The sequence below is a fragment of the Medicago sativa genome, chromosome 5 (assembly GCF_051527215.1).
Source record: "Medicago sativa cultivar Bolivia chromosome 5, Bolivia_mono, whole genome shotgun sequence".
NCBI classification, from domain to species: Eukaryota; Viridiplantae; Streptophyta; class Magnoliopsida; order Fabales; family Fabaceae; genus Medicago; species Medicago sativa.
Genome location: NC_140753.1, coordinates 66,751,245 through 66,895,423, shown reverse-complemented (window position 1 = coordinate 66,895,423; position 144,179 = coordinate 66,751,245). Strand labels below are relative to the sequence as shown.

At 32.0% G+C, this 144,179-nt stretch overlaps 6 protein-coding genes, 2 long non-coding RNA genes and 3 pseudogenes across 12 annotated transcripts in view; 6 read left to right on the top strand and 5 right to left on the bottom strand.

Annotated features, from left to right (window-relative positions):
• The window catches only part of LOC146924197 (uncharacterized), a 7,739-nt gene extending 298 nt beyond the window's left edge, over positions 1-7,441 (top strand). The window contains exons 1-4 of the mRNA XM_085709212.1: positions 1-245; positions 1,218-1,703; positions 5,774-6,271; positions 6,853-7,441. The exon at positions 1-245 is cut by the window's left edge and continues 298 nt beyond it. Coding sequence (XP_085565338.1) covers positions 1-245; positions 1,218-1,703; positions 5,774-6,271; positions 6,853-6,942 — 1,319 coding nt within the window. The 3' untranslated portion in view covers positions 6,943-7,441. The remainder of the gene's footprint in view (positions 246-1,217; positions 1,704-5,773; positions 6,272-6,852) is intronic.
• Positions 7,442-8,128: 687 nt separating this feature from the next.
• LOC146924196 (SGNH hydrolase-type esterase superfamily protein) lies at positions 8,129-10,318 on the bottom strand. The gene is made up of 3 exons (XM_085709213.1): positions 9,603-10,318; positions 8,704-8,980; positions 8,129-8,412 (listed from the first exon to the last, which is right to left on the bottom strand). Exons 1-3 carry the CDS (start codon positions 10,212-10,214, stop codon positions 8,216-8,218), a joined length of 1,086 nt encoding a protein of 361 aa, XP_085565339.1. The 5' UTR covers positions 10,215-10,318; the 3' UTR covers positions 8,129-8,215.
• A 20,673-nt stretch (positions 10,319-30,991) lies between these two features.
• On the bottom strand, positions 30,992-33,276 carry LOC146924195 (U-box domain-containing protein 1). The gene has a single exon (XM_085709209.1). It carries the CDS (start codon positions 33,176-33,178, stop codon positions 31,091-31,093), a length of 2,088 nt encoding a protein of 695 aa, XP_085565335.1. The 5' UTR covers positions 33,179-33,276; the 3' UTR covers positions 30,992-31,090.
• A 10,540-nt stretch (positions 33,277-43,816) lies between these two features.
• LOC146924194 (LOB domain-containing protein 21-like) lies at positions 43,817-44,563 on the top strand. The gene has a single exon (XM_085709208.1). It carries the CDS (start codon positions 43,896-43,898, stop codon positions 44,433-44,435), a length of 540 nt encoding a protein of 179 aa, XP_085565334.1. The 5' UTR covers positions 43,817-43,895; the 3' UTR covers positions 44,436-44,563.
• A 5,658-nt stretch (positions 44,564-50,221) lies between these two features.
• On the top strand, positions 50,222-52,197 carry LOC146924193 (serine protease SPPA, chloroplastic pseudogene; annotated as a pseudogene). The gene has a single exon (XR_015010962.1). The product of XR_015010962.1 is annotated as a serine protease SPPA, chloroplastic pseudogene (transcript).
• Positions 52,198-88,251: 36,054 nt separating this feature from the next.
• Positions 88,252-89,579, top strand: LOC146924192 (uncharacterized; annotated as a pseudogene).
• A 1,543-nt stretch (positions 89,580-91,122) lies between these two features.
• On the top strand, positions 91,123-94,997 carry ABI4 (Integrase-type DNA-binding superfamily protein). Of its 3 annotated transcripts, XM_085709206.1 has the most exons (3): positions 91,124-92,249; positions 92,578-92,630; positions 94,430-94,997. In XM_085709206.1, exons 1-3 carry the CDS (start codon positions 91,310-91,312, stop codon positions 94,457-94,459), a joined length of 1,023 nt encoding a protein of 340 aa, XP_085565332.1. In that variant the 5' UTR covers positions 91,124-91,309; the 3' UTR covers positions 94,460-94,997. The 3 variants fall into 3 exon arrangements, with proteins under 3 accessions (XP_085565331.1, XP_085565332.1, XP_085565333.1); XM_085709205.1 differs by lacking the exon at positions 94,430-94,997 and having other exon boundaries at positions 91,123-92,249; positions 92,578-92,724; XM_085709207.1 differs by lacking the exons at positions 92,578-92,630; positions 94,430-94,997 and having other exon boundaries at positions 91,125-92,500.
• A 17,401-nt stretch (positions 94,998-112,398) lies between these two features.
• On the top strand, positions 112,399-113,144 carry LOC146924190 (RING-H2 finger protein ATL66 pseudogene; annotated as a pseudogene). The gene has a single exon (XR_015010058.1). The product of XR_015010058.1 is annotated as an RING-H2 finger protein ATL66 pseudogene (transcript).
• Positions 113,145-118,933: 5,789 nt separating this feature from the next.
• On the bottom strand, positions 118,934-122,774 carry LOC146924189 (F-box/FBD/LRR-repeat protein At4g26340-like). The gene is made up of 4 exons (XM_085709202.1): positions 121,261-122,774; positions 120,886-121,023; positions 120,498-120,778; positions 118,934-119,357 (listed from the first exon to the last, which is right to left on the bottom strand). Exons 1-4 carry the CDS (start codon positions 122,281-122,283, stop codon positions 119,342-119,344), a joined length of 1,458 nt encoding a protein of 485 aa, XP_085565328.1. The 5' UTR covers positions 122,284-122,774; the 3' UTR covers positions 118,934-119,341.
• A 304-nt stretch (positions 122,775-123,078) lies between these two features.
• On the bottom strand, positions 123,079-125,607 carry LOC146924188 (uncharacterized). Its single transcript, XR_015010057.1, has 2 exons — positions 125,205-125,607; positions 123,079-123,432 (listed from the first exon to the last, which is right to left on the bottom strand). It is a non-coding gene; the product is annotated as an uncharacterized LOC146924188 (long non-coding RNA).
• Positions 125,608-129,457: 3,850 nt separating this feature from the next.
• Positions 129,458-131,877, bottom strand: LOC146924187 (uncharacterized). The gene is made up of 2 exons (XR_015010056.1): positions 131,424-131,877; positions 129,458-129,651 (listed from the first exon to the last, which is right to left on the bottom strand). It is a non-coding gene; the product is annotated as an uncharacterized LOC146924187 (long non-coding RNA).
• Between the last annotated feature and the right edge of the window lie 12,302 nt (positions 131,878-144,179).

The window sequence follows — 144,179 nt, the reverse complement described above, 5'->3', positions numbered from 1 at the left end:
AAACCAAAGATTGGATAATCGAAGCTGAACTTGATGGAATCGAGAAAGCCACTACAATGCAGGAACTCATGTACGCTTCTCAGATTGCTGCTGCGAGGCTTCAACGGCTTGAGGTTTTTGATTCGTGTAGGGTTAAGCTTGAAGCTGGACCGGAAGAGTTGCCGAATACTGCGAATGTTGTTGTTGATGTTGTTGAGACGGAGAGTAAGCTTACTGGTGGATTTGGTGTTTATATGAAACCCTCGGTAACTTTCTTATTTGATCTCTTTTTTGTAATGTGTTGATTTAATACGATAAATGCTACCGGAGCATTTACACAAACATGACACTGACACGTTGACACCAGTAATTATTGAGAAAATTATTTAATTGAAAGTAATCACATTTGTCTGGGTGGTATCGTGTCGGTGTCAGATAGTGCAGGCACTAGATATGCCTTTTATAAGAAGTATCGGTGCTATAGAGGTTATATTACTATGATTTGAGACACTGTGTTGCAATATTTTAAAAACCGAACTCCATGGTACAACCGGTTGAACCGTGAAGCGACATTCTCTACGCTTCAATATTTGAATATTGAGCGGTTTAATGCAGCTGTACCATGATTTGGAAGTCTCGTTGGTTCGATTCAGTTTTTAAAACATTGTTACATTGTATAGAAGAAACAAGCAATGCTGTTCACTTTTAGCTATGAAGCACAAATACCAAACTCATCATTGACATGTCAACACCAATAATAATATGAGAAAACGAAAAAATTCAATAGACTCACATGTTGGTATCAGACACTGACACATGTTGGACACCAGACACACCTACGATCACAAGTGTCAGTATAAAGATTTTTATGCCCTGGCTGTGTACAACATATGCATCCAATTAAATCATGCAAAGTAGATATTTTAGGAACTAGCCTAAAAAAGTGGCATCATGAAGTAATTTGATTGGATGCATGTGTAAAAATGTGTTACACTGTCCTTGTTACCAATTAACTCCTTGTGTATATATAGGAAAGCGATGAATCAAGTGGGAGATTGAGGGATGAGAGATTTAGGGATGAAAGATTAATGTGTGTGTGTGTGTGTGTACAATAGTTTTTCATTTTTTCTATTAGCTATGGGGTATGAATGAAGAAAAGCAAAAGAACCTAATGCATGTTTTTTTTTTTTTTTTTTTTTTTTTTTTTTTGTGTGGAAATTATATGTTGCTTTTTGTAGGTTAAGGCATGGACTACAGAAGGAACTGTTAAGTACAAGAACCTTTTTGGTTATGGTGATCTATGGGATGCTTCTTTGGCTTATGGCGGCAAGCAAGCGACAGAGGCGAGCTTTGGGGTATATGCTCCTCGTCTGAAAGGATTGTTAACTCCACTTGTGGCACGGTTGTTCATGCTTTCTCAAGATTTGCAGGAATTTTCTTCTTACAAAGAGCAACTGTTAGGCATGTCTCTTGACTTGATATCGTCAAAGCACCAGGACTTGGTGTACACTCTTGGATGGCGTACCTTAACAGATCCATCACAAATGGCATCAAGGTCTATAAGGAGGCAGCTTGGGCATGGGTTACTGTCATCTTTGAAATATACATTTAAATATGATAGGAGAGATTCACGTATTAGGCCTACAAAAGGATATGCTTTTGTTTCCACAACTCACTTTGGTGGTCTTGCACCGAATCACCAGAGCTTGCGGTTTCTGCGCCAGGTTAGATTAATTCTTCTACTGACTTCAATTTATCTGTTTCACTGCAATTTACTGTGTTATGCATAGAATATAATAACCTTCTAACGAGTGACAGTGTTGCCAAACTTATTGAAAAAATATTGGCCAAAGCTAGAACTTCTAAATTTGTGCAGCTCAGACGTTTGAAAATGAGTCTATGAGTTAATAAGCCGACAATTTTTTAAACTATAAATTTTTGGGGTATGGTAGGTGTTCATTTCCTTTATCAGGGAAGAGAATTTCAGAACCTCTTTCCATAGAAGAGAATCTGTTGTTCTGTTTGTCCATTGCTATCATGTTGAAATCCTTAAATTATATTTTTGTTTGTTATGGTCTTATGGAGATAGAGGGATACTAGTTACTCTGCCTCGGGGAATAATCATAAAAGTATTGGCACTAAAACTTCATTGGATGTTTAGATACTTGTGGCCTTGTGTTTCTTTGATGAGTTTCTTTGAGAGTGAGATGCTAGGATCACATTTTGGTACAATTGCCTAGGGAAGGCCTTCACAAGTACGAGGTTTGAGGAACACATGCCTGTTACAGCCAATTTTGCAGGGATTTGATCTGAAGTCCCATCCAATGAATGAATGTTTGGAAAATAAGTTCTTGGTGATTGTTTGTTCTAATCTACAGTTGTTAATTATGTGCATGATTCATAGAGGTGCATGCAATATTAACTATTTAACTTAAAAAATTCCACCAAGGTAATCTAATGGAAATCAAGATTTACATGGACCAAAAAATCATCCGTTAACCTACAACCCAACTAAACCACCCATTTAATGTGTAATTTAGGAGAAAACATGCAGGACTAAAATTACGGTGATGATGGCAGTGGTTTCTGTCCTGCATGCTTTTGTGTAGAATATATATTTCAAATGGATTGTTTGGTTGACTTATAGGCTTATTGATCATTCTCTGGTTCATTTTACTCTTGGTTCTGATCATCGCCCTTGACGAGTAATAGAAGTATTACCTTTATGAATGTCTTAACAGTCACAATTTTTCGTTCAGGTGGGTTTTTTCTAGAAGGTAATACGTTCTGAGGGATATACCACTTACAACTCATTCCATATGTGGAAGTATCCTATAATAGGTTCATGGTTTGGATATAATATGGTTTAACCTGTGTAGCCACTTTGGCCACGAACTCAATTTGGACATCTGTTTTATAACTGGTTTTGAATAATCAGATAATCCAACTCTATTTAAATCAACCAGCTAAACCATTTTTACAGAAATCCAGATTTTTAAGTATAGTTTTGGATATGGATGTGAATTTAACAACAGTTCTTTTGTGCTCCTCTAACTAATATGATATGTCAAGATGATGCATTCTTGGATGATGCTACCCAATAACTTTCATATGATGTATTTATCTCTTTTTCAAAGTTAAATAGTGATTGTATTTCTATGCTCTTGTTATTGAGACCTTTGATTAAAGTCGATATAATTTAGAGACAACAAAAATTAAAAAAAAAGGAATCAAACTTCCCCCAAAAATGATTGTTTTATATCATTTTTTACTCTATCATTATAATTAGCATCAACCGTGTTTTATATTTCTTTTTAGGCTTAATTCGATATTTGGCCCCCTAACTAATTTGTTGTTTTCATTTTAGTCCTATAAGTTTTAAAATCAACAATTTGGTCCCTCAATTTTTAGAAGACAAAAAAATTTGGAAGATAAGCAAAAATGTCAGTCCATTGTTTGTGTCCGGGACCTTTTTGAAAACTGAAGCAAAAATTGAAAGTTAAAACAATGGGCATAAAAGGTCCATTGTTTTAAATGTCGGTCCATTTTTTTTTAGAAGATAAGCGAAGAAAGTCATAAAAGATACTAGATTTAAAATTTGGAACAGTGGGCATGGTGAGAATGGTGAATTTGATTGATATGAATGAAGGGAATTTTGTATGAAGAAATTAGGAAAGGGAGCTTATAGGAGGTTGAAAACGTGAAGGTCCAACTTCGATGGCGACGAAGTGGCCGTCTGGGTGCGGGTGAAGTTAGGTGGAGGATGTGGTGGGATTGGAGGAGGGTGCAGCGGTGGGAGGGGGCGGTGGTTGTGGCGGTGATGACGAGGATGATGGTGGCGGTGGTTCTGGGTTATGATCCGGTGTGATGGTGCCGTTGAGGGTGGCGGTGGTGGAATCTGGTGGTGGTGGCTGGCAGTGGGTGGTGGTGTTTGAGGAGAGAAGAACTTTTTTGGTGGTGGTGTGAGAGAGAAGAAGAACTTTTCTGGGTTATTATTATTATTATTATTTTATTTATTTTGAAAATGAGAAAAATGGAATTTGACGGAAATGATTAACGGCAGTTACTTATTGGACGGAAAGGACTTTTTTGAAAACTGAAGCAAAAATTGAGGGACCAAATCGTTGATTTTAAAACTTATGGGACCAAAATGAAAACAACAAATTAGTTAGGGGACCAAATATCGAATTAAGCCTTCTTTTTATATGTTTTTTGATGAGACATTTGCACTAAATTGAGCTTTTACCTTGTGTTTTCCTTCCCAGTATTAAAGATTTTGTTCTTAGACTGCTTTTGTTGTTTTAGCAAATACGAGCTTTTGCTTGTCTTTTCCTTCCGTGTTAAAGATTTTGTTCTTAGACTGCTTTTGTGGTTTTAGCAAATACATGTGGAATAGCAAAAAAATGGGTATCTTGGTGTTATAAAGATCCTACGATTGCCAGGGTATAGGGAAGGGTTGGACCATATGTGAATCTATTGCAGGAAGCCTTATCTTGCATGTGCAAGAGAGATTGATTCCACAACTTGAACCAGTAAGCTCCTAGTCACACAATATCCACTCCTATTATTGCACTAAAGCTCTCCTTGAGGAAAGCCAAAAAGAAAAAGTCATATGGGATTGGCTTGTCATCGGATCCTTATTTTTACGAGTTATAGCTGTACGCAACCAAGGTAACCCAACAACAATGTAGTTGCCATAAAGGAATCAGTCATAAGACTCACAGTCGGTCTTATTATTGTTTTCCTGGTGAGATTCTGTGGGTTTTTTATTACACTAATTGTTGGGCATGGAGAAGCCTTTCAGGCATGGACCATTATCACAGTAACATATTTGCAATTATGGACCATTATCACAGTAACATATTTGCAATTATGTCTGCCAATTTTGCTGTAATAACCTTTTTGCAACTTGTTGAAATTTGGGGCTTAACCCATCCTTACAAAACCGGCTTGTAAGGTGAGGAGTGCCTTCCGACGTGGGACTAAATCCACCCCCTCAAAGCCAACACAATGAAGGTGTTGGAGGCTGCAATTAAGGCTAACCAAAGGTTGCAATTTAGGAAACTAGGGGCGGACCGCAATGGCGGACCGCAATTAAGGCGGAATTTCCAATACACCCCCCTCACGCTTCAGCCCGGCCCAATGGGCCTGAAAAACGTGGACGATGCGGGAAGCCCAACGATAAGGCTAACCAAAGCCAACACAATGAAAGTGTTGGAGGCTGCAATTAAGGCTAACCAAAGGTTGCAATTTAGGCAACTAGGGGCGGACTGCAATGGCGGACCGCAATTAAGGCTAACCAAAGCCAACACAATGAAGGTGTTGGAGGCTGCAATTAAGGCTAACCAAAGGTTGCAATTTAGGCAACTAGGGGCGGACCGCAATGGCGGAATTTCCAATACACCCCCCTCACGCTTCAGCCCGGCCCAATGGGCCTGAAAAACGTGGACGATGCGGGAAGCCCAACGATATATCTAGGATAGGCTCTGATTTGAAATTTGGGGCCTAACTCATCCTTACAAAACCGGCTTGTAAGGTGAGGAGTGCCTCCTCTTTATAAACTCATCTCAAGAGTGCTATCTATCCGATGTGGGACTAAATCCACCCCGTCAAAGCCAACACAATGAAGGTGTTGGAGGCTGCAATTAAGGCTAACCAAAGGTTGCAATTTAGGCGACTAGGGGCGGACCCCAATCAAGGCGGAATTTCCAACACAACTTGATATTTTTTTTCTCTTTGCTCTTTTATTAAAAAATGTTTTTCTTTAGTAAGTCCGTTATTTCTTCTAATGCAGGAGTTTGATGTTCGCTTTGGTGTCCCTTTTGGATTTTATAATACAGCACTGAACCTTGGCATATCTGCTGGGGCTGTTTTTCCATGGGGCCAAGGGTTTAGGACTAAGCCATCTCCCCTCCCCGAAAGGTTTTATTTGGGTGGTGATTTCTCTCCAGTTTGCACCCTAGGAGGACCAAGAACTTTATGGGGATTCAAAACTAGGGGAGTAGGTCCTACTGAACCGCGAAGGCAAAAAAGAGATGAAGAAAATGATGACACCCTTGACTTCATTGGAGGTGATCTTGCTGTGACTGCTTTTGCAGACCTATCTTTTGATCTTCCCATTAGGTGGTTGAGAGAACAAGGAATACATGGACACATTTTTGCTGGTTCTGGGAATGCTGCTAAATTAACTCAGAATGATTACAAAAAATTTTCTCCTCGAAAGTTCCTAGACTCTTTTCGGTTGTCTGCTGGATGTGGAATTGTTATTCCTACTAGACTCTTCCGCCTAGAGGTTAGCTTCAGTTTTAATTTCTTTATCTTTCATTTAAGAAGTAGGTTAAAGTAAAACTAACCAAAAGTTGGGGGATGGTGGAAAAATTGAAGTGAAAATGTCAAAGGTGTAGTCTAAATATAGAGAGGACTTTAGGGTAATCTTATTTTTTTATATTTGGACATTGGAAAGTATGAAGGAGAGGGAGAAAAAAACAGAGTCTTTTACCCTAGAAATTGCATTCCTCATGTAATTATATTATCAGGCACTCAGTTCAGATTCAGAGCTAAAGCAATGGAAATGTAGAAAACATTTTCTTCATTTCCATTGCTTTAGCTCTGAATCTGAACTGAGTGCCTGATAATATAGTAATCATAATATTCTGATCCCTGGACTGAAGTTCTTCCAAAGCTACATTTTGTATAAATTTGTCTTTTAATCTACCAACGAATCTCGGGGAAACAATCTATTGAATTGATATTTTGAGTATGTCGGGGAAACAATCTATTGAATTGATATTTTGACATTGTTCTTAAAAATAGTCATATCTTGTTAGCTGTGCCCCTCCCCTGTCCTCTCACCAGCATTACTTGTTTTTTCAGGCTAACTATTTTCACATTCTTAGGAAGGATGAGCATGATAGTGGGAAGACTGGATTTAAGTTCAGCTTCTCAGCTCCTTTTGGCAGCTGAGTTCTCATTCTTTTTTTCTTTCCTGATTTTGTAGCGCTCTTAAAGCGTTAAATTTTGTTTGTTTTGTCATTGCATGGACCGTACTTTATTTTAATCTCGATTTAGTTTAAACTCTAACAATATTAAGAGAGATGTGTGGGAAAAAGTTTAAGGATGAGACTGATAACACATAAGAGAAAAAAAGTAGAAAGGATTCATTTTGAAAATGATACATTGATGTACTGCATTCTGCAACCTTAGGAGGCCCTGATTGCCAGAGAATAAAAAAGTTTTTTTGCGCCGAGAACTACACTCTTATATTGTTTGAGATGACATCCTTGTGGAGATTGCTGATATTGTGTAGTGTTTTTCTTTCTAGAAAACTGTTTTAGTTTCAAGTAGTGTTTGGATGAATTGAAAATAATATACAATGAAAAGAAAATCAAATTAGGCTTCATTATTTGAATTATTTAAGTACATTGTCAATATCACAAAGCTGGTTTTTATTTGAGTTGTGAAATTATCTTTTCATCCTTGTTTTTTTTTTTTATTTGATGAAGCTTGTATAGTTTTCAATCTTTTTAAAATGATTAGTTCACCCTTGCAATGTACAAGGATGATTACAGAAAAAGAAGCCATATTCCTTTTGAAAAAATTATGAGAAGCGTATATAAAATTTCCGTGAACATCAACCACATGGACGTAAAACTTAGCAATGTTTCATTGTAAAACTCAACCTGATGGACGTACTCCCTCCGTTTCAAAATGAGTGTCGTTTTAGGTGTTTGCACACATATTAAGAAATGCAATGATTAAGAGAAAGAGAATGGTTATTTTACCAAATTATCCTTATTAACTATTGGTTAGTTTTAAAAGTAATACTTTGGAAGTAGTGTGCAGAGTATTAATTGGAGGGTACAATTGAAAAGAAAAAGTTATTATTGCATTGGAAATTGAAAGCGACACTCATTTTGAAACAATTTTTTTTGGCTAAAGCGACACTCATTTTGAAACGGAGGGAGTAAAACTTAACAATGTTTCATTGTAAAATCAATGGAGCAAAGAGCTCCAGTGACTTTACCTTACCACCACCACATGGACGTAGAACTTAACTATGTTTCATTGTAAGCATGTTATTAAAGTAAACATCACAACTTATTTTTCTGGGTCAAGGTAAACACCGCAACTTTAAAAACATGCTTATCAATGCATAAACTCGTAATATAAATTCATTAAAAATCCAAAAACCATCACAAAATCATTTTTGGTGTTTCCCATGGAATAGGAGGTAATTCTAACTAGTAAGGTATGAAAGGATAGTAGTCTGTAGACCGGTGTTAATCATAACTGAGTACCCTTCTTGTGTAGGGTGCACAGCATCCCAAAACAGATACTTGGATGGATCAGGGCAAATCATGTCAAGTTCATTGCAAACAGGACCCAACTCCAATGTCCCTGTTCCACAGCATCCTTCACGTGAATTCTCAAGGCCTGGCCAAATTTATTTAGCGAAATTAGTTAACACTGGCAAATTCTAAGGTAGATCACTTTATAGAAAAACCGGGGTCAAGGGTGTCCGAGATTCAAACCCTGACCCCTCTGCGTATATTATTATGTTTCTATCAACTAAGCTAAGCTTACGGAGACAACCAATTTGTTTTTTCAGTGTCCAATATTTGTTATTGTTTTTCTTTTGACAAACGTGTCTAATTTTTTGTTCATAATTCAATTTTTCTAATAATGAATATGAAAAATGAAAAATTGTGAGTTAATAATAATTACCGTATTTGGTTGGGTATTGGACCATATCAAGAATGGGTGTATAGATATCAAAATATGCAATCTTAGCATCATGGAGTGTGGTTTGCAATAAATTATGAATAAGGGATTGAAGTTTGGTGTTGTAAATTTGAGAATCAATGTTGTGTTGGTCGTTGCAAACACGTTGGAGCCAGTTTTGGCTAGGTGAGATGCTCTCTATCGTCATTAGTATTGGAAGACAACCAATTGGAAGGAGACCTGCCAACATAAACCTTCGAGCTCCTGCTCCATACATTCTCTGCAAATTAATGAATTCATTCTTAGTTTGCTATTGAAAAAATTTACTCAATCAAAGTTTTTTCTAAACGAGTATAGTAATTAGAAGTTGTAAATACATAGAACCATGTTTAGATGAAAGTAGAATAATCCTAGAGATACAAATCAAATGCCCACATACCACTCGTAGTAAAGAGTGAAGACTATGACATAATTGATCAAAGTGATTTCATTTTGTGAAGCTTTGTAAACACTTGTACTATGCATAAAAAAGGGTACTACTTTGGTTTTATTTGTTGTACAGTGAAGCTTTTTGTAACAATTGAACAAATTTTCCTAACAAATTTTAGGGTTAAATATGATCACATACAAAACACCTAGTTTATGTAAATATTTAACATACTAAACTCCTAGATTATGTTTCAGGGTTCGCTAGTTTATGTGAATACTAACTTGATTTTGGATTCTTTAAACCCAAACGATTGATCATATTCTATAACAAAGTTAGGTAGGTAGGTAGGGATGGAGAGGGAGAGGGAGAGGGAGAGGGAGAGGGAGAGGGAGAGTAAATGTCTAAAAAATTAGTAATGGTGCATAAACTTTGCCGTATTTTATATATCTAAAATCTAAAATAAAATACCAACCTGAACAAAATTCTGAAGATTTTGGAGCAAAAAATCTTGATAAGATGAAACAGAACCATGTGGAGTATTTTGTGTCATATAAACACTGTACAACATATCATTAGTCCCAATGCTAATCGCAAAGAACGCATTTTGGATTATATCTTTAGCCTTTTCATCACCAACAATTTTTCTTATCCTCAACAAAGCTTGTTCAAACAACTGAAATTGTGTACCCAAATCCAAGACCTTAGCTAAGGCCACTGTTTGGCTATCCAAACCTGAACCCCCCGAGCCAAAACTAACCCCGGTTAACAAATCATTATCGGTAACTTGAGGGTCAAGAAAAGCGGGCAATAAATCCTTAATTCCTAGCTTTTGGCTAAGGTAATCAGTCGGTAACTTTCCGTTTGTGAATCTACCGGTTGGGATTTGGTTTGGAAAATCACGACCGTAGGGCAAGTGGTCACAACGCATTGCGGTGTCTATGTGGTTGTTGTTGCCGGCATCAATGGTGGAGTCGCCGAAGGCAAAGATGGCAGGGGTTTTATTGAAGGCAATGGCTGAGTTTGGCATTGAAATGGATAATAGAAGAGAGAGGTAGAGGAATGAAGAGGCTGTTTTGGATGCCATGGATTGGTGATTTCCACCTCAAAAATTATGCTATGCTATATTTCGAGTATTATGTAAATATATATAGTTTGTGTAACATAGATAAACTTCTAGATAATTTTTTTTTTTTTTTACAAGTTCAAATTTTGTTGATGATTGGCCTTTATTTTGGATTCGAATTCAAATTTCAATGAAGATTTCGATAAAGAATTAATTCCTCTTAAAGGCTTTATATTTTGATGTGTTGCCATGATATCTAATGGTTGTTGTATCAATTAAATTTCAAAATGAATGTTATACTTGTTCCATGCTGCATAGGTCACTTTTTTTGGGTAAGTTTTTTTTATTTATCTATTATTTTTTTGATAAAAGGGAATTTTTTTATCTATTTTTTTGAAATAAGCGCAGAAGATATAATTTGAGTAATTATTGAAGTCTATTAATATGCAGTTCACGCTCACCTACTATGCAGGAAAATTGAAATTGTGATGGACTTGATTTTTATTAGGTGAACACAATGATTTTTTTAGGGGAGCACACTTATTTTTTATCAGTAATATTTTGATATGGTCTAACATTTATTGTTATTTTTTTACCATATATTTATTGTTACGTGATGAATATTCTTTTTATCCTAATGTATGCTTTTCCCCTAAAAAAAGTAATGTATACTTTTGTTAAATAAAGAGTAAAATTGAAGGAAAAAAATAAGGTTAGATCAAAATTGATTTGGCTCTTTTCAAGTGAATATAGGTGAAAAAAATTAAGAGTTGATAATGTAACCACTTTTTGTTTGTTATGAGTGTTTATATAATGTTAACAATTGATTTATTTATCAACGGTTAATATTGCTCACTTTACCCTTTAGAGTGAATTGTTCACTTTAGGCTAGCTTAATTCCATAAATATAAATGTGTGTGTGTGTGTGTGTGTATATATATATATATATATATATATATATATATATATATATATATATATATATATATATATATATATATATAAGGAAGTCCATTTATTTGAATGGATATTTTTTATATTAGTAGTAAACTAGGCAAAAGCCTGTGTTTGTTTCAAGTTAACTAAATTTATTTCTTGGAATAACATTCCTTGGAATATATAGATGTAAATTTTATTCTAAAGTATTTAGAAAAAAAATGTTTGATTAACATTATAATATTAAAAATAGGGATTATAATAGGTAATTATACATAATTTTATTCTCATCTTCATCTTCATGGGAACTTTATTCCTACCTTTTTCTTTGGGAAAACTTTTTTATTCCCAGAAACATTTTATATCTAGGAATAAAATTTAGTAAACTTATAACAAATATAATCATATGTATTTTTAACTATTTTATTCCCAGGAACCTATAAATATAATTTGAAGCAAACACACCCAAGGAAACTAGAGAGTAGAAACGCTTAAGAAAATAAATAATGGTTGAATTAGCCATTAGCCACTTGATTGACTTCTCTAAAAATGTGATTTGATGCGAGTGAATCACTCAATCAAATCTAAACATGATTCGAACTTGGGATAGACAAAGCAATAAGGGGAGCACTTGGGTGCCTTTGGCTTCGATAATGTTACGATAATTTCTCTAACAAGCCACCTTCACCCTATGAAAAATTCCTCACAGACTACATAATAGAATACATAAAAAAGATGGCACTAAACATAGAGATAAAAGCTCAAAAATGATCTCGAAGAACACCCCCACATGCACACACAACATGTCCAACCGGAGGAGAAATAGAGCCGTATGTATTAACTTTGATCCACATCTTAGTAGGGGGCATCTAAGATAACGGTTCTACCAATGCTGCATAGAAACAATACCTTAGAGAAAATTTCAGCTATTGCAATGTAGTCTCAACCAACTCATAGGTTCTACCAATGGTGCTATTATGAGACAACGGTTTCTGCTCAAAATTGAAGTCATCTCTCGAGTGAAGCTTAATTTCGCAAAAAAAGTTGTTTTTGAAATCATGTATCAGGTGAAGGTTAATTTTGCAAAAAGTTGTTTCATAGGACTGAATGTGGATGGTTCCTTCATGGAAGGAAGATTTCGCACCCCGTAAAATCACTTCGGAAGTACATATTAGAAAATACATAGTTATTTTCCCTTCGTAGTATACTTTCAAACTCATGTGTTTTATATTTAGAAATGCAAAGAGTGGGTAAAGTTGCTTCCTTCAAAGTTATGGTAGTTGGATTTTTAAACAAAAAAAGATATAGCAAAAAAATTTAACTTCAAAAGCTTTTAAACCTAAAAAAGAATCTACAACAACAAATGAACACAATTTTTTCATGTATAAATCATCTTCATAATCATCTCTCTCAGATTAACCATTTCCCTATGTTCATCTCTCTGAAACACATTATTTCCTTCTAAGTTATCTCATTTCCATTCTCTCTCAATCGAACCCACTCAAAGCAAGTTCAATAAAAACTCTAAAATCCAATCACAGCTCAAAATCAATTTTTAATTCAATAACAACTCTCAAAAATTGATTTTGAAGATGAATTCAAACGAAAAATACATCTTTCAGTTGTTGGGTTTGATTTGAAGTTGGAAACTTTTGATTGATCTTTTGAAACAATACGATTCTTCTTCTGTTTCATTTGAATTGAAAAATGCATCTTCTTTCAATTGTTGGGTTTGATGTATGAATAAACTCCAATTTCTGGATTGAATTTGGTCACTTTCGTTTGATTTGAACTGTTGTTTGTGGAGATTTTCAATATTCTGTTTCTCTGGATTCTTTTAGATTCAAATTTTTTTGTAGGTGGATTTTTTTAGATTTGAATGTTTTTAATGAGTTTGAAGAAGATGAAGGAAGATGAAGGAATGAGTTTGAGAGAGGGACGTGTTTGATATGTCTGAGTGAAATGCAAGGATTGAAGGAATGGGAAAAAGAGAGGTAAAATTGAAAAAACATAAAAAAATTGAAAAGTGAAAGCTGATCTTTGTACACGTGGCTCCCTGGATGACACGTGTACAACACAGCACAACATGAAATTAAATTGTTCTAAGAAAATATTTTTGCATAAAAGTTAAGAAGATCAAAACCAAATATAAGGTTCAATTCAATGATGAAAAACAGTCTATAGCTTATTATTGTAACTACCTTGCAACCAAACTAAAAGAAATTTAACAAATTCAGTATAGAAAAGTCAGTGCATTGAACTAAATTGTTTTGCATAAATTCATTATAGAAGAAATTACCTTACACTAATTCATTATAACAATATCATTCTACGCAATTATTACCAAATGAATCCACAAATGGGGAACTTCCTTATAAGTCGAGCAAGATGTGAATGCTACTGTAACAACTTAAATTAAAATTGCAAAGATAACATCACAAATCAACCCGTGTATAGTAAGTGTATAGCTAAATAAAACTGTCATTATCAGCAATACCTGTCATTATCAGCAATACCTTAATCCTCCTGAAAATTATAATATTCCATATAACCTTCTTCTTCATTTCCTTCTTCTCCACCATCTCTTTCTTCTTCATTTCCTCCTTCAAGTTTGATCAGGGACGGACCCAGAAGTCTTAAGTAGTGAGGGCAACGCATGCACGCACCCACCCATCCATTCACATACACGCACACTCGTGCGCGCACGCACATGCACACTACTTTAATTTTGAAATTATAAATATACATCATAATTCTTTTAAAAAAAAAATATACTTCATAATAGTTTTCTTGCAATTACCTTCAATTCTTAATAATATTCATTTTGGAGAAAACTCTTTCAACAATTATAGTTGTCACATATATATAGAGAAAACTCTAAAAACAAATATATCAATGAGTACACAACATATTTTCTTTTCTCCACCAACGTTATAGAAAGATTGTTATGTATATATAAAATAACAAAATACTAACAGACGTCTTTAAGATATTTTTTAAGCAATCAAAAGTGGTAACTTTTGCAGAAAAAATCGTGCAATTATTACTAAGTATTTTCAAAACAAAATTTATTTTTATGAAATCCTTAAATAACACCTTTAAAACACTTGTTTACATGACCATATATAATATTAATCAAAATATCTATATTATTATTATTATTATTATTATTATTATTATTATTATTATTATGTATATATCATTATTTTAGTTAAAAATAATACAATACTATTCAATTTTTTCCACTAAAGATAGTGAGGGCCAAGGCCCCCATTCTCTATAACTTGGGGGCCGTCCCTGAGTTTGATGGAAATCCTACCGGATATTTTAATCTCCGTACGACTTTTCTTCTGGTTGAACAACTTCTTGAATTTGATGTACATCAAGCATAACCGGTATATGCAATGGAATAAACTGAACAAGCTGACCAGGGTAGTCCATGGATTATGCTTGCTCAGCAATTTCAAGAACGTTGTAACCTCACATTTGCATGTTGGTGGTTGGAAATCTTCGGGAATGGCGAATGTTTGATTGGATATACATTGTGTTATACCCTAATTTTGGACCTAAAAATACTTGTTTAATTCTTCTTTTCTGGCATTATAAGTCATTTGATATGTCTCTGGTCAATTACATTTTTCTCTGCATTTTATTTCAATGTTATTTGCAAAAATTCATGAAAAAGGGTATTTTAGTCATTTCCTGCATTTAACTCATTTTTATCCTTGAAAATTGTTTGAGTCTGTTAAATTGGTTTGTATAAGTCCTTGTTTCAATCTCGTGTCAAAATTCATTTCAAAAAAAATATCAGTTGGATCATTTTTTAGTCAGTTTAGCCCCTAGGGGCATTTTAGTCATTTCTCATGTTAAAATTTCTTTCAATCTTTAAAAATTTGTTTGAGTCTTGTCAAATAGTGTGAATAAGTTTTCATTTCAATTCTATGTCAAAATCCATTTTAAAATTGCATTTGAAGTCATTTTGGGTCAGTTTTGCCCCTAGGGGCATTTTAGTCTTTTCATGTGTTAAAACCCTGTTTAAATTCTAAAAATTTGTCTCTGAGTCTTTTAATTTGTTTGAATAAACTCTTGCTTTAATCCCTTGTTAAAAAATCATTTTAAAATTGCATTTGAGTCGTTTTTAGTCGTTTTAGTCCCTAGGGGCGTTTTGGTCATTTCACATAATATTTCTGATTCGTTTTAATCTGCTTTGTTGTTTTTAATCGTCTCGCTTTACGTTAATTTTCAATTTACTTTTTCAATTCAATTTTAGTTTTAATCTTCATTTTAGTCCGCGCACTTTTGTTATTTACGTTTTAATCCCTTTTAAGTTGTTAGAGTCCAAGTGCCATGTGTCCAAATGTTATTGGTCTTTAAAAGTTTGTTAGATCCAAGTGCCACATGTCTCTATCCTATTGGTCCAAGGTCAAAGACTTAGCCTATATAAGTCAAACCATGGTCAAAGTCCACATTCACCAATCATTTTCCAAAATTCACAAAAAAAATCATAAAAATTCTTCTCTTTTCTCTCTTTCTTTTTCACCACGTGACTTTTTTCTTCTCCTCCATAACAACCTCTAACAACCTCCATCCTCCACCCTAACAAACTTCCTCCTCCACCTTCAACCACCCTAACAACCTCCATCATTCATCACTTCCACCACCATAACCACCTCCATCAATTCACCAAAACCACCACAAAAAACTCCATAACTTCCCAAAATCCACCACAATTCAAATCAATTCTGTTTTTTTCAATTTCATCTCCCATACAATTACAGCAACTGAATCACTCTTTGAGACACATCAAGTAGCGCCTCAACGGAATTGCCGCAGATACCCCAGCCGTGAAGTTGTACGACGGTTCGAACCGTCTTCAGCTCACCGTTCTCGGATCAAGAAGCAAGGAACGCAGCAAGCTCAAGCAGAGAAGGTACAAGGACGTTTGAGGAAGCGCAAAAACGATCAAAGTGAAGCTTCCCGTCACAATCCTTCAATTCTCCGATTCAATTCAGGTATTCGCTTCTCTTTCATTTGTTTGCGTGAAATCAGTGTTAGAATTCAAATCAACGTTTGGCTTTTATCCTCTACACCGTTGTTGTTGTATGGATCTATGCGTGCTTGTTCCCCTTCAACTGCTGTACATATACGTATGCTTCAAGGTTGTTGTGCTAATCGCTACTTGTTCCTTTTTTGCGGAAATTGTTGTGTTGTTTCGGTGATTACGCGGTGCGTTTGGTGTTAGAAAAAGTGAGGAAGGTTTAGAGGTGTAGAACGTGTTCTTGCTGGGAAATCGATTTGAGAAATGGAGAGGTTTAGAGGGAGTTTTATCGGTTCAACAGGTTTGAGAAACAAAGAAGAAATCTGGAACGGTTAGGAAAATGAGGAAGAAAGAGTATTAACCCACTTTTGACCCACTGACCCGTTGGGTTAACCCATGCCCGGCCTATGATAACCCAGCCTTTTCCTTAAGCCCAACCGGCATTTGTTTCTGTTTGTTCCCCTCTACAGTTTTACTATTTTGAACCCCTGCAGTACTTTTTACACCCCTGTCTCATCAAAAACTTCCAAAAAAAAATCTTTAAAAAATATGCAAATTATTTTCTTGATATTTTTTGATGAATCTTGATGTATTTATATGTCAAGTGTTGGTCGAAAAAATGAGGAAATAATTTGTTCTTTTGTTAATTCAAGTCCTTGCTATTTCTTGAAAAATCTTGTTAAAAACCTCCAAAAATTGGGAGCTCTTTTGCAATTATTTTTGATGCTCGAAACTTGTTTCCTATGATATTTTAGCATGTCAAAAATTGATAAAAATGTATGTGGAATTTTCTTGTGATTTTGTGTTACTTTTTACTATCTTTTTTGTGAGATTTTTGCATGATTTTGGTTCTAATTCTTGGCACATGCTATTGATTTGCAATATGTGAATTTGTGATGAGCTTATATCTGCATTTAATGTGTTTCTACTGAATGTTCATGTGTTGTGGATAGTTTCTTGTTTTACAAGCCATGTAAACAATTGTGTGTGGAAATAAAGTGTGAAATGTGCTTAAAATGGGTCATAATTCTTGGTTTAATATTGTCTTATAATTTTCATGTCATAGCTGAAATAAAACTCTTTGAAAATTGTCATGGCATGAAAATTATAGGCCTTATGTTTGTGTGAATTTTATGACAAAGTTTAGGCACATTTTACCACTTTTGTGTGCTAAGATTTTGTTACTTTTTTGTCAAGTTTCATTACTTTCCTATGCTATTCGCATCTATTCCAATCCTTATTACTTCTTATTACTAACCATTTGTTCACTTGTTGCATACACCATGAGCATTCCATATTCTCATCCCATATTCTCCTTTATCTTCTTGCAATTTAATTTGTACCAAAAATTAGAATGTAATAATTAGGAGTTCTTGTAATATTTCACTTTTATGCCACTTTTAATTTCTTGGCAAAGAGGCCATAGAATGTATCTAGGGTATGATGTAAAGGACAATGGACTCTAACGATGTACACCGACACGAACACCGACACATGCACACACATCACTATATAGCTAGAATATGCATGTTTAGATGTATGTTTAGGATTGTATGTTTAGATGTATGTTTAGGCCTTATACTTAGAAAAATCATTTTCCCAAAAAACTTGAACAAACTTCACTCAAATGTTTTTCACAATAAACCTTGGGGTCAAGACCCCATTGAATTTTCCTTTTATTTTCTTAATCAAACTTCAATGAAAAATAATCAAACTTTGACTTCTTTTGCAAAATAACTAATTCCAACCTCACAATTTCACAATCTTATGCCCTTGAGGCCTCTTTCTATTCTTCAAATTCCATTTTCAAACTTAAAATCAACCAACAAAAACAAAAACATTTTTGGAAGAGAACTACGGTGGATTTGATCCCTTAATCGGGTACGTAGGCAAGGAACAAAATTCCTTCAATTCAACTAAAATAAAAATCCAAAAACATTCTTCTCCCTCCAATTCTTCACTTAGCAAATTTTAGGTGTAAATAACATTTTCAAATAGCATTTAAAAATAAAGCGCGCGCGTAGAAATTAAAGACGGTTCCTATAGGTTACTATAGTCGTTATGGGTGCCTAACACCTTCCCGTAGCGAAAACAACTCCCGGACCTCGATTCTCAAGGGTTTTGCTTACTTTTTCCCTTCCCAAGAAAAAATAAGATATCACCGGTTTAAAAGGTTCAAACATAATCAATGTTTGACACCCGAAAACCAAGATAAAACACATTGATGGAACATGGGAACGAGGAGGAGGAGAATAAGCACAATTACTTTCATTTTTTGTTGCATGGGAAAAGGTAATGAGGATTGAGGAGAAGATTGATGGAATATACTTTACGCATTAGAAAACAATTTGAAATAGGTCATTAAGGATGCGTTTGTTTCAGATTTTTTCATGAAAAAAAATCACTTTTATCATTTTTGGTGTGTTTGTTTGAGATATTTCTAAAAATCATTTTGTGGAAAAAATCATTTTTGGTCTAAAAATGAAAAGCTATTTGAGATAGCTTTTTTCCAGATCTATTCTTCACTTACAATATATGAAAACAAGATACTACCAAAATTACTTAACTACCCATACCTAATTTTCTTCCAAATTTTTTCCTTTACAACTTTAGGGTTATTTTTGTCAAATCTACTATCAAAACCCACTTTACTAAAACTCACTTTCTCACCTTTCTTTGTTTAATAATAAACTTTTTTCTCTCATCTTTCTTTATTTATAATAATAATTTTTTCTCTCTCATCTTTCTTTATTTAATAACAAACTTTTTTCTCACTTTTATTTTTCTCAATTTCACTTTCCTCTCTTATCTTTTTCTTATCAACTTTCTTCATTTTTCATTTTCTCTCTTTATTTTCAACTCCATTTTCTCTACTAATTTTCAATTCGGTTTTACTAACAAGTTTTTTTTTTTAGAGGAAACTAACAGGTGTTGTTGTTATAGAAGAATATGATTTTGTATTTTACGATAACACTATTACTTAACTACCCATACCTAATTTTTTTCCAAATTTTTTCCTTTACAACTTTACGATTATTTTTGTCAAATCCACTATCAAAACCCACTTTACTAAAACTCACTTTCTCACCTTTCTTTATTTAATAATAAACTTTTCTCACATTTCTTTATTTAATAATAAACTTTAAGATAACACTTTGCTCAAAAAAAAATAATAAACTTTTCTCTCTCATCTTTCTTTATTTATAATAATAATCTTTTCTCTCTCATCTTTCTTTATTTAATAACAAACTTTTCTCTCACTTTTATTTTTTAATAATAAACTTTTCTCTCTCAATTTCACTCTCCTCTCTTACCTTTTTCTTACCAACTTTCTTCATTTTTCATTTTCCCTCTTTATTTTCAACTCCATTTTCTCTACTAATTTTCAATTCGGTTTTACTAACAATTTTTTTTTAGAGGAAACTAACAAGTGTTGTTGTTATAGCAGAATATGATTTTGTATTTTACGATAACACTATTATATAATATGTTAATTATATTTTTTCATGGGACGCATATTAATATTTTTCACACTCAAACATATTAGTAAATAAAATCTATGATTATTTTTATTTATTAGCTTTTTTCATATCATCAATACTAAAACAGGAACAATATTATAATATACTATGATTAATTATACTTCTATTTTTTCTATTATTTTTTTTAAATGTATCACTAAAAAACCCGTTGGAGTGTACAATTGTAACACGAGACCCATTTTAGTAACTACAACGAGTGATCAGTTTAATTAGTATTTTTTTAATATCTCTAATTAAACACCGTGATTGTCTAATTTTTATTAATATATTAATAAAATATATGTGGATGTATGGACTATATATTAATAAAAATATATATGAGTATATGTTTGTTTTATGCGAATATATTAATATATTCTTATTTCTGAAATTTAATGGGAACTATATATTGATAAAATACAAATGAGTATATGAACTATATATTAACAAAAATATATCTCACTATATGTTTTTTTACAGGAATATGTTAGTATATATTTATTTATGAAATGTATTTTCATTTATTAGCTTTTTTAATATCGTCAATACTAAAACAAGAACAATATACTAAGATTAATCATACTTCAATTTTTTCCGTTTTTTTTTGAAAAGGTATCACTAAAACAATCATTGGAGTGTACAATTGTAACACGACACCCATTTTAGTAACTACAACGAGTGATCGGTTTTAATTAGTATTTTTTAATATCTCTATTTAAACACCGCGACTGCCTAAGTTTTATTAATATATTCAAAAAATATATGTGGGTGTATGAACTATATATTAATAAAAATATATATGTGAGTGTATGTTTGTTTTACAGGAATATATTAGTATATTTTTATTTCTGAAATCTAATGAGAACTATATATTGATAAATATATATATAAGTGTATGGACTATATATTAATAAAAATATATCTCACTACATATTTTTATACGGTATACGGGAATATGTTAGTATATGTTTATTTGTGAAATGTATTTTCATTTTTTTTAATATCGTCAATACTAAAACAAACAAAAAAATTATAATATACTATGATTAATCATACTTCAATTTTTTCCGTTGTTCTTTTTTTAAATGTATCAATAAAAAACCCGTTGGAGTGTACTATTGTAACATGGAACCCATTTTAGTAACTATAACAAGTGATCAGTTTTAATTAGTATTTTTTAATCTTTCAAAAAAAATTAGTATTTTTTAATATTTCTATTTAAATACCGCGACTGCCTAAGTTTTATTAATATATTAATAAAGTATATGTGGGTGTATGGACTATATATTAATAAAAATATATATGAGTATATGTTTGTTTTACGAAAATATATTAGTATATTCTTATTTCTGAAATCTAATGAGAACTATATATATTGATAAAATATATATGAGTGTATGGACTATATATTAACAAAAATATATCTCACTGTATTTTTTTTAAGGAAATATGTTAACATATGTTTATTTATGAAATATATTTTACGATAACAATATCATATAATACATTAATTATGATTTTTCACGGGAAGATTATTAGTATTTTTCACACTAAAACATATTAGTAAATGAAAACTATGATTATTTTTATTTATTAGCTTTTTTAATATCGTCAATACTAAAATTTAATATATATTTGTTCATATTAAAATTTAATTATTTTATAATTTTTCATTACTACCGATCAATATATACATTATTATGTTTTAAATACTTTACATATTTTCACCATGGATCCAAAAAAAAAATACTATGTCAAGCGCAGCCGAGACACGACACACGGCGAAGCCGCGGCCATACAGCGCGGCGACGCCGCGCTACCCGTGCTGTAGCACGGGTATCTCAACTAGTTTGAAAGACATGGAGAATCCAATATGAATTTGTCCATCTAAAGTTTTAGGTTCATTGTTGGGGCTGCCGCTCTCTCTTCTTCTCCATTTGCTCTGCACGGCTGCACTGCATCTCTCTTCTTCTCCGACTCTCACCTTCTCCATTTTCACCATTCAACTCATGTATTGATCCATTTTCAGTCTGCAACTCTCGTTTTCTCCTTTGTTGGGTCAATTTGTTTGATTTTTTGTTTTTGTGATTTGCTTGTTCCTTCTATTTTATGGTCGATTTGCTTGTTCTTAGCTATAATAATGGGTTTTCTTCATGTGGGTGTCATGTTACCTTTTATTTGAGATGCATTTTGAGGTTGATTTTAGTTTCTGCACATTCATTTGTTGAAGTTGTGTTTTTAACATGCATTTTGAGCATGATTCATACATTGTATTATGAAGAAGGTTGTGTTAACTAAGGCTCATTGGTTCTGATTAATGAATAACTATGTTGGTGTCTTCTCGACCAAAAAAAACTGTTGGTATCTTCAAATTACTCTTATTTGTTGGATAGTTTATTAGTGAACATTCTCTGTGAGTTTCTTGTTTGTTGCATCAGTTTTGAAGCCACAAAGTCATAACAAAGCAAGATGTTTTCTTGTTTTGGATATTTGTTTATAGTTGTTCTAATAGCAATTCTATTATTCCAATCATTACCTTTTACACTTACTTGATTCCCTCTGAAATTTGTACTCACATTGCATTAATAGTAATTTTATTTCCTAGTAATGGTAATCACACAAAGATATAAGAAGATAGTAAATTATCACTAATTAATTTTTTTTTTAATAATATGTGACTACCATTTGATAATTATATTTTAGATCATCTCTAAAATAAAAATTTAGTAAAATAAATTTAATAGAGATAAAGTGTTTAATTCAATAAAATATAGGTGACTATCCTCAGTATTTCAAAAAATAAAAGGGGTGACTATCCTCAAGTTTTGTTTGATATGTACCGATTATCCATTTTTTTTAAAACTTGGATTACCCAATCTTTTAATTAACAACATATTATATTTTAAGTGAGTTTGATTTTAAATTAATTTGACCGTCTCGGGTCTTTCATGTTTCAATTCACGTCGGTTCAAAAGAAGTCGTTAATGCTTGTTGTCGTTGTTGCATTGAGTTGATTGTATGTGATTCGTTAGCTTATTGATGTTCGGTTCATTCGCCAAAAATTATATATCAAAATGCTCGCAAACGCCGACACTTTGTGATTAGGTTTTGTTTGTTAGAATAGATCTGAGGTGGATCCTTTGTATTGTTTTTGTTTTGTTTTATTACTTGTTAGGGTTGACCACATAAATTGATTAGGTCATGTTTATCCGTAAGAAAATGTTTTCAAAAAATTAAAACAAACATATTTTCAATATTATTCTTTCAATTTGTTTGATTTTAATTTTTTTGGATATTTTGTAATATGTTTTATCATCTTCATATTTTACACAAATAATTGCTTTACAATTTTGGTCTCGTTTTCATGTGTTTTGTCAACCAAGTGTCTTCTCTTTGAGCACCTTGATCTTGTTCTATATTTTTTGTTCATGTGGTGTTCATATTTTTTGTTCATGATCGGTTGCTTTCAATGAAGAACCGACCTTGCATTAGTTGTCATAAATTCATCACAAAGAAGTTTTAGACTCTTTCAAAAAAAAAAAAAAAGTTTTAGACTAGTTTAACACTGCTTTCAATTTTCAACTTACTTCAAGTAACAAAGTTCCAAAATCTATTCATATTTGATTTGAAGAATTATTATAAGTTGATTCATACATTAATTGCCTATATGATATTTGCCTATACAAATATAAAATTAGAACAAACTTCTCTAAAATTACGATGCATGCTACCGCATTTTCAACTTTTGGATATGTCATTTTTTTGTTTTCATTTTCAATTCTTTTTCAGAAATGTCCCTTAAGAAAATGTTTTTTAAAAATTAAAACAAACATATTTTCAATATTAATTTCTGTTTTTAATGAAAATGAAAATAGGAAATGATGAGTAGAAGAACCACAACGAATTTCATTTTTCCCTTCCCAGAAACTGAACAGCTGCAGAACCTTGCATCTCTGACTTTGAACAACAATGATATGCATGGGAAGATTCCAGAACAGCTCACCAATTGTTTCAGTCTTTCCGCCTTGAACTTTTCTTGTAACAACTTTTACTATGTTTTTTGTTGATCTGTTTTTTTGGTGCATGTGATTTGATGACATTCTAATCAAATAAACTCCAAGCTATTTAATAAGCTATAGGACAAACAAAGATAGAAGTAGCAAGTTTAAGGTTAGAAGAAAAGAGCTAAAATGGCAACGGATTTGATTCTGATGAATCAAAATGAATTAGAACAGTGTTGAAAAGCTGGAATTAGAAATAGAACATAAACAGTTATTACATAGGCTCCTTCTACCGTACACCCAAATATTTATACGTACCAAAACTCCAAACTAAAATGACCAACAGTTTTTTGACAGCATGAAACAAGTAAGTTTGAGTAGATTATAGAATTAACACCACCAAACTTGTGAGTTTTGCACTTTGAGGCTTTTTATTTTATGATATAATTAATTTTAATTTGATTTAATAGAAAACAAATTTCAATCGTTGAACTCCATTCTTCTACTCCTGCATCCCAGTTCTTCTTTATCCCAAATATGAAGATTACACTTTAAACTAACCCATGTCATGAAACAATTGGCTCTAACATTAACTTTCAATTAAAGAAAAACATCGTGGATCACGATCACGTAACTTCCCTTATTTATAATGCAAAGCAGAAATCAGGTATATTTGAAAATACCGATAGAAAAACAAAAAAAAAACATAAAATTGTACCACGAAAATATAAGAAAAAAGGTCACACAAGAAAGCCATGCCATCAATTTTCCAATTAAAATCCAGTACTAGTATTTCAAGCAAAATTAATGGAGAGAAAGAAACAAAGGAACATAAATGAAGTTTTGTTCAAAGATGTTTGAGATGAAATTGGTACATAGATGAAGTTTTGTGTTCTCATAAAGGAAAAGGAGGAGTTTACGTTTGAGATGATGATGGTTGGAGAGAAAATTGTGATGGCGGTTAATGATTTGGTTTTGTTTTAATTAAAAAATTAATTAATTACTTGACTGAAATATTAATTTGTACAATTTCTGGGGAGTTAAATTGAATAGACAAGTGTACCAAAACTCTTTCCTTAAGTCAATATTCAATAATGCTGACATGGATCATTTAATTGAAATGACTATTTTCTATTGGTTAAACATTTGAGAGTACCAAAACACTCAATTTTGTTTAGAGTACCATAGAAATTGCCTATTACATATACTATACATTGAAAAGTTGCAAAGAAGTGGTTATTCGGTTATAAGAGAAAATCGGAGTGAGTGTAAATCGGTCAAGTTTTTTTTTTTTTTTAATATCAAATACATGTATGTTCTTTCTTTTAATTCAAACAATTTTTTCAAGATATATAGCAAACCAACATTAAACAAAAACCTAATATCCATGAGTTACATACATTAGCGTAGTAGATAAAGCGGACAGACGAGCACGGGAGTGTCCGTCTAGACGCTAGTCATAATAAGTAAAAAACAATTGAGAAAGATGTTTTTTTTTAAACATCATGCAAGGAGGATAAAGTTATGAAAATGGTGGATTCTAGGGTGAGGGTTCAATTAAGTCCCTCACCGGTGAAGCACGACAAAAACACCATTTGATTGAATCAATGGTGAAGATTGTTTAAGAAAAATATATGAGAACATTTATTCCTTTCCACACACAATCCCACCTCTATTTCTTTCTCATTTGCATCCTTTTTCCTGAACCGGTGATGATAACCAGCCTAAATAAAAATCGGACATACGATGATGAAGTTGAATGAAGATTATTGATGTTTTATGTTTTTTTATTGGGTTTAATAGCAAAGGCCAAAGGTAGAATAGAGGTATACAATTCACCAACCACTTAAAATTAAATTTCCAATTCCATTACACCATTGGCCAGGGAAGATCAAATCTATTTTATCGACCAAATGTTGACGATTATACAACTATGCCAATAAAAATTAATTGATTAGCATATGAATCTCTGGCGTGAAGTGATGTGAGAAATGTTGTTGTGTGCAAAAATCTTTGAATTGTTTTTTGAAATAACAATCTTAAACCAAAACAATATCAAACTTAGGTAAACATAGATCTATGTTATTAATCCTGTACAAGAATGAGTAAAAAAACATTTGATTCTCAAAACCCGTTTCATTCTTTCCAAAATTCATCAATACCCAAATCCAGTTTTTAATTTTGAATAAAAAATTTCCATACAAATATCAAACAAAAATTATCAGGAGTGAAGATGCAATTGAAGTAGAAATTGAGGATGGAGATGGTTTCATGGCATAGATGCAGAAGTTGAAAGGAGAGAGAAAGAAAGAAATTGTAAAGAGATGAGATTAGATCCGATGTGGTAGTGACTAATGAGTGTAATTAATCTAATAGTTAAATTTAGTGGTACACCGGTGAGGAACTTAATTGAACCCTCACCCTAAAATCCACCTACGAAAATATATAAAATCTTAAAAAAAATGAAATATCAAGTAATACACGCATGCACGCATACACACACTTCGATAGTTTGTTATCTTTCATAGTTTTTTGATTAATTACTCCAACTTTCCCGGGCCCAGTCAAACCTCCTTTATTTCTTGGAAAATGCTACAGTGCACGAGAAATTTCTTCGTTAAATTTGCACGAATTAATATATAATTGTAGTTTGGTATTTTATCTTAATTTTAATTTGAGTCAAAGTGGCTAAATATGTCTCTGAAGTGCAAAAACACGTTTTCATGTTGTGTATTTTCCAAATCATGCATGTCTTTGTCTCATCTCACCATTGACATGTGGAAAGGTGGATATCCTTAGATGTATATGATATAGATCTTTGGTAACATTTTTTTTTTGCTATATGTTATATATAAGAACACAAAAGCACCAATAAGCTACCAATAAGTCTAAAAATAAAGTAAATTGCCTGTAGTTTAGCTCGTCGTGCGGCTTCGTGCGTTTGAGGCTCTCGTACTAATTAGCATCACTCTTATTTCTTACCCTTTCCCCTTATTTTTCCATAATCATGATCTTTCATTTCCTTGTTATGCATAACAGTCTGCAATTAAAGGCCGCATCTCCTGAGTTATTGCTATCATTAATTTGAAACGTATCTTCCAAATCCAGAATATGGCCACTTAATGATATGAACCTGGATCCCATGATTTTGGGTGTATCTTGATCAGTTTCTATACGATAGACACATAGAGTAGATGGTTAGCTTGCAAAGACATACGATACATGAATCAAAACATTATTTATCAAGATAATTTTTTTTGAAAGAAATAATTATCAAGATAATTGAAAATAAGAAATTAGTATTTCACAATCATGAACTTAAGCATATTACCACAATTCATTGCCAATATCATTGTTATTTTTCGTTGATTCATAACTATAAAAAGAGAGAACATTAAACTATGATCCATCATTTAGTCACTTTGTTTTTTTTACAAGATTATTGAGTAAAAAATGATCAATATGCTATTCTTTTTCATGTTTACAACAAGTGGAACATACATTATATATAGTTTGCAGAAGTAACTCTCGTAAAAGAGCCTACATATTCTTATTATGGAATTAGTGGAACAACAAGTGTTTACAAGATAAAAGTTGAGAAGTATCAATTGAGCACAACTATGATGTGGGTTCGAAATGGAATTTCAGATACCATTAATTTAATCGCCTTTGGATGGCATGTGAGTTTCATTTTGTTGATTTATACTTTGTTTAATAAAAAAAATAGTTTTCACACCGGAAATTTATTTGTGTTTGATTTCCTAATTTGATATTAGGTGGCTCCACAATTATACAACGATGATGCAACTCATTTGTTTGCAGTATGGACGGTATGGATATTTTATACCCATTTTATTTCTTCTTCCAATTTTGAGTTTATAAATTCAAAGACATTCCTTTTTCAGCATTGTGTATGTTTTATGGGAATATTTTCATGATTTCTTTCAATATATTTTTTCAATGAGGTTAATTATAAAAACACTAGTTTCATATCTTATATATATATATATATATATATATATATATATATATATATATATATATATATATATATATATATATATATATATAGGGTTATGTTACAAGTCACACCTTAAGGTGTGATTTTCACTTTTTAGTTATAACTTTGATAAAAGACACCTTCTTAAAAGTAAGTTGGTGTCTTTTCGCAAATGCTCATAGAGTAACTTGATAAAAGACACCTTCATAAAAGGTGTCTTCTATCATAACCCATATATATATATATATATATATATAATATGATGTTGAAAAATGCCAGGCAGATAGTTTCAATAAGACTGGATGCTTCAACTTACAATGTCCAGGTTTTGTTCAAGTTAGCAAAGAAAACTATCTTGGTGGACGATTTGACAAAACATCTACCTATGGTGGAGAGATGATTGAAATCGGATTATCTATTATTCAGGTCATTTCTATACCATAAAATTTCTACAATAATAAATAATATATGATACTTATTTAGCTATGATGACATATTCACTAATCTAGTTTGTTGATGTATCTAGGATCCTAAAACAAAAGATTGGGTGCTAACTAACAAGATTGAGATTATTGGATATTTTCCATCTTCTTTATTCCACAACTTGACCTCCACGGATCGAATAGGATGGATTCGGGGGGGGGGGGGGGGGGGGGGGGGGGGGCGCGCAACAACAACTGTGGGTTCCCCTAGTCCACCATTGGGTTCTGGACATTTCCCTGATGATGCAGGTGGCATTTAGGGTGGGTAGGGGGAATACTTTCCCACCATGAGAAAGTACCATTTTCAACCATTGAAATATTATTATCTTAATTGAATGGTTCAGATTCACTCAATTTTTTTCCCTGCAACCTCTTGAAAACTTTTTGCAACAGTACATGTGACAAAAATGATGACCTCACAAGTAATATTTTTTACTGTAATTCAATCTGGGCTCACTGTCGTCCTTTCCGCCGCCGTCGTTGTTATTCACGAGGGCCACCATCAACCTTCAAACAATTTTAAAGATCCATGTATACATATATATGTGAAAAGAACTCATTTTCATTCCATTTTTTCAAAACTCTTCTTTACTCTCAAGATGAATATGGTTCTTTTATTAGATTCCAATTTAGACATGAATCAATTTTAGAAATATTAGAGAAGATAACTAGGAAAAATTATAACCATTGAATGGATTTGGTTCCCGTAACCCATTTCATTTTCTTTTCCAATGTAAATGAAGTGATTTTTGCTTGTACCAGCTAGACAGATTCTAAATAGTATTTTGAATGACAGTGGTGATAACGGTGGTTATGGTTTGGATGACGGCGGCGCGCGGTGGTTATGGTTGACTTGAAGAACATAAAATAAATGGGGAAGAGATGATTGAACCTAGGAAATAAAACTACAACAAATGGTGATATTGGATTGTGCAAGATGAAACCAAGATCTCCAGTTTATGATGACGCTGTGAGGCTTTATTGTGGAAGAACAGTGACTGTTCTATGTTTTATAGAAACGAAAGAAATGAAAACATGAAAAAACAAGGAGAGAAAAAGGGGTATAAGGGTCAAATGAACGTCAAAGTAAATGGGGGTGCAGAACACAAGCATAGTGGAGCTGGGAGGTGTAGAAGCAAGGCATTAAAATAAGCTAATTGATTTTATTATTATTTTAAGTTTGACCTGTTTTAACTGCCACCTGTCACTAAAAGGAGACTTTCCCATGGTGGGAAAGAATTTCTCCTACCCATCCTAAATGCCACCGATGATGCATTCGGTCATGCAGGTTATTTTGATTTTGTTACATATCAGAATGCCTCTAGAAAAAGAAGATTGTTTTTCTGACCTTAAAAACGTTATTTTTACACAAGTAAATTACCTTACAGCCCCCAGCGGTAGTTAACTACCGTTCTGCAAACCGCCGACAGTTAACAGCCGCTGGCACTCAACGGTACTTAACTACCGTTGAGTTCTGCGTTTTAACAAGTGCAGAAGCGCATCACTTTTCCATTTTCCAGAAACATAAACACTACAAACACAACTTCCAAATTTCTCCAAACTTCTACTTCACGAATTTGCGCCCAATTTCTTCAATTAATTCACAAGTAAGTTCTTTCCTTCCTATTTACATGCAATGTAGTTTGTTTAGGGTGTTAGTTTTTATAATTTTGAGCACTGGAAAATGAGTTTCTGGAAAATGATCCAGACACGTAGCGGCAGTTAATAGCCGCCGGTTAGACCAACAGTTGTTTACTGCCGCTGGGGGCATTTACGTATTTTACTTGTGTCAATGTGAACTTATCAATGTCAGAAAAGCAATTTTCCTAGAAAAAACTATAGACCTGATAAGTCGTTGACACAAATAATCTCCGACAAACCTAATTGCTTTTCTGCTCAGTACAATGGAGATGGAGGATGAGGTGTTGGATGTTCTCTTCAATTTGGAGGACCAGGAGTAAAATGTGATGATTAATTCTTATTATTTATGTACTTCTGCTAAAAATAAATAAAATTATGGTTGCACGATGCTTAGAACAGTTGATTTCATAATATAGTTTATTTTGCTTAAACTTGCTTCAAATTTTGTTATTTAGTTTTCAAAAGATTTACTATTTGTCAACAAAAAAAAAATGACTTCAAAATAAATCGGTCTCTAAAATACATCTTCTACTTTTTATTAGTAAGGATCCATAAATACTTATGGAGGGTAATGTTAACCAGTGCCCCAGTGCTCCCGGGGCACTGCTTAAGGAGTCAAATATAGTAAATATTACATTGAAACTTGTGCTGTCAACTCTTCAAAAGCATAAAAAGTGTTACTTTCATTTTAAAACTTCCTTTTTTTAGTTTCCTGAGGCACTGGTTAACATGACCCATATTTAAATAACAACTCTACAGCGGCCTAAAATTTTGAGGCCATACTTGAAGCAATGGACTCAAAATTATGCAAGGAAGGTAAACTATTAAGGCCATAATTGGCCAAGGCATCAACCACTTGATTGGCTTCTCTAGACTAATTAATAGAGTGACACTTTGACCCAAAGGACAATCTTTTTCTAGACATGATTCGATCTTTTATGGAAGAAACTTTTTGCACGCCCTAAAATCACTCTGGAAGTACATATTCGAAAATATACAATTATTCCCCTTATTTAGTATATACTTTAAAAATCATGTGTTTTATGCTTGGAAATGTAAGGAGAGGGCAGAGTTGCTTCCTTCATAGCTATGGCAGTTGGGTTTTTAAACAAAAAAGATATAGCAAAAAAATTTAACTTCAAATGCTTTTGAACCTAAAAAAGAATCTACAACAACAAATGAAGACAACTTTTTCATGTATAAGATTCACAAAAATATACACCATTGTATCCACCATGTCATCTCATTACTCATTACACACACCCTACCATAATCCCCTCACAAAGAATGATGAGGTTGAGAACAACACCTATTAAGCAACCTAAGCAATGCATCAGCCTTTCTCCTAGCTCTCAAAGAACCATCAGCAGCCAAACTTTGAAGAGAAGGAATACTCCTTGGATTTGCCAAAAGTCTCATTGCAACCAATTCTCCTTCTTCTTTACACAATCCAAGTAAAAGTGTTATTGAATTTTCCTTCCCTTTAACTGAACCAAATCTCAAAAGATCAATAAGAAGAGGCACCAAACTTTTACTATTCTTTATGTCTTCCAACCCCTCAGAACAACCTAAAAGAACGGCAAGCACCGCCAATGAATCATCGGTTATACCGGCTTTATCATCCATCAACAACTCAACAAGCAAAGTAACTGCTCCACTTTTAACAATACTCAACTTATTAGGATTATAAACTGCAAGATTAAACAATGCAGTTGCAGCATCTCTTTTACCTATAATTGTACCTTCTTTTAATAGTCCTACTAATGCAGGTATTGCCCTAGAACTTGCTCCAATTTGCACTTTACAATCATCAATCATAGATAAACTATATATTGCTGCTGCTGCATTTTCTCTTGCTTCCATTGTTTTTCCGAATTCGAGTACTTCAACTATGTTGTCAATCGCTCCGGCCGCCATGATTAAAATCTTGTTATTGTCGTAGATCGATAGGTTGAACAATGCAGTCACAACATGTTCTTGAATTCTTGAATCTTTAGATACTAAAAGTGTTACTAGAAACGGAATAGCACCTACCTCGGCTATGATTCTTCGGTTGTCCATACCGGTTTTGGCGAGCAGACGAATCTCGTACGCGGATTGTCTTTGGATATCGGTTGAACCGGTTGCTAATTTTCCAACAAGAAATTCTGCTGTCATTTTGACAGCATCTTTTGATGCTTTGTTTGCTGAAATATGATCAATAGCATTCTCATTCTTGTGCCTCTTGCTGCTACTATTGTTGTTTTTTGTGATTGCCTCATTCATTTTGACATTGTTTTCATAGCACCATTGATGAACAAGGCTCTTCAATGCATAGTTTGGTATTAGAGCAGTGTGAATTAGTCTTTGTCCACTTTTAGGACAAGTGTGGTGACCAGAGTTAATCCATTCTGCAATTGAAATTCTATCATAAGTATGTCCTGATGAAACAATCACAGGATCTCTCATTAGGTCTAGCGAAATCGGACAACGAAATTCGTCAGGAATATTAACTGTCATCATGGATTGAGAAAAAGAAGATGAAGAAGAACTATCATTATCAAGTATTTTACTTTTGTTGTATAAAAACATAGATATTGGCTTACACTCTTCTGATTCTCCATCATTTCTAAATACCATTGATTTGGTATATGAAACAAGTGACATGAGATTGTTTATATTTGAGACAACAATTAGTCCACCTGTTCCTGCTTGATTCTGAGCTTCAACTTCTAACTTTGATATTTCTTCAACATAATCTGATAAATTTCTCAAACCAATGCTACTCATTATTTCTTCCACTTTCACAAAATCAATAAACCCTTTGTTGATGTTGTTGGTCTTCTTGTTTTGTAAACAATTTTCCGACATTACTTCGAAAAGATTTTCCCTTCTTTGAACTTCTCTAGGATCAATGAATAATTCAAGTTCAACTCTCTTGGATTGTTTATGCAAAAGATCAACTTGCTCCTTTATATCTTGTGCTACATTAAGCAAATTTAAAGGAAGAATATCAAGTGCTCTTCCCATTTCTTTTACAAGCACAAAAAATTGATTTGAAATGAAATCTAATTGTATGAGATTCCAAAGAGAGCTTCCATCAGTGCATTCTTGGATCAAGACCTTCACTCTTGTGATCACAGAGAAGATTTCTATGAAGCAAAGGATTGAAGAAGGTGGAAGTGGTGTATCTGATTCTTGAATCTCTTCAAACAAAGATGAAAGAAGCTTGATCCTTCTTATCATGGATGATACATTTTTTATTTGTACTAATGGAAATTTAACCATTGAACTAACTTCATTGGATATTAGAATCAATGAATCTAGTAATGATTCTGTTGGTAATAAACCTGGAGATATCATCATCTTTGATCTAGGATCATTCATTTTGTGATTAGTGTCAGAAATTGTATTACTCTAAGAGCTTCTATAAGGTAATTTTTTTAATATTAAAATAGCATAAACTAATTGTGAGAGAGGCATGGTGTATAATTTAATGTATGGTAGCTTGACTCTTTCTATTTGTATAGTTAGTGATGAAGACAAGAAGAAAAATATTGTAGGAGAGTTGGGGATTTCTGGTGTGCTGCCATTTGGAGGGTTTTCCTGCTTGTAAGATTAGTTTATAGTAATCCTAATTAGCCATTTTTTATTCATATTTTATATGAGCCTTGTCAAACATAATTTTCAGCAGCTTCTTTTTAGTTGTTGATAGTAATGTGAATGTCCTCATTTGTTGATTTGGATTTGGTGCATTAATTATGTCAGGCAGTTTTCGATCTCAACTATATGATTTTAAATTAATAGTCGAAATCATTTTAAGCTAAGAGTGAAGATTCAATATGGTTTAAAATATTTATTAAAAATCCATTTTCTAGGTCACTATTAAAAAACCAAAAATCTCCGGTCACTGTTATAAGCAAAAATCCATTTTCTAGGTTCATTCATTAAATGTTGTATGTGATCTATATTTAGGTTACATACAACATTTAATGAATGAACCTAAAAAATGAATTTTTGCTTATAATAGTGACCGGAGGGTGTATAGTCCAAGAGCAGCTACGACCATAAGCCTAACATTTCATTTTGTTGATTTGTCGTTTCAAGAAAATTGAGCACTACATTGTATCTTATGACTCTTTGAATCCTTAAACGGCTAATTGTAAATCATCGTGCCTTCCCTCTACAACTTGATCTGAATATAGTATCATATTTGTCGTTTATGTAGTAGCATCCTGATGTAGTAGCTAGAATAGAATGTTTCAACTTTCTTACTCCTACTAACTAACCAAGACTTCCTCTCATTTATATTTTTGCTCCATAATAGATTCAAAAAGCCACAAAAAGTTGATTAATAATATTAAGTTTGGGACATTAGAGAACAAATTAGAAGTCCTATGATTTTTTTTTGGAATAAAGCTAGTAACAACCAAGTCCAACAACCATATAATAATAGTCAAACTATCGATGTACAGTTAAATCAATAAAAATAAACTGGCTTTACTAAACATAATACCATAATATTAACAAATTATTAATTTTTTAAAATAAATATTAAATAAAAGGTTTATTTTTTGGTTTTTTAATATTAAATGTTAATATATTAATTGTTATGTCAGTCTTTTCTCATTGTTATGACTTAACCTTCAACTCCTTAACCATTAACTCAAACCAGTTGAGTTATTCAACCTCAAAGGTTAATTTCAGATATAACATAGAACACCGACACATCAACATTGATAATAGTTTAAAAGATAAAGATAACAGGATGTAACAATGTATCGGTTTTAAACATCGACACATGTAAGACATCAAACACACGTTCAATCGGAAGTATTGATCCAACAATTAAACATTGGGTAACTGGTGCTTCATTTATTTATTAAAAAAGTGCGGCTTTAGAAAGTAGGTAAATATTATTTTAGACACCAAATTAAGATCACTTTACCCTACAATTTGTTAAATATGTTTGTCTCAATGACCAGGTAAACAATTCGGATTGTCGGAGCTCTTATGCCATTCTTAATTAGGATTATGGAACCTTCCTTGCAATAAGTAATAACCTCACCTATGTTTTAGATTTCTGGTATATTATAGTTGCGTGCAATTCTGTAAATTAAACATTAAATAAAGATTCTTTATATTTTTCAAATACGTATATTTTTATAACATATCATTTTTCAATGGATAATGGACTCAAACCACAGTAAATCAACCCAAATCGAACTAACCTCATCAGAAAAAAAATTAGCTTCTGCATGTTAATGCCAAAGAAACCATGCATGAACCCCCCCAAAAAAAAGATGTACATTGAACCATAACTTCTGCAGCAAGAAAAGCAAAAACTGGTACAAGTAACACATAATGTAATGTTAACAACATAATAAAGTGTAAAACGAGTTACGTAAAATATCGTTTTGGTTTTCATTTTGGTTTTGGATGTTGGCTCTTTTATAGGCTTAGCTTAGGAAAACATGTCTTCATTAGGAAGCGTAGTGTTTGTTCATATTCTAGTCTTCTTTAACTATTTCTTCACTAGGAATCAAATTATTAATTTGTTCACTAGAAGAAATGGTAGAATGGAGGATGCAGATTTTTTTAGATATGCAAGAGAGTGGGTGGTGCCATTGAGAGGGACATGTGATTAGATTGGATTTTTTTTTTTTTTTTTTTACTAATCGGTTGGAGTGTTTTTATTTGAAAAATCGCAAAACTATTGGGTTGACCGTTTAACAAAGGAATTGGTCAACCAGAATGCTGTGATTGATTTTTAGTGTTAACCATCTAGTAAAAAATTATTCCATCTAAAATTAAACTTAAATTTTTCAAATAATTCATCATTTGACATACTGGTGTCATTTTATATATACTGCTTTTGATTTATGTTAAGACCTTACTTATCGTGTGGAACTGGTTGGGCATATCGTCGGTTGTTGTCGGTGCGCTTCGAGACCATTTTGTTCAGTTTTCTAATATGGCAGGTATGCCGCGATCTTCACACTCATTTTTACAGGTTGTTTGGATTGCCTGCGTTTGGGTATTATGGAAGCAGAGGAACAATCGTATCTTTCAAAACACGGCTTCAAATCCTTTATTACTCAGAGAGAAAGTTAAACTTAATTCCTTCTTGTGGTTGAAATCTAAACGGTATCGATTAACTCATATTCTTATCATGATTGGTGGAAACACTCACTTCTTTGTATGGGTGTCCACGTGTAATTGTTTTGATGTTATTCTGATGGTGCCTTCTGTTTATTAGCACCGTTGACTTTGTAGCTGTTTCGGTGTTCTCTTTCTGTACGTCTTGTGCTGGGAGAATTACCGTTGTTAGTAGTGCATTTTATTTTGGCTTGTTAAAAAAAACCTTATTTATCATTATCTTTAATTTTACCACGTACCAAAATTTTACCGGTTTTTCTATTGTAGCAACTAAATTTCGTGATAATGATAAAATAAATTAATAAAGTTAGTTTTTCCTCGACGGCAATCTACAACCTAATAAAGTAAACTCACTATAATGATAAAAATAACTACTGATTACTCTACAATAATCTTAATCTTAATCTATATAAATGTTAGACAGTCTCCAATCAACCTAATTAACCCTAATCCTGCCTTTTTTGGTGGGTCTAAATAATTATTTTGAAAAAAAAAAGTTTGCAAGGAATCAAACCAGGTACCCATAATAACACCTTAGAGCTTTCACCACTAGACCACTAACATTTTTATTAATATATTGTTGCTTCTAAAATAGACATGCAATGCTAAAGGCCTTTTTTTTTAGCCATCAAGACTCATTTTTATTGTGTTTATTTCCACGTTTGGTTACTTTCACATAATTTAATTTATGAGTTTAATTCCATATTCATTTTTGTTGATGCATACAAAATGTTTCTAATTTTCTTTTTTGAGATTTTGTATGTTGACACTCTCAATCATACTTAGTTTGATTGTTTCTATGACTATGAATGTAACTCTAAAATTAATAATACAGTCAGTTTGATACTTATATATGAAACTCTACAAAACCCGTACGAGTCTAGTCAAATTAAAACTCCAACAAATTATCTTATTTCGCTAATAACCACACAAATTGTAAATATTACTCTCTCATTTCTGTCGACTGATTAATAAACAGAGAAAATATCGGGTAAATATATATTTTTTTGCCTATATTCATTAAAAAAAATGTGGGATCATTGTATTTTATTGTGTTTTTCATTGATAAAAGTGACAGGTGCTGCAAACATACAAATTGGTTGCTATCTTCTGTCTCAACTCAACTCCTCATGGATCAATCAGTCTAGTTACGATTGGCATGGACCTGAAACAGGGTTCGACTCCTCTAAAATGTAAAGTAGACAACATCACCGGTTGTTTAATATTTTAAAGGTAGATATTGTAGGTACATTATAACAAATCATTAGTTTGTTAAAATAACAACCCATTATTTTCTTAATTTACATTTTACCCATTTTTGAGGACACTTGTCCCTTAAACACCATAGTGCCTTAATTAACCCAAAGATTACAAATGGAGCAAAAACAACAATTAATGTCAATAACACCAGCTACCACCATATATAGTTAGTTGAGGGTGTTCAATTGGGAGAGCAGTTGAACAAAAAGGGTGAGGTATTGATATGACCCAAATATCTCAAATACAAATCCCAGTCATGAGAACTTGAGAATGGTTAAATGGGTCACCATAGAAAGATTTTGGATGTCTCTTCTATTATGATGACTCACACCTCTTTTTAGAATGATTTAGATAGATGATGAGTCATAATTGTTAATTTGTTAGAGTGTAAGGAATTTGTCAATTTCTATGCTTAAGATGTATAAGTAGATAATTGGTGAATGTAATAACTATCAAGTATAAGTAGATATGGCATAGTTGGTTGTATGTCATTTCCTCTTAACTTAATGTCTAGTTCTATTGTAAATTACGTCATACAATTGTGTCTAAGATGATCCAAGTTGAACAATCATTTTTAGTATTTACTATCACTTTAGCGTTGGGGTTGGTCCAACACTAAGTGAGACTTGAAACAAATTTTGATACATGGGACTTCTTTTATATAAAATTTAGGTAATTTCTCCACTTTCCATGTCTCTAATCGCCACATTTTTTCATTTGAACAGAACATAAAGATGCTATTCCCCCCAGTCAATTTCTTTGCTCTTTAGAGAAAAAGGTTTGATTCACAAAAAGCAAAATAATGATAGAGTAAGAGAGGGTTCAATTAAGGTACGTTACAATCACTCACCACCTTATGACTAAGTCAAGCTAGGTCCATCAAAGCATAGTACATCAAAGTATCAGAAAAATGAAAATCAGATTTCTGAGCACCCCACTTTATTTCTTATTTTTTTCCCACATATGTATGTCCCAAATCAACATTCAAATGAATCGAAACACAAAAATAAGATAGAAAGAGAGAGAAAGTGGGTCTTAGTCTTCATATTTCATATCCAATCATTTCTGGGCCGGCCCATTTCGCGGAAAATACTATCCGTGATTCCGCGATCCACTCGTGCGCGTGTTAATCACCCACCGTTGATCTTAATCAAACGGTTAGTATTAAAGGGCCATTATCCCCACAATCCAATGTCCATTTTTTGTTTTAAGGGAAAACGACATGCATTAAACTAGTGGGCTCTTGGATCTAAGAAATTGGATATTTGATTGAGGGTGCATGCATTATCATCATCTATCCCTTTCTTCATTCTACCACCACACTTAATCCTTTGTTCTTTGAGGTGACATTTATCTTCCTCTTTTGATCATACCCCACGAGACACCTAATCAAAAATAATAATCATAAAAGTTATTGTCTTTCATTTTTTGAGATAAAAAGTCACCTTTGTTTTTTCCTTTTTATTTTATTTTCTTTCTAACTAGATAAATTATTGATTTTTATTTTTTTTCACTTTTTAACTAATAATTGTCCTTTTCAACAAAAAGACTAATAATTGTACAAATTTGAAACTAATTTTAAAATTTTTGTTAGTAAAAATGTGAAAATTTCAATTTAATCTCTTATGTCAATAACGTTTGAATTAGTTTCTTCTTGTTAGCCCCAAAAGGCTTGAAATTTTATCTCTTTTTGATATCTCCTAATTAATTTTGATGATAACCCAACATTTTAAACAACAAATTGTCATGTGTTATTTCATATGATTTATTGAGTGTGCAGACGAACATATACTCATTAGGAAGAAGTCAAGAAATCAAGAAAAATCACCTCAAATTTACATGAAATACAACTTCACTATTTGAATGGAGACAAAATCAAGGAAAAATGAGAAAAATTGTGTTTAAGAGTATTATGCCTCAAATAGACTATAAAGACTTGGGAGGATTTGATGTTTCAACAATAACAAATACAAAGAAGTCAATTCTAAACGATGGTGTACAAGTAAGATAGTGTTGTATCATATATGATATTAATTTTCACCGTAAAATCGACAAGTCGTTTCATATTTCACTTGATTCAATAGTGGGAGGTATTGATCCATTGATGAAAATAAATGTGTTATGGATACAACATCTACCTCATGTGTGTACCATAGAACTAACCTTACAAAGAAATAACATTAAGTTAAAATTTTCAAACACTTTAGCTTGTAAACTTTCTTCTTAAAACATTTTCATCTAACTTGTTAAGTGTTTAAGAACAACTCGTGTTGAGTGACCTAAACATATTGAAAAGCAAAACACCTTTTAGTTGTATCTGGTACCATTCCAGATGAAGGCAATTTTCTTAATTTGCACAAGGTTGTGTTGTTGGTAAGAAGTTGTAAGTATAGTTTGAGTGACAATTAGAAGATACTCACTAGTGTATATAAATTGTTAAATTATGGTAAAGAGAAGGACTAGACACATTTATCAGGTTGATATGAACTAATATAAATTGATGTGTGTCTTAACTATGCTTATATCTAATCTTGCTTCTTTTTTTTTGTTGGCAAAATCTATTCTTGCTTCTTATTATAAGTATGTGTTTGGTAAAACGTTTTCAGCTCTCAAACGTGGTTTCCGTGAAAATACCTACATTTTCTTTATAAATTATGATTGTTTCCTAAATTGTCAATCAAATGGTTGTTCAAATAACATTCCTCTTTATAGAAAGATTGTTTTCAAATTTTAAATTATAACAAACTTAACAAACCATATTTATTTTTTTCAACGACATGAAAAATATCATATTATTATAGAATCTTACCAAAAAGAAAAATCATATCATTATAGAAAAAATTGTTCAAATACATAATTGAAATAATAAACAAGTCAATCTAAAATTCTATATCTTCTTTATAAGTAAAAAAATATTTAAAATTTCAAGAGATTCACTATGCATTGACCATGTAATATGAAAGGTTAACATGTGACCTAGGGGAACTTGTTAAGTAGATTAAAGTAGAAATTTTGTTTTGATATGTATTCAATTCATTGAAATATTAAAAAACAACATTTTCAATATAAAATTAGTAATTATTTTTATCTTTAAATTCATAACAAGCGTATTAAGAGTACTTGTTAACATGACTTCATGTTTTATAGTTGAAAATAAAATCCAACCTCCCTTAAAAAATCCAATTTTAATAATAGTTAAAAAACTGTTTAAGTGTGAATTTTCTGTTTTTGTTATTAGCTTTTGTAACCAAAAAAAGAATACTCATGTTTTAAGCAAGTGACGCAAGTCCGTCCAAACTGGCCTATGATCAGAGTGGCTGACCTAACAATGAATTGTTGATTATCATTGAGGATCCGATAATGTGACAGCAAATCTGTACAATAGGTCCAGCTCCACAGTTGCATACTCATATTCAATGAAATTAATGATAGAAAGTCGTTATATGACATTTACTACCAAGTTGAATATTTGTAATATGCTAAATCCTTATTATATCATCAAATGATCAGCCTCAAGTGGATAATCAACATCATTAAATAATAAATTATGTGATCCCGTGAGCATAGCTCAGTTGGTAAGGACATACATTATTATATAACCATTAGGCTATTTGACAAAAAAAAATTGTGTAGAAAAATCAAGATTTGGTTTTTGTTTGAAATAATTCTTTTTCAAGTTTAGTTACTTTTGATCAAACTTCACACTATTAAGATTCATTTCCCTTAAAAACTAGAAAGTTAATAAAAAAATAAAAAATACATTCTCATACACTTTAGTAAATTGATTTTTTAATCTAGTATAAATTTGATCTCTAAATTTTATGACCATATAAATTCAATTATCATTATATTTTATTAATATTCTAAAATAATTTCTATTAATGAAGCTAGTCCATTCATTGACATTGCAGAAATATCAAAGATGCATACTAATATTGAATGAAAATTAATGATAGAAAGTCGATATATGACATTTACTGTCAATTAGTTGAATACCTGTACATGCTAAATACTTAGTAGTATTACACTCATCAAATGATTGGCTTCATGTGAATAATGAATACCATCAAATAACAAATTGTTTAAAAAAAAATCTTGATTTGATTTTTGTTTGGAATAATTCTTCGTTCGACTTTATTTATTTTTTAGTTAAACTCGGAATTACTAAGATTCATTTCCCTTAAAAATCAGACAATTAAAGAAAAAAATAAAATAAAAAATTTTCGTTGCACTTTAAAGTTTTTAGTATATATCATCAACTATATTTTAATCATGTAAAAATCTGATCTCTAAAATTTTATGACAATATTAATTAAACCATCATTTTACTTTATTAATATTCTAAAATAATCTCTATTAATGAAGTTAGTCCATTCACTGTCATTTGCATAGATTGCAGAAATATAGAAGATGCATTTGAAATTAAAGGCATGAAAGTATTTGATAACACACATAGCTACAAGGTATTAATTCAATCATCATTTTATTAATATTTCTAAAATAATTTCTATTAATGAAGTTAGTCCATTCATTGACATTTGTATAGATTGCAGAAGTATCAAAGATGCATTTGAAATCAGACAAAAAAAAAAAAAAGATGCACTTGAAATTAAATGAGCAATGTCAAGCAAGTATTTGATAACTCACATAGTTACAAGGGTGTACCTAATTAAATTTTTGTGTTTCTAAGTAAAAGATCTAAACTTTTTAAACAAGTGACCATAAATTTGATCTCTAACTTTGTGTTTGAGCTCAAATAACAGTGAAAACTTCGTACTTATAATTAACATGAAAACAAAGAAAGATATATGAAGGACTATGTTGATACAATCCTACACTTTTAGAGATTAAATTAAGTATTTTGATACAATACTAGAGATAATCCTTATTTTGAGTCTTTGGTACCAATTCGACGTTTGATTTTACGGACTACTTGATCTAATAAGTAATAATACAGATATGTTCAGCCATACCCACATCATAATCAATCTTTTACTTCAACATATTTGATCAAAAATTATTTTGTTCTCGTAAAGCTATAGGCGTTGCTTGCAGTATCCTCTCAAAAAAGCATCTATCAAAAAATAACTTGAGTGACAGTGAAGTTTTAAAACGTTGATAACTTTTAGTTCTTGGAAAATATGTATCTCCTAATGATTCGTGTTATGATAATTCTCATTTTAACTTTCACTTTCTTATTAGGTAAAACTTATTTGAGTTACACATTTGAAAATGGATCTCACGTAAATCGTTAAGACTCTCATGAATTTTACCTAATAAAAGAGATGTAAAAAAAGTGTTAGAAAGATAGAGTACATAGTATTTCTGAAGTCTTCCTATTTTATTTAGGCTAAAATGTACTTTTCGCCCTCAAAGTTTAAAAATGTCGCGATTTTGGCCCCCTATTAAAAAAAATGAAAATTTTGCCCTCTATCTTTAGGGAAATATGCTATTTTGACCCTCTAACTTTATGGAAATATGCTCTTTTGACTCTCTACCTTTAGGGAAATAAGCTCTTTTGACCCTTTATCTTTACAAAAAGTTGCAATTTTGGCCCCCTATTTTGGGACATGCGGCGTCTTCTCGGTAGCTTTGCAACGTTTTGTAAAATTAAGGGATAAAATTTTCATTTTTTTAATAAGGGATCAAAATTGCAACATTTTAAAACTTAGAGGGTGAAAAGTGCACTTTAACCTTTTATTTATTCTTTGAGGAGTAAAAAGGGAAAACTTGAGGTTATTATGTATTTATGTATGTTTCCCCTTAATAAAAAAAGTGTATTCATGTATGTTAGATGCACCTTAAACTTTCAGTTTTAGTCGTTAGACAGCAACTAGAATATAAAAATAAAATAAAAATCACAACCCAAAAAAATGAAATATCTAATGATAGAAAGTTTAAAAACATCTCAAATTGGCTTTATTTTTGGCTCCACTATATTGTACGGAAGATTTCAACGTGTAAAAAGTACTCCATTTGATCTTATTGGTTTCCCTCTTGTATTTGTGACCATACCCTTCTTTGTTAAGGGATAATTTTACTTTTATTGAGAACATTTCTTTTCTTTAATCAATCAAAAAAGAAAAATACCCTCATCTTTATTCACGAACTATCATGTCTAACTTGAAAACAACCAACACATACCACCATTGTCCACATGAATCAATTATTTGGACCTACTTTTGCACTCCTAATATGAATGCATATGACTCATAAATGTGAAATGCTTGACTTGACTAAAGCCAAAGAAACCAAAAAATAAAATTTAGATAAATAAATTTTGTTACAAACAAATAAAGAAGTGTACTAAAATTTAATGAATGTTGGTAAGAATTCAACTCATATCTCATAAGGAACTAAGTTTGAATTCCGCTGTCAATATGAGAATTTCGTTAGTAAATAATATGTAAATATCTCTATTAGGGTTCATTGAATCTATAAACTTTGTCTAACCTTGATAAACCGTCAATATCCAATTGGCCGAAACTTTTTTTTGTAAACAAAAAAAGTTTAGTAAAAAGACAGGATTGGCCCATGCAATTCCCAAACCAGGACTTCACATGATCTAATAGGCCAAGAAATGTGATTGCCTTTAAATAGCAACAATTCACTAAAATATACCAATAGTGAGAACCATACATTTATCACCACTAAAACTAAAGATAAAGAGCACTCTAGAGAAATCATGAAGGGTTATGAACCAAGGTCAAGTTCCTCTTGTGCAGCCTGCAAATTTCTCAAAAGAAGATGCATACCAAATTGTATATTTGCGCCATACTTTCGCTCCGATGAGTGCAAGAAATTCGCGAAAGTGCACAAAGTATTTGGAGCAAGCAATGTGAGCAAGATTCTGATTGAAGTTCCAGAGGAACAAAGGGAAGAAACTGTGAATTCTTTGGCTTATGAAGCTGATGCAAGGCTTAGAGATCCTGTTTATGGATGCATAGGTGCTATAGCACTTTTGCAAAGGAAGATGGTTGAACTTCAGCATGATCTTGCCATTGCTAAGGATCGTCTGGCTCGTTGCGCTGCGGCTGCTGCTACTCCAACTTCAACTTCTTCCTTTTCCAATGATATGATGAATTCAAATGTTAGTTTGCCACCTTTTCCTGAGTTTTTCACTTGCAGTGACTTCAGTGATAATTTAAGTCACAGTTCTTCGTCTCAATCGTTTAGTCGAAATGAAACTGTCGATGATTTTGTTCAAATTCCTTATATATTTTAATGCTGTTATCACCCCCTTTCCCCTATTTCGTTGTAATTGTTCTGAATTGTGTGATTAATCAAAAGGAGTGCTTCTGTTGTATATGCTAATAAATAAGAACTACATGAATGATTTGGTTTTCCAATTTATGATTCCTGAGTTATTATAGCTGCTAGAAAATATGATTATTTTCTTGGCCTATTTAGTTTCACTTTTGTACCATATATGCAGAGTTTATGTCTCTGCAATTGCAACGCAACCGTGATCGGAGTTGCATTAGTCAATTTTGACAGTGATTCTTTGTTATATCAAAGATCGCGACGCAACGCAAATAAAAAAACCTTACATATGTAAATCATGAAATTCTGCTTCTGGACCAGGACCATATATTATTAGATAAGCAGTTTGTTGATAACATTTTCTACTTATCATTCATTAGTTAGTTATAATGATAGTTTAGTTAGTTTTATTTCTGTTATAGAAGTTTGTTAAGTTTTTTAAATTTGTTATATAATCTCTCCTTTATAATTCTTTGTAATCTTTTGTTCAATAAATTGATCAATGATATGAATTTATTCATAAAGTTTATTCTTTATTCATCAAGTAATAGTATATTTAGACTAGTCCCTATCCAATTTCCAATAATTTAGACAAGACCTTAAGAATTCAGATGAACCAATTTTGATATAGACAATACACAAGTGCAACCTCAGCATTCATTGGCACTACCTAAGTAATGTGAGACTAGTAGTTTGATAGTAACACTAGAAGTTTGATTCTTTGATCAACTTTGAAGGGTTTCTCTCAATGGAAATGGAAGTGGGTCTAACTGTACTGTTTTATTGAAGAATGCAATACCAATTGTGATTTTCTGAGTCATAAAAACCCCACCAATTGTACTCTCTTATGGGAATCCAAAGACTAATGTTTAGACCATAAAGGTTTGAATGGTTTTATTTTGCCGTATATAGCACATCAAAATCCAACAACAACACATGGTCCAAAATAAAACACCTGCCAAGATACATTAATTATTTCTTACATCCCATGTTGGTGTGTTGCATTCTACCAAACATATGGTAACCATTCATAAATTTATCCAACAAAATTTTACTTATGGTTCTTTAGGTTTTGACTATTTTTCGGATCGGTCTTGTTAGTTTTTTTTTTTTCCTTATAATCCTTTATATTACATTTTGTTTGCATCAATTTAAGGAAAATGACAAATTTAAAAGATCACAATCTATATTGATTTTTTTTTTAACGGCAAAATTTATTAATAATCAAGTCTTTGTACAAGACGAACAGAGACTAACAAGATAGAAACATCAAACACCGATAAAGGCACGACCCGATCGTGGTCTGCCACAAGCATCAATAAAAGCAAGCCTCCAAAACAAAGGCCAGCACCAAAACAAAGCTAAAACTCCACAAATCACTATATCACCCCTCAACTCCCAATCCATTGGAAAAGTCACCTTAACTTACCGAAAAACTTGAAAACTGGACACTAACTTCTGATGTTGAAGCAAAAGCGATCGGTCCACCAGACTTTAGAAAACAAATCTATAAGACAAGTGGAATGGTAGCACAAACAAAACCAGCTCAAAAACAACCCAAAATTGAATCACCAAAATGAAGCCACAAGCCAAAACGAAGACAACCTTAAACCGACACGAATAAGCGATAAACGAGATGAACCCAGATATGAGGTCACCATGAGCAAACAACGGAAAAAAGAATCACCCACAAACTCCTCATCATCAACACCACAACCAAAACTCCGTCATAGTCCATCTGATAAAAAAAAACGATACTTTAGCTACAAAACAATCGACACCCAGCAAAATCACACCACCATCATCAAAATTGTGATATATATAAATCACCACTACGCAATTGCATATGAATTTATTAATGTAAATTAAGAGGCTAGTTAGAACTGAAGTGAAACAACAACACGTGTTGGCCTTGTCCACAACATGAAGACCACTAAAGTAGCTATGAAGGTTGCTTTCAAATTCCCCATAAGATATATGTACGATCCACTACCACCGGTGCTTACATAGATCCCTCAGGCCTCATCACTGCCACCGCGGACCCTTGGCATCCACCACCGCCTCAATTTCATTATTTAGGGTTTTGATCTAACTATCTGCAAAGGGAATCGATCCATATTAGTATCATGATAGAATTGCGAAAGTTATTTGATGTAACTTAATGAATGATTTGGAGAAAATTGAAACAAGATTCGGGTGTAGTAGTGCAAGGAAAAACAAAAGAGAAGCTAAAAATAATATTGATATAATGCATGTTTGAGTCATCTAGTGGAATAAGTAGTCGTGAAAATTGGATGTATTTAGATGTTTAGGGATGTAATAAATAAGTAATGGTATGTTAACATTTTCTTTCGTATATGAAAAAGTGTTATATACAAAATTTGAATTTTAAGTTTCAAGTTCAATGGAGTAAGTCGAATGAATAAGATTTTCTCATATTGAAGTTAGTTAAGGTACTTCCAAGCCTGAATGAAACAAAGACAAGCCATACATGCAACAAGTAGTCATTATAATTATCTATAAATAGGATATTCGTCTCCAAATTAGAGAGTTCATTTTAATTTCGTTAAGTGTACTCTAATAGATGTATACATCCGCTCTCACAAAATTCTATATCTGTATGTTTGAATAATGTATGTAACACATGTTCAATAATACTGCCATTTACACTTTGTCATATTCTTTTACGTATTAATGTATTTAAATTCATGTTCATACATTTATGTTTTTAATTTTATGTTCATATGTTTCTTGTTCTTCATCTTCTCTCTTATTTCATATCCTTATGTTTCTGTTTAAATTGGTTGAACGCGAGTTCAAGTAGAAGACTAGGGGAGAACCTTCAAAAAAAAAAAGTAGAAGACAGGGGATGTTTGTTTTATAGATGGAAAATTTATTCTCAAGAATAAATATCATGAAAAATAAGAATGGGAGTCTTGCACAATGTTTGTTTTAGAGGAAAATATAGTTGAAAGAAGGAAAGCGGAAGTCCCCCAATAAACTTTCTTTCCATTTTGATGCAATAAAAAAACTTTTTTCTCTTTTCATTTTTTTCCTTCCATGAGTTCTATCATGTTGTATTTATTTTTTTATATTATGTTTTTTTTACTTCCTTTCTACAATAAATGTGCTTGTTTCATGGATACTTAAGATATTTCTGAGAATTCAAGGATGGACTTAAAAAATTCATGTGTTTGTTACAAGGGAATAAAAATTGTTCCCACGAAAAATTTATGTTCAGGAAAGAGTTTTTATTTTTACCCATGTATAGTCTGGTTTCCTAATCCCCTCTTATAAAAATTGTATAAATGTTTCATCGTTCTCTTTTATTAATAAGAGTGATGCTATATGTCGCGAGACATATGCTCGTGAATATTTCACGAACGTGGTTTGACAATTGTCATATGTTTTTCTTAAAAGTTTAGTTAAAATATTCATTTCCTAAAGATATTATAAAATAATTAGAACCACCACCGCTTACAAGTATCATCTCGTATTTTTTTAAACTTGACTCAAGTACTCCATCATGATTTAAAAACTCGTATGAAGGGTTCTGGAAAAAAAAAAAAAAGAGAACATACCAATGTGAGAAAAAGAAACAAATAAAGAGAAACATACATAGATAACGCAAGTGACCGTGCAATATTTAGAAGAGAAATGCTACTTGATGCGGAAAAAAATTCACGATAGGCATGTAGTTACTCTAGGCTCGGGATAAATATCCGACGCTCACAATTTGTTCGCAATAGGCTCGGGATAATAACCTTCGCTATCATTTTTTGTTGAGGGAATATCCTTCGCTATCATAGCATCTCTCTATTTAAAAACATACATTCTTGATGCTTTTGGGATAGTACAAGATATTTAGCATTTTTCTATTAATAATTATCGTTACTTTTTTTAGATGATTATCGTTACTTATATCCTCATACATTTCTTTTACATTAGATATTTTAATATATCTAAATATTACATTAGACATTTCTTTGTTTGATGGTTACCAAAATTATTCTAAAAAATATTAATTCTGAGAATAATTTTGGTAACCATCAAACAAACGCTTGACATTTTTTACGGTTATACACACATAGTGTTCATGCTTTTAAAATATACAAATACTTTTCTAAAGAACGATATTATAATTATAAACATATGTATTCAAACAAAAACATGTATTTTAGTGTTTTATATATAAAAGTAGAGTTAAATATGTTTTTGGTATCTATAAATATAGTCAATTTCATTTTTAGTTGTCATAAAAAAGTAACATATTTTGGTTCTTATAAAATTAAAAATTATTTAATTATACTTAAATTTTTAAATTTTTTAATGATTTTTTACAAACTTAATTAGAATATTATAAAATGTTCCTCCACAATAAGTTAGCTCAAAAATTTCATTTTTAGGTCCAAATTTTCATTAGTTTGGAGTTTAAAAAATTATATTTATTTCATTACATGTTAAAAAATTATAATTTTTTTATAAAAGAGATTATTATAATGTCTTAACATGTCTATAAAAAATCATTTCAAAATACAAAAGTTTAAGTATAATTAAACAGATTTTCATTTAATATGGACCAACACATACTTTTAGTCCTTGTAAGATTAAAATTTGTATAATTATACTTCAACTTTTTTTAAAATATTTTTTAAATACTTATTTAGAACATTATACAAAGTTTATATGCAGGAAAGTAGCTCAAAATTTGATTATTAGATCCAAACTTTCATTAATTTAATCTTGAAATTTGGCTTTTAGAAAAATTCATATTTAATTCATCACATGTTAAAAAACTAAAACATTTTATAAAAGAGTTTCTTTTTTTTTTTGACAAAATAAAAGAGTTTCTTATGATGTTCTTAATATGTATATAAAAAATCATTCAAAAGTTTATAAGTTTAAGCATAATTAAACAAATTTTAATTTAACATGAACTAAAATTATGTGCTGAAATTTTTTATAGGGGCTAAAACCTGTCACTTTTTTTTACGAGGACTAAAAAATGAATTTTGCTCAATTTATAGGGTCTAAAACTTATTTAACCCTTAAAAGCAATTGTATGTCATTGAATAAAAAATGTACCTTTCTTTCTTTTCAATTTCTTGCGAGTATCACACATATCATCTCACTTTTCATTAACTTTCTACTATTTTTATTCTGTTAACATTCTTTTCTTTCATTTTCTTTTCTCATCCAAACAAAGCATTGATTCCATATACTTTTAAAAAAATGTGTTTGGTCATATTCCTAAACAAATTTATAAACTGAGAAATATGGATAGTTACCGAGTGTATGGCTTTACAGAACTATTATATTATACAAAGAGCTATAGCCACTGATGCTTGAGGATGATAGTTCCACGAATGTTCAACTAGTTTGGTACTTTGGTCATTATGTATTTCTCCTGGTTTGAATAAATTATACTTTACTTTTATTTATTTTGCTGAAAGTCTATCGTAATTTACCCAAAGGATTTCAGAAAGAGGGGAGGAGTGCACCACAAGAAAATTAGAAAACAAGCTTTTGTAAAGGGATTTTAAGAAATAAAACCACATTATCAAAAGGCAAGTTAAAGTGCCTTAAAAATTGCACAATCTCTAAAACACTACTTACTGATTGAAATTTGAAATTCATAGGGATCCCATATAAACAAGGGAAATGGATTCTCTCAGGGTTTGCACGTCATCTTCCAATTTAATATAAATATGGTTTAGAGTTTAGGGTTTTGGGATGATATATCGAGCAGCATTCCGGAGAGAAACCCTAACCTAAACTTACTCTTTCTTCCTTACATTTCCAAAACCCTAATTCAGCAGCGACAACATGTCCCTCCACACCGCAATTAACCGTTTCCGATACATCTACCGCACAAGCACAGTATCACCACCACGCTTTTTATCTTCTTACTCTTACTCATCCTTATCTTCTTCCAATGCCAAAGATTATCCCACCGGCGACTTCAATTTCGAGCCCCTCACCAGATTCAACAAATTTCTTGTTAGGCTGAAGACCATGGTAGCTTTACCATTGGAGCGTGTTCAATATGGAAGTGTATTGAAAATCAATGTACAAGGTAGGATATCCGACCAGCTCACGACTATATTATGCAATTCAAAGATATTATCTCTGCCTGAAATTTGCGATAATTTCTTGAAAGCCGCTTATGATCCTCGTATTTCAGCGGTTTATCTTCATATTCATCCATTAGATTGTGGCTGGGCAAAACTTGATGAAATTCGAAGACAAATATCAAATTTTAAAAAATCAGGTAAGATGGTTGTGGCTTATGTCCCTTCAATTGAACCAAAAGAATATTATCTTGCCTGCGCATGTGATGAGATTTTTGCACCTCCCAATGGTCATGTTGGATTCTCCATCGACGACCTCAGTTACCTCAGTTTTGATAGAGGTTATGACAACGGTCTGTATGACAATAGTCTTAGTCTGTATGACAATCCTTATATCAATTTTTATCACTATTCTGAAGATAGCAGTGAGGCACGAGATAGTAGTGAGACACGACTACGAGATAGTAGTGTGAGGACTGAGGCACACACTGCATTGCTACACAATATCTATTCAAATTGGCTGGATAAAGTCTCTTCTTCTAGAGGGAAGAAAAGAGAAGAAGTTCAAAACTTCATAAATGAAGGTGTTTATCGATTAGATAAACTGAAAGAAGAGGGTTTCATATCAAGCTTAGTGTATGATGATGATGTTATCACTCTCTTGAAGGAGAGACTTGGGGTGAAATCACTCCCTCCTATGATTTCTTTTAGAAAATACTCTAAAGTCAGAAAATGGACTGTGGGAATATCAGAGGCTAAAGAACAAATAGCCATCATCCGAGTCTCAGGGTCTATGGATAGTGACATCGTCACAAGTAATTTCATTGAGAAGATTGGTATAGTCAAAGATTCAAAAAAATTCAAGGCTGTTATTGTCCGGATTGACAGTGTAGGAGGTGATTTTCTTGCATCTGAGTCAACGTGGGAGGCAATCAGATCTCTTGCTTCCAAAAAACCCGTCATTGCTTCAATGTCTGATGCTGCAACAAGTGCAGGATACTACATGGCAATGGGAGCAGGAGCTATCGTAGCAGAAAATCTTACTTTAACCGGTTCAATTCGAGGAACGGTTTCTCAAAACTTTAACCTTGACAATGAGTTGCCCTCATTTATCACATATGATGACGCCGAATTGCTAGATAATGTGGTTCGTTCGAGGTTAATGACTCTAGGCAAGTTAGACAAGATGAAAAAGGTTGCTCATGGGAGGATTTGGACCGGTAAGGATGCAGCATCTCATGGTTTGGTTGATGCTATTGGTGGGATATCGCGTGCTATTGCTATAGCAAAATTGAAGGCCAATATACCTCAAAACAGACAGGTTACTCTTGTGGAGCTCTCAAGATATGGTCCTACTCTACGCATGCTCTTAAGAGGTATTGGCTTTGCTCTCGTTGGAGATCACCAGCTACTTAATGAACTTCTAAAGGACATGGCACATTTTAATGGAGATCCAGTGCGAAAGGATGGAATAGACCAGTATATGTGGAAGATTAACTCAGGTTCTGTGTAGAGGGGGAGAGGGATATTTTCTTCTTGCTGTAATAACTAGGAGGAAAACTTATATTAATATATTATCATCTATGTTTTATGCAAAAATTATATTAATATATTATTATTATTATTTAAGTTTTATGCAATTGATGTTATTGTGCTATTAATGCTACAATGGGTATTTTGATGAGTATAGTCACATTCTATTTTAATAAGTTTCTGCCCTTAATAGAATAGTTTTTTTTTTCTTTTTTTTCTGAATGGCAATGCGTTTACCAGCATTGATCAGGGAGAAATTAGAGCAGCCCTGCACTGGAGAGGGTGCTAGAATATCATCTTAGGTGGTTTACACATGTATTGAAGAGATTTATAGAAGCACCGGTAAGAAGAGTAGTCTAGATGGAGGATAATAGAACAATTAGAGATATAACTCTAGGTCAAATCATTGAGATGGATTCAAAATGACAGAATGGTCGATCGGTGTACTTAATACATGACAAAATGTTATGGTGTTGGGTCTTGCAAATACAAATGAATGCACCTCATCGGATCAGGTCACCATGGACTTGGGATTGGTACATTCACACTTGATTGGGCTTGGATTCTAGCTTATCATGGAAGCTCTCTTGTTACACCATGATCTTCCATTGTTAATCTTTGGGTTTGATTTATCATGTTCATCTATATAACTCTACCTATATGTTACTGGAAGTTTAACACCTTTTATGCTAGGAAGTTTCCTTTATTTTCTAACCAGTTGCTCACGTCGAGTGAACAGAAAGATCTTCTTTACCATGGAATATAATCTTAACACTGATGAATGCAACAAGTGTGACAAGTTATACCTTAGTCTTCTCTTTGCATTATCTATTAGATCGGGTTTCGCAAGATTTATGGCAACCCTCTACCATGATAGTCCTTGGACCTGCCGCAAATACAGAGTGACATTTCATGCGTCTGTTATACTTGGTTTTATTGGACAGAGGCGGCTATTTGGACCCAGTGGATTATATTGAAATCTTGTATGGTTATTCTTGGTTGGAGCTGTGTTACCAGTTCTTGTTTAGGTGTTCAGCAAAATCTATCCTGACAAGAAATGGATTTGTCTGATTAACACACCAGTTATATCTTATGGTTTTGCAAGGTGACTCATGCTCTAGAAAAGAAGGTACTGCCTAAAAACGTCTCAGGTTTTTCTACTGTTTTTCTTTTGTTATAACTTAATTAAAAGAAAATATCAACTGTTGAAAACCCATCTCTACGTAAGTGAATTTCAAGCTGTTAATTTTGAACTTCTAGGAACTTGTGTTGTCTGAACTGAAGCACATGATTGATGGTGTATCAGAAATATGGAGACAACTTAGTGAAAGATTCAGAACCTTTTAAAAGGAATTATGCTTCAGTAATAAAACAATTAACAAGCAAATGAGTTGGTATACATTTTGATGGACTTTAAAGTTTGTTTTCTATTTTGCACCTACCTGTTCCAATTGGAAGAGAAACTATTAGGAAGACCTAGAAAAACTATAAGAGAAACTATTAGAAAAGATTTAGAGGTTAATGAGTTGGATCCAAATATGGTTTATGATAGAACATTATGGCGTAATTTGATCCATGTAGCCAAGTCCACTTAGTGGGATAAGGCTTGTGTGTTGATGTTGTTGTTGCCTGTTCCAATTCGAATAATTTACAGTTGCAAGTGTTGATTGCGCTTCTGCAGGTTTCTTCTGGCTTGTTTTGCTTGAGGCAACGCAATGCATATCAAGCAAGCTCCTCAGTTTTGTCATTGAAGCCCATAGAAATTTTTGATGATCCTGGTGTTCAGGCTAGCTCTTCCAATTGTTCAGCTTGCCACAACCAAGAATCTATATCTCAAAAAGATAGCTGAAATTGTTGAAAGTTCTAGAAGAAAAGCTCGAACATGGTTGTTCAAGCTATTCTTTGTTTCTAATTAGTAAATGGAACATGTATTCATTACAAACATAAAGAAAACAGAACACTTAATTAACATATATTTTAATATTTACTGTTCAAACCAAATATTTGAAACTTGTTCTCATTTTATTCCAAATTATGTCCAAAAAAAAAGTTTTTATTACAAGTTTTGAACTAGAAAGTAGATAAGAACTCCAAAGGTAAAAATTCAGTTTAAGTGCTAAATATGGCAGACGTACTTGCAAATAACTTTTATGCTACCAATAAGTGAACTTCTCTCTTACCTTTATTTTGGATTGATTAAGATGCACTTGTGTTAACGAATTTTACCTACTACTATTTTATTTTTTTATGATAAAACTTACAAATGGACTTCTATTATTTTGGTTTGGAAATATGAACTTTGTTCTTAACCATTCCATTATATTTTACCTATGCTGAAGGTCAAGTATAGATGTTTCAAAATGTCAATCATATACTATAACGTGACAGAAGAAACACAATGTTGACAGAATTTTCTACATAGGCTTAAATATGTTATTCGTCCCTGCAAATAGGGGTCGCTTAAAATTTCATCCCTGCAATCGCTAATCCTTTTTTTTTGCCCCTGCAAAGTTTAATCAGTTAAAAATTCGTCCCTTGACCCAGTTAATGACTGCCACGTCATCAAAATCACCATAATGGCATGGGAATTGACGAAAATACCCCTGGGCTATTTTTTTTTTCCTTCAAAATTTTTTTTTTTTTCAAAATTTTGAAAATTCTTTTTTAAATTAAAAAAATCTGAAAAAATAATTAAAAGTAAAAAAAAATTCGGAAAAAAACTGTTAAAATTAAAACTGAAAAGTTTTCGGGAAAAAATCGTAAAATAAATTCGGGAAAAAACTGAATTTTTTTTTTGAAGGAAAAAAAAACAAAAAAAAAATAAGCCAGGGGTATTTTCGTCAATTCCCATGCCATTTTGTTAATTTGATGACGTGGCAGTCATTAACTTGGTCAAGGGACGAATTTTTAACTGATTAAACTTTGCAGGGGCAAAAAAAAAGGATTAGCGATTGCAGGGATGAAATTTTAAACGACCCCTATTTGCAGGGACGAATAACATATTTAAGCCTTCTACATATAGAAACTTCTGCTTTTGATTGGTGTTTGTTTTAAAATGTCAATCATATACTATAGCGTATAATTAAACTGATATAGGGTCCATTTAAGGCATGTTGGACACTAAATATGAGTATCGCTCTCAGTCAATATTTGAATAGTGATTCACGAGTCTAACTTCTTCCATTAAACTCAACCTCATTAGTGCAAGAACTTTTTAAAATCAAAATTTTTAGTTTAATTATTATATGTTGAAAATAATATTTAATATATACGTTATTTACCTATTCTTAAGCCTTCTAATAGCAAAGTATAATAATGAATTCTAACTCATAACTTATTTTGGTTGCACACGACCTTTCTTAATATATTTCCTACAAATAACATCATATTCATAAAAATCTAAAGAGAAAATAATTTAAGATACTTATAACCAATTAAATAGCTATCTTTAAGATAAAACTTGTAACATGAATTAAAAGTCTACAACTCTTCATTTAACTACTAATCGAGCTAGGTGCGAAAATGTTTAAAGAAGGTGGGTGACTTACATAGATGTATTTAAAACGAAAAAGATCCAGGGACCTAATTTGAGGCCTACAAAATTTGGGGGGGTCTAAAACCCTTGCTTTAATGGCAGCCCCCTTGGGTCAGCCCGAAAAAAATCACTTTTAAAAAAAAAAATTAACGTGTTCATTTGCTACATCCTTATTTTTGAAAAAAAAAAAATAGATTATAAGAAAAGTTAATCCTGATAGACTTTCATTTTAGAGTTAAAATAGATTTTATTTTATAAAATAATTTTTCTATAAATCTTAAACCAACACTTAAAAATGAGAAAATTGATTTTTTTAATAAAAAAAAATAGATTTTTTCTTAAAAAAAATCTAAAACAAACGGGGTTGTATTCCCTCTAGGCCTATAATATTTTTGTGATCCATTGATAATTTTGAAAATTCCTTCGAAGAAAGTTGTGGAAATCTCAATATGTAAATTTAAGGTTTAATTGATTATTTGGTCTTTTATCTTATTTGTTGTTTTTATTTTAGTCCTAACTAGTTAATGTTACGTTTTGGTTCCTCACGTTATACTCCGTCAACCAAATAAATTCTCTCTGTCCAAAACTGATACCTTTGTTAAATATTAATCATTTGATTTATTTTTGAAATGATAACATTAGATAATGCGTGTTTACTAAATCCTTTTTGCTGCTGTTGGGATCAGAAAGAGAAGAGGAAAGATTTTTTTCTATGAATTTTCATTGTTGTTGTTGTTTGGATCACAGAGAGAAGAGAGATATTTTTGTTATGCTCTTGTTGTTGTTGCGGTTTCGAAGGAGGAGGGAGGAGAAATTCAAATTTTTTTTGATGGATTTTTTTGTTGTTGCTACTGTGAATGAGAAAGAGGGAACATAAGAGAAAATAGAAGGAGGCAGAGAAGAGATCCATTTTGTTTTTTTGGGTTTTAATTTACTTTCTTGGTTTTTTTTTTCCTTGGGTTTGTATGAGTTTATATGAATCTATGAATGTGATTGATGAAGATGAAGATGAAGAAGAGGAAGATTAAAGAAGATGAAGAAATATGAAAAAAGACAGGTGTTGATGATGCATTGTTAGATCTAGTAGACATACATTATCTAATGGTTGTCATTTAAAAAAAAAAATCAAACGGGTAATATTAAACAAATTATTGAGGTCCTTGGTGAACCACTTACAATGTGTGCCCCACCATAGACATTGAGTTAACCTAACAATTTTGACGGAGAAGATTTATTTGGTTAACAGAAGATAACTTAAAGGACCAAAACGTAACGTTAATAAGTTATGGAATCAAAATGAGAATAACCAATAAATTAAGGAACCAAATAATCAATTAAGTCAAAATTTTATGAGGTACTCTTTCAACTCCAAAAACAATTCAAGAGGACCCAACCACAAAATAAATAAAAAAAAGAACAAAGTTCTTTTGTGTGTCGTTTGAATTAGTATTTTTTTTTTGTTGTGTAGATGTATATTTATGAAATTATGTGTGGAGCGTGGAGGTAGGAGTATTTGCGGTTTTTGTTATACTTTGTGGTGTTCTAAATCCTAGTATAGATTCAACACATGATAATGTAATATATTTTTGCTATAGCTTTTTTAACAAAGAAATTTTTAAAGAAAATTTCGAATGAAAAATTTGTTTTAATAGCTTAATTCTAAGTATATTATTATTTTGTTATAATTTTTTTTTATACTAAAATTTTGAAAAAATCTCTAAAAAAAGTTATTTTTGAAATATGTCATTTACATATGTGATTTTTACTATGCAAAATCTATAACAATGAATAATTAAGTTAGTGAATGTTAAAAATCTCATTTTTAACTTATGTCAAATTAGTTTGAAATAACTTCTACTATTTTAAAGTAAATTTCTAAAAAAAAAAAACATTTTTATAAATACAAGGAAAAATCCATTTTTTAAAAATCTATAACAAATGGGCCCATATAATATGACTTTCCTTTTTCTTTTCTATTTTAAAAACATATTAAATATAAGGGTTAATCATAAAAACATATTAAATATAAGGGTTAATCATAGGTCGAGTTTCACCGTAACTCAGACTCAACAGTACACAAACACTATAAGAAAAAGTGCAAATTCCCCATAGGCAAAGCCCTTCGAAAATGACTGAAATCCATGATATACACATTTGGATGAGACTGATTAAAATTCAATACATGTTTTGATAGGATATTGATGCTTAAACTATAGCATTGTATCAATTCTAAGTAGCAACATTTTTTATCTCAACTTGTTTTCAATAATTTTAAAAAACATACTAATAAGTGCTCTAAAGACACTCTTTAATAGTTTAAAGTAGTAAAATTTTATAAAAATGTACATTGAAAATTGAAATTTTTAACTTTTAAAATAAGTTACTTAGAATAACTTCTGTATTAGTATTTAGAATCCTTAAAAAGTATTTTAGGACACTCGTAGGAAAAACTCTAATTCTAAATATCATTACACATTTTTGGAAATTATTACTTCAAAAATACAATTACCCCGGGCATCCCAAGAGGTAAAGATCTAGTTCCATAACAATGTTCATGTCATGGACCACAACTAATTATTCCCTAAAAGGCCTTTGGTGTCTTGAGGACCTTATACTGAGGTGGAGGATTACTCTGTTGAGTCTTGTGCAATTTGGTCACATCATACCCGTCATCACCTTAGCTTTCTGAACAAGCTTGTTGTAGGATTCATCATCCAAATGAGTTTGCCTGGATAATATCTAGGGACCAAAATAATCCAAGTTATGGTAGGAGGGAATACTAGTATACTCATGACATGATAACTGAAAGAGAGAAGAACACACCCATATATAAAATAGAGTGAAGATCAATTGTGGTGCTTGAGGGGAAAAAAACTCAATTTAAATCCTTGGAAAAAAATCCGTCCATGTGAAAAATACATCGTAACAACAAAGTCGTTAGCCAAATTTTCTCACATCTTCAAATTGATTCAACTAGGAGTTAAATTGTCGCATTTACTTCTTTTATGAACTAAAAGTTAATTTTATTTTTTGTAAAACTAAATTGGGGTTTCATAATTTATAAAAAGACCACAATAGATCTTCCCTTATAAAACATTAAACAAATATCAAACATGATATAGACACGTCAATACCGATAATAATTTTAAAAAAATCAACTAATTAAATATAATTATATAAATTGATGTCGTGTCAAATATTTTCGAAGTGATTGTGCCTACATAGATCTTTGCACCACAATACAATATAACATGAAAAGTTGAAGGTAGATAATCTTGATCAAGGTACAAAATCCAGTAATCCCCAAGAACGGGAATAAATGGCAAGAATGGAGGAACAAGAAATCTGACCTTGAGTTTATAAGCAATTTCCTGTATAGAGACTCTCTTACTACTTAACAATCTCCTCTGAGCTTATATAAATTATCATTCACAACATTTTAATGTGTTTTTTTTTTCTAACCTCTCCACACCCACATTAAACTTTTATCGACTTAAAATAATTACTGTCTAAATAGATCCCTCCTCTCTCTAGAAGTCGTCCTCTAACATCTCTCTAGAAAAGCTTTCTCCGACCCTCACCATCTTCTCCTCCCTATCATCCAAACTGTTCCGTCACCATGTAGATTAGGCTAGAGATGGTGCGCTCGTGTCCATGCTCACGGCGTCACCATCTTTTGGTGGCCGTCGATGTGCTGTACATCCACCGCAGCGATCCACCCTTTTGCCTTGCTGTTGATCCGTTGCTGGTCTGCCGCTCTTCCCTGTCTCATGTGGCCGTTGTTCTTATCTGGGTTGTTTCAGCTGCAGACCACCGTCGCTGGATCAGTGTTGTGTTGTGGTTTTCGACTTCATCCAAGATATGTGCTGTTGTTGCTGCTTGTTTCACGGCGTGGCAGTTTGGTGATGTAGATCTGTCTGTTTGGTGGGTGAGGGTGGTTCTGCGGCGGTCGTTGTTGTCTGCAGCTGTAGTTGTCGGTTTGGTTTGGTAGCAGTTTAGCTTCTCGGTGTTTTTTTTTTTGGTGTTTCGTTTCGTCGGTTGCCGTTAGTTTGCCGCCTGCGGGCTTCTGTTGTGTGTGTCTCCTTGCCGGATCTGTTGTCCCCACAGATCTGTGCTGGTGGGTTGAGAGTTGTTCTCCGCACCATTGTCGCACGCCTTCTTGTGTTTTGTGTGTTTGTATCCTTTTGGTGATCTCTTGCTTTTCTGAATGTTACTCGAAAGGGTTTGGTGTGTAGACGCTCCGTGTTGGCGGTAGCAGTCATTCATGCACCTTCAGATTTGTTATGAGGGTTCGTCGCTGTTGTTGGGTTGTTCGTTTGTTTGGGTCTTGTATTTTTGTTTCGTTTTTTTTTTACGTGGAAAGGGGCTTGTGCCTTTTCGTGCTGGTCTTGGTTCTGTTCCTTCTGTCTAGTCGTCCAAGCTTTTGTGCGCTTTCCCAACCTCCCCCTCGTTGTCGATCTTTGGTCGGCGGCGTCCCTTGGGTATGCAAAGGGTCGTGCAGTTGTGGTGGATCCAGTCTCTGGATGATTTGAGATTCTTCTCCTCCGTAAAGATAGTCGGCATAGTTGATAAGTGTTTAAAAGTGATATATTTCATATAGGAGTTTAGGCATTTTAGTGACTTGTTTTGCAAGATTCTCTATGGAAAACTCCAATTATTGTGTAAATATGTCATTTATGCTTTTGAGCCTTATTCTACCCTTTTTGTGCAGGAAAATACAAGCAAGGATCAAGAAACGTCAAAGTTCAATGTCACACGCTATTAGCGTGTCCTACGCTATTAGCGTGATGAAGAAATGCCCAAGGTCAGAGAGATACGCCAATAGCGTACCTGGGGCGTAGGATCTGGAGCACTTTTGAAGAGTACGCTAATAGCGTATTCTGAGCTATTAGCGTACAAGCTCCCGAGAGCTACGCCATAGGCGTACCTGGAGCGTGGGTGTCATGAAGAAACACGCTATAAGCGTGGGTTACGCTATAAGCGTAGAAGCTCCAGAGGACCACGCTATTAGCGTAGCTGAAGCGTAGAAGCAGGGCAAGGCCAACGTGGCACAAGCCCATTGGCCAGATTATAGGCCGACATACCACGCTATTAGCGTAATCTGCGCTATTAGCGTAGGTGCAAAAACACAGGCACATATAAATAGCATTCTTACCTCTCTTTTAGGTCATTCACTATTCCATTGAAACATTTTATACATTTCTAGAGAGAGGTTAGAGCTATTTCATAGAGAGAAACACAAAGCAAGTGATTAAGGAGTAGATTCAACCCTAGATTCATTGAGACATCAAGGATCTTGGCATGGAATCTTCATCTTTCCTTCATTCCTTGCATTAGTTTACATGTCTATGTGTAACTATCACCTTCTTTGTAGTATTGAGGTAACAATCAAGCTATTATGTAATCTTTTGATCTTTTAATATATAAGGTTCTAGCTTAATGATTCAATATTGTTGTTATTCTTGCTTTTAATGCTTTCAAAGAGATTCAAGATGATTTGGACACAAACTCTTGAATCTAGAACTAGAATAACAATCTATCTTATGTTATATCACTCTTGACAAGTTTGTAAACCTTTGATAATTACTTTTAATCAAGCTTTTAATGCTTTCGGATACTTAATCAGGCTGGACACGGTCGATTAAGTTATCCGATCGACTAAGTTATCGTTTAAGGAATTTGGACACGAATGTTTAAACGCTAACTTGGAAATAACGATGTCGCTTTGGACACGAAGGATATTGTAGAAACGATTGTAATAATATTGGTTATAAAGCTAGAATCTGTTAATCGATCGAGAGATTGCTGCTGTTATGCTTGCTCGTTATCTTATACCGCAAGCGAAATAGTTCGATACCCTCTCGTTTTTACTTTTATGTCATCTATGGATAGTGTTACAAACAAACAAATTATATCCAAACCCTTAACATGAACTATTGTGAAAATGCTTATAATAAACGTAACTCCCTGTGGAAACGATCCTATATATACTCACGTGTACATAGTTATATGACATGTAGGAATAATCTTACATCAATAGTACTCCAGAGGGTGGCATTGAAAAGATGTTCGGGGCGGTGCTTGTGGTTGAGTTAGTGGCTTGTTTTGGTCTTTTAGGTTCGAGTTAGTTCGATTTGTGCTGCTGTTCCACCTATTCTCCGTCTTTGAGCTTGGCATTGGGATTTTGGTGGGCCGAGTTTGGACAAATTTAGGTGTCTACTCAGGTGGGTCGTGAGTTGAGGGGTGCCTTTTGATTTGTGTCGGAAGTCTGGTGGGCCGATCGCTTTTGATTCGAGATCGGGAGCTGATTTCTTTGACGTAGGTTCTTTTAGGCTTGTTGATGTCTCCTCCGGCTTATCAGATGTTGAGTGGTGGGCGACTCTGATCGTTTGAAGCTACTTATCATCGTCGGCTGCTTTTTTGATCTCTGTTGGTGGTGTTGGAAGATTGATTGTTATTGATTTTTCAATGGGTGTTTTGGTGTATTTTTTCTTTTTGGTGTAATATTTGGGATTTAATCCCTTTTTATATATAATATATTTTGCCATTCAAAAAAAAAAAAACTTTTATCGACTTGGGTGTCAGGGTGCTTGCATCTACACCTCTTTTGCCACCATCTCCACCTCGGATTCCGACCACCACCTCCAACCATATAGCATTTTCTCCAACGATCCATCACCACTATGAAGTCCTTTATCCTCTTCGGATAACCTTTGAGTTTGTTGAGAACAATTTTATTCATAGAAATGTTGCGAACTAATTTTCCAACTTTGTAACAATCATAAGAGTTATTCTTTGTAACCTTCATATTTTTTAGAATAATTTTTACAAATATGAAACATACTTTTGTTAGAAGTGTAGCTTCTGCCTTGGAATACGAGAATCAACCAACCAACTGCAGTTTCAAACTAGTACTTAATCACAATAACAATATGGACTGAGAAGTATTAGCAGCTCTATCCTTTTAGCGTTCTAACACTCATTCTTTTATTTCATGAAACTTAAAGTATGATCCATAATTTAGAAATTTGTTCTATATAAAATGGTGAGACTTACATGAATTTTATCTTATGAAAAAGTAACGTTAAAGTGAGTGTTAAAAATAGAGAGTTGATAATGTTAGAAAGTTTAGGTTTTAATAAAAACAGGTTTCATAAAACATGTTCAAATTCAAAATCAATAGCGGAAGCAGACAAAACATTGAACATGGATATGAACGGATCTACGACATGTTTGATTTATCAAGGATATTAAGAATTAGTGTATTAGGAATACCTGGAGATGTGGCAGCCCTCTCGACAACAACGATAAAGAGAGGAGGTGATCTGAAACAAACATCAACATCAACATGCGGCGGCTTATTTGGTTCTTCCTCAACCGGTACCTTTATGCCTCAAGTTCTCTTCAGATGGGGAGTGTAACGCCCTCCTTTTATTTAATTATTTTTATTAAGTTAGAATCTATTTATGTGATTTATTTTAAATATGTGAGGTGCTAGTATTTATTAAGTGGCTTTATTCTATTATTTATTAGAATATGAGAATAATTAGTGTGAGTAGAATTGGGGGTTAGAATAGAAAGAAGAATAAGTTATTGGGCCTAAATAGATTTAGGAAGAGTGATTAGTATTATAAATAAGGAAGCTTAGGTTAGAAAGAGTTTTTACGTTAAACCGCTTTTTGGAGAAAGAGGAGAAAGAGGAGAACTCAGAGAAAGAGAACCCTAGGAACGAAGAACGCTGCTTTTGATTTCAGAAAAACAATCTAAGGTAAGGGTGAGACTATCTTTCACTAATATTAGGTCTGTGATTCATTAGATTGCATCTAACATGTTTTAGGATGAGTTTGTAAGGAGGAGTCTCTATTCTTCATAAGGGTTGTATGAACATGTGGGTAGTGAAGGGTTATGTTTTTCTTCTTCTTGTTTTCATGATCATGTGATAAATTCATGTTAAATTTATGTTCTTATATGTTGCTAAAATTATATATTTGATTTTAGTCTCTGAATTGTTATGATATGATCTTGGTTTATGCATCTGCTTCAATTAAATTTGTTAATGTTTAATCATGTATTTCGATTTTATTTTCAATTGATGAATGTAAATTTCTAATCGAAAAGTGTTTCCGAGAAAGTCTTGATTTTCGTGTTTCGTTAAACAGTCCTTGAATTGAATCCCAACCTGCGAAAGATTTATCTGATTGGGTCTGAAATAGAAACTTCAATAGAAATATGATTCCTCTTAAAATAGCTACCTCTAATTTTGAAGAAAATCACCACGTGATATTTATGAAAAGTTTTTATCATATTTAATTTGTTAGTGATATTCAATTGTGCTAATGATGTATATTTTGGATTAGAATATATGGCAAGTTTTTCTATTCCAACGTCAATCTAGATATCTTGATTTTCTCAAGAATAAATATTTAAATTATCTCTTAAAATTTGTTTTTAAAAGATCATGATACCTTGACAAATATTTGATTTGCTAACCTTTCTGGTATCAATTTTATCTGATTAGTTTGGGATGCATATCTGATAATAATGATAATAATATTAAGTGCTAATGTTTTATTATTTGAATAGTTTAATTAAAATGACATCATGTTTTGTGTATTTGGATTATTTGACTTGATGTTATGTAAAGATGTGATATTTGAAGATGTGTGATTTAAAGATGGGTTATATAAAGATGTGATCTTGTTATTTATGCACTATATGTGTTAATTATGATGCTTATGTTGATGCGATGTCTAAGATGTTGTTGATTACCATTTGATGCTGTTATGATGTGATGATGATGTGATATGAATTATTTATATACTGCTGAGTCTTATTTAATATGTAAGTGTCGGTCTAAGTCAAGGAGTTATAAGATGTTCATAAAGTTCTAAGATGTAAGATGTTGAGTCCATGCATACTCATTTATAGATGAGGGCTCATGCCCTGGAGCTTTTGCTCAACCACGACGATGAGGGCTTATGCCCTAAGAGTATATTTATGCTCAACGACGATGAGGGCTTATGCCCTAAAATGGTACCACATGCATTTGCATTTCATGATGATTCAAGATGGTTTAAGACGTTAAGAGTTGCATAGTCGAGTTTAGATGCATTGTCAAGTCAAGTTGTTAAGTTGTGATGTTTTAGCGAATTACTTTGTGATGTCTTTTAGTATGATGATATGTGACGATGACTGTGACTGCTATATGATGATATTTTGCTAAGATAAATGATGATGTTTATGTATTTAATTATAGTTGTTAAATTATAATATGTTTATGTTGTTAAATGTAATTTATGATTTATGAGATTAATATTATTGTTTGAGAAATCTCACCCCTTCTGCTTGAAAATGTTGCTCTTCGTATGGGTAACTTGCAGGTAATCAAGATTAGCTGCGATCGTGGGTGTATATCTCTCACTGTGTCCTTAGGTGCTCTGATACGTAACGGGATGGGGATTTTGATACTATTTTCTGATTCCTTTACGTATTGCTTTTGAAGTTTAAGAATTATTATTGAACTAAGATTTATGAGACTTTTATTATGCTGAACTATTTTCCGCTGCGAAGTTTCAGATTCTATGATGTTGAATTTTGAAGGATAATTATTATTATCTATTTTAAGACTTTCAAGAAGTATGTGACATTCCGTTTATGATTTAAATACTCTGATTTATTATGAAATTTTCAAGTTGGGAAAAACGGGGTGTTACAATTGGTATCAGAGCCTGGTCGGTCCGTCCGGCCAAGTAGATGAGTCGTTGTGTCGTGTCGTCATGTTTTCTAGTTAGTAGTTATGTTTTTTTTTTGTGATCATGTTTAACTGACTAACTTGATGTGGTTTTTGTGTTTTGTTTGAAGAAGTAATGACTAAATTTATTTTCTCTTGTGCTCTAAATTTCGAGGACGAAATTCTTTTAAGTTGGGGAGAGTTGTAACGCCCTCCTTTTATTTAATTATTTTTATTAAGTTAGAATCTATTTATGTGATTTATTTTAAATATGTGAGGTGCTAGTATTTATTAAGTGGCTTTATTCTATTATTTATTAGAATATGAGAATAATTAGTGTGAGTAGAATTGGGGGTTAGAATAGAAAGAAGAATAAGTTATTGGGCCTAAATAGATTTAGGAAGAGTGATTAGTATTATAAATAAGGAAGCTTAGGTTAGAAAGAGTTTTTACGTTAAACCGCTTTTTGGAGAAAGAGGAGAAAGAGGAGAACTCAGAGAGAGAGAACCCTAGGAACGAAGAACGCTGCTTTTGATTTCAGAAAAACAATCTAAGGTAAGGGTGAGACTATCTTTCACTAATATTAGGTCTGTGATTCATTAGATTGCATCTAACATGCTTTAGGATGAGTTTGTAAGGAGGAGTCTCTATTCTTCATAAGGGTTGTATGAACATGTGGGTAGTGAAGGGTTATGTTTTTCTTCTTCTTGTTTTCATGATCATGTGATAAATTCATGTTAAATTTATGTTCTTATATGTTGCTAAAATTATATATTTGATTTTAGTCTCTGAATTGTTATGATATGATCTTGGTTTATGCATCTGCTTCAATTAAATTTGTTAATGTTTAATCATGTATTTCGATTTTATTTTCAATTGATGAATGTAAATTTCTAATCGAAAAGTGTTTCCGAGAAAGTCTTGATTTTCGTGTTTCGTTAAACAGTCCTTGAATTGAATCCCAACCTGCGAAAGATTTATCTGATTGGGTCTGAAATAGAAACTTCAATAGAAATATGATTCCTCTTAAAATAGCTACCTCTAATTTTGAAGAAAATCACCACGTGATATTTATGAAAAGTTTTTATCATATTTAATTTGTTAGTGATATTCAATTGTGCTAATGATGTATATTTTGGATTAGAATATATGGCAAGTTTTTCTATTCCAACGTCAATCTAGATATCTTGATTTTCTCAAGAATAAATATTTAAATTATCTCTTAAAATTTGTTTTTAAAAGATCATGATACCTTGACAAATATTTGATTTGCTAACCTTTCTGGTATCAATTTTATCTGATTAGTTTGGGATGCATATCTGATAATAATGATAACAATATTAAGTGCTAATGTTTTATTATTTGAATAGTTTAATTAAAATGACATCATGTTTTGTGTATTTGGATTATTTGACTTGATGTTATGTAAAGATGTGATATTTGAAGATGTGTGATTTAAAGATGGGTTATATAAAGATGTGATCTTGTTATTTATGCACTATATGTGTTAATTATGATGCTTATGTTGATGCGATGTCTAAGATGTTGTTGATTACCATTTGATGCTGTTATGATGTGATGATGATGTGATATGAATTATTTATATACTGCTGAGTCTTATTTAATATGTAAGTGTCGGTCTAAGTCAAGGAGTTATAAGATGTTCATAAAGTTCTAAGATGTAAGATGTTGAGTCCATGCATACTCATTTATAGATGAGGGCTCATGCCCTGGAGCTTTTGCTCAACCACGACGATGGAGCTTTACGACGATGGAGCTTTTGCTCAACCACGACGATGAGGGCTTATGCCCTAAGAGTATATTTATGCTCAACGACGATGAGGGCTTATGCCCTAAAATGGTACCACATGCATTTGCATTTCATGATGATTCAAGATGGTTTAAGACGTTAAGAGTTGCATAGTCGAGTTTAGATGCATTGTCAAGTCAAGTTGTTAAGTTGTGATGTTTTAACGAATTACTTTGTGATGTCTTTTAGTATGATGATATGTGACGATGACTGTGACTGCTATATGATGATATTTTGCTAAGATAAATGATGATGTTTATGTATTTAATTATAGTTGTTAAATTATAAGATGTTTATGTTGTTAAATGTAATTTATGATTTATGAGATTAATATTATTGTTTGAGAAATCTCACCCCTTCTGCTTGAAAATGTTGCTCTTCGTATGGGTAACTTGCAGGTAATCAAGATTAGCTGCGATCGTGGGTGTATATCTCTCACTGTGTCCTTAGGTGCTCTGATACGTAACGGGATGGGGATTTTGATACTATTTTCTGATTCCTTTACGTATTGCTTTTGAAGTTTAAGAATTATTATTGAACTAAAATTTATGAGACTTTTATTATGCTGAACTATTTTCCGCTGCGAATTTTCAGATTCTATGATGTTGAATTTTGAAGGATAATTATTATTATCTATTTTAAGACTTTCAAGAAGTATGTGACATTCCGTTTATGATTTAAATACTCTGATTTATTATGAAATTTTCAAGTTGGGAAAAACGGGGTGTTACAGGGAGAAGAGAGAGTTTTGCCGCGTCCGGTGTATTGGGGACCATAGCCTCTTTTATATTGGATGGCCATTAGGGTTTCCTATTATTCCATTAATGGGCCATCCGGACATCCACTCATGTTAAGTCCATATCAACTAATTAAATAATTAATTATCCAAAATAGAAATCTAATTAGCCTTATTACTTAATTTGATCACTAATCAATTAAGGCTCTAAATTGATAAATAACTAATATAATTATTATTACGATATTTGCCCACATAATGTTATTAGAATATTATTAAATAATAAAATATTCCAACAATCTCCCACTTGGGCTGCATATCTTAATAATTATACCAGAATTCTATAGGCGCGTGTCCGAATATTATTTATCTTTAGATTTCAACCGTACAATCTGGTCCACCTCATACATTAATAATGGGACCACCGCGGCTGTCGTCACTGACATATAACGTGACGGAACCCCGACGACCACCATATCAATGCACTTGATGACATAGATTGATATGGATGAGTGGCATGGAAATTTCATGTAATGTGATCTCTAAATCATGCCTATTTCCAACTGATCCAACTTAAAACTTTAGTGAGATCAAACTGAAGTTTGCAAATTCAATATTTGCACAAAATGATACAGAATGGTTATAACAAAATAACGTCATGAACTTTATTTCTGCAGAAAATCATAACATAAAGTCTGTATCGATACCAAAACAAAAGTATAGAACATAAAGTAAAAGAGACTCCCACTAATCCAAGACATCCTTAATGACAACAACCATATGAAAGACCTTATGTGTCATGTCTTTGATTATTGGATCAACTAACATAAAGTTTGTCTCTACTTGTTCTTTCATTCTACAACAATAATTTATAAGGCAATAAACTTTATAAAGATTGTTGAATAACTATAAGACTGAATTATGTCGCTATATAACTTGAGTGGTCTTTCAATACCTTTAACAATATGCAACCAAGTGACATAAATACTTACAGTCATTTCTTGAGTTAGGATGTGTATTATCTACTTACATCCAAAAGCCAAAGTCTGACACACAAATGATCTCCAAATTGTCAGATCTCTGATGTGAGCACAAATTCTCTTGTTCTCTTTAATAATCCTTATGGTTGCTTTTTCAACAATTCAAACTTTGAATTGCTCAAATATCTGCCAAACAATCTTAATATATACGCTATTTCCAAATGTGTATAATAAAATCATACATAAAAATCATATAGGCAAAGTGTAGGAAAATACTCAATTTTCTGAATTCATAAATTTTCCAATGGGAAATATTTGAGACTAAAAAAGTCTCTCTCGGTGATTATGGTCATCCATAACTTATTATGCCAATTTATTTTCAACTTTATTGATATAAATCTTTTGTGACATCCGAAGGATACCTTGAGAGTAATCTCTAAGTATCTAAAACTTAATACAAAAGAAGTGTCTCCAAGATCTTTCATCGCTAAACTTTCATTAGAGATATTCTTGGTTTCACATATCTAATATATCATTGTTGACTAAATAAAATATAATTGACACATTAAACTTGAACTATAAATTTACTCCCACCGAGCTTAATAAAACCACAATTCTCCATAATGTTATCTCAAAACCAAATGAGACAATTACTTTATGAGAATTTCTGGTAACACTAAAGAGACAAATTTCTTAACTTATAAGTGGATTTCATGACGTTGCAAACCATCTACTTTGTATCAATTGACACAAAAGCTTTATTCAGATGCACCATATTGTATCATTAATGTCACCATTAAGAAACACTATATTGAAATCCATCTTATGCAACTCCAAAATATAATAAGCAAACTAGTATCATGACTGTCCTAATAGAGTCTTTCAATTAAACTAAAAAGAATATCTCTTTTCAATCAATTCTTAATGACACTAGAAGCCCTAGTTCTTGAGGGTGTTGAGTTTGATCTATATGAATTAATTTCTGAACTTGATTGAGAGAAAGAACAATAATGTTTTCATGAGGATCCAAAAATACTATAATAGTAACTATATGAATTAGTTTAGAACTAATTCTTCCTCATTCAATTTTTTTCTATTACCATATCTCTCCCGCAAACTCAATATTCTCAAGAAAACTTAACAATTTATGTCTCAAAATTTCCTTAATTTGTGGGACGAAAACTTATAGTATTCAAAACCTTAAACAATATAGAATGTCACAAGTCATAACTGAATTGACTTCAATAATTGAACTTAAAAGACACATTGAATCATCATAAAATAAAAAATTTAAAATATCTTGATTCATTCAAAAGGAAATTAAAACAAAAAACAATCTAAGTAATGATTCACTTAATTGTCTTTTAAATACAAAAATAATCCATTAATGACAATCTAAAAAATGTTCAAAAAATGAATAAAGATATATTTATCGACTTTGTCCATTCCAAATTGATATATCCTTCAACATCACTGGACATAAGTCAGTAAAGACTACTTTTCTTTATTTGCCCTTATCTTTTGAGGTATTTTCCGAATGAGCACTATTTTATTTTCTCTTGCTTCAACTTTTCCTTATTTGCACACTTTATGAATTGATCTTTTAAATGATCTTTTCTAAATACTGAATTCAAACAAGTCATATGATAGTCGAAATTACTGAATTTTCGAACAAGTCATATGATAGTCGACATTATAACGTCTTAGCAAGATTACATAATGTGCTCCTAACATTTTCTTTGCCTAATAACCTTAATGAAATACCCACGATCTCCAATGAGAGCTTGTCTTTCTCTATATTGCTTTAAAAGCACATTAGTTTAAGCAAAGAAAATATGACAATAATCTTGTCATCTTAAACAACACCTCTAATACATATGATATTTTAGCTTTATGATCTCACGTGACCTAAGAGATTTGGTGTTTACTCACTTGTCAAACTTGATTCTCACATTAAGTGCTGAATTTGTGAGAGAATGTGAGTTTCACCACCCTGATCTAAGGTCTAGATCCAAGAACAATATTAATATTATTCTTTAATTCCTAAAGGAACTTTTAAGAGTTAAAATTTAACTCAAATTAATAGATACATAAAATATATTAGTTTAAAGAGAACAAGAGTAGTAAAAGCACTCACCAAAATACCTAGTGCACCATCAATATCAAGTCTTTAAACAATGATATCAATTGTTAGTAGTATTTTACAACAATGATCAAACAAGGACAATTTACTTTGACAAAGAATAAATTCTTATAATTGTCATATGTTTATCATAATATATGTGAATGTAAACTCTTAGATATCACCAACACAACATCATCACACATGTCAGTAAAATATTAAAGAAACGTGCTTCTTTATTTGTAAATAAAAAACCTTAACAAGATACCAAGCGCACCATTAAAACACAATCTTTGGATTGCTAAGAATTAACTGCAAGCGGTACTCTCAATGCAATGATCAAACATTGGTGATAAGTCCTGTCAAATAATAGTCACATTTGGGCATCCTATTACCCACATGGATAATTACGTTATAATCACCACATATTTACCCTCGCAAGTGCACAATTATCCGGCCAAGTTGCGCCTTCCTTGGGGCCGAACAACAACTCGCATGAATAATTTTACACTACATCTTTTGTAAGCTTAATTGAAATCAATTTACACAACAGAGGTTACTTGGGCAATATTATTGTTTCAACTGACTCAACTAATTTTACTAGACAATTTTAATATACATTAAATGGGGTGATAAAACTTGTCAAATAATAGTCACCTTCGGGTATCCTATTATTCACATGGAAAATTACTTTATAATCACCACACATTTACTATCATATTTATGTAACTATCCGGTCAAGTTGTGCCTTTCTTGGGGCCAACGACAACTCACATGGATAATTTCATACTATGCATTTTGTAAGTTCAGTTGAATCAAATCTACGCAACATAGGTTACTTTGGCAACATGTTGTTTCAACCAAAACAACCGCAATTACTAGACATTTCACAGCAAATTAAATGGGAATGATCTTAAATTTACAAGGCACTACCGACATAATGTAGGCTGAATGAATCCATTATGTTGCTAAGTAACCATAAGGTCACTCGACAACCCTTAAGTGTGAAGACAAATTCACGAATTTGAAAGAAGATGAAACTCACAAATCACACCAATGTGTGTATGACAATACTTAAGTGTGAAGACAAACTCACGAATTTGGAAAAAGATGCAAGTCACAAATCACACCAATGTGTGTATGACAATACATTTACATATGTTGTATAAAAGCCACAACAAACATAGCATGAAATATGTCCAATATGCATGATAAGACAAAATATTATTGCAGAAAACTTAATAGCAATAAACTTTAACATCATAATCATGCTATAAGAAAAATATTCAATTTCAAACCAAAAGAAAATTGAATCTTATATAAAACAAAATAATCATGCTGCAATTGATTCACATATGTACTAAATGATTCTTTAAACAAAATAAAACATGATTCTAGAAGAAATGTTTTCCTAAATAAAGGAAACAAACTTTATATGTTTATATATAAACAAACATTTCTAGTGTCCATATTTCTCAAAATTAAAGAATCAATCCTTATTTTATGTACTATCAACTTATATGTAATATTTTGAGATTCATCGATAAAGGCAACAAATATTCCACAAGTATATATAGAAACTAAATATATATTGTCTTATTTCTCAAAATAAACTTTTAAGTACAAAACGAATGTGAATCATTTTTAATTTCAAATAGAAATCAAACTAAAAGATATGATAAAAAAAATTGAAAATTAATATAAGGTTTTAATTTTCAAAACAAATCAAATCCAAATACTTATTTTTAGGCAACAAGGTGTATTTGCTATAAGAATAACCAAATAGATATAGTTGCAACATGACTTTATAAATAAGTTAAACTGAAAGATTTGATTTAAAAATAAGGAACCGAAAAAAATTCGAATCATACTTAAATTCAAATTAAAAATGTTATCATATCCATATGCAAAAAAAGCTTCAATATTACAAGCGATCATATAATTCTATTTGAAAATTATACAAAACCAAACGATTTGATTTAAAATCAAATCACTAAAATCAAACAAAATTCATATAGTTCATCAATTGAAACTAATTAAACCTTATATGAAGCAAATAAGCGATTAGCAGTCCATATTCATTAAGGCTCTGTTTGGTAAAAATAGCGGATAACTGATAAGCTAGCTGATAGCTTTTAGCTGATAAGCTAGCTGATAGCTTTTAGCTGATAAGCTAGCCGATGACTGATGACTGATAAGCTAATTGAAATGTTTGGTAAAATTAGCGGTTGAACTAGCTGATAAATGTAAAATTACATAAAAGGACATCATTAATTCATATAAAATTTATACTAAGATATTTGATAATTTAAATATTTTAAATTTAATAAATGTTTGTATTTTATTAAATTATTGTTTTTCGGTAATAATAGATGCTTATAATGAATATTATCTTTTGAAATTTTTTTTTTGAATGTTACATGTACTATATTATTAACAACGGAAGGTATATTTGATCCTTCAAAAAAAAACGGAAGGTATATTTGAATGAAAAAACTTATTAGTGCTGAAAAAAAAATAATGGAATGTATATTTATAATTGAATGAAATAACGGAAGGCACGCACGCAGTGAAAAAGATATGTGCAGCTGGACTATTACACAGGCAATGAAATAAACAACATAAGGGTAAAAGTGGGTTTTGATAAAAATAATAAGGGTAGAAGTGGAAGAAATATTAATAAGCTATAAGCTATAAGCTCAAACGCTACTTGGAATAGCGTCTGAAAAATAGCTTATAAGCTCGTGGAAATTCGTGAAATAAGCTATAAGCTCATTGTAAAAAATGTTACCAAACAGAGCTTATTTTGTCAGACGAGCTTATAAGCTATCCGCTATAAGCTATAAGCTCTTTTTATGGCCTTACCAAACAGAGCCTAAACCATAATTAAACCATAAATAAATACAAAAGCCTTCATAAAAAAACAATGGACATTCATGAACAACTTCTCGTTCAAATAAAAAATTTCAAACCAATATTTCTATAATTTAAAAAATTATACTGGATGGATCAACAGCAACTATCAATAAAAAATTGGCCGCATCATATATTACCTTATAAATATAGGTTTCTAAATCACACCAAACTGAAATCATTAAAGGTATGGCCGTATAAGATCAAAATTGGCCAATCCGTATCCTTAATCCATGAATCCATGAAATTCGTTTATACTTTCATCGATGTACTTTTCTTTTACAAATTTATCTTATTTTGCAAAATCACTAAACGATGCAAAAGACAATCGCATAAACAAATTTATCTTATTTTGCAAAGAAAAATGCTATTAATCGCGAATGGAAATCATCCCGAATTATCCCGAACCACTGTAATTAACTTGTTAGCACCACTACCGGCCGATTTCCACAAATTCAGGAGTTATATTGACAAAGCAGTTTGCTTATTTTCTTTTTATTAATTATTTAAAATGATAATAACATGACTCCACGTTCTCAAAACAAAGTCATATAACACTACCAAAAAAATAAAAAACAAAGGCATATGCGCTCGTGAAATTTCAAGAAGAACCAATTCGGGATATTTAGCAGCTCTCTTTTGCAAAATAATTAAACGATGCAAAAGGCAATCGAATAAATAGAACAAAACAATAAGAGCTGGGAGAAAGAAAAAAAAATACTATACTCTTCATCGATTAAACGAGTTTCAACCGGATCCATGGGTTACAACAAAAGAAAATATTTATTAAGTCTGGACGATAATAATCGAGAAACCCCAAAAAAACCAAAATAGGGTTTACGCAAAAAAAATATAATCGAAAAACCCCAAAAAACCAAAATAGGGTTTACGCAAAAAAAATATATTTGAAGAACCAAAGTAGAACTCAAATCATGGATAGCTTCTAATTAATTAATTTCAATTTATCCCAATAAATCAACACGAAGACTGCTCTGATACCACTTGTTAGAAAGTTTAGGTTTTAATAAAAACAGGTTTCATAAAACATGTTCAAATTCAGAATCAATAGCGGAAGCAGACAAAACATTGAACATGGATATGAACGGATCTACGACATGTTTGATTTATCAAGGATATTAAGAATTAGTGTATTAGGAATACCTGGAGATGTGGCAGCCCTCTCGACAACAACGATAAAGAGAGGAGGTGATCTGAAACAAACATCAACATCAACATGTGGCGGCTGATTTGGTTCTTCCTCAACCGGTACCTTTATGCCTCAAGTTCTCTTCAGATGGGGAGAAGAGAGAGTTTTGCCTCGTCCGGTGTATTGGGGACCATAGCCTCTTTTATATTGGATGGCCATTAGGGTTTCCCATTATTCCGTTAATGGGTCATCCAGACATCCACTCATGTTAAGTCTATATCAACTAATTAAATAATTAATTATCCAAAATAGAAATCTAATTAGCCTTATTACTTAATTTGATCACTAATCAATTAAGACTCTAAATTGATAAATAACTAATATAATTATTATTACGATATTTGTCCACATAATGTTATTGGAATATTATTAAATAATAAAATATTCCAACAGATAATGCTCCTTTTATATACGAGATTGAATACATTGATTTAGTTCATGTTGATCCAGATCAGCAAAATAATCAATCCAATGCACTTAGTTTTGGTTATATTTTTGGATTGGTCGCATTATCTTATAAATTATCGAACATTAAACGTTTCTCACGAGAATTGTTAATTGAAACAATTCATCTTAGTCAAAATCATGTGCAATGTATTTTAGTTAGTAGCTCACTTGTTTCCACGTCGATTGTTCGCATTCACAATTGTGTAGGCTCACATAGTTTTCCAGCATAATGAAAAACTCTTTGAAATCCCTTACCTAGCTGTGAAGAAACCATACAATATTTGACGAAATAAAAACGATACAATAAAATCAAAATTTACACATTGATCAGAAAATGCTATTCATAAAGACACAATTATTTTTCCAAAAATATTCAAATAGAGATTGGAGAGCGCATATCCGGCGATCGAGGAGTACTTCCTACAGGAAGGAGAAGTCAATTAATCATCTTTTTTTTTTTTTTTGAAGAAGCTAAAATGGAATTTATTAAAATCACAATAAATCTTCACCAGCACAAGGAATGCTAGAATAGGAATCGTAAAATAGCAACATACAAAGGAAAACAAAAGTTCTAACCAAACCCTCACCCAACATACATAAAAAAAAAAAACTTCAACCAACGTCACAAGCTGCCACAAAAACAACTTCCACTACCTACATTCCGCTGCTCGCACTCAACCCCCAAACAACAACGTCAAGAACCAACACAACAACCAACAACCTCTGAAAAACAATTGGTAACTATAACAATTGAAACAACAAGAACCACCTTTGCCACAACAACAATTGATGTCACCTTAATGAATTCACCTTTGCAACAACAACAACCCGCGCAACAACAAAATTCACTTTCACAGCAGCAACACCATCGATCCACATCGACAAACCACCAGATAACAGAGTAGTCGAACCGGATGAGAAGGTTCTAATCGAACCCACCCGTTGAAGACCCATCGACACCTCCTCACACCACAAAAAATGTGGCCTACATCACCACCTCACACCACCATCACCTCCTCCAAGCCAATAGGAGAAATGGCAGAGCAACCAGAACCAGCTCGAAAACTACCCAAAATCAAATCACCCAAATTAAGCCACAAGCCAAGACGATAAAAAAAAAAAAAAAAACCCAAACTGACACCCAAAAAAAACCCAAATTAATCATCTTTTCTTTGAATGTAATTTTCTTAATAGTATTTGTTATTTGTTGGTTGGTGATAACAAGAAAATTCCTATCAATAATAGATAAATAAAAACAACAGTGAAATCATATTAAATACACACAAAAAAGAGGTAAATAATAGAATATTCAAGAGACCGGCAATGATCAAGAGAAAAGACGAGTGAGCCATTTGAAATTTTGGCATTATAAAGTATAAACACAAATAATACTTTTTGGATTTCCATTTTTCTTATCTACAAAAAAGATTAGAATCATGAGATTAAGTTAAAAAGTTTAAAACTTTCTATTTCACGTCTCTGTTTTCTAGATAACTATTATTTTAGTATCGAGCTGATATTAGTTCTCATGTGTTGCAATTTTGTGGTGTTCATGTGTTCAGAAAGGATATATATCGTTGTTTACAAGTGATCTGATTGACTTATCTTTAGATCATTTGAAAAGTGTGCAATTCTATAATTTTCAATAACAAGCAAATTTCCATGGAGTAGTTCCAAACCAATTTTTATTTTTATTTCCTTTCTTCTTTTTTTTTTTAATAAAAAGAAGAACCTTTCTTAACAGTCTAATCTGTTACTTTGTATTGATCAGATCAGACCACTATATATTGTTTTTTTGCTTGGTTTTGATTCCTATTAAGTGCTTAATAGGAACTATTTTTTATTTTGTTTTTGGTTTCTTAAAATAAAAAAACTGCAAGCTAGCTATAGAAACAGCTCCAACTTTACCAAGCCAGCCAATTTGGATGGTCCCACATTTTTTTCAAAATTAAATTAAGGGTCATGTTAATCGGTGCCTCCGGGACACTGGTTAAAGTATCTAAAAAAGAAAAAATTAAATTAAAAAAGACACTTTTTTGACTTTTGAGAAATTGATTACATAATTTTTTATGCAAAAACTATTATATTTACTTCCTTAACCAATGTCTCGGAAATACCGATTAACATTTCCCTTAAATTAATATTATCACTTCATAAAACAATTTAGATGAGTTCCGAAGCAGGGGGCATTTTGCTGCACATTGCAGTACTGACAGATCCACGTGCACACTGATCCACTTACATAATTTTTTTTCTTTAAAAATAATCCGATTCTTATAAAAAGTAAAGAGCAATTCTTGTGTGGTCCCAACCACAAATATTATTGATTTAGGCACACATACAAATAGAAATATGTAAAAGAGAAAAAAATTCAATTTATTGTTATTATTATTGAAAACATTGGTTAATGTGTATTGTTGTGTGTGTGCCTAAATGATTTAGATTTGTGTTTGTGTCTATCTTAGAATTTCTCAAAAGTAAAATAGTTTAAGTTTTTTTTAGAAAAATCAGTAAAATAGTTTAAGTTTTTTTTAGAAAAATCAAACTTCATGTTGCATGCTCCATTCGTCTCAAAATATAAGTAAAAATAGGTTAACATAAGTTAATGTATTTCATACAAATTTTAAACTAAATATATTAATTTTTGTTGATCAATTTTTACTTACATTTTGGGATCGAATGAGTAATTATTAGAGCTTGTTTGACGTGTATAATATTATTACAAATATTAAAGCAGTTAAAAGTGACAACATCTTATTGAAAAATAATAATTAATAATTAAAAAATCATATATTTAATATAAAATACACATTTAATGCATATGTTCTAATATAAATTTATTATTTTAAACTTTTAAACATATGTAAATTTGTGGATGATGAAAAAATCTTAATTGTTATTAGTATTACTGTAGTAGTATATTTTTTGTTTCAACTGCTGTACGGCATGCTTTATCTTGGATAAAATAATTTGTGTGTTGCTGTATATGTCTTTGCTCAAAAATGTTCCCTGTCGCATCTTCCCTCTCAGTTATTGGATAAATTTCCAGTCTTCAATTCATTACAAACATTTTTAAACATAAGTTTTTCTTGATTACTTTACCTTTATATTTTATGATAACTTATAACAGTAATCCTTGTCAAAAAAAACTTATAACAGTAATCAAATAATTTAATATCTTCAATTGATTTAATAAAATAAGCTTCAGTTGAAACAAAATAATTTTATTTATTGAAATGGTTATTTTGAAATATTGTTTTCTCATTTAATCGATAGAAATATGACATAGTTGAAAAAGTTAGACTTCTACAATATGACGAATTAAAGAATAGATCATTTCATTGATTAAAAAAAATATTAAAAAAGTTATGTCATTGATCTCACTATTAAAATGCATTGGACTTTCCTTGTATGTAGTTTTTACATAACGTTGTAGATAAGGATGTAAATAGGCCAGACCGGCCTAGTCTATGTCAGACCATGTTTTTTCTTTAATAGAGAAGGTTTAGACTTTTATATAAGCATATTTAGCTTATAATGTTAGACCACGTGTCATTCACAGAACCTTTTAAGCATATTAGCTGACCTATTTAAGTAAACATCAATAATATTATTTATTATTATATTATATTTTATACTTTGAATTAAATATAAATTTGTTAACTTTTTCATTAATATATATAAGCATATTAGTATAAATTGATTTTTTGCATGTATAAACATATTATTATATACTAGAATTCAAATATGATAAAATATATTGTCAAATTTCCTAAAACATCGTGTTAATTATCAAAAAGAGTTTAATCTAATTGATTTATTAGTTCACTAGCTAGTCTATTTAAACTTAGATCACATTGCTTATTTAAAAATGTTCAAAAGATATATATTTTTAAACAGGCTAGCTGGTTATATCAGATTTTCAGAAGGTCAAGCTCAGCCTAAAAAATAGGCCTATTTTTTATAATTATTCAATAATCTAATTATTACTATAATTATTACTATTTTTTATATAATAGTTATTACTATTTTTCATATATTTCTCTCTCTACAATAAATAATTAATGATGTAAAATTGGTAAAAATATCATTTAACGTTGCATTGAACTTTGAAAGTAACACTTAAATAAAAACAAAATATTTCTTCAATTGAGGCCGATAAAAAAACGGAGGAAGTATCTTAGAGTATACGCCAAATGTTTTACTTTCTTTTATAACCTACGTTGCAGGTAAACCACAAGATATATATATATATATATATATATATATATATATATATATATATATATATATATATATATATATATATATATATATATATATATATATATTTGCAATACCCCATAACTGCAAGTAAACATGGCGGGTTCACCTTTCGACTCTATTTTTTTCTAGGATCCATAATTTTTTTTTTTAAGGAGGATCCATAATCTTTATACACCTTAATTTTCAAACACTTATCAAATACTTCATTTCATTCTTATGTTTCTAATCTAATCAAATCTATTAGATCGTCAACATATCACACTCTTTATCTCTTAAGGTATATATACATGTTGAGATATCTATCAAACATTATTCATATTTCTCTTGGTAGATAACGTTAATCATATTTTTAATCTACATAAAAAACAAACCCACTTAAATTGCTTTGAGACATTGAAGTGGGTTTCTTTCAAGATCTCTCAACTTGATCCAATTCCAGTTTTGACATTGTAGATTAATCATATTCAAAAAACGTTAAGCGGCACTTATTGACATTGTAGATTAGTTAGAGTTAAAATATTAAAACTCCCTTCGTTGTTCAGTATAAAAAATATGTTTAATTTTGTTAATTAACAATAAAAATTTGTTCAAAAAAATAATAAAATCATCAACCTTCCTTCAAAAACCCCTAATGGATCAATAAATGTTGTCATATCGACCGTCCTAAATTATAAGTCACTTTACAATATTAGTGAAGTATTAATGTTATAGTTTCTATTATCCCTTAGCTATTATTACTTTCTCTCCCTTTTTTCTTCTTTAATTTATCTTTCACATATCATTAATGAAGGATAATTTTATAAAAGATAATGCTACATGTAGCAAAACCAAATTTCATGAACAATGTATTTTGGTTACTTAACACCACCACAATCATGATTTCCTTGAGTTACAGAATTAAAATTTAAAATTATTTTATTTAAAATTGTTTTGCCACGTTAACTTATCTAGTCAAGAACCTAAACCAAATATATAAATTATTTAATGTATTTAAAAAATAAATTGTTTCTTGTAAATAGGACCAGAGGGAGTATTTAAGGCTTCGCGAAGAGTTCGGAAAAATTTCTTTCGTTGCATATGTAGCAGCACTCTTTTATAAAATAACTCGTAATTTCTCATTTTCATTAATTATATCTCTATTATATATATTTGCCTTATTTTTTTTTGAAAAGTACACTTGGCACTCTTTCTTGCTTCATCTCATTAATTGCTTGATCAAAGATTCAAATCACCATATATTTACTCACATTCTATTTATGTCATTTGCATCATTCACACAAATTTAATTTATTTCAATTAATTTATTAAAAAGCAAAATGAAAATTATAAACATTTTAATAGCCTTATCATGAATATGTTTTGTATTATCAACCAATAAAAATTGACTATGATTCATGATTTAAATTATCAGCCAATCATGATTCATGATTAAAATTACCAACCAATCAAATTTAAGCATACATGTCATCCTTTTAACTTTTACTTAGGTTTTTTCCCCCTCTATATAGTCAATATGTCTGTCATCATTTTCATCTTCATCGTAGCACACATCCTTTCTCTCTATCTTCATTGTGACACACACCTTCTCTCTCTCTCTCTCTCTCTCTCTCTCTCTCTCTCTCTCTCTCTCTCTCTCTCTCTCTCTCTCTCATATGTTTATAATTTTATTTGTTTTCGTTTCCTTTATTTTTCGTTTTTTATTACAACAATTCTTTTTAAATACGAAGAGACAACTCTCTAAATTTTTGTAACGGCTTCCATAGTTTATGCAGCATGAAAGGAATGATATGGTACATAATATGTTTATACACATTTTTAGTTTTTTTTTGTTACACATTAAAATTAAATAAAAATATATTTGGTCAAAAAATAGTGTGCGTACGTAGATGTCAAATATATGGTTACCAATAAAATAAAATTGTCAAAAAAAAAAGTTATCAATAAAATAAAATCATTTGGTTTGAATTACTACGATTTTGTTTCTAAGATCAAATGCACCAATTGATGAATATTAATGTACAATTTTTTTTCCGTTACGGTATGCATGAATCAAGCACTTGATTATTTTGGTTACTTTATGTCTTTGGCTATAAATATCCGTTTTGACTCTCACATTTTTCACACCACTCTCTATTCACAATTCATATTATTGAAAGTCTTCTATGAACCTCTATTTTCTCTCTTTGTTACAATGTCAATTTTTTACATATTTCTCTTATTAATGTACATGACCCATGTATTGTAACAACTTATTTGATTTCTTTGATATATGTAAGAGAAACACGAGTTTCGGTAATTCATATTATTGAAAGTCTTTTCTGATTATGTTTTTCTTTTTTTAATAAATACAATGTAGTTTTTCTTCTTCGGTATAAAGTTGTGTTGTTGAATATTTTATAACTTTTTTGTTTGTTTTGACTTTTTAACTTGCAGAAATTATTCATGAATAGACAATATTCATGAAGATTGAATTATGGAAAGAAAAAAAAAAGTATAGTTGAGATCCAAAGAGAACAAAAGACAAACGTGCTTCTTTATTCTTTTAATTGGAACTTTTTATTTGGCATTGAAAAAGATAATTATGATAGTAGCTATACTACCATTTCAGTTGTAAGATAGATGTCAATTATAATTATAATAGGTGATGACGTTATAAATTGAATCAATATTCTATATTTTTAGGAAATTGTCTTAAGGATGTATCTAGCAAGGACAGGAACAAGACGATAGACAATACTACTATTGTAATTGATCACACATTAATATGACAATTGATTCTTGCACTTAAATTCATGATCAGAATAAAACTTATTTACTACGTTGACTACCCTGCCTTAACTATATTAGAGTAAATAATTGTAATTACTGTTTATTAGGGTATTAAATTATTTTGATATTGATTGATTTACATTTATTGATGTATATCTTTTCATTATTGTGCACTATTTTTTTTAGAGAAGGAAATTTGTATTAATGATGTAATTGTATTATTATCTTTTTTTTAAGCAAATAAAATATATTAAATAAAAGCAAGTATAAAAGCTGAGAGTATATAAACCTGACCCAGCAACCACGAAATCAACCTTAAAAGTATATTAAAACATATGATAAACAACAAATTGTATTGCTATCAATATTGATTAAACTCATAAAAATAAGTAATGCAAAATAAATTGATTTTGATATATCAGGAACTAAATTAAAAACTAATTATTAACATGATCGTAAAATAAATCAAAATTAATCAATTTAAGAGTAGTACTCATCACTTTAAAAAAATGTAGCACAATTGTCAAAAACAAATGTAACACTCATCTGACATTTTGGAGTATCCTCTTTGATAGATAATTTTCAAGTATTTGTATAAACGCTCTTTGAATCATGAGACATGTTATGATCCCGGTGAGCAATTGAGAATCAAACTCATCTACATTTTTTATCTTAAAAGAAAATGTATTGTTTAAATTTAAAAATTTAAATTTCAATATTGGTCATTGAAAAGCCTCAATTTTTTTATCCAAAATGAAAGCCTTAATTTTGATATTCTAAAAGAAAAAAGATTACTCAAGAACATAGAAAAGTCATATGATTATAGAAATGTAATAACAACAAGAGTATAAGGAAGAGTTGAATGATACCCAAAATTAAATTTAAGCAATAAAACCATTAATTTTTCAAATTCCAATTTTAGTTTTTTTTTCCTAAAAAATTGTCTTAAAAAAAAAATCAAAGTACATCGTGTCTTTTAGTAGGATTTGAATTCTCTACATTGAAAATTCTCTCAAATTTTCTCCAGTGTAATCTCAACAATTAAACACGAGAGAGAAGTTGAGAATTAAATTATAAAAAAAAAATGGTTTTTGTATTTTAATCGTGTAGATTGGAAATGGATAAAAATTGAGAAAATTTTCAATGGAGATAATCCAATTCCCTTTTAGTAGCATAGTGCACATAAAAGTCTTTTATAATACAAAAAAATAATAATAAATTTATGGTTAATTTTATAAAAAAAATATAAATGGAATAACACCTTAATGATCTTTGCGCCGTAATGATTTTTGAGGTTTAACATTTAATGTCGTTATTTAAATAAAATTAAAAACCACAATGAATTTATTTCTACCAAAACCATACAAGACATTAGTTATATTGGTCTCCTCACTTATATGTTGCTCAAAATATACTTTTGAATTTAATGTTGAACTTTAACTCATACTTGATGACACGTCAACATCTTTCCCTTCAGTGTGAGACTCTTTATGTTTGTGCTATAAAGATATAAACAAATAAGATCAGACAGAGACACAACATGCTAAAAAAGATGGGTTAGTTGTGTTTTCATGCAAGAAGATTTTCGTTCCTTTCTTTCATGAGAAGAGGGAAATAAACTTAGAAAATATAACAAAATGACAAATGAATTTACACCTAAGAAAAATGATAAATGAAAAAAAAGAAGTGTGTGATATGTTCTTAAGGGTATAGAAAATAGCGTGAGTTACTGGTAATTTTATGAGTTTGTCAAATAAGCTGGAGATTTACGAGTAATTATTTTAACAAAAAAATTAGACTCATTTAGAAAATGCGACATCATTTTGAAATATCTAATGAGCATGTATTTCATCAAATCAACATCATATACATGCCTCTTTCCATCTTCACATTCACCAAAGACAAAATGTGAAAGAATTTGAACTAATGGAGGTTAAATAGAAAAAATAGCATAAAAATGAATGACATTGAAAGACTTGATTTTTTTTTTTGGTTGCATTGAAAGACTTGATTTTAAGATAAATGAATTAAACAAATGATATACAATCTCACTAAGAAGTCATAATGTTGGGGCTTCATGGGGAGCCTCAATCATCATATTAGGCTAAGAGCAATCACACAAGTGAGATTAATACCACATTTCACCTAAAATGTCTTATAAACATGTATTTGTGAATTTAGCACAACACAACTACATTTTGCCATTGTCAGATCCCACTACATATTAATAGTGAAGAAATTTGAAATAATATAGGTTGAATAAAAAAATAGCATCAAAATCAATGACATTCAAAAGCTAAAATTAAGGCGATCAAATGGAGCATGTTCAAAAAGGTGGTCTGGTGGTGGTTTGAAGGAGGGAGGTTTATGTTCATTCTTTTCAAATTAAATGAAAATAAACAGATATGAAAAAATAATTTAAACATGAGAGAAGATAAGGGAAATAAAATAAGTATTGTGTGTTTTGTTTGTAAGAGTATAGGGAATAATGTGAGTTGCCAATAATCTTATAGGTCTGTCGAAGGAGTACGAGATTTTTAGGTAATTATTTTACCAAAAAATTAGATCTAATTAAAAAAACCTCACATTATTTTTAATGTCTAATAAGCATATATTTTGTCAACTCATCGTAACACGTCTGCAATTTTCCACTCTCATTTGCCACCAAAGACAAAAATTGAATGAATTTGAAATAATAGAGGTCGAATAAAAAATCACATGAAAGAGGAAGACATCAAAAAACTAAATTAAAAAATAAAATAAACAAATGACATCCAAAAATAAAAAATAAAATACAGTTCATCGTAATGCTGAGACTTTCAAGGGATGCTACATTGAATTTGATCATTACATTAGACTAAGAAAACCCACTTAAGTGAGTTTGACACCATATCTTCATCCTAAACCTTAAGACATTAGGTATATAGATCACATCACTTATGTGTCGCTCAACATACACTCTTACCTCCAATATGAAACTTTAACTCAGACTTGACACATTAACTTCTATCCCTCAAGTATGAGACTATCCACTTCAGGGATCTACCACTAGGAACCTTATGGGGTAGTCAACAGTGGTGTGCATTTATCCATTGAACAAAGATCAACCACACAAATGAAAATGATACTAGACTATGCTTGGCGCATGTGTTCATACTAAAGAATAAACATTTAACTTACCAAAAATTGAGGCTCGATTAAAAAAAAAACACAACATTTAAAAGTGTCTAATAAACACGTATTTTGTTAACTCAACAAATCACATAAAAATTTATCCATGATTAAATCCATCAAAAACCAAAAGTGAAGGGATTTAAATTACTAGAGATTAATTTAAAAATATTGCATGAAAGTGAACAACATCTTAAACCTTAAATTTAATATAAAACTTAAACATCTACTCTTATATTGGTCATCTTTCTTTTTTTAGCAGAAAGAGGTAGCAGGATGACTGCTAACCTCTGAACTTCATTAACAAAAGAGAAAAAAAATACAAAAAGAGACTTGATGCATCAATTATGAAACTTTATTGGTCATCTCACTTATATGTTTGTCAACATCTACTCTTGCATCAACTATGGAACTTTAAGTCAAAATTGACACATTAACATATTTCCCTTATGTGTGAGACTTGATGCATTTGTGATTTGGTGACATAGGCACAACATGATAAAAAAGGTGGATTGATGGTGGTTTATGTAGGTTTATGTTCCCATATTTAATGAAAAGAGAGAAAGGAAATTAGAAAAGGAAAGGATATGAAAAAACAATTTGAACATGAGAGAAATGATAAGGAAAAAAAAGTTTGTATTTTGTCTGTGGAGGTATTAGGAATAGAGTGAGTTATTGGTAATTTTATGGGTTAGTTGAAGAAATTGGAGATTTATGAGTAGTTTTTACCAAAAAAATAGATTCAATTAAAAAAGTCCCACATCATTTTAAAATGTCTCTTTGTCAACTCAACATAAAACATTTGTATTTTTCATTGTTAGATTCCAGGAAAGACTAAAAGTGAAGGTGCAATAACAACCAACAACAACCAAGTCTTATCCTCACTAAGTGGAGTTGTCTATAGAAATTCAATTTTTTAATTTTTTTTTATGTTTGTTGTAGATGCTGACACAACCTTCTTTTATTTTATTTGGGATTGGGACCAAGGCTACCATAAACAAGATTAAAGTTCAAAAGTGGATGTATTTGAAAGAACATAGGTTGAATAAAAGCAATTGCATGAAAGTGAGCGTCATCCAAAAACTTTTATTTAATATAAAAAATTAAGCAAAGAACATCCAAAAACTATAAGATAACAATTTATCATAATGTATGGAGTTCCGAGGGAGCCTGTAATGACTTGGATCATCACATTTGACTAAGAGAAACTCCATAAGTGAGATTGACACCACATCTTCATCCAAAACCTTAAGACATTAGGTATATTTGTCATTTAACTTATTTGTTGCTCAATATATACTCTTGCATCCAATGTAGAAGTTTTACTTACAAATGACACATTACCATCCCTCCCTTAAGTGTGAGATTATTTGTGTCTATGATATGGTGAGATAACAAAATAAGATAAGAGGAACAACATGGTAAAAAAATGTGAGTTGGTGGCTATTTCATAGATGGGTGTCTTTGTTCCTTTCTTTAATGTGGAGATAGAAAGTAAATTAGAAAAAGAAAGAAGAAAAAGGAATTTGAACAAGAGAGGAATGATAAGAAGTAAAACTAAAGAGAGTGTGTTTTATCTATGACAATATAATTAAGAGATTCAATTGTTGGTAATTTTATGAATTTATTTAAGGAATTGGAAATTACTGGGTAATTATGCTACCAAAATAATAGATTCATTAAAAATGTCGCATCAATTTAAAATGTCTAATAAACATGTAATTTGTCAACATAGCAGAACACATCTACATTTTTCCATTGTCAAATCATACCAAAGACCAAAAGTGAAGGAATTTAAAATAATAGAGGTTGAATAAAAAATTGTTTGAAAGCGAATGACATCCTAAAACTAAAATTTAAGATAAAAATTAAACAAATGACACCCAAAAACTAACAAAACAAATCATTATAATGTTACGACTTCCATTGGAACCTACATTGAGTTGTATCATCATATTAGTCAAAGAGCAACAACACAAGTGAGATCGACATCACTTCTTCACCCAAAGTCCTAAAGCATTAGGTATATGGATAATCTCCCTCATATGTTTCTCAACGTCTACTCTTGCATCCAATGTCAAATTTTAACTCATAATTGAAAGATTAACATATCTCCATTAAGAGACTCTCCGTGTCTGTGATAGACCACCATGAAGCACTCCATCCGCCGTCCACAATGTTGAACCGGGATATGATACCACCTCTGGGCTTTATAAGGGAGTCAACATTGATGTGATTCGACACATTACAGAAAGAGAAACCACACAAGTGAGAACAATACCACATCTTCATCGAAAAATTGAAGACTAAAATATGAGTTTTATTAATTTATTTGTTGCTCAACCTCCACTTTTTTATTCAATATTGAACTTTAACCGACACTTGATACATCAGAGCATTTTTCCCCTCAAATATGATGAAATTCTAGCCCGTGCTTGACACGGGTTTCCATTTGGAGCGTTTGACACTTGATAATGCATTGTTATTGTTTTGAGGCGTTTGACAGAACCATGCGCGATATAATGTCTTATGATGGTGTCGATAATACAGACAAACCATTTGGGGGTCTTTCTGTGGTTTTGGACGGTGATTTCAGACAAATTTTGCCAGTGATAAGAAAAAGATGCATAAAAGACATACTTGCTTCATCCATCAACTCATCAAAGGTGTGGAGTCACTGTAAGGTTTTCACACTTACAACAAATATGCGTTTACGTGCTTCAACCGTTCGTGTCGAGGAAGATGAGATAAGAAAGTGTGTCGATTGGATGCTTTCAATTGGAGATTGAATAGGATCCACCAACGAGAGTGGATAAATTAACGTACCCATTCCTGATGAGTTGTTGATAAAAGATTCCTCTGATTTGTTGCGTTCTCTGGTTGATTTTGTATATCCGAATTTTTCGCAAAACATGAAGATCTCGGATTTTTTTCCAAGCACGGGGGATACTTGCTCCCACGCTGGACGCAGTTGATCACGTAAATAAATTTCTTCTATCATTGGTTCCAGGAGACAAAAAGGAATATACCAGTTCTGATTCGGTTTGCAAATCAGACGAGAATAGTGAGGTACAAAGCGAATGGTTTACCACCAAATTCTTAAACAATATCAAGTTTTTCGGTATTCCAAAGCACAAGTTGAGATTTAAAGTTGGATGTCGAGTTATGTTGATGAGGAACATTGACCAAGCAACTGAATTGTGCAATGTGACTAGGTTGATTGTAGACAATCTTGGGAATAACTTTATCGGTGTAACTGTTATTACCAAAAAAATGATGGTGAAAAAGTAATTATTCCAATACTGAACTTAGTTCCAGGTGATCTTGAACTGCCTTTCAAATTTACTATGAGACAGTTCCTGTTGGCTGTGTGTTTTGCAATGACAATAAATAAAAGTCAGGGTTAGTCGTTGTCTCATGTTGAAATCTATCTTTCCAAACCGGTTTTTACTCATGGACAGATGTATGTCGCTGTGTCAAGAGTCACTTCCAAAAGGGGATTGAAAATGCTTATACTGGATGAAGAAAATCGCGTGTGTACTGAGACCACTAATGTTGTGTACCGTGATGTTTTTCGGAATGTTTAACCTGTCGTTCTTGATGACGCAGGTGGGTATGAGTTTTTTTTCTCTTTTAAACTTCGTTGTAATATATATTTTTTATTTGGATATGAATTGGTTGTTTCTACTTGCAACCATTCTAATAGTTGCGTAAAGAAAGAGTAATGGATTGGTCATGTAGATAAACTACAATTCTGGAACTAACAATTAAGATCACACTTCTTATTTCATTGTATAAAATCCAATGACATTTATTGTTGTGCAAAGAACAGGCCGAGTGATCAATTTGTATGACATTGAAATATCATTGAAATATCATTGACCAATTGCAATAGGTGCAATGCCTTCTCTTCGACTCCAAAATTTCCCTGATACATTAAGGTGTTTATCTACTGAGATTTCGGTTTTTCTATTATCTGGTAGAGCAACTTCAATATTCTCATACTCAGTTTAATTTTATTTATAATGTCAGCATCCTTCTGATCATTCTCATTTTTTCTAATGTAAGACGTACTCTTTCAGTGACCATATTATCAACTATATACTCTGCTTCATTTTTTATACAATCTGCTATATATCCGTCTTTTTTTTTTCTTTGTTCTTTGGAGCGCCTATGTCTATGTGCATGCACATGACAATTTTGTAGTCCTTTTTCAAGCCTTATCTGTTGTGTTTTTATAATATGCTTAGTTAAAAAATGCGATAGATAGTTGGTGTTTTTGTCGCTGTTTGTTATACTTATTTGTTATACGATTGAATAATTACAAATTCGTGTTGGATATTAAGATGAATCAAGTGTATGCACGATGTTAACTTTGTATATATAAGGGTTTCCCCTATAGAAATCATGGAATTTGAAAGAAACTAATCTGATAGAGACGATTCGTTGGGTAGGGACAATTAATTGTATATGCAGCAGTAGGCCTCGAGACTCCAACACCCCCAGTTATATGCATAACATAAAAAAAAAAAGACTCATGTCTCCGTAATAAATTTTAGCCATCCATGTAAAATATTCTTGCATTAAATACTAATATTTCGACGTTGCATCCGTTAAATCATTCCTGTTTAACGATACGAAAATCCAAATAACTATATACGCATTGATATTTGTATATATAAGCAATCGAAAATACGATAACAATGCGTTCTATTTATATATTGTGTATAAAATAATGAATTTGCTATTTAATTAGATTTTATATATAAAAAATAGTCGTAATTCTAGCCCGTGCTTGGCACGGGTTTCCAAGCTAGTTTTTTTAATTTGTGTAAAATGTTCAAAACAACTGAGTATAATTTATGGCTGAGGGAGTAAATTAATAAGTGCAAGCGTTATAAATGCACACAACCGAATTGAAGACGATTAACAAACGTCCATGTAATCGAATGAAGGTCGAACGACTTAAGACCAATCAAATATAAGTTGGGTGAATATTTCTAATTAGGTCTAGATCTCTGATAGAAAAATTAGCAATTAAAAAGAACGTTATCCTACTTCGGCCTACTTTGAAGTCTCTTAAGATCAATGACTAAAACATGTTCAACCTTAGGTGGTAGCTAGTACTAATGTCATGCATTAATTAGTTACCTAGGAATTAGTTGTAATCGCCTAGGAATTAACTTTATCCCAAATAACACACCATCCTCGAAAGAGAAAACCTGACTATCAAGGTCAAGAAATAAAAAATCAACAAAATTTAAATGATTCCAAATTCCCAAACCAATGTGCACATATCTAATGGTATCTCTATCTATCTCTCTCTTTCTTTATTCACTTACAAAGCAAAACAATCCCTTTCATTCATTACTCTCTCTCATATATAAAAATAAACAAAATTGCACAACCGCCCTATTCCACCATTAACATTGAAACCACTTTCATTTCATCACAGAACAAACAATAACACTGAACGAGGTAACCAAGTAGTCACTCTCCATCTTTTCTTTTTTCATTCATCTCACACACACTCTTTCCTTTTAAAAATGGATTCATCTCTTCATCATGTTCAAGAAACCAAACCCACCGCCAACACCGTTGTTACCACCACTCCAAGTGAAACATCTAACAACAGCACTGATAACAACAGTAACAGCAGCAGCAGTAACACTAACAACAACACCAACAATAAAAGTAACCGTAAATGCAAAGGTAAAGGTGGACCTGATAACAACAAATTCAGATACCGTGGTGTAAGACAACGTAGTTGGGGTAAATGGGTTGCTGAAATTCGTGAACCACGTAAACGTACTCGTAAATGGCTTGGTACTTTTTCAACTGCTGAAGATGCTGCTAAAGCTTATGATCGTGCTGCTATTATTCTCTATGGTTCTAGGGCTCAGCTTAATCTTCAACCTTCAGCTTCCTCTTCTCAAAACTCTTCATCTTCTTCTCGTAACTCTTCTTCTTCTTCCAATTCCAATACTACTCTTCGTCCTTTACTTCCTCGTCCTTCTGGTTTCTCAGTTTACAATAATTTTGTCCCATTTGGTGTTTACAATAATTTTCATCATCACCAACCAGTTTTCTATAATAACAACAATGGTTTAGCTCATTTTCATCATAATCCTCATCAAGAAATGGTGCAAGTGCAAGTGCAACAACATCAACAATATCATCAACAACAACTGCATCAAGATTTTGAACATGCAAGTGGTGATTCTGTTAAATCAATTACCTCGTACGGCCAGATTATTCATAGTAGTCATCATCATGATCAAGAACAACATGCACAAAATGTTTTGAATCAACAACATGCACAGCATGTTTTGAATCAGCAACAGCAGCAGATGAATATTCAGAATTGTGTGGGGTCATCAAGTTTTGGTTGTTCTCAAAATAATAATGATATTGATGGAACAGTGGATCTGGATCCAGTGGGTGTTTGTGTTGGTTCTCCAAATTCTATGTGGCCAGCTTTGACAAGTGAGGAAGATTATACAACTAGTTTATGGGATTATAATGATCCTTTCTTCTTTGATTTTTGAGAAATTAATTATTTTTAATTATTGCAGTTTTCATAATTTTATTTTAAATATATAGGAGTGTATTTTTATTTTTTTTGGGATTGTTTTGATTGGACTGCTGAATTTAGTATACTCAAGGAAGATGATTTTAATAAATTATAGATAGATTGATGATTGATATTGATATGAATAAAGTGTGTTTATTGATTATACTTATTTGTGGATTTTCATCTGAAGAAAAGAAACCCTAGTGTGATTTTATTGCTGATGGTGCTTTCTTTTGCAAGGGATCAACGAGAGGTACAGTAGAGCTTTCCTCTTTGTCTCTTCTGATTTTGTGGTGAGTTATTTTATTTTACTTTATTTTTCTGTTAGACAGAATTGATAGTTCAATGCATTATTAATTGATTAAATCGGTTTCTAGGGTTTTCTGATTTCTTGGAATTTCAACTTTGACTGTTCGGAAATGACAATTGATAGATAGGGAGTCAAATTTGATTTCTTACTCCTCACCAAACTAAAAAGATGTAAATTTATCTGATAAAAAATGGTACAACTAGTAAGTGTTAAATAAAGTGTTTTTCTTTCAATGTTTTCACTTACAGTAAAGAGCCATATGTTTTCACTTACGGTAAAGAATATGGCTCTTTTTTGCTATAAAAGAAAATGGGGAATTAGTCACTTTAGTCCCTGAATGGGAGAGGATTCGTCACTTTAGTCCCTGAATGAAGAGAAATTGCAAAACAGTCCCTGCATGGTCAATTTCAGGGACTAAAGTGACTAACGGAATCTACATTCAGGGACTAAATTGACTAACGAAGTTTGCATTCAGGGACTAAATTGACCAACAAAGTCTACATTCAGGGACTATTTTGCAATTTATCTGCATTCAGGGACTAAAGTGACGAATCCCTTCCGATTCAAGGACTAAAGTGACTAATTCCCCAAAAGAAAATGCTAATTGGAGGGCCTCCAGCACTCTTTAACTAGATTTAATAAAAAAAAATAGTGAATATTGATAAGTTAGTTTAGTAGATGAACTTATAATAGATAGTTGATAATAGAAAAATTAATTGAAAAAACTCAATTAAGATTAGTTTGATAAAATTGAGATAAATAATGATAAGTTATAAGTTAATTTATAACTTATCAATAAAAATATTAAAAAAAAAGTTAATTTATAAAAAATGCTACTTATAAGTTAGTAAAAATAAACTATAAAATTATGAAAAAGTGACTATTACCTAACAGATCTTGTTTAGTCATATGATCTTTTAAGACAAAAACCATAATTTAATAGAGAGAGAGAAAAAAAAAAGACATACACGATAAGCACAAAAGTGGGGTTTTTGACGGTCTACAAATCCTAGTTCAATTGATGAAAATATCAAAATTCTTAGGTTGGATGACATGATCGAAGTTCGAATCTCTACACATCTACTTCTGTATGAGTTTATAATGACTTTGTCATTTCATCTATCAATAAAGAACAATGGGTCTTGACAACCCTATACGTTATCAATTTGAACTCTAGTTATTTAACCTTTTCAATTTTTGCATTGGAGTATAAAAATTAGATGAGTTCCCTTAAAAAAATTAGACGAGTTTTTATTTTTTGCACCGGAAAAAACTGGACAAGTTAGATTAGATTATGAGTCTGTATTTAACCTTTTTGTCATTTTATTTTAGGCAAAATTACTCTTGAAGTTTTATTTTAGTGCTAGAGTTGGGAAGGCTTAACTCAACTTACAATGTCAATATTTTAGATTTAGACATCTTTACCTAAAAAAAATTAGCTGTAAAATGAATTTTATAGATAAAATAAGAGAAGTACAAATAGTATTTGACTCTCCAAACCGAGAAAAGTATAAGGGATATGCGATCCAACAAGATACATAAACTAGCTACTAAAAAAGAAGACAATTAAGAGGGTTTAAAAACCATTCATAGTACATACAAGGTGTTCCTTTTTATCTAGCTAAAATCCACCTTCAAGAGGTGACTTTAATATCATTACTAAGTTTTTTGTAAATTGATCCTTTTCCAAAAGAATTTTTCCATTTTTTGCTTCCCAAATCTTCCAAATGGTTGTATGTCATATTAACAGTAGATCATTTTGGTGTTTGTTATTCGATGAAGAGGAGGAGAAATAGTCTAAACGAGAGATAACATTTCCATGCAACACCTCTCATGTACCCACCCATTTGAAAGTATGGTACCACATCGAACTAGAGAAATTGCACCTACAAAACAGGTTATCCTCATCCTCCAACACCCTGAGAAACACACATAATCCAAATGAATATGTGACATCGTAGTTTGTGTGTTAGTTTTTAGTGGTATTTGTCGTCCGTAAAAGGACATAGAAAAGTATAACTTTCATATTAGCCTTTTATTTTCTTACAAGTTGATATTTTATTCTAAAATCTTAGCACAACTAATCTTTTTAAAATTTTCATTACGTTCTTTTAAAAAAGTGGTCACATATATCCGTTAAACTTTTCGTGATCGAAAACCCAAAATCAACCACCATGAAAAAGAAGGAGCGAAGCCATGGATGCAAATTACTCTCAAATATTGTTCATTAATCTTCTAACATAATAAACACATTGTTTTCCTCATTCCACCAATTAATCCTAAACTGAATCTTGTTTCACAAATTCCATTTAGAAAATCATAATCGAAAAAGAAAAAAGAAAAAAAACAATCCTTCCTTGAAGAAGAACCGTTTATTTGTATAGAAGGGGTCATTTTTGGGTTTTGAGATGATCTATTAATGGGTGTTGAGAATGACCATTTTTTCGATTTTGAAGAGGAATTTTTTACTCATTTCGAGTTTAAATTCATGACCTCCAATTCATCAATGGTCGATTCAAACAAGTTAAGTTACTCAACCCTCAAGGATTTATAATAAGTGTTGAAGACAACCATGTATTTTTTTTTTCTTTAAATTTTAACACGTTATATATAGAAATTTTCTTACAATTTTGTTGTTAGGTACTTAGATCCCAAATATTTAATATTTTCAAATCTGAATTTATAAACACTAGATGGTTGATGAAGATGATAAGTATGGACATGTTCTGAGTTTTTATTAAAAGAGGGCAATGGATCTAAAAAAGAAAATAAAATTATCAGGGTCAATACTTTGTAATACAAAGACCAATTTAAACAATTGGTAAGAAATTGACTCATAATTAAGATATGGGTTTAACTCCCGCTTATGACATTTTTTATTTGTTTTTTACTAGTTTGTAGGTAAACTATAAATATAAATGCCCTTGTACTTAAGGTGTCCTGCTTTTACCTAAGAGAAAGTAAAACAAAGGGTTAATTATGTTTATAGTCCCTATAAAATAGCGACCTTGTAAGTTTAGTCCCTACTTAATTTTAATAGCATTTTTAGTCCTTAATTTTGTTTTTCTGCACTGAGTATTATCCCTACTCAATTCAAATTTGTTTAATTTATGCTTAAACTCTTAAATTTTTGAACAATTTTTTGCAGACATGTTTAGAACATTACTAAAAGTTCGTCCGCAAAAAATTATCGCAAAATTTGATTTCTACATCCAGATTTTATTACTTTTTATCTTTAACTTTTGTCGTTTTAAAAAATTCATATTTAATTCATTTCATGTCAGAAAATTCTAAATTTTAGTAAACGAACCTTTCATAGTGTTCTAATCTTGTCTCAAAAAAATCGTTCAAAAATTTAAGAGTTTAAGGATAATTAATCAAACTTTGTTTTAGCAGGGACTAAAATTATAAGTAAATTTTTTTTTATAGGGACTAAAAATGCTATTAAAATTAAGTAGGGACTAAACTTACAAGGTCGCTATTTTATAGGGACTAGAAACATAATTAACCCTAAAACAAATAACAAAGAATTTCCTACACACGGCCATCCGAAGAACGACAAACTCGATGATAACTTTGGATTGGGATTGTATGACTTTAGGGAAGGAATATTATGGTAGCTTTAGTGTATTTAAAGTGTTTTATGAAAGAGAAAATAAACAAGAAATTGTAGTTAAGATGAGACAAATAGAAAGAAAAAAAGTCATCATGACTTTTCCTCCACAAAGTCACTCAGTCCTATTCCGATATCATCTTAACTTTAAATACCAAAACACATGTTAACTTAATGTTTAATTGTGAAATATACCATTGACTTAAGCAGAAGTAGAGTTATGTGTTCCAATGTGATGACTATCGAATACCAAAAAACATTTGTTCACAATTTCAGTCCCCTAAAATGCTTGCCTACCTACTTTTGGATCCTTAAATTCAAAAGAATGGGGGGTTTTGAACGTATTTTATACTTTCGGGAGCAAAAATTTGAAATGTAGTATGGTGTTTGAGAAGTGTGTCGGGCGCAAATAAAAATCACCTAATTAAAACTTACTCATACTTTGGGTTACTTTGGCTATATTTTTAGATGAGAGTTGTTTTTCTGACAGAGAATACTTCATATTGACACATGGAAATGACCAAAATACCCCCAGCGGTTGTTAACTGCCGCTGGGAAACACGCGGCAGTTAACAGCCGCTGGTATCCAGCGGTTGTTAACTACCGCTCACACCAATTACAGAACCAGTGCAGTCTGTAACTGGTTTTGCCCAGGAAATGTGTCCCGTTTGACCTGTAATTTCAAACGGCAATTCCGGAGGAAATCAAACCAAAACAACAACATTCAGCCATCACAAACATCAACATTTCATAGTTTATCAATTATTCGGTTACATTACACCAAACCGATAATGCGTTAACGTTTAACAATTGTTTGAAATTCATCAAATTTTCCACATTATGCGACACAATACACGTAAGGTACATTCTATGACGAGGTTTTGCTTTATGTTGTTTAGAGTAGAATTGTGTTAGAAAATGTTAGGAATTGTTTAGAAATTATTTTATGTTATTTGAAATATTGCGATAGAGTGAATTCGAATAAATATTGCGATAGCGTGAATTCAAATAAATATTGTGATAGCGTGAATTCGAATAAATATTGCGATAGAGGTTTCGTTACATTACATAAACGACATGTATGTCAACAATTACATTACATTCCGAAATGTACCTTCCAACTGCAACAATTATCTTACCACTGAATGGGGCAAATTCAAACTTGCTAAGCAGCAGGACTCCAACGTTCGATGAACATCTGGAACGATGGTATTCAATTGCCAACGAAATGAGGTCCATTCCTTGACACTTGAATACCATTGTTCAAGATGCTCATCGAATGTTGGAGTCCTGCCGATTAACAAGTTTGAATTGCCCCATCCAGTGTAAGACAATTGTTGCAGTTGGAATGTGCATTCCAATTACAACAATTGTCTTACCTCTGAAATGGGGTAAATTCAAACTTGTCAAACGGCGAGGACTCAAGCATTTCGCTCCGCATTCATGCTTTCCTTTGAAAAGAATAAATTTTTGTCAGGCTTGATTTAGATGATGATATTCAAGTGCCAACGAAATGAGGTCCATTCCTTGACACTTAATACCATCATCTAAGCAAGCCTAACAAAAATTTAATCTTTTCAAAGGAAAAACATAAATGCGGAGCGAAATGCTTGAGTCCTCGCCATTTGGCAAGTTTGAATTACCCCATTTCAGAGGTAAGACAATTGTTGTAGTTGGAATGCACCTTACCCTAACTAAAGACGATCTTCTGGCGGAATCAAGTTGTTGATGATATCTTCAGTTGATCTCAGCAACGTCACCCGCATATCGATCCACTGGAACTTGGTGTGCTCCCAAAACATACTCGTCACATTTTCGTCGTTCTTTAACTCCACCCAAGTGAATGATACGCTCCCCTCGTCGAGCTTTGGATGTTTATACCGAACATTTTGCACCCTCCTTGTGTCTCTTGGGTTGACTCCTTGGTTGAATTCATTCAGTTGATCCTTGAGATCTCTTAACGTTACATCAAGGCACCGAACCTTCAACCTCTGAGGTTCTCCGCCGTTGAATGTTGCATGAACGTCGATCCACCCGGCCATTGTTTCAAATCTACACACATAGAAATTAAAAATAATCAATGAAAAACTCATTCAAACACTTGTAGTGAAAATTTGACATAAACCCTAAAAATCCTAAACAAACCCTAAAAAATTTATAAAATTCGAAAATAAATTATAAATTCAATCAATATAACTTCATTGTAACAGGTATTCATAGTATATGTCAATAGCATTTCAGATCTACAACATAACTATATTAACAACAAATATTCAAACCCTAAAAAATTTATAAAATTCGAAAAAAAATTAAAATTCGAAAAAAAAATTATACATTTAAGCAATATAAGTTCATTATAACAGATATTCATAATATATGTTAATAGCATTTCAGATCTACAAACATAACTATATTAAAAACAAATATTCAAAATTTAATAATTAAACAACAACTAAAATTATAAACATATAAACACATATACTAACTAAAATGTATGACAATAGCATAAGTGATAACTTACTTGTGATTTAGTGGAAGAAATTTTGGATGATTTGGTAGAGTTTTGTTAGAGAGAGAGTGAAATTTTGAGAGAAAAAATGGTGATAGTGATGATGGAGGGACTGTCTGGAATATCGCCACTGGAGTGAATATATCACGAACACAGCGGTAGTTAACAACCGCTGGGTACCAGCGGTAGTAAACGACCGGCGTGTATCCCAGTGGCAGTTAACAACCGTTGGGGGCATTAAGGTCATTTCCATGTGTCTATTGGAAGTATTCCTTGTCAAAAAAGCAACTTTCTTTTTAGATTCGGTTCTTCTATTTAAATTCAAAGGCCTAAAACCAATCAGTCATTTTAGTTGAGAATTTCTTTTTCCACCCTTCAAATTTCTCGCGTGCCCTTCAAATTTTCATTTTTACCCCTGTTTAGAATTATATGGAAGCAACAATCAAAACCCTCCCCTCATTTCAAAAGGTGTGATTTTTGGCCGACTTCCAAATCACCCGAAATCCGAACCATCCCACATTGTGTCATTGTTGAAGTTAACTTCCAAATCACCTAAAAATTACCATGATCTTAAGAATACTCTTAATTCTCGACAATTTAACGAAACTCTTTGATATGTTTTTTAAATTGAGTTGAGTCCTCTATTTATATAGCAATTTTGTAACTGGTTTAGCTAAAATTGCAGCAACACTTACTCTAGTGGATAAGATAAAAAAAAAAAAAAAAAAAAACTTAACCATTAATCAGTTCACCTACTCTTGCGAATAAAATCTAAAAGAAACAAACCCACAAAAGTGGAATTGACAATCTAATTGGATATGTGCTACTAATTGGATATGTGCTGTAATAGTAGTTATTCAAAAAGAAACAATCCTTTATATATTTTTTATATAATAGTTATTTGTTATTTTACTCTACTTGGCTTATTACTAATTATGTGTTATAATTTTTTTCCTCTTTATCTTTTATGCTTAATTAAAAATAAATTTATTTCCAATTAATGTTTATAATAATATTTTTGTTAAATTTTATTATTTAAGTTTATTGTGAATTCGGATAAAATTTGTCCAAAAGAGAACAAGTTGTCCAAAAGCTATCATAAAATAATTGTACAAATATCATTTATCTATGGCTAAATTGCATTTTTGGTCCCTTAACTATTTAGGTAGTATCGCTTTGGTCCCTTAATTAAAATTTGATTTATTTTGGTCCTTTAACCTCTCTCCGTTACACATTTGGCTCTTTTCCGTTAGTTTTAATTCAAAGACGTTAGATTTTCTTCATTTTCTTCTAGAATTTTTATGGGATTCTTGTTGTTGAAGGTTGATGGAGATGATATGAAGATGAAAAAGAGGAGAAGAAGATGAAGAAAACCTAACGTTTTTAATTAAAACCAACTGAAAGGACCAAAATGTATAACGGAGAGAAGTTAAGGAACCAAAATAAATCGAATTTTAATTAAGGGACCAAAGTGATACTACCTAAATAGTTAAGAGACCAAAAATGCAATTTAGCCTTTATCTATTTGTATCGATGATATATGATAGAATAGACTTCAATATAATGAGATACCAATCTTTTTTCTTAAATTTAATTATTAACCTTCATTCATTTCCACTCCATTCAACTGTAAACCTAAAATCCAAATACACAAGAAATTCATAATTAATATTTAAAATGTTGGACAAACTAATTTTATTTGAGAAACTTTTATCGTGTTATTTTTAATCATATATCAAAACTATTTTATATAATGTAATTATATATTTATTTTATTGTATTATTATGAGTTCAAAATATATTTTTATGTTAGCCCTTCAAGTGTAACTTTTTTGGCTATGCCTTTGATAGAAATAAGATAGCCTGAATTGGGTACCCAATAAGCTGACGGATTTGCCATGTGATATTATCTGAGCAATACTTAATACTTGGCTTAGGGACAAACTCAAATCTAAAAAGTTCAGGCACACTCTCACAAATGATTTTTTTTTAAAAAAATAAAATGGTTTAATAATATTGAATGAGTGTCGTTTTAGGTGTTTACACACATATTAAGAAATGCAATGATTAAAAGAAAGAGAATGGTTATTTTACCAAATTATCCTTATTAACTATTGGTTAGTTTTAAAAATAATACTTTGGAAGTAGTGTGCAGAGTATTAATTGGAGGGTACAATTGAAAAGAAAAAGTTATTATTGCATTGAAAACTGAAAGTGACATTCATTTTGAAACAAATTTTTTTGGCTAATGCGACACTCATTTTGAAACGGAGGGAGTAAAAAAAATGAAAATAATTTATTTAATTGAAACTAAAATAAAAAAATTGAAATGAATTAAATTGAAAATATAATTTAATTAAAAAAATTAATTAAGTATTTTGACCAAAAAATTAAAATATTAATTTATTAATATGTAATATATTAATTTAAATTATTAAATATCTTAAATATTAATTTACATTTTATTATGAATTACGAATGTCCTTTTATGTCATTTACATTTTATTATGTAGTTGATGGGTTGTATTTGGTGTGGATGGACCATGATAAGAATTGGTAGTTGATTCAATCTAAAGGTTAAAAAAAAATTGGTCCATCTTAGACCAAAACTTCATGGGTCCAAGCTAAATGGCACCTTACTTTCTAGTTGCTAAGCCTTATATTTACCTTGTCTATAATAAACGAGTAGTGCTATTTGGTGCAACATATATAACGACGAAAACCTACGAAACAACACGCACAAGAGAAACTCTTGTGTGAACCAGGACCAAGAAATTTGGTTTGGTCACACATAGAGTTTTTGCCTTCTCTCTCTCTTCACAAATAAACAAATACTTTCCATTTTCTCTCTCTTCTCTCTTCTCTCTCTTCTTTCTTTGGTTGTGACCAAAGAAAATTTCTTGGTCCTGGCCCACCTAAGAATTTCTCCACGCACATAGCCTACGTTGAATGGTCAAACCTAAATTTCTACTTTTGGTGGAATTCATGGGGAGATGCTGACAATAAATGATTTATGTGGTCTATATATAAGCAAAAATTCATTTTTTAGATTCATTCAATAAATGATGTATGTGGTCTATATATAGATCACATACATAATTTATTGAATGAAACTAAAAACCAACTTTTGCTTATAACAGTGACAGAAGGAAGTACACTTCGTTTATTTGTCCGTCCGATACAATTTGCACCATACATCATTATGCATAATAAGCTTGTGGTATGATTGGTCACTCTCTTGTGGAGGGGTAGCACTTGGGTGACATTGTGGTTGGTGCCATTGTGATATTGGCCAACCAGGGACGGATTCAGGAATTTTGATCAGCGGGGTCAATGTAGTTTATCATCAAAATTTATATATATATATATATATATATATATATATATATATATATATATATATATATATATGTATATGTATAAAGTGTAGGAGATAAAATGATAATATCATTATCACTAAGAAGTTAGATATTGAAAGTGTTCAATGATTTTTTCATTCTCAACACTATCAAATATATCATTCTTGATATCTGTTACTAGACAACCATTAAAAAATTCACCTCTAATACGGAAAATGGCAATGAAACGTAGAAATGATATATACTTGCTTGGACAGAAACCCAAATAAATATATCTGGGCACACACACATAATCATAAAAATATTAAATAGAATAAAATTAAATAATGTTAGTTGATATGACTAAATATCTTTTCTTTAATTTTTTTCATTTCATTCGAAGGTGTGCTTAACAATATTGATTTGTGATTGTGTCCATGAAAATATTTCTCCCGTGGTTTAACTTTGTATCGAAAGTGTAACACGTCAACTAATGTCACTTTTGTATCAATTTATTCTAGTATTTAAGTTTTATACTTTGTCATTAGTTGAATGAATAAACCATGCGGGGTCAATAGTATTATTCTAGTGGGGTTTATAAAAATAAATATATGATTATTGGTTTAAAAAAACAAAAATTAAGTGGGGTCAATTGCCCCCTTTTACTCTGCCGTGGATCCGTGCCTGTGGTCAACCAGAATGTTACAAGTGTCTTTCTTCTTTCTCTTTTACAATACTCCCTCCGGTCCTTATTATAAGAAAAAGTTGACTTTTTAGGTTCATAGAATAATTAATGTATCTTAGTGTAAATATAGACTAGATACATCACTTACACAATGAACAAAAAAAGTCAATTGTTTCTTATAATAAGGATCGGAGGGAGTATTTTTTTGTTTCTTTGTACACGTGTGACATTGTAGTTGGCCAATGTCACCAACCACAATGTCACCCAAGTATTATCCCTTGTGGAGTATGAGAACGCGAGGTACTTTCCCAAATCATATGTCCGCTAAATATCTAATTCATTATTTAGCTTGCTAAACATTTCAACCAACATTTTCAAAAAATAATACTCTTTCCTAAATAAATAAAAAAATACTCTAGAATTTTCGTTACTTTTTTTTTACCATGACTTTCGCAAAACACCTCAAGAATAGACTTATAATGATATGAATCCGATTGTCAGTACGTAGTTTCAGCAAAGAAAAATATATCAAATCATCCGCAATGGCTAAGTAAGAAGAAATTTTCGGACCACATTGGCTAGGACTAACTAACTTCCCAAAAAATCGAACGCCACCATAGTGATCAAATGAAAATTTTCTCTTGTTTGGTTTATGATAGAATAGAATATTTACCATAATTAATCTTAATGATTTACCTGTAATTATGCTGTAACATAATTAGATAGTTGACCTACACTTGTATATATACATTCTATTCAGTAATGAGAAAGACAAGCATTCCATTCTCTTACATGGTATCAACCCTAATCGATCCCTTCTCTCTCTAAACTAAAAAAAAAAAAAAAAAACAGAACGTGTGTGAGCTTTACCTTCTTCTTCACAGCAACCGTCACCGATCCAGCCCCACCGTCTGGACACCGCCGCCGTCGAACACGAACACCACCTCTGTTCTATTCGCGCCGCCCACGCACACAGCTCCACCGTTCTCTGCGTACCGCCGCCGCCGAACACGAGAAACATCTGTCCTGTTCGCGCCGCCGCCGACGCACACAGCACCACCGTGCAAACAACCCACGCGATTCCTACGCCTGATCCGTTCTGATCGCCCTCTGTTCTTCACCTTATTAGTGATTCAGATCTTGCTCACGTTTCCGATTGCTGTACCGACAAACAAAACACCACGTTGTGCCTTTCTCTTCTAACACAGCGTGATTGCTCTTGTTGTTTGCGTTTCAGAATTCTGTTTGTGATTTTTCCTGCTGTTCGGGTCCAACTTATTCTCTGTGCCGTGATTTCTGTTGGTGATTTACTTTTCCACACTACATATCATGTCCGATTCCGAACACAGCGACAACGACACCCGTGATACCGCTGCCACCGGTGGTTCCAGCCAGCCCAAGACCACCACGCTCAGAGGTTCTAAGATGGAGTTTCATCCCGCCCTTGCCGTCTCCAATATTAGGAACCATATTCCTATTATTCTTGAGATGGAAAAAGATCAATATGGAACGTGGGCTGAACTTTTCCGCATTCATGCTCGCTCACATCGAGTCCTGCATCACATTGTCCCATCTACAGGAAAAACACCACCAGCCTCTACGGACAAGGAGTATGAACAATGGACCACTCTTGATGCCACCGTTCTTCAGTGGATTTATTCCACTATTTCCACTGATTTGTTGACCACTATTCTGGAACCCAACTCCACTGCAATGGAAGCATGGAATCGTTTGGCAGATATTTTTCAGGATAATCAAAATGCTCGTGCTGTCACTCTTGAGCAAGAGTTCTCCAACACTCGCATGGAGGATTTTCCCAATGTCTCTGCTTACTGTCAGCGTCTTAAGATGCTTTCTGATCAGTTAAGAAATGTCGGCTCTCCTGTCAACAATCATCGTCTGGTTCTTCAACTGATATCTGGTCTTCCAGAAGCTTACCGCAGTGTTGCCACCTTGATTCGCCAAAGTAATCCTCTTCCTGCATTCTATCAGGCTCGCTCCATGCTCACCTTGGAAGAAGCCGGTATAGCTAAGATGGCAAACACAGGCTCTCATGCTGCCATGCACACCAGTCAACCGAAACCTACTGAAGACACCTCTCAACGTGGCAACCGCCGCCCCGGCAACCGTTCTCGCTCCCGTGGCAACCAGGGTCGCGGAGGGGGACGTGGTAACCGCAATGCACCTCAGTTTGGAGCTTCAAACGCCCCCTCACCTTGGTCCGCTCCTCCTTGGCAGCAGCAACAACAGTATCCAGCCTGGCAACAATGGGGTTGGACTCCACCACCATGGGCTATGCCTCCGTGTCCGTATCCCACGTCTCAGTGGACACGTCCTACTGGTCCTCCTAAGCAGCCAGGCATTCTAGGACAGCGTCCTCAGGTGTATGCAGCCTCTACTTCATCTCAGATACCGACAGACATTGAGACAGCAATGCACACCATGTCACTCCACACTCCTGATAATCAGTGGTACATGGATACTGGCGCAACATCTCACACGGCTGCATCACAAGGTAATCTCTCGTCTTATTCTCCAGTAAGTAATTCAAATCAGAAAGTTATTGTTGGCAGTGGCCATGGAATTCCAATTCACGGCACCGGACACACACAAATAACCACATCTCACCAACCCCTTCACCTTAACCATGTCCTGCATGCCCCGAAAATTATTAAAAATTTAATTTCTGTGAGACGACTCACCACTGACAACAATGTTTCTGTTTCCTTTGACCCTTTTGGTTTTACTGTCTCTGATTTTCAGACGGGGATCACCCTTCTCAGATGTGACAGTCGTGGAGATCTTTATCCAGTTACCACTTCTTCCAGTTTTGCCGGTCTCACATCCAGTCTTTGGCATAGTCGTCTTGGTCATCCTGGCGTGTCTGTTTTGAATTCACTTCGCAAAAATAAGTTCATATGTTGTGAACCTTTTAATTCTTCTGTTGTTTGTGACTCTTGTGTTTTAGGCAAACATGTTAAATTGCCATTTTTTGATTCTCAAACTACGACATTGATGCCTTTTGACATTTTACATAGTGATTTATGGACGTCTCCAATTTTAAGTTCTGCTGGTCATAAATATTATGTCTTATTTTTAGATGATTTTACAAACTTCTTGTGGACGTTTCCTATTAGCAGAAAATCTCATGTGTTTGAAATGTTCAAGTCACTTGCTCAACTCATTCAAACTCAATTTTTTCAAAAAGTCAAAACATTTCAATGTGACAATGGCGGTGAATATAATAATGAGCTTTTTCAAAAATATTGCACTGATCATGGCCTTGTTTTTCGTTTCTCTTGTCCCCACACATCCTCGCAAAATGGGAAAGCAGAACGAAAAATAAGAACCATTAATAATATGATACGCACTATGCTAGCCCATTCTTCTGTTCCCCCGTCATTTTGGCATCATGCTCTTCACATGGCAACTTATCTGTTAAATATACTTCCATGTAAAACACTTAAAAATCAGTCACCAACACAACTCTTATATCACCGTGATCCCACTTACACACATCTACGAGCTTTTGGTTGTCTATGTTATCCCTTATTCCCGTCACCCACCATTCATAAGTTACAACCCCGCTCTACTCCATGTGTCTTCTTGGGTTATCCCTTGAATCATAGAGGCTACAAGTGTTATGATTTGTCAAACAGAAAATTAATAATTTCGAGGCATGTTATCTTTGATGAAACTCAATTTCCCTTTACCAAGATGCATTCCCCCTCGCCGAACTCTTATCACTTCCTAGATAATGACCTACACCCTTACCTTATACACCAGTGGCAAAATCAAATATTACCACCTGTCACACACAACCAATCAACACCAACAACCACAATTGATCAACCTACCTCATCCATAAACCAACAATCCCCATATACTGCCTCTCCGACCAGCTCGTCCGCTACACCTTCATCTACCCCACCATCACCAATCCAACCGCATCCACCTCCACCTACACGAACCATCACTACCCGTAGCATGAAAGGCATTGTAAAACCCCGCAAGATTTTTAACTTATCAATCTCTCACTCCGACCACACCATCTCTCCCATACCTAAAAACCCCAAACTAGCCTTATCCGATCCGAATTGGAAATCCGCAATGCAATCTGAATTTGATGCACTTATTAGAAATAACACGTGGGATTTAGTTCCTCGTCCTTGTGATGCTAATCTTATTCGATGTATGTGGATTTTTAGACATAAGAAAAATTCTGATGGCTCCTTTGAGCGATATAAGGCTCGTCTTGTAGGTGATGGCAGGTCACAAGTTGCAGGTGTGGATTGTGATGAGACTTTCAGCCCGGTGGTTAAACCTGCTACCATCAGAACAGTGCTCACCATTGCTCTCTCCAAATCCTGGCCAATTCATCAACTGGATGTCCAGAATGCCTTTTTACATGGTGATCTTAATGAAACTGTTTACATGCATCAGCCATTGGGTTTCCGTGATTTTCATCATCCAGATTATGTGTGTCGTTTGAAGAAGTCACTTTACGGTCTCAAGCAAGCGCCCAGAGCATGGTACCAACGCTTTGCTGACTATGTATCCACCATTGGTTTCCAACATAGCACATCAGACCACTCTCTATTCATATATCGACAACAATCTGACATGGCTTACATTCTTCTTTATGTGGACGACATCATACTTATCACCTCTACTCATGCCCTTCGCAAGTCAATTATGTCACTATTAGCATCTGAATTCGCGATGAAGGACTTAGGCCCCCTGAGTTATTTTTTGGGTATTGTTGTATCTCGTCATCCTGGTGGACTTTTTCTTAGTCAAAGCACCTATGCCTCTGAGATCATCGAGCGTGCTGGCATGACATCCTGTAAACCGTCTGCCACACCTGTGGATACCAAACAGAAACTTAGCACCTCCTCTGGCACACCTTATGAGGATCCTTCTTTATATCGCAGTCTTGCAGGAGCCTTACAGTACCTCACGTTCACTAGACCTGACATCTCTTATGCAGTTCAACAAATTTGTCTTCACATGCATGCACCCAGCACAAAACACATGATTGCTCTTAAGCGCATTCTTCGTTATGTACAGGGTACCATAAACCTTGGTCTACATTTATCACCGTCCCCCATTACTAAGCTGATCTCTTACACTGACGCTGATTGGGGTGGATGTCCTGATACTAGACGCTCCACATCTGGGTACTGTGTTTTTCTCGGTGACAATCTTATCTCTTGGTCTTCCAAAAGACAGCCCACTCTCTCTCGCTCTAGTGCCGAAGCTGAATATAGAGGTGTTGCAAATGTTGTCTCTGAATCCTGTTGGATCCGCAACCTTCTTCTGGAGCTCCATTTTCCTATTCCTCATGCCACTCTGGTATACTGTGACAATGTTAGTGCCATCTATCTATCTGGTAATCCTGTGCAGCATCAGCGTACCAAACATATTGAGATGGACATTCATTTTGTTCGGGAAAAAGTAGCTCGTGGTCAGGCACGCGTACTTCATGTTCCCTCCAGACATCAGATTGCAGACATCTTCACAAAAGGGCTCCCTCGTATTCTTTTTGATGATTTTCGGACCAGTCTAAGCGTCCGTGAACCTCCCGCTTCGACTGCGGGGGTGTGATAGAATAGAATATTTACCATAATTAATCTTAATGATTTACCTGTAATTATGCTGTAACATAATTAGATAGTTGACCTACACTTGTATATATACATTCTATTCAGTAATGAGAAAGACAAGCATTCCATTCTCTTACAGTTTAGTTGTGTAGCAGCTGAGATTTTTTCCTTGAACCTGCTAGTGTAGGGAGTTGGATCCTTTGCCTCTGTTCGCGTTACTCCATGTGATTGAAACAGTGGACTTGCACCATTGATTAGAAATGTCTATTTTAAATGATTACATAATAACTTTTTAAATATAGATATGATATATTCACCGTAATCCTATTTAGTTTTAATGCAAACTAGCACTAAATATGGACATGTTCCTACCAACTAAAGTTTGGTATAACGAAATGAGTTAATCTCTCTCACAATATATTGAGTCAATGTTCGAATCTTGATTAAGAAATGTGCACATATTTAACTTATGTTTGTTTCCACGTTGAAGAGCCGTTAGACGACATAAGTTTTTTTCTTCTAAATCTACTATTAGAAGCTTCTTGATTCCACGACAAAAAAAAAATGTATGGTCGTAGTGACAAAACGCTTAACCAAACACTCTAATAGTATTTGATAGTGTCTCAAATAGGATTACCTTCTGCGAAAAAAATCTATAGGAATATGATATACCTCTTAAATCATCACAAATTTTTACCAATATACTACTTTTTTTGGGTAACTCCTCTTGGTCAAACGGTCTTATATTTTCCTTTAAAAAAAATCTTATTTTCCTCCTATATGATGCAACTCCGGTCGGACAGTATCCACAAAGAGTATGGTTTCAACCATTAATTCTTGAGAAATGATATTTTGACAACCACTTTTTGACAACTTTTGGACAACTTTCTCTCTCATACTCACATGATGTTGTTATCTTCTCTCTTCCTTTTTCTCTCTCCATTGTTTTTGACCAATAAGAAGTGAGAAAAACAAGGTTGTCAACAAAATTGTCATCAAATGGATGTCAAAATACCATTACTCTTAATTCTTTGTTTCTTACAAACTTCTTTATTTGGTCAAGCAAATCAACTGTTGTATTTAGGTGTTCCTATATACTTTCTGTTTGGAGTATGTCTCTCTCAATAGCTTTTCCTTATTAGTACGGTCTAATGTAACGTTAATTAATCTAGTACTATCCCTATATTTTATTCCTTTTGTCAAGCCCAAAATAGCGTGTGCGACATAAAAGGTGAATGTTGGACGTAACATCAAATCTATTGGTGTGTAACATAAAGAAAATTCAGTAGAATGAATTTAAATCTCCGACATTAATATCATGGATAAGCTCATAAAATCTTTATGACCAAGTCTTAATGGACCGAAATAACGTACGGTATGAACATAAAAAATACTACTAGGATAATCTTAAAAATTGCATGTTGCTACGTGTTGCTGTGTGGAGGTAAAAGCGTTCAACTTTAGCTGCTAGTAGTAACTAGTAATTGATAAAATCTTCTACCAATTACTTTACAATTTGGTGAATATACAAACAAGTTGGAACGGTAAGAAATTTCATTTTCCAATTTAAACATGTAGCGTGAAGAATGAAAAGGCAGTAGAAATTGAATCTTATCTAGAAAATATGAATGTGAACGTAATTTTGGATGAAGTTGAAGATTGTGTTTGACCACAAGTAAACTATTTTACTCCATCCGTTTCAAAATACATGTCCAAGTCAACCACTTCACACATGCCAATGCACAATTTTGACTGTTAATATCTTTAATTATCTAAAGTAAAAAATTATAAAAATTTAATATTTTGAAAATATTTGTCGAGACAAATCAAACAACATCTTACATGCTAATATTTGTATTTATAGATTAGTTAAAAAATATGGTCAAAGTAAGTCAAGTGAATAGTGCACATTGCAAAAATTGGACATGTATTTTGAAACGGAGAGAGTATTATTTACAGTTAGAGTGTGACTGTTATTCATTGGTTTTGTGTGAATATTATTGTATTAACGTGTTTAAATAATACATAGAATAATAGATTATTCTCCAACAATTCGGCCGGCTGCAAATTGAAATGCAACAATATATTTTAACAATTTACATCAAAGAACTTTTGTAAAAAAAAATAAAATCAAACAACAAGTAATAATCCCACAACGAAATTGATTTTGTCTGGCTGTTTTTTTTTTTTATATATATATTAAGTTTATCTTGGGGGATATTTTATATTCTTAATTTTTCAAGGAAGAAACTTCACTCTATTTGGTTTTCTTATGCGTTGTCAATGTACGATTTAAAAACATTTCCATGTTTTTTTTTTACTAAAAACCTTGCCACGTTCTTCAGAGAAATCCATTCTTTATTTTAAAATTAAAATAGCAATTACAAATAAAACACGTAGTATTAATTGGGACATATTTTAGAAATAGTATCATTAAACAGAGAAAAAAAATAGAGAAGAAATAGTTAAATTTAGTCTATGTGGTATGAAGTATGAACCTCTCAAATAAGTGGTCATAATTTTATGAAAAGAAAAAAATTAGTTATACATATATATATATATATATATATATATATATATATATATATTTGAAACCACTAAAATAGAGTTACAAATCTGTCCATGAACTTTAGTTTCATCCTCAACAATCACTAATACGAGTATGCTATTTTTTAATTATTTATATTCAACACTTTACTAGAGGGAGCACTTCTTTGAAGTAAAAAAATATAATTTTATATTAATATAATTTTTTGTTGAATTTAGTTAGTTTTTAAATATATTTGAAAATTAATTATTATCCTCAAACTGCCAAGTAAAAGTAACCAAAAAAAAAAAAACTGCCAAGTAAATAAAAGGGGTTCTAAAGGAATAAGATAAGATCGGAATTAATTGAATGACATTTATTTTTGAATAAATTGAATGGCATTCTTAAAAACCTTTAAATATTAAATTTGTTTGCAAGTTAGGGATGTGCCTTATTTAAAAAAAATAGAATTATGGATGTGTCTAATGTGGATCTCTCAAAAATGATATTTGCTAATTTTAGTAATAAAATGAATTTATAATAATAAAAAGTAGAATATTTTTAAATATTTTATTAAAATTTACTAAAAATAATAAACTACTTCTTTGTATCGGAATCATATTAGAAGATCATTAAATGTGAGTTTTTTTTTGTTTGAGTCCCGCTAGTTCCTTTGGAGAGGATAAACGTAAATATCATTATAGTGTTTTTATTTTTTTTTTTGACAATATTATAGTGTTTTTATTGTTGTGGAATTGATCATATTATAAAGAGATTTAACTACTTTTTAATTAAATATTTAAATAATATTATAAAATTAACATTTTGATTACAATAGATTAGTTGAAGGATATAATTGAAAGAAAATTACTACATCAAAATTATGTATCATCTTAATATATAGGTATAATTCACGTTGGATCTTTTTCCTAATAACCGAAATAAAAAAGTTACACTGTAAATTTTTTTCCATCAGTCCTAATTCAACTATTCAACCGGTAAAAATTTTAAAATTATTAAGTTACACGTCATAACTGAAGTTCAAACCCCGACACTTTTTTTTTTTCAAAAAAAAAGTTATATTACATAGCAAAGGAGATCGTTCTAGTTTTTAGAGAAATACTCTTTTGTATCTTTTTCATCATTCATCAACCATCATTGATGATTGATTGTAAATCATAATTTTTGCCTCGAATCATCTATCTACATAATTTTTTTCAATTAAAGTAATCATAGATTAATATAATTTTTTCCGTGTTTCTCTATAATTTCGTCATTTAAATGTGACAATATTATTCGTTGTCTTAATGCAATATTGTTTAATTTTCCATCATGTCACGGTGTTCATTTGAATTGGATTGATAGATACTTCTAGAATAACAAGAAAAATAAAATTTGCCCAAAATCTTACCATTATCGATTCCTTAGCAAATCCACCTAATCACCAAAAGCAACTATAAATAATGCTATATGTTCACTCTTTCCCACAACACAACTCGTCACCCACTCAAAAACAAGACCCCACTCCCCTCACTCACTCACTTCCTTCCCACCCCACCACCGCCGTTCTCCGCCGCAACAACCACCGTATCCTCCATGTCAAACCCTAACATCAAAACATTCGACTGGACGTTCAACCCCGAACCCGAAGACGAACCACTCCAAGTCAAAGGCCACAAACTCCTCTTCTTCATTGCCATCTTCACCATCATCATCCTCTTCACAGCACTCTTCCTCTGTGCCCGCTGGCTCTTCCAAACCCACCACACTCCCCACGCGCCATCTCACACCTCCACATTCTTCTCTCAATCCGAAGGACTCGACGCCAACGCCATCAAGAAGCTTCCTATCATACTACACCAATCCAATACTTCAAACCATGCATTGGAGGAAACGGAATGTTGCATTTGTTTAAGCACGTTTAGAGATGGTGAGAAGGTGAAAGTGTTACCGAGTTGTGATCATTATTTTCATTGTGAATGTGTTGATGCATGGCTTGTGAATCATTCTAGTTGTCCTTTGTGTAGAGCTTCTCTTAAGATTGATTTAGAGTTTCCTAAGATTTTGATTCAAGAACCACCTATTAGATATAATCTTCCTCTTTAATCTTGTTTAGTGGTAGTAATTTACATGTTTTGGAGAATAATTTGTTCCGAGCAATGTAAATCTACGAAGCAATATTAGAGATGTTAATGATAGTGAATTATTTTGGATTGAAATTTGTGAACTTTAGTTTGAACTATCTTTATGTTGGAAATTTTATTTGAAAAAGGAACCATGTTGTTGCTTTCATTTTGTTTATGTCAGAAGGGGAATATGTTAAGGCAAAATCATCCCAAACAGATAAAGATAAAAGGAACACAAGAAAGTGAAACCATGTCTATTTATCTATATTTCTCTTGTTTTTTATTTTATATATAATTTATCTATACTTCTTTAGATGTAAAAGGTTTTCAAAGGAAAAGACTTTATAATTCAAAATACGGTCAAAAAATAAATAAAGTCTAATAAAATATTGTTTTATCTAGAATTAAATTTGGATTCTTTTTAATGGTTTAATTTTAATGCATTGACAATTTAAAAGGTTTTATGTTATCAACAAATCACAATCAATCTCATGTAACTTTAAAAGTGATCATGATCAAAGTCATACATCATTGTTAATCTAACGATTATAGTTAACCCACGGTGTCACAAAAGAGAAAGAGTATATAGAGTATATAAGAACTCTTGTAAAAAAAAAAGAGAGTATATAAGAACTAAATCTTAATTCATGTATTAAATTTTAATATGGATATGAATATACAGTCCATATGTCGGTAGTTATTTCTGAAAAGTAATTTCCGGATTGAAAAATTGGTTTATATTTTAATGACTTTACTTTTGAATGAGGTTCTAGCTTGAAAAAATTTATTTGTAAAAAAACAAAACTTGAAAAATTACTCTTAAGCATTTTCTTAAAAAGATGACACGGTTTTGCTACATTTGAATGAATATAGGTCAAGATTCAAAAATGAAATCTCTCATTTATTTATTTTAAAAGGTGAAATTTTGACTACTAATGAATTCACGATTTGTTCAAGTCCATTATTTTTAAGTTGCAATTATGTATGTTCATATTCACCTAATATAATTCTCTCAAAAAAAAAAAATCACCTAATATTTAATTAAGAGCGTTATTGTAAAAAAATAAAAATAATAATTCAGAGCATTGTACACAGACAACGTGTCAAAGAAGAAGAAAACAGCGTAGATGGAAATAAATATAAAGAAAATTTTAATTAATAGAATATTAAATTTATAAATCTACCAAAAATAGAGTAATAAATTATTATTTTTAAGGGGAAAGAGTATTAAATTTATTCTTTAAAAAGGGAAGAATAACAAATATAAATAATTCCCCTAGTAATGTAAATAATTAATATACTTTTTTGACAAATAAATAATAAATATGCTTGATGCTTCATAAAGAATGATTCGATCTTAAATGGTTTATTGTTTTTTATATGAAATGTGCTGTTGCTTATAGTAGTTCCTTTCTCTAAAGGTTAAATAATTTGATAATTCATTGAATGATGCCAAAGGAAAGGGGTGCCCAAGAAATTCCTTTGCATGTGACAAGCGTCCAAGGTAGTGGACTTTTTCTTATGTTTCTTTTCATATTCTTATACTTTTATTTTTGGGATATACACATGGGCCTAATCTTTTTACCCTTTAGATATTTTATAGAAAAAATTACCCTCCTTAGATAATTTAATCTCAGATAACTTTTTTTAGAAGCTAAAATTGAATTAAATATAAAAAACACAAGGTGTGTCAGGAAGAAAATGCTAGGTGCTCATTTGTATTCTTTTCTCATTGGAGAGGTTCAACCACCTTCTAGAAAACTGACAAGTAACTAAAAGAAAAAAAAATATAATGAGCACGCACAAACCATAAAGATTTAAGTCTATCTTTTTTTTTTCTTTCTTTTTTTGAGAGGAGATTTAAGTCTACTGTTCACATTATACATAACTATTTTTAAATAAAAAAATGTGACTTTTTAATACTAACTTAAGATGAGTTTAAAATTAAAGTGTAATTTTTTAAAACGTTTTTTCATGTTTCATCTCTTTTCAATTTGAAATTTGTATTTTTTCCAATAATTGACCCCAAAGCATGTTTAAATTTTAATTCATACTACATCACAAATTAACACAATTTCTATTGCCAATTTGGCGACATGAGCATTTCAAAATAATTTTATACATCCTTAAAAAAAATATGCATGATTTGTTTAGACTCTGTTTGGTAAAAATAGCGGATAACTGATAAGCTAGCTGATAGCTTTTAGCTGATAAGCTAGCTGATAGCTTTTAGCTGATAAGCTAGCTGATGACTGATGACTGATAAGCTAGTTGAAGTGTTTGGTAAAATTAGCGGTTTAACTAGCTGATAAATGTAAAATGACAACAAAGGACATTCTTAATTTATATTAAATTTATATCAATTAATAAACTAAATGTAGCAACATCTTTTCTATTTTCTCGACAAGATGCTATTATCTATTTATTATCATTTGTCTCTATTTTATACAAAGAATAGACATTACCAAAATGTATTATTATCTATACGGGACGACATTACCAAAATGTATTATTATCTATATGGGACATTTTGTAAAAAAAAAAATCTATATGGAATATTACCTCAAAAATCTATATGGAATATTATATACCATCTATATGTGTTATCAACGACGGATTATTTCTCTAAAAAAAATTGATGGATGATTATAAAAAAAAATAACTAAACAGTTATCGTAAAAAAATGGACAATTGCACTTCTTTTTTGACAAGGAACAATTATACTTTATTAATACCCTGAAAAAACATCCTAGAATTATTCCTTTTATTGTTTTAATCTTTATGGCTGCATTTAATACATATAAATTATAATAAATAAAGAAGGGGTAAAAACGGATTTACATAAAACAAAAAGGGTAATAATGGAAGAAAAAAGAATAAGCTATAAGCTATAAGCTCAAACGCTACTTAGAATAGCTTCTGAAAAATAGCTTATAAGCTCGTTGAAATTCGTGAAATAAGCTATAAGCTCATTGTAAAAAAAGTTACCAAACAGAGTTTTTTTTGTCAAATGAGCTTATAAGCTATAAGCTATAAGCTATAAGCTCTTTTGGTGGCCTTACCAAACAGACCCTAGATCAAAGTACTACAAAATTTAGGGGTGGCACTTTGGTGACATAATGTCACGGTGACATTAAATCTGGGCCACACAACACACACCTTTGTGTGGCCTAGATTTAATGTCACCCATACAACACATCTGAGCCACATAACACAAACCTTTGTGTGACTCAGATTTAATGTCACCGTGACATTATGTCACCGAAGTATTATCCAAAATTTAGGTGATGAAACAAGCAAGCTAAAAATCAAATTACAAACTAACTGTTTGTAAGTGATAGCTCCCAAGCACAAAATTGAGTTAAACCATCAAGAATAGTAATCAAAAGAGAATGTAACGTGTTTCGCTTTTAACCATCCCAATGTTTATAGCTTAATTTTGTCAAGTAATTGATGCAAAGTGCTCCTTAATTTCAGACAACTATTTCTTATTTTTTCTTTTTTATATCACTTTTGTCTTTTGATATGTTTTCACATGAATTTTTAAACATCAAATTAAAGATTCATATGAAAATACTAGTGTAGAATTATAGATTTGAATACTAAAAGCGAAAAAGATAATCGAGGAAATCGTTAGGTGAAATTAAGTTAAGTGACCACAAAAGTAATTTTGACTATATTACATTGTCAAACATAATCATAAAATCATTATAAACATAAAAGCACAAGCTTTTCTAAATTCACACAGCAATTGTGATTTACCAGTGTAAAACTTTTCATATCGACAACGTCTGAAATTAATCTCTATAAATATACTGTCTTTCAAAAAAAATATATAAATATATTTCATTTGTTCCTTTTAAACTGTCATTTTTATATAAACATATGATTTTATTTAATTTATTGTTTTTAAATTCAATACAACGTTAATTATTATTTTATCGATAATATAATTAACTAATTATCACAAACAGAGATCATACATAAAATGAAATAATAATTAGTCAAGTGTGCCATTGCAAAATAAGATAATAGTTGAATATAGAGTAAACTGTTAAATTGGTTCCTGTTTTTGTAAGTCATTTTTAAATCAGTCTTTGACTCTGTTAATATTTCAAAATAGTCTCTGTCTTTGTCAAAAGCTTCTCAATTAGGTCTATTATCATGTGACAAAAACATAAAGATAATGACCAAATTGAAAAACTTTTGACGAAGACAATGACTAATTTGAAATATTAATAGAGTCGGACATTAATTTGAAAATGACTTACAAAGACAAGAACCAATTATGGTTTACTAGTTGAATGTATCATGTATGTGTACAACTTTTTTTTTATCCATATATGTATGCTAAAGCTCAAAGTGATTCTTCACTTTTTTTGTAAAGCTAAAAACAGATTCTACATATAATTGGGTTATGGAACCACGTTGCACAATGAAAAAGTATAGGGCGGCTGGGGTTGATAAAGCTAGCTTAGGTCTTATAATTCACCATAACACTATATATATGTTTGACATTGTAAGTATAAATTTAAATACTAATGTTGTTGCTCTTATGAGTCAGCAATGGCTTGCTCTGTTGAGACATGTTTTGTGCATGATGCATAATACTAGATAATGGGAGACTTTTCACTAGTTAGGATAAGAAAACTCAAACTCGACGCAGCTCTCTTCTTTCTTATTTTTTAATCTGTTCATTCTAATGTTGTTGCCATAACTTTATGTCTGGAAGACTTCTGTTTCAATCTTTATAATACTATGTTTAATCACGAGGTACCCATTACGGATTACACCCATAATCCATCAATAAGTCCGATTAATATATTATTTATTTTATTAATCTATGTCAAAGTTATTCAATTATGAGTCATAATCTTTAAAGCTTTATTTATTTAGTTAGTTAGAGTGGGTTTTCATTTCACATTACTTCTATATTAATTTTACTTTATACTATTACTTAGACCCTCAACATATGATATTTATTTTAAAACTAAATCCATGGTATTGTGAAAGTGTATTTGTTAAGACATAGGACTTAAGTACATTAAGGGAGTTCAACATAAAGGGTTGATTGGTTATGTAAGAGATTCTTATGGCTTAGGTAACATATTGAAGACTTTTATCTGCTCAGTGTAAGACTTCCAACATAACACATTTTAACATTCTATATCTACACGACTTTCACTCTATTGATACTAAATTGGTAACAGTATTTTCGCTTGTGGTTTCACTCATCTATAGGAATTCGATGGAGTACATTAGTTCAATCTATAAGTAGCCATTTTTGTGGCCCTTCTCTTAATGAAACCATAATCGAAAGGACTTAAGTCCACAAGGAGAGTCCAATCAAAAAAGTAGTTTATTAGATGAAAAAAACCTCGTAACGTAGGTAATACATTGAACACTTTTACCTACTCAAGATTTGACTTCAAAGGAAGCCTTCAACATTCAAAAAAGCATTCATTTGGTGACTAACATTTGATCCTCCTTGCTCAAGGAATATCATAGTTCTCCTAATGGGAGATCACTCTGGCATTAAGCCAGGACCGTGTAGAGGGCTTGGCAAAGAAAGCCATATATATGTCTCCAGCATTATAAGTTATGAGAATTCACCCTTAATCAAAATCAATCAAAACTTCTGTAACAATAACACCTTGACCCTGCTATAACAGTACAAAACCAATACGAAGAGATATATAATCTCCCAACATAAGATGAATTGAAGCCAAAAAGGAACCACCATACGCTTAGAAGTATTAATTTCTTTAGGTTTAAGCCAAAAAAATAAACAATGGTAAACTATAGCCGGTGATTACACTACTCTTATTGGCGACTAGCTAAGCAAACATAATAATAGCTAAGAAAATGCAGAGAATAAATTATGTTTGCAATTTTGGTCCAATAAAAAAACATTTGCTTAATGACAAAGTATACTTGATTTAGTTTCCAACCTATTCTTTTGGAAGATGCAAAGTGTGAAGAAAAAAAACTAATATCCTAGCCGGATATCGCAGCAGATGCTTTACAGATTCATATGTTCAAAGAACCGATTAGTTCTTCGAAATTTCTACACCTGATCAAATTTTTCTTCGGATCACATTTTGCATACCAGAATCAAAATATGAACATCATTAAAATTTGTCGTAAGCTTCTACTTTTGTTGCACAAAACTGTTGAAGCATCATTGGCTTGCAGATCCTTCATTATGCAACATCTCCATGTCATTGAGAAAAACAAAAGAAATTATTAATAGCATATAAAATCCGATTAGCAAGATTTCTCTGTGGAAATTACCGCCCGCAGATGCTGCACAAAAGAAGGGGGAAACGAGGTGTTAAGACATTAAAGCAAGTCAAGCGACCAGAAGTCCAGAACTCATGAACTGATGCAACAAATAATGCTTTTAAAGGATGCTTAAAAAATATTGAACAAATACTTCAAAAGGATGCTTTAAAAATGTGTTGTCGGCATCAAACAAATTTTTTAGTCAGTTCCAACTATATCTAAGCAAGAGAAAGGAAATAAGGACGGAGCAAGTAAGTGAAATGCTGCAAAACCATTGATAGAAAGCAACCGTTAGCAGGACAATCAGTGCATCGGCCGAAAATTACCATGCAGCCACATTTTTAATAGCATCAAAATATATTAGAATTTAGAGCCAAACAAGTGCTAGAATTAGTATCTCACAAGGACAGAATTAAAGCAGAAGAAATAAAGGCACTTAAAAATAGCAATAACCATAAATGCCTTAGTACAATTAAAAGATGAATAAGACCCGCATGAAGAAACAAATGCTAAGTTATGAACTTTGCTTGTCCAAGAGATCAAAACAAAGTGCTTAAAAAGTGAAAGCCTCATAGGTTCTTAACAAGGTTTTAAATTGTTGCTGCGGTTGTCTCTTAATCCTTGCTATGCAGAGAATCGCGGTCAAATGGGGTGTTGCGACCTCAATAACGGTCATGTTGTGGTCACAGAGACATCACAAACCTTGATGTTGTATCAGTTCATAAGTTCCCAGCCCTTAATCTAACACCTTGGTTCTTAATACCCCAATCACAGGTCTTTTGATCACAACATTTTGTGGAGCAGTAGATTTTAAGCACCTTTTCCTGTCTACAAAACTACCCTTAGATCCAAGTCCTTAATAGGGCTATCAAAACAGTATATACATTCAAAAGAAACACAAGGATTTCTTTGAGAAAACAACTACTTATTTAATCTGAATTTAGCGTACAAGTGCCTAGAAAATGGAGAAGAGTTGATCTAATTGAAGTCATAAACAGGAAGATAAGTACCAAGTAAATCATTTCGAGATCTTTTTATTAACTTCTGCAATGAGACAAAGTCATGACTTTCATAACAGCTCATAGTTCAAACCACCAAATCTAGCAGTTGCATGGTAGAAGGTAAAGAAATAACAGGCAGAAAAGAGAAACTACTACTTACAGAGTCGATAATTTAATGCTATCAACTAAAAGTTGACATGTTGAAGAGGCCTTCGGGCATGGGGCCAATTTCCTTTTGTCCCTTTCACTCGACATTGTCATGGATTGTAAAAAATTTGCGTTCTTCAAAATATATTTTGCCAACATAAGTTGACCTATTAGGCATACATGGTACTGAAAGGTGCAAGTTCTAAGGTGTGATAAAAGGCATTGTGGAACAGATACTGGGTCCACCCAATCTTCTTCAGTTCCCATTGCTGCATATGAGATTGTGTATGAATCCTATTTATTGTACACAGTATAAAACAAAACATAAAGATTTGTCAAATTAAAAAATAAAAATTTGTTTAGAAAAGATAAAACAAATATGATTCTTAAACCTAACAAACCTCATTAAGTTTGAGATTTTGAAGCTTAGGGCAGTGGGGTAAAACTTGTACTACCAAAGGCCAACTATTGTGGAGCTCCAAGTAGGTCAAATTATGAAAGTCAGGAATATCAACAAATAAGGGCAGGGGCGGAGGCACCTATAATATGTAGAAAGACATTAACAAATTAGGTCGAAATTTCCCAAGTAAAAAAGAACATAAATCACATTGTTTGTATTCAATTGAAGATATGAAACTCCGATACCGACACTAACATGTTGATACCAATAATGTAATAAGATGATCGATGTCTAGTGTCCCATACCAACAACATGTGTTGGTTATCTGTGCTACATAGATTGAGGTAGCATGCATTGCATTCATAATAAAACATACCTGGTAGACTTTTTGGTAGACTTTGCCTTTTCTGTACAACTTGAATATATCCAAGCACAGAGACTCAGAAGTAGAAAGTACTTTCAGCGGAAAATAGTAACACACAAAATGAGTGATATCTGCTCTAATCAATTTGGGTAAGCTTAAGCTTTTAAACTGTTGAATGGCAAAAGAGTCCTCTTCATCATAATGCAACTTTATACGGAATAATTCTAGATCCTCGAGAACTGGACATCCATGTAGAAGCAAGATAAAATCTCGATCTTGAGTGAAGTGAATATCACTCAACCAAAGGGTTTTGAGTGATGGAAATCCAAATCCAATTGAAGAAAAAGAAAAACCTTTGACAGAGAACCAATTGAGGTCGAGACTAACAAGGGTTTTACACGTGAAGATGCTAATGGGCAATTTAGGTAAGCGGTGATCAACATCAACAGCTACATTATTATCAACATTGACATCAACAACAACATTATTATCAACATCATCATTAGCATTATAATCATCATTGTCGTCATCAACATCATCATCCTCATCCTCATCCTCATCCTCATCATCATCATCATCATCATCATCATTACCAGGATAAACAGGATCGACAAACTCAACATGGAGACGGAGACAAAGATGCTTGAGTCTGCGTTGAACAACAATGTTGATCCATTCAACGACATTGGGAATACTGAGGTGATAGTCGAGACGAGGGTTACTATATTCAATGTTGAGGCTGAAACGGTTGATGGAATGAGAACCACCGCCGGTGACATCTCGAGAGATCAAAACAGAGTTAACAGAATTGTTAAATTTGGAATAAGATTCAATGCTATCAACTTCAATGTATTTGAATTCGATATTGTCGATATAGCGCCAGAGATGAGTCCATCTCTTGGACAAAACGCTTGTGGCAACGGCCTCTTGGGTGGAGACAAAAGAGAGAATGCGGCAAAGAACATTGTCTGGTAAACTGCTTATTCTATCCGCAGCTCTCAGTCGCCGCCGCGACTTTTCATCTGTCTTCTTCATTAGACGATTACGGCTGTGTATCAACTGTTAGGGTTAGGGTTATGGCTGTTGAGTGTTGACTAAGGGTGTGTTTGTGGCGAGCTGAACTAAACAGAAATTTTGGCTCTCATGTTTTTCATATATCGTTTTTTAACAATACTCTTTTTAGAGTTTATTTTTTTTCTTTTAGGGAATTTTTTTCTATTATACTTTCATTTTAATTCTACCAAAAAAAATACTTCCATTTAATTCATTAATGAATTTATTTATTTTTTTGTACCAAAAAAATTATATTTTTTTTGTGTACGCTTTCTCTTTATAATAAATTAAATTAGATCTGTTCTCGTGAGCTTAGCTCAGTTGGTTGGACAATGCATAAAATATGCAAGGTCCGGGGTTCAAACCTCAGCCACTACTAAAAAAAAATTAAATTAGATCTTGTCGTGAAACCATTTATACAAAATCGAATTTAGTTTCATGGAAGTTTAAATTTGCATATAACAAAAAAATAATTTTATTTTATAACGAATTTAGTTTCATGGAAGTTTAAATTTGCATATAACAAAAAAATAATTTTATTTTATAAAAAAACTATTTCAAAAACAGAAAACCAACTATTTTTAGTTTTATTGAAAATGAGTAATTGAGAAATTATATTATTGAATTAAAACACCAAAACGACAGTAGAATAAAATAATAATTTATACTTAAATGACATTTAAAAAGAAATACATGAGTATTCGGGTTTGGCACCGCATCAAACTCGAACATACTTTTTTTATTATGAGAAAATTTGAACAGATCAAAGCCATGATATTTGAAATAAACAATTTAGTATATAATTTGTAATTTCTAATAAGGATTTTGATAAAAACTAAATAAGTTATAAATATGGGGTGGAAGAGGTTTATTGTAACACCCATACCAGACGTATCTAGAAAGTCTGGCACGTGCGTTAATATTAGTACTGGATACATTAAAATATACAACATAAAATTTTTCCCGAATGAATAATATTTACATCAAGTTACGTTCGTATAAATAATAATACAACACAACTCATCCATACATAAAATACATCCTTGATGTCCATAACGTCCTACAGCTTTACGAACGAACCCTTGAAGTAATATCCATCCGGCTCCGAACATGCATAAACATCCTGCTTATCTGAAACAAATAAGGATTGGGATGAGACATAATGTCTCAGTGAGTTCCCCTAATACCTAGGCTATAGGTGACCTTAAGGGGAAACCTACGGTTACCACGTGTCTACATTACAACCTGACGGTTGATTATACGTGTGTGGGGACTTGCATGCTTAGACGGTAGTGCATACTAGAGCCGTCATAATCATATCTTAACTTGTTATAGGTTTCTCATCTATACATGTCATGGCGGTTGAGGGAACCTAAACCGCATTGCCAAGTGTACGCTTTACGTACAAGGCCTAAACATAAATAACGTAGCATATCATGACATGATTCTAAACCGGACGATTAGGGAACCTAAGATCGTCACCGGTATCATATTCTTTACTTGTCCTATACATATCCTGCTCTCGTCTAATAGCATTTCATGCTCTTGTTCTTGTTCTTAAACATAATCATACATGGCTCGATCTTGAGCATAAACATAACATAGTCATAATAAACATAATCGTGTCTAAGTTCATTCATGGGTTAGCGTTGAACAAACAGTTATTATCTTGATTCATTTTACGGATAGTCCCGAGTGGAGTAACCCCGAGATCAATCCCATACATGACCGATGTACGTACATCGGACTCCCTCGGTGTCGTGCGGGTCCCTTGCGGCTTAAACCGTTCCCCTTAGGTCGAGAACCTCCCGTATCCCCCTGGCGTGGATAACAAGAGACACGAGCACCTACATCTTGTTTACTCAGTGACATGCGGGTCCCTTACGGCTTGAATCGTTCTCATAATGAGAACCCCTTGTATCCCCCTGATGTGGATATCAAGAGACATGTCACCTACACATATTAAGTCATGGTCTTGTCGTGCATATAAGTTAAACATGTACATACTTGATTGTTTACCTCGAAACCTTAATCGAACCGATTAGTGGTAAACTCTTACTTGTTCATATTCATACCTAATCATGGTGGAGAGACTAACTAGTCAATCCACGGCTTACGTACTTGCTAAATCATTCTAACTCATGTGCGAAGAGATTACACTTCGCGTCTTATCATTCTATGGATTCTTGCTATCTTTCTTGTTCTCGACTAGCTAAGCCGAGGCTCTACATACATGCCCTTCCTTAGTTCATTACTACCCCATCATATGTAAACTCTCTTGTGCCATTCTTGTTGTACATGCTAAGATTGCCATGATTAATGATGCAAGGATCAATTGACGAGATGTGCAATTTTCAAAAGTTACTAAAGACCGAAAATGCCAAAATCCGAGTCTTAAGCCATTTAGAAAATTCTATGACTTTATAAAGCCAAGTTTGTTCCAGTAGAAAAGCAATTGAAAACAGTAAAAGAATACTCCGAAACGATCGCTACGGACCCCCACGCGACTGCCCCCAAGCACCCGAACGCAGAACAACGCGTACGTTGTCCTGTCTGGGGCGCCTGGCGCCAGGAGTGGGGCGCCTAGCGCTGGCTCCCTGTGTGTGGGCGCCTAGCGCCCTTGTACAGGCGCAGCGCTGCGATTGTTGCGTTTTCGGTGTTTTCGGCTACGAGTTTTCGCCATTTTCGACCCAAAACTTGTCCAATTCGACCCTGTAATGCATCAAACTCATACAACAACATGTATAGACTTATTTAAACATATATCATGGCAATTTTAACATATAAACAACTAGGATTGGCTTGGGGTACTAAAGTTTCATAAAAACTAAACTTAACATAAATCATTATTTTTCACAAGATTAAACAACCCCAAAGGTGGGTAATCTATCTATGGAACTCACCTAGTAAATTTCTTGTAACATCCTCAAGTCCCAAGCTTCAACAACCAAAACCCTAGCTCATGATCAACTTGCTTTTCTTGATTAAACCATCCAAACTTGCCATTCTTTGCCATAAAAGAACCATAACATGTTCAAGATCAAGCTTCAAACTTCATCTTCACTCAACACCAACAAACCCTTATTTCTTTGAATCCATTTCTTGAGAGGAGAGGTAGAGAAATCAAACATAATACAAGCTTCTCTTAGCCCAAAGATCATGAGGAACCATAGCTTAGAAGCTTGCCAAGGAAGGGAGAAAATTTGGAAAGGTTTGGTGGAGGGATGGGAGATGGAGGCGTGAGAGGGAAGAGAGGAGGAGGAGAAGATATTTTCTCAACCTAAGAGAGAGAAGAGAATAAGAATTATGAAATAATTCTTGCCCCAAAATCAAATAAATATCTTCTGGCGTGCAATTACCTTTTTACCCTTGCCTCAACGTGCTAAAACAACGACTCTGGTACTTTCCCGTGTTATGCTGACATGTTATAAAATATTTTCCATTAACTAACTTTTCCATGAATTTAAGTCCTCTGATATATTTAACAGGTGAAATTTCCTTTAGCAGACGAGCGGGATGTTACACCCTACCCCCCTTAAAGAAATTTCGTCCTCGAAATTTAGAGATCGACTACCAATCATCTTGACAAAAACTTACTATCTTTGGTCCGAGCCATACATTTCGATTCATACATACTCAAAGGATTCATCGTATCGTGTCCTCATCTTGTTTCTTAACCCTCATGTTACTGAACTTAGCCTTCTTGATCTTAATATCATTCGATCTTAGAGTTTTCTTAGTATATCATGACTTGGAAGTTACCTTGCTACACATAAACTTATTGTCTCAGACTCGTAACTTACCCACTTAACATAAACCATTCATAAAGGCATCTTATCATAAACATGAACACTCAGGATTTGCCTTTTTAACTGGAATCCTATCGGATACCAGGTTTGCCCTGCAGTGCTTACTTGCAGCATAAAACATTTTTCATACACATACATAGTTAAAACACGACTTTCCTTATTATACCTTGAGACATGTGCCTCTTTCTGACATTACTTTTCTTGACGATTCTACGAATCTCTTATCTCTTTTCAGAGTCTTAAGAAATCTTTCGATCTCATTACCATTCTTACTACACCCAAACCCATAGATGACTCATATAACTTGTCAGGGAGAGGTGAAATTAAATACATCGATACATACATCATTCTTCAACCCATCTTATAGCTTGCATGCTCTTAAAACTTCCGTCTTAGACCTCTTGCACTGAATTCTCTTAACATATAATTGTACGCCTCCTGAGAATTTTCGAAAAACTTTGTTGTTTACTTCAACACATATTACTCTCCATAACCATCGCATACTTTCAAATGTTGCTTCTTGTTAAATAATAACGATACTCGTTCTAACATATTACTTTGAAAAGTTTTCTAAACATGAGTATTTGGATCTTTGGAACGAATAGAGACATAATCTTTTAAAAGAATTTTGTGAAAAATTGTCATGTTTAAATAATTTCGTTTCCAAGTCCCTCAATACCTATTTTAAATTTAAGAGTTCTTAAATCATAGTTCGAAATCTTCATAGCAAGTATCGTGATCGTTTAACAAGTCTGACATAAGAGAGTATGCACTTAATCGTGCATATCTCATGATTTATATCTTCATCCAGAATGAAATTCTTGATCTTTAAATTAACTTCTTTCTTATTCTTTCTTGACTTACATACATATCTTGGAGACTCACATAATTGCATAACATAAATCATATAGGATCCTTGACCCTCATAACATTATCTCTTTTCCTCGTTCTAAGAACAATAAACTTGAACCTTCAACACATCATATCTGGTTACGATCACATATTGTTACCTTATCCTGCATAACACTTCTTCTTTTAATACCGGCTTCACAATTGATAGCTCAATTATTACTCTAAGTCACAAAAAGGAACCTCTCGACTCTTTCATGTATTTCTCTTGTCATAGCACATAATTTTACATGCATCTTTTTTTTTATTATAGCACATATTCTTCATTTGTTGTGTCTCTAGCCTTTCTTATCATACTGAGATCAAGACACATCCACATATCTTTACCCTCTTCATAACTGATTCTATAAGTCTCCTTTCTTACTTAACATTTCGAGAACTTCTCGCTTGTCCCATAATGCTCTAACGAAGGCTCTTACTATCTCATTCCATGTTCCATGATTACTGTTAACACTATGCCAATTAACTTTCGTTGCGCCACTCTGATTCCCACCAGTTGGCCTTAACCAATACTATAATCCATTAAGACAACTGAAACTTCACATATGAGCATCATCTTCTTAAACTCTTCCTCAAAACATTTCATGTGGCGAACCTTGCCATAAACATGCACCTCACAATACCTTGCAAGATTGGATCTTGCGGTAGATTTGTCGAATTACCATATTAATTTACTTGGGAATAGATCTTTCTTTCTCACTAGTTGAGTTCACCTCATAACATACACTTATCATACATAAACTTGTTTCTGAGAAATCTTGAATTCCCATAGTAGACTTATCATAAATTCATACATATTTTTCCTGATCATACTTCACTGTATTCTTGTATTCTCGTATACTATGTTTTGCGTAATCACGGATGCTTGCTCGTTAATTTCTTTCTTTAAGAAAACATTATAATACAACACACGGGTCATTGGCGTTGACAATTTCTCTTTATATAAAAACGTAATAAATTTGGCCCCAGTCGTTGCTCTAAAATCACGGAATAAGTTGACAACACAACTGTGTCATCTAACTTTAGTTCCCGTGAGTTTAGCCCACTCTACGTGAGTCGTAACAACCGGTACCTACAAAATTCCATTTTAAAATCTATAAACATCAACTCCAATCACCCATATGTGTCTACCTTTCTAAAATCTTGTAAACTTTTGAATTCAACATTTAACGGGCTTTAGCAATTCAATTAAGCAAAACATAGATCCGGGGGTACTCATGACTTCATAAAACCTGAAAATCTTGTGACATTCGTTCCATAAGTCGAAACCTTAAAACTCTTGACCCAAGCTCTTCGCCAGCTCTTACCACGTTAACTACTAATGTTACCTTGAACCGGATTGATTCCGTTAATAGTTGTCCATGCATTTTCTTCCTTAAAAATCATAGGGTGTATGATGTGCATTCGATACTTGATGTTATAGAGAGTGCATGTTACATAAAAGATTGTGAAAACAACCCCCAATAGCTACTAAGGCCCTAGAGACGAAATGACAGTTTTTGGAAAAACTGAAAATTTTCGCTCCAGTTTCGCTATTAGCGGAACCCTCTGGAGTAATTTCGCTATTAGCGAAATTTTCGCTATTGGCGTATTTTTCTAAAAATTAATTTTCCAGAAAACATACTTTGCATAGAAAATCTCATTTTCTCAAGTAATCTAGTGCACATCATTCATTCCAAACATCTTAAAACAATTTTATAACCTTTGCATGGCAAGCATTAACATCAATCGATTCAATTCACGGCACCTCAGAAACTAATGTCTTATTCATCATATTACTTGACATAAAAATTCCACATAAGACTTCAACTTCATCCAACATACATGTACTTAACTTCATTCACTACGGACGGCTTAACTTATTTCTCTGCTAATTCATTCACTGTTAGAAACTTATTCCCGCTGAACATACAAATCTTTATCTTCCGTCCTCATATCTCAATCCCTGAGAGCTTATTAACTCCATCAACACATATCGACTTATCCTTAACTTGTAGTCTTGTACTTACGTTCCAGAATATATATCCAACTTCTTCACTTACGGATACTTGAAGTATCACTAACATCATAGTCAAATTTGTCGGAACGTTCTTTCTTAACATATCTTACATTCCCGGAGGATTCACACTCCTACTTGATTAGTTCACCGGCCACCTTTTGGCACGATCAAACTTCTTCATCACATACTTCGTTCCTCCTGGGTCCTATTCAGCTCTCAGGTATCTGCTCTAATCATCGAATGTTAAATTGAGTTGATCAGGCTCAACTAACAACAACAATTAGAACTTTTACCCGGAACCCAATGGTCCCACTACCTTAGTTGTAATTTAATGACCCAAGGCACGGTCTGAATCGACCTGCTCTGATACCAATTGTAACACCCATACCTGACGTATCTAGAAAGTCTGGCACGTGCGTTAATATTAGTACTGGATACATTAAAATATACAACATAAAATTTTTCCCGAATGAATAATATTTACATCAAGTTACGTTCGTATAAATAATAATACAACACAACTCATCCATACATAAAATACATCCTTGATGTCCATAACGTCCTACAGCTTTACGAACGAACCCTTGAAGTAATATCCATCCGGCTCCGAACATGCATAAACATCCTGCTTATCTGAAACAAATAAGGATTGGGATGAGACATAATGTCTCAGTGAGTTCCCCTAATACCTAGGCTATAGGTGACCTTAAGGGGAAACCTACGGTTACCACGTGTCTACATTACAACCTGACGGTTGATTATACGTGTGTGGGGACTTGCATGCTTAGACGGTAGTGCATACTAGAGCCGTCATAATCATATCTTAACTTGTTATAGGTTTCTCATCTATACATGTCATGGCGGTTGAGGGAACCTAAACCGCATTGCCAAGTGTACGCTTTACGTACAAGGCCTAAACATAAATAACGTAGCATATCATGACATGATTCTAAACCGGACGATTAGGGAACCTAAGATCGTCACCGGTATCATATTCTTTACTTGTCCTATACATATCCTGCTCTCGTCTAATAGCATTTCATGCTCTTGTTCTTGTTCTTAAACATAATCATACATGGCTCGATCTTGAGCATAAACATAACATAGTCATAATAAACATAATCGTGTCTAAGTTCATTCATGGGTTAGCGTTGAACAAACAGTTATTATCTTGATTCATTTTACGGATAGTCCCGAGTGGAGTAACCCCGAGATCAATCCCATACATGACCGATGTACGTACATCGGACTCCCTCGGTGTCGTGCGGGTCCCTTGCGGCTTAAACCGTTCCCCTTAGGTCGAGAACCTCCCGTATCCCCCTGGCGTGGATAACAAGAGACACGAGCACCTACATCTTGTTTACTCAGTGACATGCGGGTCCCTTACGGCTTGAATCGTTCTCATAATGAGAACCCCTTGTATCCCCCTGATGTGGATATCAAGAGACATGTCACCTACACATATTAAGTCATGGTCTTGTCGTGCATATAAGTTAAACATGTACATACTTGATTGTTTACCTCGAAACCTTAATCGAACCGATTAGTGGTAAACTCTTACTTGTTCATATTCATACCTAATCATGGTGGAGAGACTAACTAGTCAATCCACGGCTTACGTACTTGCTAAATCATTCTAACTCATGTGCGAAGAGATTACACTTCGCGTCTTATCATTCTATGGATTCTTGCTATCTTTCTAGTTCTCGACTAGCTAAGCCGAGGCTCTACATACATGCCCTTCCTTAGTTCATTACTACCCCATCATATGTAAACTCTCTTGTGCCATTCTTGTTGTACATGCTAAGATTGCCATGATTAATGATGCAAGGATCAATTGACGAGATGTGCAATTTTCAAAAGTTACTAAAGACCGAAAATGCCAAAATTCGAGTCTTAAGCCATTTAGAAAATTCTATGACTTTATAAAGCCAAGTTTGTTCCAGTAGAAAAGCAATTGAAAACAGTAAAAGAATACTCCGAAACGATCGATACGGACCCCCACGCGACTGCCCCCAAGCACCCGAACGCAGAACAACGCGTACGTTGTCCTGTCTGGGGCGCCTGGCGCCAGGAGTGGGGCGCCTAGTGCTGGCTCCCTGTGTGTGGGCGCCTAGCGCCCTTGTACAGGCGCAGCGCTGCGATTGTTGCGTTTTCGGTGTTTTCGGCTACGAGTTTTCGCCATTTTCGACCCAAAACTTGTCCAATTCGACCCTGTAATGCATCAAACTCATACAACAACATGTATAGACTTATTTAAACATATATCATGGCAATTTTAACATATAAACAACTAGGATTGGCTTGGGGTACTAAAGTTTCATAAAAACTAAACTTAACATAAATCATTATTTTTCACAAGATTAAACAACCCCAAAGGTGGGTAATCTATCTATGGAACTCACCTAGTAAATTTCTTGTAACATCCTCAAGTCCCAAGCTTCAACAACCAAAACCCTAGCTCATGATCAACTTGCTTTTCTTGATTAAACCATCCAAACTTGCCATTCTTTGCCATAAAAGAACCATAACATGTTCAAGATCAAGCTTCAAACTTCATCTTCACTCAACACCAACAAACCCTTATTTCTTTGAATCCATTTCTTGAGAGGAGAGGTAGAGAAATCAAACATAATACAAGCTTCTCTTAGCCCAAAGATCATGAGGAACCATAGCTTAGAAGCTTGCCAAGGAAGGGAGAAAATTTGGAAAGGTTTGGTGGAGGGATGGGAGATGGAGGCGTGAGAGGGAAGAGAGGAGGAGGAGAAGATATTTTCTCAACCTAAGAGAGAGAAGAGAATAAGAATTATGAAATAATTCTTGCCCCAAAATCAAATAAATATCTTCTGGCGTGCAATTACCTTTTTACCCTTGCCTCAACGTGCTAAAACAACGACTCTGGTACTTTCCCGTGTTATGCTGACATGTTATAAAATAGTTTCCATTAACTAACTTTTCCATGAATTTAAGTCCTCTGATATATTTAACAGGTGAAATTTCCTTTAGCAGACGAGCGGGATGTTACATTTATATTATGATAGGTGGGAGGAAGGTATGGTGCAAAAATCTTTGTGACATTACTGATGGGGTGGAGGGTGGTGAGTCGAGCTAGTTTAAGGAAGGGGTGGTGAGTAAAGCTAGTTTAAGGAAGGGGTGATGCGTGTGATTGGAGATCGTGAAAGTACTTATTTTTGGACGGATCTTTGGCTGGATAGAGAGCATGCGGTCCAAATTTAGCCGCCTTTTTTAATTAAGTGCTGATTGTAGCATCCCTGTTGCGGAGTTGACGAGGAAAGGGTGGGGTATTTATGGACAAGGATGGCAGTGGAGAAGACGACTGTTTGCATGGGAGGAGGGACAATTGACGCATAGTGTTTCTTTGCTAGCTAACATAGCATTCTACATCTACATGGCTTTCACTCTATCGGCACTGAATTGATAGCGGTCATTTCCATTCGTGGTTTCACTCAAGGACGGAGCTAGAAAAAAAGGTTGAGCGGGGGGATAATAGAACAAAAGATAAGCACAAAAAAAATTAACAAACAAATCTACAATATAAACAATTGAGACCTTCTTTATTCTAGAGTACACGTGGCAGTTTATTAGCCTAATTAACATTTAATAATTTTCTAATCTACAATATAAACAATTGAGACCTTCTTTATTCTAGAGTACACGTGGCAGTTTATTAGCCTAATTAACATTTAATAATTTTCTAAGTCAACTTAATTCAAATCAACTAATTCAAATTAAAATCATTTCATTTGATTTCCGTTTAAAGATGTCGCCAATAAAATCCATTTAATAGGTTTTTATTATTAACTTTCAACCTTTCCAAAAAATTATTAACTTTCAAATTTCAAATGTATTGTACATTATTATTTCAAGTAATTAATTTCAAGTTTAATGCACAGGTCATGCCTAGAAATTACAGCTTTTATTTGCTGAGAGCATTTGAACCTAATAATTTTTTTTAATATATAATGCACATATTGTCAATAGTTTTGTACACAATTTTGATTTTGATTTTGAAGTCTATTCACATATCCTTCTTTCTTTTTTTCTGCATGGATATTTTACTCTTTTTATTTGTTATGCCTCCTCAAATTGAATTCATTAAGAGGACACTTTCATTTTTCCAAAAAGGAGAATGAAGGCAAAAGATCTGTGTTTAAAATCAAAGCGAAGTAGAGAAGAGTAATATATGAACCCCTTAATAAGGCCGCTCCTTAGAAGTAGAAAATGATCATCAAGAATATACGATTCTGCAAGGTCAAGGGAACACAGCCAAGTCCCTTTGTATTCTTTACTATCTATTTCTTTTTAATTACAATTTAGTGATTTACTACTTTTTGAAATCTAAGAAAATTTATTTATTTAAATATTGATTTGTATTTTAAACAATTTTCTTTTGCTGCAATTGTCGAGGCCCAATTTTTATGTCCGTTCGGATTGCACCTCTTTGTGAAATTTGAATCTTTTAATTGTATTTCTGGTAGAATATTATTGCTATTTCAATAAATCGATATTTTTTTAGAACCATCGATTTTAATATTATTAGTTTTCCATTCGTCAAAATATATTATTCTTTTTTAATTTGTTTGATTTGATGTAACATAAATACAGTTTAATGTAATTCATTCATTTTAACATTGTTAAAGTAAATGGAAAAGATTTTTTTCAAAAAAAAAAGTAAATGGAAAAGATACAGCCAATCTTCATTTTTTTTTTAAATTGTCTTTAGCCAAGTTTTTGCACAGTAATACAATATGATGAACATTCAAATAATGGTTCATACAGGATTAATCTGAATTTTTAGTTCTGCACAGGTTAAGATTTATGAATTGAAAAAATTTCCATCAAACATTTATATTTATCTATTCATATATAGTGACACATATTATTGGACACAACTTGACTTTTTCCGCAAAAGAGAATGAAGGCAGGAGGTCTATGTTAAAAATAAGAGAGAAGTAGAGAAGAGTGATCTATGAACCCTTTAAAAAGACCACTCCTTAGAAGTAGAGAAAAATCATCAATACTATACGGTCTTCCGCAAGGTCCAGGGAACGCCACTAAGTCCCTTTTGTTTTGTTTACTATCTTTTTAAATTACAATTTACTATTTTTTTTAGGGAATTTACTATCTTTTTTAATTCTAGGAAAATTTTATTTATTTAAATCTTGATTTTCTATTTTGAACAATGTTCTATTGATGTAATTGCCGAGTCCAAATTTTTCTTTGTGTCTTCATTCTTGGATTGTTTCTCTTGGTGAAATTGATTCTTTTAATCGTGTTTTTGGTATAATGTAATGTTGCTGTTTCAATCTTTCGATTTCAATAAATCCTTTTTCTTTTTGTAGAACCATCCATGTAAATATTATTCCTTTTTTAATTTGTTTGATGGAAGATAATTGCAATTTAATGTAATTGATTCATTTTGATATTGTTAAAGTAAATGGAAATGATCCATCAAATCATCATTTTGATAATTTTCTTTAGCTAAGTAACTGCAGGGTGATACAATATGACAAAACATCTTTATATAATACAAAAGCATACTTCTATGGGAAAAAGTACATGTGGCATCTTCACATTCTTCATCACATTTAATGTTTTTTTATCACCCAATCAAATTAAATTATGACTCATTTGTTTTTTTATTAGCCAATCAAGATGGACAATGACTCATTAAGTTTTCATCAACCAATCAAAATTGATCAAGCCATGATTTTTTTCCCTATATATAGACAATTTTTTTTTCATTATTTTCATGTGTCTCTTCCCCCATCTACAAATCATTATTTTTTTCATTATTTTTTATGTGTTTTGAAATCATAGAAGTTTAATCAATTGGTCGTAGATTATGGGGTTGATTTTCTTTTTTATTTGTATCTAATTGTTAATGGATAATGTTACTTTCCCAGGATCTCATTGGAGAGCATGTGTCTACATTCTACGACTTCAAGATGTTCAACATCAACAATATAATTTTTAGTCAAGACAATGTTTTGTATTTGATATAGAATCAAGATGTTAGAGTTTAGATACCTTAGGTTTATTGAATATTATTTAATGAATTTATATGTCGATAAACTAATCTCAATAAATTGATTTAGCCTTTATCTATATCTATTTTATGAATTTTTGTCTTGCACAAAAACGTATATTACACATGAACTCTTATTTGATGAATCCTACACATGAACTCTTATTTGATGAATCCTAATTGATGATTTTAAATACATCTCCGGACATGTTAAACATCATCATAAAGGTTGCATACAATTGGTTTACATCATCTAATTTGGACAAACCTTTTCTAATAAGAAGACATCTTAAATCATCATGTTTTACTATGACGACTTTTCACTTATCATAGTTTCTTCAATAGAATGTATCAAAAGCTTCAATCAACCATTGAGCAATATACATGGTTTCTTTTTTATTTCTTTTGACCATATATGAGATAATACACAATCCTTTAAGTGTCATTTCATCTTATTTATTTGACAATCAATATATGACTTTTTCTCCTTTAATTTGTCAATTAGATAGTTACTATTAAATAATTTTTTTGTGGGGACTATTAAATAATATTGTTAATTTTGTTATCTACCCTTTATTATAAATATCATCCATTTGCAAGCAATTCCACCCACCATTTCAATCAAAAATTGTATTATTTTCAATCTTTTGTCTCAATGTCATGCCTTTTTTCTTTTTGTTTTTTTTTTTTTTCCTTTCTAAGTTTCGCGTATTTGGTATTTTTAACAAGCCAAAATGATTTTTTTTTTGAGAAAAAAAATCCATTTAATATAGTTCTCAAATATAACACAAAATGAATTATATTAACACAAAATTTTCATGTATTTTTGTATACTTAATAATTTAATATAGTTCTCAAATATAATTATTTTCGCATTTATTAAGGATAATATAATGATAAAGCAATTTAAGAGTAATTAATATGTCATTTAAATTAGAATGATTATATAAAGGTTAAAATGTGTCATTTAATTATTTAGAATGAAAATGCCTCATTTGGTGGATCAGACAGGAAACAGAAAAAAATTAAATGATAGCGTTAATTATAACCCTTAATTAACGGAAACAACTAAACACTACCAAAAAAAAAAGGAAACAACTAAACCAAAAAAAAAAGATGGAAACAAACAAATATTGAAGTAGTATATTATAACAAATAAATGGAAGACATTTAAAATTCAAATAGTTCGATTTTCCTATCTGTATAAAAAAAATGAATTATTTGAATCTTTTAACCTTTTAATTAATGTTTTATATTCATTTGTTTTAAGGGAATATTTAATTTACATAAAAAAGTTTTTGACAAATTCACAAAAAAAAATTCATTAAATTTTGATTTTTTTTTGAATGGATTAAATTTTGAAATTTATATTTTTATAATTTAAAATAATTATATTTTATGTGTCATTTTAATTGGGTTGATCCAATAAATATTAAACTTTGTCATTTAATAGGTCAGACAAACTTTGTCATTTTATGTGTCTCTTATTAAGTTTCTACTTTGCTGCTTTTTCTATTAAAAATGTATTTATGTGCTACTTGAACTCTTAGAGAATGATTAAAATTTTAGTCTTTTGTATTTCTTACAAAATAGGAGTACTTTTTGTCCACGTTTTAATTTGGTCTACGTAGTTGAAAACATTGTTGGATGAAAATAAAATTATAATGTTGGATTAAATTTAAAACATTCCTGAAAATATGTTGTGTTTTTGCTTTTTAATTTGATTTTAAAGTTGAAAACAAAAAAAAATATTATTGTCTAAAAAAACCGCACCAACCGATCCAATCCAAACCGGATTGGTTTGGTTTGGTTTGGTTTGGATTTTATTTTAAAAGTCAACCGAACCAAACCAAACCACGTACTTATTTATCTTGCGGTTCAGATGACTTTTACCCTTAAAACCGAACCAAACCGCACCGCGAACACCCCTACTAATACTAATAATAGCATTCCTAATCAAGATTGGTTTTGCTAATAATGAGTTGACTCAATTTCAAGGGTGTGGATTCAATCTCCGCTATTAGAGTGAAGATCTCTTTGACAAGGGATCTCTAAAATTTTTGTAAGTGCTTATTGAGTCATGAGACATGTCCTGACCTTGATGTGTCCTAAATTTTTTTTATGTAAAATTAAAGTCTATTTGCCAGATTCTAAAGGAATTTTTTTTGTCAAATAATAATAACAAAGATAATTTAAAAGAAGAATCGAATGATATCTAAAATTAAATTTTACCAATAACTTGGTAATTTTTCAAATTTCAATTTTACGAATTTCCTACAATGTTTATCTTAATTGTTTTTAAAAATTATGTCATATGTTTTAATAACAAATGCACGTAATTGTCAAAAAAAAATAACAAATGCACGTAAATGTGTTTTAATCTATATAATATAAATTTATGACCTATTTCATGTCCCATTATGGAAGTTATTTTCTCTTCTTTTGGTTATGACATGTGGCATCATAAACTAATGAACCCCTCAAAGTATGGTTACGACACATGGCACCATAAACTAAACCAAGCATTCTTATGCATTTGATATTTATTGCTATTATTTTATGTTTATTTTTTTATGAAATATTCTAAATTGATGCATTGTTTTTCCAAAAATAATACTATTATTAATATGACATGAACCGAAAATGGCAATATATATTTCATATTGATTAAAATATTATTGATATGATTTGGTCAAAGAATTATGCATTTAAATAATTGGGTAAATACAGACTTTGGTCCCTTAACTTATTTTTGCGTTTCATTTTGGTCCCTTAACTTTAAACTGTCTCAATTTGGTCCCTTAAGTATCTCTCCGTTTACCAAAATGGTCATTTCCGTTAGTTTTCCGTTATGTTTAATAAAAAAAGTTAAATGTGATACACGTGTCATTTTGCCATTTGTTGAGATTTTTTATTTTTGTTATTTTCGTTATATTAATTTAGAAATAAAAAAATCTAAAAAATTTGAAAAAATTGGAAAATTAATTTTCAAAAATTTATTGTCTGGTATCATTTATTTTCTTTGAAGGTGTAGTGTTTGTTTGAAGCCTTTGTTTCTAGATCTGAGTTAAGGTGTTTCGAATCTGGATTTTTAACGAGGGGACGGTGATGAGTTTCCACCGGCGACAGTGATTCACCGGCGACGAGGGGACGGTGATGATTTTTAGCGTGGTGAAGGAAGAGAGATTCGACTGAGAAGAGAAACAGGGGGGCTGGGTTTTGAATTTTTGTTTTTTTTTTTGTATTTTGAAGAAAATAACACGTTAAAAAATAACAAAATAAATTCTCAACAAATGACAAAATGACACGTGTACCACATTTAACTTTTTTTATTAAACATAACGGAAAACTAACGGAAGGGACCATTTTGGTAAACGGAGAGATACTTAAGGGACCAAATTAAGACAGTTTAAAGTTAAGGGACCAAAATGAAACGCAAAAATAAGTTAAGGGACCAAAGTCTGTATTTACCCTAAATAATTTTAACATGATATCTTTTTTTTACATGACCTGTGTTTATTTATTTTTTAAAAACCGAGTTAGAAAATGTAATAAAAAAATAAAGAAACATATACCTCTATTTTGTTTTAACCGAGTTAAAAGTTATAATAAAAAATACAGACGATTTCGAAATATCCCAGTTAAAAACTCAAAATTCAAAATAAAACTAAAATTATTAAATAACTATTTTTTTCCCAAAAAAAATACTTTTTTTTTCTTTTCAAATTCATATTTAAGTATCGGTAAAAGAAAAAGTTTAGATATGTTTATTTTTAAGTATGGACAACCGCACATAAATGGGTGATTGGCAAAGAATATAAAAAATATGAAAACTTATGATTGTATTTAAGGACTTGCTAAAATAAACGTTAAACCTTCCCTAAAAAAATGTAAATCACATTCTTCATCTCATTTAATGCTTTCTTATAATCCAATCAAATTGAATCATGACTCATTTCTTTTTTATTAGCCAATCAAAATGAATCATGACGCATTTAGTTTTCATAGACCAATCAAAATTGATCATTCCATGATCTTTTTCACTATATATAGATAATTTTTTTTCCATTATTTTCATATGTCTCTTCCCCCATTTCTTCCCCCATAAAAGAATTCATAAAAGAAAAGAATTTTCTATGTTTTTAAAGCATGGAAGTTTTTTGTCAAAAAAAAAAAGCATGAATGTTGAATCACTTTGTTGTAGATTATGGGGTTGATTTTAATTTTTATTTGTATCTAATTGTTAATTGCTAATTCTATTTTCTCAGGGTCCCATTGGAGAGCATGTATCTCCATTCTTCGACTTCAAGGCGTTCAAAATCAGCAATATAATTTTAAGTCGAAGCAATGTTTTGCATTTGATATAGAATCAAGATGTTAGAGTTTAGATACGTTATGTTGGTTGAATATTACTTAATGTATTGATCTGTCGAAAAACTAATCTCAATAGATTGATTTAGCTTTCCCTAAAAAAACATATTGATTTAGCTTTTATCTATAACTATTTTATAAATATTTATCTTGCATGAACTCTTATTTTATAAATATTTAGCTTAGAGTTTGTATTACACATGAACTCTTATTTGATAAATTCTTAACACATCTCCCGATATGTTACACATCATACTAATGGTTGCATGCAATTGGTTCAGATCATCTAATTTGGACAAACCTTTTATAATAAGAACATATTTTAACTTCATCATGATTTACTATGACGGCTTTTCATTTATCACAGTTTCTTCAATAGAATGTATCAAAAGCTTCAATCAGCCATTGACCAATAGACATGGTTTCTCGAGACACATAATCGCGACTTCTAACTCTAAAGAAATGTTCCAATTAATGTAATTAATGGTTTCTTTTTGCAACTAATTACTAACATTTGTCATTAAAAAAATCATTTGTTTTATATGTATCACTTTTCAACTATGATAATGAATAAAATATTATGTCATTCATTTGTAAATAGTATTCAAGATAGTTTTTGTATTTAAAATAGCAAATTATATTTGTAAAAAAAAATAGCAAATTATAGATATTTTAAGCATATTTTTTAACGAGCTTTTTAGGCTAAAAATTTATTAAGAAAAAAATGACAAATAAAAAAAATTAAAGGACATAAACCTAGCCAAATAAACAATTATGGACATAAACCGAATTCAAAGAAAGAGGCAGCATAATCTTTTCCATTAATTTCAATGATTGTCTTTGTCCCAATTATCTTTACTGTCACCTTAATTTTCATTTAAAAATGTTATGACATTTAATCAAATTAACTTTACACTTAATGGACATGAAATGAAATTAATTTGCGATGAAAATTTATATGTATGCAATAATGCCTTAAACTTTATTGACATTTTTCAACTCAGTATAAAAATTTCTTATACGTAGCACTATCATAACTAATTATAGTTTACATATTTTTTGTTTTGCATCATTAGAATTGATATAAAATTTCGTCTCTATTTTTTCATGTGATTTGAAAAATTTATGTGAGAAAATTAATGTTTTTTCTCTCTATAAGATAAAAAAAAAAATTAAAATTAAAAAATATTGATAGTATCTAAACTAGGCACAAGATATGCAAAAAAGAGATAAAAAAACAAATATAACATGTACCAACAATTTTTTTTTTTGAAGGATTACATGTACCAACATAGTAGCTATAATTTAATAAGGGAGCAAAAATTAGTAGAATCAATGTCTATATTTCACATAGGAAACATCATTCAAAGCAAAACATTTTTGTTTTTCTCCATAAAAAAGTTCATATTATTTGTAGAAGCAAGAAAATAAAAAACAAGTGTGATAAGAAGGGTCAAAGAAAAACGTTTTTTTCTTTGTATATAAGGACTGATTAAATTAATGGTACATAAAAAACATTATTTAAGTTCATATTATTTATAAAAAAAATAAAAACATTTGTGATGAGAAAAAAATAAATTACTCATACTTTTTTATCTACTCATATGTTTTTAAAAACAACTTAATACTTTTTTTTTCATTTTCAAATGATGTAATTTTTTTATAAAATATATTATTAATTATTTTTGCAGTAAATTTTGGATCCATATGTTAATGTAGTGATTTTCTTGAATTTTTTCTAGATATTGATTCTAATTTCACCATTCTTCACACAATGCCGATATTGAACCAAAGAATTCAAAATTCTTTTCAATTTTATTGTATTTTTTAGTTTTCAACAATACTCACTATTTTTTACAAATAGTGAGTATAGTTATTTCAAAAAACAATACTCACTATTTGTAAAAAATAAAAAAATACTACTCTCATTTTTCAGTGGGTCCGAAACCATTAATCTTAGAGTTTAGTTGTTCGTCTTTTGCTTGATTTTGATGTATCAAATTGTAAGAGCATCCCTAATGGAGACCCCCAATTTTGAGTTTTTAAACGGGTCCCACATGTACACATCATTCTTTTATAATTTTTTAGTAAAAGTACATAATAAGTACTCAATCACTCCAATGGAGATCTTTTAACAAAAAGTATAAATGGTTCCCACCAATAACTCTTCATCATTTAAATTTCAACACTAACATATTATTTTAATAAAAAAGTATTGTCGGGTCCACTTATGAATTGGGGGTCTCAAGTGAGACTCTCGGTATTAGAAGACCCTAAAAAAAAATTCCCCATGGGATACCTATTAGTTACCGGATCTTAAATGGTGAAGATCTCACCGTTGGGGATGCTCTAAGCATCTATTTTTACTAGACATCTATTGTCACCGTGTATTCGATTAGTACACATGTTTGTCTTCATTTTCAATTATTGCAGTGTCATACAAGCACATAAAAAGAAATCGTACGAAAATTTTTGGGAAGAAGAATATAATAAATTGTACGAAAAGTATTGGGAGGAAGAGATAAATAGAGAGAAAATTAAAAGGCGCTTTTATTTTTATTTTGTCAACTAATCATAACACATTGGCGTTTTTCCATGGTTTGTTCCCCACCAAAGACCAAAAGTGAAGGAATTTGAAATAAAATAAAAAATTTAATTTTTTTAATTAATATAAAAAATTAAACAAATGACATAAAAAAAGATAAGAAAGCAATTCATCATAATGTTCAGAGTTTTGATGGAGTATACAATGAGTTGGATCATCACATTTTGTTAAGATAATCCTCAAAAATTACATAACACCATATTTTGACCCAAAATCTTAAGACATTAGGTACATGATCCAACATAGATGTTTAACTCACACATGACACATTAACTTCTCCCTTTTCAGTGTGAGATTCTTTGTATTTGTGACTTGGTGAGATAGTCTAATAAGTTCAGAAGCACAACATCGTAAAAAAGGTGGGTTGGTAGCGGTTTCAAAGAGGGATGTTTTTTTATTTCATTTATGAGAAGAGAGAAAGTAAATTAGAAAAAAATAAGTCAATTTAGGTGAGCTAATTTAGCTTCTTCAAAAAAAATATGAAAAAGGAATTTGAACATAGAGAAATAATAAGGGAAAATAATAACTTGCTGTTAATTTTATGGGTTTGTTTAAGGATTTGGAGATTACTGGGTGACTATACTGCCAGAATATTACACTTATTAAAAAATTTCCATGTCAATTTTAAATGTATATTAAACATTTATTTTGTTAACTTAGTATAACACATCTACGTTTTTCTTTTGTGAGATCCCGCAAAAGATCAAAGGCGAAGATTTTTTTAATAAATGAATAGAATGCAACAACATAAAGAGAAAGGCATGACGTCTCAACTAGATTGGCACTTGATAACTAACTTTCTTCTTTGCTCACACTCTAAAAAAGGCGAAGAAATTTGAAATAATAGATATTAAAAAAAATATTGTCATGATAAAAAATTGCACGAAAGTGATAAATCAAAAATATAAAATTTAAGATAACAAAGTTAAACAAATGACATTCAAAAAATAACAAAATAAATCATTATAATGTTGGTACTTCTCATGGAGCTTACATTGGGATGTATCATCATATTAGACTATATGAGAAACCTCCCAAGTGAGATTAATATTATATCTTCATTCAAAATATCTAGGCACGTAGTGTTATGCAGTAGGTTTGCATTGGATTCAACAATTTTTTAACTTTTTTTTTAAAAGAATAATATTTTAACTCATTTTCCAATGCAATATTTCTATTTTTATCTTCTTGACCAATGTCCTAAGGGCACACTTTAACATTTCCTTATAATTTATGTTAATTAAATTTTATTTATTTTTTAGAATAATTGCGAAGTAACTTCTTTAGCCAAATCCTCGTGAACGAACATGGGTACAGAAGTTAGTTCATGAGAGTAGGATTCTCATTTTGAAACGTGGTCTATAGAAACTCTTAACAAAAAAAATTATGAAAATAGTGCACACTCGCTAGGAGGATGAATAATTTTATGTGTCTACATAAAAATATATGGGTGTGTGGAAAGGAGAACAAATTAGATATTTCAGAATTTAACTTTTGGTATACTGCAAAGTTGGAACGAGAAATGGGGAAAGCATTATTGTGGGTAAAGAGTGGAATAAGGATGTTATTGATATAAAAAGGTTGGGAGATAGGATCATAGTCCTACATTTTGTAGTGGAATAAGATACCTTTAATGTTATTAGTGCTTATGCACCTCATGTAGGGTTAGAAGAAAACCTTAGAGTAGAGTTTTGGGAGGATTTATAATACTTAGTGCAGGATATACCATTAGGAGAAAAGATTTTAGGAAGGGATCCAAATGGTCATGTAAGGAGAGTTTTTAGAGTGTTTATACAGCTTGCATTGGAAGGCTTCATTGCACACCGCCTGGGATATAGTTGACCATTCAGAAGGGTTGCATGGGATATAGTTGCATAAAAACAGTTAATGAACATACCTATGACACGTTCCAGGAAGCATGCTCTGCTTTGGGATTACCTGATGACGACAAAAAGTTTATAGATTGTATAACGGAAAATGGTGAGTTAGGTTCGGGTCAACAACTACGTTGGTTGTTTGTGCATCTCTTAACCACTAGCACAATGATGAGCCCTAATATTGTATGGGATGTGACATGGCAGTTCATAATGATACGTTTAATGATACGTTTAAATATAAAGGCTTCTCATATAAAGC

Excerpts from the sequence above, each read along its gene's own strand:
- LOC146924196 (XM_085709213.1), bottom strand. The coding sequence starts at position 10,214 with ATGGCATCCAAAACAGCCTCTTCATTCCTCTACCTCTCTCTTCTATTA. Across the intron at positions 8,981-9,602 it reads ATCTTCAGAATTTTGTTCAG|AGAATGTATGGAGCAGGAGC; the intron begins GTTGGTATTTTA and ends ATTAATTTGCAG. Across the intron at positions 8,413-8,703 it reads CCAATACCCAACCAAATACG|GCCTTGAGAATTCACGTGAA; the intron begins GTAATTATTATT and ends AAATTTGGCCAG.
- LOC146924195 (XM_085709209.1), bottom strand. The coding sequence starts at position 33,178 with ATGAATGATCCTAGATCAAAGATGATGATATCTCCAGGTTTATTACCA.
- LOC146924194 (XM_085709208.1), top strand. The coding sequence starts at position 43,896 with ATGAAGGGTTATGAACCAAGGTCAAGTTCCTCTTGTGCAGCCTGCAAA.
- ABI4 (XM_085709205.1), top strand. The coding sequence starts at position 91,310 with ATGGATTCATCTCTTCATCATGTTCAAGAAACCAAACCCACCGCCAAC. Across the intron at positions 92,250-92,577 it reads TATGTGGCCAGCTTTGACAA|GGATCAACGAGAGGTACAGT; the intron begins GTGAGGAAGATT and ends TTCTTTTGCAAG.
- LOC146924189 (XM_085709202.1), bottom strand. The coding sequence starts at position 122,283 with ATGAAGAAGACAGATGAAAAGTCGCGGCGGCGACTGAGAGCTGCGGAT. Across the intron at positions 121,024-121,260 it reads TCTACCAAAAAGTCTACCAG|GTGCCTCCGCCCCTGCCCTT; the intron begins GTATGTTTTATT and ends TACATATTATAG. Across the intron at positions 120,779-120,885 it reads AAAATCTCAAACTTAATGAG|GATTCATACACAATCTCATA; the intron begins GTTTGTTAGGTT and ends TACAATAAATAG.